General features: G+C 40.6%; 3 protein-coding genes across 11 annotated transcripts in view; all 3 read left to right on the top strand.

The window, feature by feature from the left end:
* The window catches only part of DDX59 (DEAD-box helicase 59), a 30,637-nt gene extending 14,327 nt beyond the window's left edge, over window positions 1-16,310 (top strand). For 3 of the 8 annotated variants that reach the window (XM_025368055.1, XM_025368076.1, XM_025368065.1), the window contains 4 exons: window positions 4,963-5,214; window positions 6,870-7,022; window positions 7,527-7,655; window positions 11,553-12,004. In XM_025368055.1, coding sequence (XP_025223840.1) covers window positions 4,963-5,214; window positions 6,870-7,022; window positions 7,527-7,655; window positions 11,553-11,816 — 798 coding nt within the window. In that variant the 3' untranslated portion in view covers window positions 11,817-12,004. Of the gene's footprint in view, window positions 1-4,962; window positions 5,215-6,869; window positions 7,023-7,526; window positions 7,656-11,552; window positions 12,041-15,860 lie in introns of those variants that run through there. The other 5 variants (XM_025368095.1, XM_025368045.1, XM_025368105.1 and 2 more) reach the window with 5 other exon arrangements.
* A 26,682-nt stretch (window positions 16,311-42,992) lies between these two features.
* On the top strand, window positions 42,993-107,537 carry KIF14 (kinesin family member 14). Of its 2 annotated transcripts, XM_025392609.1 has the most exons (29): window positions 42,993-44,197; window positions 46,226-46,480; window positions 47,311-47,398; window positions 52,471-52,569; window positions 54,619-54,671; window positions 55,528-55,558; window positions 55,959-56,066; window positions 57,272-57,388; window positions 58,180-58,295; window positions 59,475-59,647; window positions 61,367-61,514; window positions 62,143-62,206; window positions 63,799-63,983; window positions 68,459-68,561; window positions 69,984-70,144; window positions 72,588-72,735; window positions 73,504-73,656; window positions 76,323-76,449; window positions 81,537-81,630; window positions 82,433-82,562; window positions 86,957-87,057; window positions 89,835-89,929; window positions 93,776-94,000; window positions 94,192-94,379; window positions 99,639-99,797; window positions 101,064-101,186; window positions 105,068-105,142; window positions 106,194-106,332; window positions 107,018-107,537. In XM_025392609.1, exons 1-29 carry the CDS (start codon window positions 43,086-43,088, stop codon window positions 107,395-107,397), a joined length of 4,950 nt encoding a protein of 1,649 aa, XP_025248394.1. In that variant the 5' UTR covers window positions 42,993-43,085; the 3' UTR covers window positions 107,398-107,537. The 2 variants fall into 2 exon arrangements, with proteins under 2 accessions (XP_025248394.1, XP_025248395.1); XM_025392610.1 differs by lacking the exon at window positions 47,311-47,398 and having other exon boundaries at window positions 107,018-107,433.
* Window positions 96,937-97,660, top strand: LOC112629128 (60S ribosomal protein L10-like). The gene has a single exon (XM_025392618.1). It carries the CDS (start codon window positions 97,127-97,129, stop codon window positions 97,616-97,618), a length of 492 nt encoding a protein of 163 aa, XP_025248403.1. The 5' UTR covers window positions 96,937-97,126; the 3' UTR covers window positions 97,619-97,660.
* Window positions 107,538-144,179: the final 36,642 nt, after the last annotated feature.

Consider the following 144,179-nt stretch of genomic DNA (forward strand, 5'->3'; position numbering starts at 1 on the left):
TTGAACCCGGGAGGCAGAGGTTGAGGTGAGCCGAGATTGCGCCATTGCACTCCAGCCTGGGCAACAAGAGTGAAACTCCATATCAAAAAAAAAAAAAAAGGGTTGTATATGATATGCTAATTGTTCAGGAGAAATAAGGTCAGAAGGAGAAATGAGAGAGTAAATGTATCAGCACTGCAAAAAATGGCTTCTCGGAGGTAATGGGATTTGACCTGGGCTTCAAAAGATGGAAAAAGATTTAGAAAACAAGAGGATGTATCAACTGTTCCAAGTGAAGGGGCCAACATAAGCAGAGTCAGAAAGTCCAAGTGCATGTGTGCAGGGGGCAGAGAAGAGACCACCAGCTTGAAGAATTCTTCCTGAGAAATAATAAGAGGTAAAATTGGGTTGTTAGGGTGGGGCCAAATTACAGAGGGCCTGGACAGGAAGGCAGAGGAATTTGGATTTGATGTGGGAGACAGTGAGGCTTTCTAAATTATTGAGTAGTGGTTTAAGAGGTTACCCTGCTGCTTGGTACAGGAGAAATGAAAGAATCTAAGACAGAGCAGCCAGCAATCCAGACAGGGGTGAGGGGTTACAGGGTGGAGGCAGTAGGAGTCACAGGCCAAATCCGAGAGTCAGTCATGCGTCTTCTGATGCCTGAGGGTGAGAGAGGAAGAAGGCAATAGAGCTGACTCCATCAGTTATAATTGTGCCTTTTATTTTAAAAAGGACATGTGAGCAAATCTGGGTCTTGATAGTAATGTTTGAGTTTGGCTTTAGACATGGTGAATGTCCTGCAAATGATGAACTAAGGGGTAATACTCTGAAGATCTAAAATAGGCATTGGGGAGTCCCTCTGAGCCTTTTCTGGCTCAGGAGGCTGCTGATAAAATTTTAAAAAATAAAATAGGCATCAGAATCCATGAAACGCATGGTTTCTCTAAGGGAGACAAGTTAGAAATGAGCAGAAACGGGCTGGGGCTAAGGGCCTGCCTTGTGGAGTTTGAAGATGAGTCAGTAAAAAGCTGCTTGAGACGCCAGAGAGGAACTGAGAATGAATAATATCCTTGAAGAAGAGAGAACCACTGTTTCAAGAGGAGGGTGAAGATGCAAGAATAGTCAGAGGTGAAAACTCAGATAATTCCTTTGAAATGATCTGCTTTGCAACCCTCCGTGTCTTCTGTCATACCTGTCCTTTGGCCTGGAATTCTCTCCCATCCTTTCTACCTGCTCTTCCTTCTTTATCTGTTAGTAACTCTGAACTCCTTCACTCCCCCTGTCAGATTTTAGGCCTTTGTTTCTCTCTGCTCTGTTGAACTGTGCATAGATTTTTAAAATTTTTTCTTAGCACAGTGTTTGCCCAAGTTTCCTTAATTATAAGAGTCACCTGGTTTGCTCAGTGAACATCAGACAAGACCAGACCTCTCACTTGGTATTCTGATTCAGTAGGTGTGAGTCGTAGCCAGGAATGTCTAAAAACTCATTCCAGGTGATCCTTTTTTTTTTCCCCCTCAGGTGATTTTTTTTTTCCCCCCACCCAGGCTGGAGTGCAGTGGCGTGATCTCGGCTCACTGGAAGCTCCGCCTCCCGGGTTCATGCCATTCTCCTGCCTCAGCCTCCTGAGTAGCTGGGACTGCAGGCGCCCGCCACCACACCCGGCTAATTTTTTGTATTTTTAGTAGAGATAGGGTTTCACTGTGTTAGCCAGGATGGTCTCCATCTCCTGACCTCATGATGCACCCGCCTCGGCCTCCCAAAGTGCTGGGATTACAGGCTTGAGCCACCGTGCCCCACCCTTCAGGTGATTCTTATCTTCAGAGAGGTTTGGGCCACATTGACTAGTAAGTTGCCTGACATATAGGTAGGTGCTTATTTAGTGCTTAGAATTAGTGAGTGTTCATTTATTTACAAAATACATTGTTAGGGCTTTTCATGTGCTGAGACTTGCTGGTTTTGAGAATACAGTGGAAAATGAGACACATGAGCTGTCTCGTGGAGCTGTAATAAATGTACTTACACAAAGCAATATGGCAGTGGCAACCGGGGTGGGGGGGTTACCTTAGATTGGGAGTCAAGGAGAGCTCTCTGAGAAGATGACATTTATGCTAAGATCTGAATGAGAAGGAGCCAGTCATGCAGAGATCCATCTGGAGGGAAGACTTTCAGCCAGGAAGACTTTCAACAGGGGAGCAAGCGTGAGGTATTTGGGAACAGAAGGAAGGCTGGTGTGGCAGAGTCACGGGCAGTGAGGGGAGAGTGCTAGGAGATGAAGTTGGAGAAGTGGACAAAGATGAGAACTTGTAAGCCTTTTTAGTCATGGTTAGAAGTTGGATTTTATTCTAAGTGTGATGGGAAACCATTGGAGGGTTTAAGCAGAGGAGGATGAAGATCTGATTTATATTTTAGAAGAACCTGTCTGGTTCCTTGAGGAGAATTGGTTATGGGATGGGGGTGACAGGATTGCGAGCAGTCTTGCAAGTATGAGCTGGGAGAAGCGACCAGCTCTGGGGTGTGCTAGTGGGTTGACAGGATGATTAATGGAGTCAGTGTCAGGTGGTGAAGAGAAGAGATGAAATAAGAGTTTCTGATGGTTCTGTTTCCTGGGATGTGTTCTGGGATAGGAGTGGGTTTGGCAGGAAGGAAATAGAAACTTCTGTTTTGAATGTGTTGAATTTGAGGGGCCTGTTGGAACCAAGTGGAGATGTTAAGTCGGCAGATAGTTTCTACCACTTGAGTTCGGGGAAGCAGTTGTGGCCTGAGATATGATTTTGGGAGTCTTTGATGCATGCATGGTATTCAGAGCCGTGGAATTTGTTGATCTCATCTGAGGAGAGAGCACAGATGGGGAAGGAAGAAGCCTGTGACCCAGCCCATGGGGCTCCCCAGTGTATAGGGATAGAGAGAAGAGAAAAGAGGCTCAGAGTAGCTAGTGAGGGAGGAGAAAAATCAGGAGAGGAGATGCTGGGGTGCAGGGGCCCACGCCTGTAATCCCAGCACTTTGGGAGGTCAAGGCGAGAGGATTGCTTGAGACCAGTAGTTCAAGACCAGCGTGGGCAACATGGGGAAACCCAGTCTCCGCAAAAAAAAAAAAAAATACCAAAAATTAGCCAGGCATGGTGGCACATGCCTGTGGTCCCACCTGTGGTCCCAGCTACTCAGGAGGCTGAGGCAGGAGGATCGCTTGAGCCTAGGAGGCAGAAGTTGCAGTGAGCCATGATTATACCACTGCACTCCAGCCTGGCGACACAGCAAGACCCTGTCTCAAAAAAAAAAAATGCTTTTTATGGCCCACTCTGCATTTTGAATAACATCTGTTGAATAATCTGTGCACCTTAAAGACATGTTAGAAAATGGGGGTGGAGCCCGGGCAACATAGCAAAACCCCACCTCCACTAAAAACACAAAATTAGATGGATGTGGTGGCATGTGCCTGTAATCCCAGCTATTTGGAAAGCTGAGGTGGGAGGCTGGCTTGAGCCCGGGAGGTTGCACAGTAAGCCAAGATGGCACCACTGCACTCCAACCTGGGTGACAATTTTTTTTTCCACTGAATAATAGTAAAATGAATATTCAAATTTTAATATGGATGACAGCACATTAGTGGGCACTTAAAAATACAATGCCAAACTGGGTGCCCTGCTTGTGCCTATAGTCCCAGTTACTTAGGAGGCTGAAGCTGGAGGATCTCTTGAGCCCAGGAGTTTAAGGTTCCAACAAGCTGGAATCATGCTACTGCACTCCAGCCTGTGCAACAGAGCAAGACCCTGTCTCAAAACAAACACCCACAATGCCTTAATAGTTTAAAAGAATTATCCTGAATCAGGGCTCAGAAGGGGAAAAAAAAGAATTAAATACCTCATTGTTTCCAAATTATAGACAACTGGATTGTATTTGCAACTCAAGATAGCGTTAATCTTTTTTTTTTTTTTTTTTTTTTTTAATGGCAGCACTAACTTAAAAAAAATTTTTTTTTATTTGCTTGGTAATTCATGGTTGTAACAAACCAACAGTACAGAAAAATAAAAGTGAGAGCCCCTGTCTTAGTCCATTCCTGGTGCTATAACAAAATACCTTAGACTGGGTAATTTATAAACAGCAGGAACTTTATCTCGCAGTTCTTGAAGCTGGGAAGTCCAGGATCAAAGCGCTAACCTTGATTCAGTGTCTGGCGAGGGCCTGCTCTCTGCTTCAAAGATGGCACTGGCACATTCTTGCTGCATCCTCACACACAGCTCCATCCAGCCTCTTTTAGAAGGGCACTAATTTCATTCATAAGGGTGGAGCCTTCATGACTTAATCACCCCCTAAAGGCTTCCCCTCTTACTACCATTGTGGGTTAGATTTCAATATATGAATTTAGGGGGGGTCACCACGGTTCAGACCATAGCAGCCCCTAACATTAATTTTTATTTAAAATAATATTTTATTATAAGCATAATCTGTGTGCATGGTTAAAAAAACAACTTTGCAAAAAACTAAAAGTGGAATTGCCTCCCTTAAAGCCCTCCAGCCTTCTCCCTGGTGTTAGCAATTAAGTTTCTTGAGTGTATACACATATAATATTTTTGTAGCATAAATAGGTATCGTGTTACACATAATATTTTGTACTTTGCTTTTTTTTTTATCTAGCAGTCATTCATTATTTAATAAAGGGCTTGCTGATCATTTTTCTTGACAGCATAGTGTCATATGGATCTACCATAATTTAGCAAATCCCCTACTGATGAATATTTAGAATGTGTATAGCTTTTTACTACTACTAATAATGCCAATAATAACAGTCTTTGTATATCATTGTAAACATTTAGTTGCACAGTTTATAATTTTGTATAAACATTTTCCCAGTTCTCTTGACATTGTGGTATAGTTTTGTATTTAAGAATTTTTAATTTTTATGTTGTTAGTTATATCAGTCTTTTTGGGGGGTGGTTCTGGGTTTTAATGTCAAACAAGACTAACTTTAATACAATTTTATTTTAGGCTGATACCATGTTAAAGATGGGCTTTCAACAACAAGTGCTTGACATTTTGGAAAACATTCCTAATGATTATCAGACCATTTTGGTTTCAGCCACAATTCCAAGTAGCATAGAGCAACTAGCAAGCCAGCTTCTGCATAATCCTGTGAGAATTATCACTGGAGAAAAGAACCTGCCTTGTGCCAATGTACGTCAGATTATTTTGTGGGTAGAAGACCCAGCCAAAAAGAAAAAATTATTTGAAATTTTAAATGTGAGTAGTAAAGCAGTTAACCATGTTTTATGGATTGTGTTTGCATTTTTCATAGCTCTTAAGAGAATGATTTTTAGATTCAACTTTCGGGGAATTTGACAAAGGTATTTACTAATAAATTGCTTTACCTACCTTAGAATTCTGTGAGAGTCAAATAAATAGCTATTTGGGAAAACATGTTGGATAGATACAGGGTTGGGTTTTCTTTGCCTTATTATAGAAATATATTTTAATATCAAGATTATTCCCAAGGAATATGTTCTCCTTTTAAAATATTTTAGAAAGGCTGGTCGCGGTGGCTCATGCCAGTAATCCCAGCACTTTGGGAGGCCTAGGCAGGTGGATCACGAGGTCAGGAGATCGAGACCATCCTGGCTAACATGGTGAAACCCCATCTCTACTAAAAATGCAAAAAAAAATTAGCCGGGCATGGTGGCGGTTGCTTGTAGTCCCAGCTACTCGGGAGGCTGAGGCAGGAGAATGGCGTGAACCCACAAGTGGAGGTTACAGTGAGCCGAGATCACGCCACTGCACTCCAGCCTGGGGGACAGAGCAAGACTCTGTCTCAAAAAAAAAATAAAAATAAAAAATTTTAGAAGACTTACATATAAGGTAGGGGCAAGGTATTTCTTGGCTAGTCTGTCCTTGAGAATTTTTTTTAACTGTTACTAATGTAAACAGAAATTTGTTGAGTGGGCGATATGTGCAAGCATAGTTACTTATAAACAGTATTAACTTGGGCCAGGCGCGGTGGCTCACGTCTGTAATCCCAGCACTTTGGGAGGCCAAGGCGGGCAGATCACGAGGTCAGGAGATAGAGACCATCCTGGCTAACAGAGTGAAATCCCGTCTCTACTAAAAATATAAAAAGTTAGCCAGGTGTGGTGGTGGGCGCCTATAGTCCCAGCAACTCGGTAGGCTGAGGCAGGAGAATGGCGTGAACCCGGGAGGCAGAGCTTGCAGTGAGCTGAGATCACGCTACTGCACTCCAGCCTGGGTAACAGAGCGAGACTCCCTCTAAAAAAAAAAAAAAAAAAAAAAAAAGTATTAAGTTAAATATGGTTGGTATTGACTTATTAGCAGCATGTAGAACTATATTAAATTGCACTTAAAATGTTTGAATTACTCTTGCAGTATTAAGTGATGGAAAATTAAGAGGAACAATAGACTGGCTTCTGTTTGTACATATTTTAAATAAAACACTTATTTTAACAATATGCCTTTTTTTCTTTTTGTGTTTTGTTTTGTTTTTTTGAGATGGAGTCTCGCTCTGTTTTCCAGGCTGGAGTGCTATAGCATGGTCTCAGCTCACTGCAACCTCTACCTTCCAGGTTCAAGCGATTCTCCTGCCTCAGCCTCCCGAGTAGCTGGGGTTACAGGCAGCTGCCACCACGCCTAGCTGATTTTTTGTATTTTTAGTAGAGATGGAGTTTCACTATGTTGGCCAGGCTGGTCTCGAACTCCTGACCTTGTGATTTGCCCACCTCAGCCTCCCAAAGTGCTGAGATTACAGGTGTGAGCCACCACGCCCAGCCTCCTTCCTAACAATATTTATAAACCTACTGATAACTAGCTTGTGATAATCTTTCAGAAAAACTTCCCATTGTAAATTACGTTATATGGATAATTTTTGATATATGTTTTTAATTTTTCAGGATAAGAAACTCTTTAAACCTCCAGTGTTAGTATTTGTGGACTGCAAACTAGGAGCAGATCTCTTGAGTGAAGCCGTTCAGAAAATCACAGGGCTGAAAAGCATATCTATACATTCAGAGAAGTCGCAAATAGAAAGGAAAAACATATTGAAGGTTTGATACCCAACATTCTATATTCTGTTTTCTATAAATCTGTTCTGCCTCATTTTCAAGAGACACCATATTACAGCTGGTTTTTATAGCAGACCGTCTTTTAATGACTACAAGACCATCAAACAAGTGGTTACCATGAAGTTAATGTTCTCTTGCTCAGGCTTTTGATTTGGGGAGCAATAGCCTATTCTCTAGGGAATATATACTAAATAAATTACTAATTCAGAACTTACCATTTCTGAATCAGGTCAGTTTGGAGTAGAGCAGGGCAGTAATTCACTTTTGGAAAAGGTTTGCCTTAATAAATTAATAAAATAAATTCCATGGGGATTGGGGAGAATTTTAGCTGCATACATTTTTCAGGTATAGTATGACCTTTACTTATTGAAAAGATATTGTGACAAAAATATTGAAGTAAGCATTGAAAAAAGAAAAGCTATCAGAATTACACAAAACCACACAAAATAAATTCTGAATAATAAATTTTATTGCTTTTTTGGAAAGGGATTACTCGAAGGAGACTATGAAGTTGTAGTGAGCACAGGAGTCTTGGGACGAGGCCTAGACTTGATCAGTGTCAGGCTGGTTGTCAATTTTGATATGCCTTCAAGTATGGATGAGTATGTCCATCAGGTAAGGAGCTTTATATGTTACCACTATTTTGTTAATGAGTTTTATTGGGAAAGGCATTGTCAATGTGATACCAAGTTTAAAAAAGCAGTATCGGCCAGGACAGTGGCTCACACCAGTAACCCCAGTACTTTCGGAGGCCAAGGCAGGCGGATCACTTGAAATGGATGGATCACATGAAGTCAGGAATTCACAGACCAGCCTGGCCATCATGGTAAAACCCCATCTCTACTAAAAATACCAAAAAAAAATTAGCCGGGCGTGGTGGTAGGCGCCTGTAATCCCAACTACCCGGGAGGCTGAGACAGGAGAATCGCTTGAACTGGGAGGCGGAGGTTGCAGTGAGCCGAGATCACGCCACTGCACTCTAGCCTAGGTGACAGAGACTTCATTCCCCCATCCCCCCGCAAAAAAAGCAGTGTATAAAACTATATATATTTTTGCTTTAAGATTTTTTTTTTTTTTTGAGACAGAGTCTCATTCTGTTACCTAAGCTGGAGTGCAGTGGTGTGATCTCAGCTCACTACAACCTCCACCTCCCAGGTTCAAGGGATCCTTGTGCCTCAGCCTTCTGAGTAACTGGGATTACAGGTGCCCACCGCCACACCTGGCTAATCTTTTTGTATTTTTAGTAGAGACAGGGTTTCGTCATGTTAGCTAGACTGGTCTCAAACTCCTGACCTCAAATGATCCTCTCGCCTTGGTCTCCCAAAGTGCTGGAATTACAGGCATGAGCCACCATGCCTGGCCTGCTTTTAAGATATATATGTATATAAACTAATTTTTTTAAGTTAAATATGTGTAAAAACTAAATTTTGTTTTTAAAAGTACATCTAAAGTGCCTTAAAAAAAAAACAACAAAAAACTAGAAGTAAGTAACCAAAAATGTTAGTTAAAAAATTTTTAAGTAATAAATTTTTGGTTTATTTTTGTTTCTTTTTCTTATTTTCTTCAGTGAGCATATAATCAGTGATCTTTTATAAAAATAAAAAAGTTTTGTTTAAAAAGATTTTTTTAAGTTGATTTATCTGGCCAAAATAAAATTGATCCTTTAGTTTTTTAAGGAATCTTGTCTTCATCTCCTCTTCATATCCTTATTTGTTCTAGTCTTTCACTTTTGAAAGTTTTCTTTCTTTTCTTTGCTGCCAAAGGTAACAATAGCTTCTCTCTCTAGCAGAAATAGAGCCTTCTGTCAGCGCCACATAATCTCACTGACTGCTACCTGTCCTCCCTGTCGGGCTTCACCAAGTAAAGCCTGTCTGTAGTGTTCTTAACATCACCTCTGAATGCCACATTTACTAGAATCACCCACTGAAACGCTGTTAGTGCCTTCAGTGCCTTGTCACTTTTATTTTTAATTAAACTTAATGAGACAGCACTACTTCTCTGTTTATTTTAGTACCACCACGTTTACCTGCACATCAGAGAATTAAGTATTCCACAGGGGTTGATTGTTTTACTTGGCATAATGTTTTTAAGGTTCATCCACATCATAGTATGTATCGGTACTTCATTTTTTTAAATTGCAAAAAAAATATTTTATTGTGTAGATATACCACCTTTGTTTATTCATTAGTTACTAGACATTTAGGTTGTTTCTACATTTTGGCTGCTATGAATAAGGCTACTATGATCATTCATGCACCAGTTTTTGTGTGGACATGTTTTCATTTCTGTTGGGCATATGCCTACAAATAGAATTGCTGGGTCATATAGTAACTCTGTGTTTAGCATTTTGAGGAACTGCCAGACTGTTTTCTAGCATGGCTTCACCCTTTTACATTCTCACCTGCAGCTTATGAAGGTTCCAATTTCCCCACATCCTCATCAACATTTATCTTTTTTATTATAGCTATGCTACTGGGTATGAAGTTAAACCTCCTTGTATTTTGACTTGCATTTCTTTAATGACTAATGATTCATGTGCTTATTGATCATTTTTGTATCTTCTTTGGAGAAATGTCTATTCAAATTTTTTGTCCATTTTTAAATTGGGTTTTTCTTGTTGAGTTGTAAAAGTTCTTTGTATACTCTAGGAGACTTACCAAAAACATGATTTGCAAGTTTTGTTTTTTTTTTTTTAAGAGATGGGGTCTCCTGTTGCTCAGGCTGGAGTACAGTGGCGCAGTCATAGCTCACTGTAACCTTGAGTGCATGGACTCAGGTGATTCTTCCATCTCAGCCTCCTGAGTAGCTGGGACTACAAGTACATGCCACCACACCTGGCTAATTTTTCTATTTTTTGCAGAGATGGGGGTATTGCTATGTTGCCCTGGCTGGTCTTGAACCCTGACCTCAAGTGATCTTCCTGCCTCAGCCTCTCAAAATGCTGGCATTACAGGCATGAGCCACCATGCCCAGCCTGAAGCTAGTTTGTATAATCTTTTCTTTGTCTTTTTGAATTTTTTTATTTCTACTTGTTTTTCTGTGGACTTTTATAGAGAAATAGCTACTTTTTATATTTTTATTTTTATTGGAACAATTCAGTAATTTAATTAAGTCAGGTATAAGTAAAAGCTGTTACTGTAAAACATTATTTGCTTGCCTCTCTTCTCCCCTGTCTCGTTCCCTAGAGGCCTCCCCTCTTAACTTTTTTACAAGTTTCTTTTACAGTGTTAAAAATGCCCTCTGTATTAGCAGAAGCCATCTACTCATTTACATATTTCTGAATATAGACTTTAAGTTTTACATTTCACTTAAGGAGCAGAAATTGACCATGATTGTGTATTTTCCCCCTCTTTTGAAAAGTTTCTTAGTATTTTTTCACTATCTATTTGGAGACAAGTAGATTTTGTGCCTTATTGATACTCCACAAATTTGTGTCCATTTAATTCTCTCAAAATGAGAAATTACTAGCTGGGCCTGTAATCCCAGCACTTTGTGAGGCTGAGGCGGGTAGATTTTGAGGTCAGGAGTTTAAGACCAGCCTGGCCAAGATGGTGAAACCCCATCTCTACTAAAAATACAAAAAATTAACCAGGTGTGGTGGCGGGTGCCTGTAATCCCAGCTACTCGGGAGGTTGAGGCAGAGAATTGCTGGAACCCAGGAGGCGGAGGTTACAGTGAGCCGACATTGCACCATTGCACTCCAGCCTGGGCGACACAGTGAGACTCTGCCTCAAAAAAAAAAAAGAGAGAAATAACTTTATGCAAAAATTATTTAGTATAAATCTTACATTTCAAGGCCTCTTAAGTAGCCTTGGCAGTAAATAGTCCTCTTGCTCTTAATGCAGGAGCTTTCAAAATTTTTTTGACCTTAACCCACCCACAATAAGAAAAATCTTTCTGTCATTACCCCCAAACACCACCCATACAGATATAACTAAAACACAGGTTTCACAAATGATACTTACTTTTATTTTATGTGATCACTCTCATTTTCTGTTTGTTCTGTTTCATTAAAAACATGCTGGTGGCGGCCCAGTAAATTGATTTCACAGATATATTGAGATGTGTAATTCAAAAAATGCTGTCTAGATGAAGGCTAATCTTAGTAAAGCTACGTTTTTTTTTTTTTTTTTTTGAAATGGAGTCTTGTTCTGTCACCCAGGCTGGAGTGCAGTGGCACAATCTCAGCTCATTGCAAGCTCCGCCTCCTGGATTCAAGCCATTCTTTTGCCTCAGCCTCCCAAGTAGCTAGGATTTACAGGTGTGTGCCACCACGCCTGGCTAATTTTTGTGTTTTTAGTAGACATGATTTTGCCATGTTGGCCAGGCTGGTCTTAAACTCCTGACCTCAGGTGATCCACCCGCCTCGGCCTCCCAAAGTGCTGGGATTACAGGCGTGAGCCACTGCACCTGGCCAGTAATGCTACTTTAAGTAATAGTATTCATTTTCTTTCAAAAGACACTAAGATTTTACATGGACATCTTGAAAATGTTCTTTGCATTTCATTTCAGGTTGGAAGAGTAGGAAGATTAGGTCAAAATGGAACAGCAATTACTTTCATCAATAATAATTCAAAAAGACTCTTCTGGGATATCGCAAAACGAGTAAAGCCCACAGGATCCATTCTTCCCCCCCAGTTATTAAATTCCCCATACCTTCATGACCAGAAGAGGAAGGAACAACAGAAAGATAAACAGACACAGAATGATCTGGTTACAGGAGCTAATCTTATGGATATTATCAGAAAACATGATAAAAGTAATTCTCAAAAATGATTTTCTCTGCGACTTGAATAATTTTTTTTGTACATAGTCAGCAAAAATTGTTACTTTATGGTTTGCGTAAATGGAAATGTACATGAATTAAAAATATATTTAAGATTTTTTAATTTAATAAAATTTATATAAGTATATTGTATTTATTTCCCTTCTTAATTCTTATAAATTAAAAACACCAGAAAATGAATTATTAAATAAAATACAGTTTTTTCTCTTCTGAATGAAGTTTTTTTTTTTTTTAATTTTTAAAATAAATAGTCCTCAGAGCTACTGTCAGAACCAGAAACCTCCACAAAGACTCTGACTCAGATCAGTGATTGTTTTGCTTGGTACCCCCACAGTTCCACAAGCACATTGGCACTTGAATTACTATTGAATAAATGAGAATTAGGAAAAATGTAAATGATAGAAACTGGAAGAAATTTTCAGAACCACTTTTGAAAGAAATATGAAATGTCTACTTTCATTCTCAGTTGTTTTACCTTCTGCTTGGTTAATACTTTTTAAAAAATATTTAAGATGGGCTACTTATCAAAATAATGTTGTGTTATTGAATGAATGTTGCCCTGCTAATTCAATTAGTAGGTTTTTTGTTTGTTTGTTTTTGTTTTGAGATGGAGTCTCACTCTGTTGCCCAGGCTGGACTGCAGTGGTGCGATCTTGGCTCACTGCAAGTTCTGCCTCCCGGGTTCACACCATTCTCCTGCCTCAGCCTCCCAAGTAGCTGGGACTACAGGCGCCCGCCACCACGCCCGGCTAACTTTTTGTATTTTTAGTAGAGATGGGGTTTCTTCGTGTTAGCCAGGATGGTCTCGATCTCCTGACCTCGTGATCCACCCGCCTCGGCCTCCCAAAGTGCTGAGATTACAGGCGTGAGCCACCGCGCCCAGCCTCAATTAATAGTTTTAAATGAAGGAAAGATACAAGTGCATCCTTCCAGTGCTTGACTTTGATACATCTATACTTTGATTATTTAAAAACTTTTAGCATCAAATTAGTTGGGAAATTTAGATAGTATGTTACACAAATGTAGACACTTAACCAAGCCTTGTAGACTCAGCATCCTCTCCACGTGTGGGTGAGATTTTGCTAACTAAGGAGTCCCTGTATAGGTAATTTCTTAGTGTTGTCTCCACCCAAAGGAAAGAAAGACGTTCTGCAAAGAGTGTATGAACCCGCAGGATTCTGGCTCGCTCTCTGCTTCTAACAGCTGAGTGGTAAGTATGTTTGATTTCAAGGGAACAAGGATAAAGCAACTAGTAAGGTCCCAGGGTGCAGTGGCAAAAGTGCATTGGGAGGCTGAAAGAAGCTTTAGCACAATACTTATGTATACTAAATGCCTTAAAAGTGTTCATAATAATTACTAGAGAAAAGGGCAGTTTTTTCACTAGACTCTAACTTGTTTATAAATAAAAGTGGCACGGCCAGAAAAACAGCATTTACAGGATATGTAGTTTTGTGTGTGTGTGTTTTTTTTTTGAGATAGCATCTCACCCTGTCATCCCATACTGGAGTGCAGTGGCGTGATCATGGCTCACTGCAGCCTTAACCTCCCAGGCTCCAGCAATCCTCCCACCTCAGCCTCCCAAGTAGCTGGGACCACAGGCATACACCACCACACCCAACTAATTTTTTTATTTTTTGAAGAGACAAGGCCTCACTATGTTGTTCAGGCTGGTCTCAAACCCCTGGCCTCAAATGATCCTCCTGCCTCTGCCTGTCAAAGTTCTGGAAAGGAGACTATTATTTTAACAAAAATAATAATATTTGAGAGACTATAGTAATGCAAAAAAATGTATTAGCTATAATATAACCCCACTGGTTTACTTAATTTGCTGGCAGTCTGGCTTCTGTTCCCATGACTGTACGTACATGGTCTTCCAGTGGTCTCTGTGGACCTTCTTAAACCGCATGTTCTGCCAGCTCTCACTTTAAATTTTTTATTGCATTGGTCATTGTGGGCCACTCTTCCTCAAACCCTCACTTTCTTAAGGCCAGGTGATGAGATAGAGGTGGAGGAAAGAGCAGAGAGTTAAGAGCAGTTGCATATGTCAAATACCCAATAGGGCAGAAGACGGCTATCAGCGCCCTTCCCCTTACTTCCCTCTCGCCACACAATCTTCAAGCTCCTCTTACTGGTTCTTCCTGCCTCTCTGAATCTTGACTTCTGCTTCTCATTCCTTAAGAGCTTTCTTTTGGCAAGTTCTTCCTTGTCTCACATGTCTGCTCTTCTGTTGTCTGGGGTGCAGCAATGCAGTGGTTTCCTCAATTATGTATTTTACAGACCAGAACATTAAAACTTTTTTAAAAAATTGGTCCCAGTGTTGCCAGTATTTTTTTCCCAATTAAAGATGTTATTTTTAAAAAGCTACCACCTATCATTAGTTCATGAAAGAAAAAACGTGTAGTACTAAACAAGACAGAAGGACTTACTCTCTGAATAAGAGACCATTCTTTCCAAGAAAGGATACTAATGTACTATATTATAAAATTGTAAATAATAGATTTTTGTGAGGATTACCATACAGCTTAAAATTTTAACTAGCTAAGAAAACTAATCACATATACTCTCAGACATTTGTTTTACAGTAACTGTATTATATGATAAATATACTGAATTGGTTGCTTTATTGCCAGATAGAAACAAACTTTTTTTTTTTTTTTTTTTTTTTGAGATGGAGTTTTGCTCTTGTTGCCTGGGCTGGAGTGCAATGGCATGATCTTGGCTCACTGCAGCCTCTGCCTCCCAGATTCAAGTGATTCTCCTGCCTCAACCTCCCAAGTAGCTGGGATTACAGGCAGGTGCCACCACGCCCAACTAATTTTTGTATTTTTAGTAGAGACAGGGTTTCACTATGTTGGTCAGGCTGGTCTCGAACTCCTGACCTCAGGTGATCTGCCCACGTCAGCCTCCCAAAGTGCTGGGATTATAGGTGTGAGCCACCGTGCCCAGCCAACAAACATATTTTATATATCAAACACCTTAAGGAGTGGCTTTTAGATTCTGGAATATTCAGTGCCACTTTATGAGATACTTTTAATGCCATTCTGTTAGTGTTTCTAATACCAAGCACATTTTTTATTTTGTTTATTTTTATTTTATTTTTTTTAGATGGAGTCTCACTCTGCTGTCCAGGCTGGAGTGCAGCAGTTCTATCTCAGCTCACTGCAACCTCCGCCTCCCAGGTTCAAGTGATTCTCCTGCCTCAGCCTCCCAAGTAGCTGGGACAGGCACATACCACCATGCCCATGCCCAGCCGATGTTTTTTTTTTTTTTTTTTGAGACGGAGTCTCGCTCTGTTGCCAGGCTGGAGTGCAGTGGCGTGATCTCAGCTCACTGCAGCCTCCATCTCCCAGGTTCAAGCGATTCTCCTGCCTCAGCCTCCTGAGCAGCTGGGACTACAGGCACGTGCCACCACGCCTAGCTAATTTTTGTATTTTTAGTAGAGACAGGGTTTCACCATGTTGGCCAGGATGGTCTCCATCTCTTGACCTAGTGATCCATCCACCTCGACCTCCCAAAGTGCTGGGTTTACAGGCGTGAGCCACCACAGTGGTCTAATTTTTGTATTTTTAGTAGAAATGAGGTTTCACCATGTTGGCCAAGCTGGTCTTGAACTCCTGACCTCAGGTGATCTGCCCACCTTGGCCTCCCATGGTGCTGGGATTACAGGCGTGAGCCACCACACCTGGCCTAATTTTTGTATTTTTAGTAGAAACAAGGTTTCACCATGTTGGCCAGGCTGGTCTTGAACTCTGGGTCTCAGGTGATCCACCCACCTTGGCCTCCCAAAGTGCTAGGATTATAGGCGTGAGCCACCATGCCCAGCCCCAAGCACATTTTTTAAATCACGTTTTTTTTCAACAAGTCAAAGTGGGTTCTTTTTTTTTTTCTTTCTTTCTTTGTTTGGTTTCATAACATCTTTACAAAGAACATTGCCGCATATTTAAACTGTGACTCACTGATTAATTTAATAAATCTAAGCTGGATCCACGATCTGTCATATTTTCCGGTAAAACTACACTATTTTCTTCTGACAGCTGAATATTATTTGGGTTGTGCCCTTCTCTGGAATTAATATCAACACATCTCTTATTGCCTTGTTATACATTCTACTCACCACAATCAATATGAAGTTTACTCCATAAACAGAGGTATGGTACAAGAGGTACAGTGTCATCCAAGGTGACTTTCCTGGCAGCCACCAGTAAACTGACTCCGGACAGATAGGACTCTTTTGTTGTCGCCAAGGCATACTTACAATGACCTCAGAGGCTCTAGGGCCACGGTATGAAAACCAACCAATGGATAATTAAGTAAACACAGTTCTCTTGTTCTACTGTTATTGTGAGAATGTATTTTATATTTTATAATGTGTTGCGTGTGTGATGATATAGGACAGAATTACAAACAAAGCATAAGACCAGTGTTTATGTTTGTAATGTTTACAAATAGTAACTTACAAATAAATTTTAGCTTTGAAAACTTTGCACATCAACTTTACTTTCCTCATTTCATCGCAGAAAGACCACTTGGCAAAGCTGTTAGCAAATAACTGGGTTCCGTTTACAGCTCTACCATTTTTGTTTTTTTAATTAGGGCAAATTAATTACTTCTCTAATCTTTAGCTTTGCTCAACTGTAAAATGAGAAAGTTTGCTTTAAGGTTCTCTGAGGTCTTCCCCAAATCTATACTTTCTGTGCTTCATACTTTAAAATCCCTATCTCCATGTCTAGAATCTGCTTCAGAATAATACAGGGTGAGGACTGTGGATGAAACAAGATTGGTCAAGAGTTTATCATTATTAAAGTCAGATGATGGGCCATGGAAGTTCATTACTATTTGATTTACATTTGATGTATTTGAAATATTACATGATAAAAACATATATACACATAAAATCTCCAATCCCATCCTTTTGCTTGTGCCCTAGCTCCTTTCTACTGATCTATCTAGCTAGCTAGCTAGATCTTCTAGATGTATATCTTCAACTTTTCACTGAACTTTTTGGCTCAAAATCAGCATTTCCAAAGCCAAATTTATCGTCTTCCTTACGGAAAGCCTAGTTCCTCCTTTCTGCCTTCCCTATTGCCTATGGTGCTACCACGCCCCCAGTCCTGCTCATTCAAAGCCCTGCCATCATCACTGACTCATTTCTGTTCCTAATCTCCATATCTGCTTAGTCATGAAGTCCTATCTGTATTTTTTCAAAATGTCCACATTTTCATGCTGGTACTGAAGCCCAAGTCTTCATCACTTCAAAATATTAGCCCTTTCCACTCAATATTGCTCTAATCCAGAGGAGAATATTTTCCAAGTAAAATATCACTACAGTAAGTCCTCGTTTCATGTCATTGATAAGTTCTTGGAAACTGTGACTTTAAGTGAAACGACATGTAGCAAAACCAATTCTACCACAGGTTAACTGATATAAACAAAGAGTGAAGTTCCTGTGGCATATTCCTGGTCACGAAAACATCACCAAACTTCTAAATAAAGAACAAAGCACTTCTGATATTAAACATTGAAAGCTCATCCCAGCAGCCCAGGGGGCCAGGTGGGAACCCACCCTGGACAGGCCATCATCCCTTCGCAGGGAGCACTCACACACACACTCCACTCCCATGCAGGGAACATTTACCCACACTCCACTGCCATGCAGGGAAGAGCACCCACTTACACTCCACTCCCATGCAGGGAGCAGTCACACACTCACACTCACATTGGGACCATATAGACATGCCAATAACCTTACATGCAAACCTTTGGGATGTGGAGAAAATCACAGTACCCAGAGACAACCTACGCAGACATGGGGAGAATATACGAACTCTGCACAGACTGTGACCCCAGCCGGGAATCCATTTTTTTCTCATCAACATTATGACGCAGCCAGGCATGGTGGCACAAGCCTGTAATCCCAGCGCTTTGGGAGGCCAAGGTGGACAGATCACTTGAGCCCAGGAGTTTGAGACTAGCCTGGGCAACATAGTGAGACCCTCTTCCCTACAAAAAAAAAAAAAAAAAAAAAAGCTAAAATTAGCCAGCCCTAGTGGCATGTGCCTATGGTCCTAGCTACTCACCTGAGCCTGGGAGGCCAAGGTTGCAGTGAGCTGTGATCACACTGCTGCACTCCAGCCTGGGCGACAGTGAGAACCTGTTTAAAAAACAAAACATTATAATGAAATAGCATTGAGCAAAATGATGTTATTCGAGGACCTACTGTCCTTCTCTGATGTTTCCTTACTCAGAAACCTTCAACAGTTCCCGGCTGACAGCATCATCAAACCTGAGTTCTTCCGGCTGGTGTTCAAATCCTTCCTTCTTCTCAGTGCATTTGACAACTCTTCCCACTGCTCCCCAGGTGGCAGCATGTGCCATGGCTTTCTCCGCCCAACACCATCATTGAAGGATTATACAGTTCACTAGAACTTCCATGAACACATTCACAGTACAGATAATTAACTACTGGCGATCAGGGACTGATATGTCCCCGACAAGTTCTCAAACATCCAACATATCTAAAGCAAAGCAAAGAGTCCGCTAAGAGAAGGGTGATTTTAACTAGGGAGGGAATGGTTTTAAATTTTATTTTTCTATTTTTGAATCCTGGTGATATTTGCATTGGAACAGAGGATTTTAAGGGCTGAGAGTCAGGAGATAATAGTAAAATGAACCCTGAAACCAGGGCAGCATTTTAGAACTGAAAAAGCTGCTGTGGCATATGAGTTAGGCAACCCAGTGCATTCAATTAAATGTAGTGCTTCACGGAGAGGACATTAGGGCATTTGTAAACAAGTGTCATGATTTTTGATTTTGTTTTTGTTTTTGTTTTTTTGAAATTGAGTCTCTGTCACCCAGGCTGGAGTGCAATGGCATGATCTCTGCTCACTGCAACCTCTGCCTCCCGGGTTCAAGCGATTCTCCTACCTCAGCCTACCAAGTAGCCGGAATTACAGGTGGGTGCCACCACACTCGGCTAATTTTTGTATTTTTAGTAGAGATGGGGTTTCACCATGTTGGCCAGGCTGGTCTTGAACTCCTGACCTTAAGTGATCCACCTGCCTCGGCCTCCCAAAGTGCTGGGGTTACATGCATAAGCCACCACTCCCAGCTGAAGTGTCATGATTTTTATGACATTTTACACAATTAAGCAGTTTATGACTTTCATCAATGCAAAAATGTAAATACAGAAAATTCCTAATTGAAACACCATTTTATATAAATGTGTGTGCGTGTACACACACACTCACACACAGAAATTATCTTTGGAAGGACAGTAAGGCAAATGTGATAGCCTATGGAGAGGAGAGCGCTGGGAGATGTTCACTAAATGTCCTTTTAAAATAATGAGCATAATGAGCAGATTTCATATTCATTTATTTATGAATAAATAAATATTCAATTTCTTTTAAATTCTTTTGGATTTGAGGGTGAAGGAAAAGTGTGGAAGTTTGTGTGTGTGTTTTTGTGCAAGTAGTTATACTTTAATTTTATTCTATGGAGAAAGATAGCAGTGTGTTAAGAAATTAGTTTGTAGCCTGAGCAACATAGCGAGACCCTGTCTTTACAAAAATTTTAAAAATCAGCTGGGTGTGGTAGACTGCACCTATAGTCCTAGCTACTCAGGAGATTGAGGTTGGGAGGATCGCTTGAGCCCAGGAGGTCAAGGCTGCAGTGAGCTGTGTTTGAGCCATTGCACTCCAGCCTGGGTGATAGAGCAGGACCCTATCACAAAAAAAGAAAAGAAAGAGAGAAAAAGGTGGCGGGAGAGAGAGAGAGAGAGAGAAGAAAGAAAAAGAAAGAAAGAAAGAGAAAGAGAGAGAGAGAGAGAGAAAGAAAGAAAGACAGAAAGAAAGAAAGAAAGAAAAAGAGAGAGAGAGAGAAAGAAAGAAAAGAAAGAAAGAAAGAAAGAAAGAAAGAAAGGAAGAAAGAAAGAAAGAAAGAAAGGGAAAGAAAGAAAGAGAAGGAAGAGAGAGGAATTAGTTTGTATACTTGAACTCTTATTAATAGATATTAAATAGTACATGTAAAATTATAAATCATTCAAACCTCTAGAAAATTAAAATAATTGGCTGGGCATGGTGGCTCACGCCTGTAATCCCAGCACTTTGGGAGGCCAGGGCAGGTGGATAACCTGATGTCAGGAGTTTGAGACCAGCCTGGCCAACATGGTGAAACCCTGTCTCTACTAAAAATACAAAAATCAGCAGGGTGTGGTGGTGCCTGCCTGTAATCCCAGATACTCGGGAGGCTGAGGCAGGAGAATTGCTTGAACTCGGAAGGCAGAGGTTGCAGTGAGCTGAGATTGCACCACTACACTCCAGCCTGGGCAACCAAGCAAGACTCTGGCTCAAAAAAAGAAAAAAGAAAAGAAAAGAAAAAGAAAATTAAAATAATTTACTTTAATGCTGTTGGAGAGGTGTTGGGTCATGATGCATTTTTGACTTCTTTAAAAAATGAGAGATCATTGTAAATGATTTAAGGATTCATATGAAGGCTTAAAGAAAGACCCAGATTAAAGGTGTCCTGGATACATCAATCCAGGAACTGAGGAATCAGTAGTGGCTCCAAGGTGAAGAAGGTCTAATAGCTTAGATTTCTCCTGCCATCTTCTCCTAGCATTCAGTGTGTACTGAAGATAATAGGTTCTGATTGAGCTGTATGCTTCCTTTTAAGAAAATCTATAAAGAGGATTCTCAGGATTTCAATTTCCTGTATGTGTAATTGAAGCTTCCATAGCTTTTCTTGATTAATCTTTGAGTGTGGTTTTAATCTTGGATACATAGTACTTTCAAATAACTAATTAAGTTATTAATTTCCATTTTGTTTTGCAAAAATATTGGTTTTCCAGTTTAATTTAGTAACCAAAAGCCTAGATAGACTTTGTGAGACCAATGAACTCAATAGATTTGTTTAAAAAAAAAAAAATACAGCCAGGTCCAGTGACTCATGCCTGTAATCCTACCACTTTGGGAGGCTGAGGCAGGTGGACCACGAAGTCAGGAGTTGGAGACCAGCCTGGCCAACATGGTGAAACCCCGTCTCTACTAAAAATACAAAAATTAGCCAGGCATGGTGGCACACACCTGTAGTCCCAGCTACTCAGGAAGCTGAAGTGAAAGGATCACCTGAGCCTGGGAGGTCGAGGCTGCAGTGAACCGAGATCATGCCACTGCACTCCAACCAGGGTGACAGAGTGAGACTTGGTCTTAAATAAAATAAAATAAATAAATAAACAAGATACCTGCATCAGTTAGATATATACCTATAATAACCACTTATTCCAATACCAAAATATAGACATAATCTTACGGAAGATTTGTTTTTCCTGATATTTAAGTGCATTTATATGATTGGTCTTTCACAGGTTTAAAATCAATCATATCAGTTATATATTTAGTAGATTGCCAGAAATCCAGACCATATTATTGCTGCATAGGACTTGTGTAGATAGGCTATGATGGTAACATCTTGGGATATTCAGACCTTATGATCCTTAGTGTCCATGATTAACATATGCAAAGGTCTTTTACAGAAAGTCAAATTTCTTTATAGATCTGAAAGTTTCAGACAGCTTTTGAAAGCAGAGACCATGTCTCTGCAGCTTACTTGAGCTTTCATTCTCATCTTTTCTAAACTCGAGAAAATGCTAGTCACTGGAGGGTTCTAGTTAATTGCATTTAATTTTTTAGTCTCTACAAAAGCTAACCAGGAGAAGGTAGAAGAGGTAGGGCTAGAGTTAGAGATAAAGGTTGGACACGTGAGAGCAAGTTCACAGAACTGCTGGGCAGTATGTGAAGAGTGCCGCCTGGCACTCTTCTGCAAGAGTTGTGCAATGAGGTGTCTGCAAGTTTTGGGGTGTTTGTGAGAATGCAAAGAGGTGAACGTTGTGATAGTAGTTAACCCCTCACAGCATTTGGCGTCTTTGGCAGCAATGCCATGACTAGGAGCTAGGACAGCTAGGATTTGGTGTTTGGTTTCCTCCTGGCCTCTCTGAGCTCCTTGGTTACAGCCCTGTATCCCCTCACCATGTATATTCATGGTGCATCCTGGCCTGCTGAACGTAGCACAGAACACTGGTGAGTCCCTGTAGTTGGTGGTGAGTGTGGGTGTGCATGGGAGGGCAGACATTTGACAATAAGTAAGAAAAAAGTGATGACATTTATCATGATTTCATGAGCATCAAGACTTCATTTTTGTGCTTATTAGGTCTTTATTTCACGAAAGGAAGCAAAATCTCATAAATAAATATAAAAATTTTTATTCAGCTGAAAGATTAAGAAAGTAGCCAGTTACCATAAAGTTTTATGCTTTGTTGGAGAAACACTATTTTATTATATTATTTCATTTAAAATAAGTATGCTAAATAGTAAAATGGTAATTATGAAAATGAAACTGTGAATTTCATAAAACTGTTAATAATAGCAAATAATCATTAGTTAAGTATTTAGGGGACCAGATCCCTAAATACTTTTAACAATATGAAATGAAAATGATGGTATAATTATTTTTTAAATAATATAGTCAATGAAAGTAGAAGGTGAGTAAAGAAACAATCAAAGGTCAAAGAAGGTAAGACCATAAAGCAATGAACCAAACTAAATGAGGATGACTGATACTTTTTTTGATTATTTTTTTTTTACTAACACTAATAGTTAAGGAAAAACAAAAATATACAGTTAGATGGAGCTGCAACGGATTGACGAAGGTTGAAGTAATTGCACTCTCTTAAATAGTCTCTGGTTATTATCCACAATTTAAAGCTACTGGAGAAGCTAATGATTAAATTACTTCTAAGACAATAGACTTAGAATTCCTTTCTTACTAATTAATAGACAGTGTTTCTCTGACAAATGAAAAGGAGCTATTGTAGATCAGAAATCATTTAGTGCTTCTTTAAGGAACAAAATAATAGCTCAAACTTTTAAACTGTTTAACAAAGGTAATGAATAACACTGCTGTAACATTTCCTGGGTATCAGGCAGTGTTCTAACTCCTTTTTTTTTTTTTTTTTTTTTTTTTTTTGAGATGGAGGCTCACTCTGTCACCCAGGCTGGAGTGCAGTGGCACAATCTCCATTCACTGCAACCTCCGCCTCCCAAATTCAGGCGATTCTCCTGCCTCAGCCTCCCAAGTAGCTGGGACTACAGGTGCACGCCACCATACACGGCTATCTTTTGTATTTTTACATAAGATAAAAGGCCTCAGCCTTCCAAAGTGCTGGGATTACAGGTGTGAGGCACTGTGCCTGGCCTGTTCTAACTACTTTTGATGAGTAATTTGTTTAATTCTGACAAAAGCTCTATGAAGTAGATACCATTTTAAATCATCATTTTACAGATTTCAGAGGGGTTACCTAAGGTGCCCAAGGTAAGTGGCAGAGCCAGGATTCAGATCTAGGCAGTCTGGCCTTTGCACCTGTGTATAGAACCACTTTCCTGTGCTGAGTTTTGGTAGAGATAGGACAACATATACGTTCCTTCCTCTGTATTTTGGGTATTCCCATTTCTTCTCAAAGCAGGCACTGTATCCTCTGTCCAAAAACAGAACGTCTGGGGCCAGAGAGACCACCTGGCCACTTTTCCCTAGAGAGGGAAAGTATGAATGTGCATGACCGACTGGCAGCCCACAGACCCATTGGCGGGCTAGGACCAGAGCCCAAGGAAAGCGAAATTCTGTAATACTTGGCAATATGTGGAAAGCATCCTTAAAACTGAATTCAATTTTTTTTTTTTAAGACTGAGTTTTCGCTCTTATTGCCCAGGCTGGAATGCAGTGGCATGATCTTGGCTCACTGCAACTTCTGCCTCCCAGGTTCAAGTGATGCTCCTGCCTCAGCCTCCCGAGTAGCTGGGATTACAGGCACATGCCGCACCACAACACCTGGCTGATTTTTTTTGTTTTTAGTAGAGATGGAGTTTTGCCATGTTGGCCAGTCTGGTCTCGAACTCCTCACCTCAAGTGATCCACCCGTCTAGGCCTCCTAAAGCCCTGGGATTACAGGCATGAGCCACCGTGCCCAGCCAAAAATTGAATTCTAGATTGATTGATTTTTTTTCCCCTAAAATATTAGGAAGAGAATAGTTATGGACGCTTGATCTAGGTTTTCTCATTCTCTTTGTTGATATATAATTCAGAAATGTATAAATATTAAACTCTCAGTTGTGACAAATTAGATTACTATTCAACAAATAGCCATTTCCTTTTTCCTACACCTTCTTGCTCCACTGACTTTGGGCTTGGCCAATGGAATGAAAGCAAATGTGTTAAGAGCAGAGGTTCTAAATGATCTTGCTCCATGTAGCCACTGCCCCTTCAACCTGATCCCAGAAAGAAGGACTCATGAAGTCGACCTGAATCTCACCAGCAGCCTGAAATAGAGCCACCCCAGCCAACTCGCAGACCTGTGACCAAGGAAGTGAATGTTACCAGAAGCCATTGAAATTTTGGAGGTGTTTGTTATGCAGCATTATTGTAGCAGAAACCTGACTACCATGGAAATCTTTATAGTGGTAGAAAAAGGAAGTCACGTTTACTAACAACTTACATATGCCAACTGGTTTATATTCATTAACCCATATAATCCTTACAACAACCCCATGTGGTAGGAACTATTACTATCCCATTTTACGGATGAGAAGACTGAGGCACAGAAGGGTTAAGTAACTTCCCCAAGATTGCATTCCGGGTATAGTAAAACATGGATTTAAATTCAAGTCTATATAAATATAAAACGTGTGCCTTTTTCCCCACTACTACCTCACATAAGTTTGCATGATTCTTTATTTTATTATATATATATATTTTCTGAGACAGAGTTTCACTCTGTTGCCCAGGCTGGAGTGCAGTAGTGTGATCATGGCTCACTGCAGCCTCGACCTCCCAGGCTCAAGCAATCCTTCCACCTCAGCCACCTGAGTAGCTTGAACTACAGGTGCATAGTACCACACCTGGCTAAATTTTTAATTTTTTTTTTTTTTTTTTTTTCCGTAAAAACAGGGTCTGACTATGTTGCCTAGGCTGGTCTCAAATGCCTTGCCTCAAGCAATTCTCTCCTCTTAGCTTTAGTGCTGGGATTACAGGCGTGACCCACCGTGCCTGGCCCTACATGATTCTTTGAATCCCAGGTATAAAACAAGAATGTTTAAAATAAAAATTATGGCTGGGCACAGTGGCTCATGCCTGTAATCCCAGCACTTTGGGAGGCTGAAGCGGGCAGATCACGAGGTCAGGAGTTCGTGACCAGCCTGGCCAACACGGTGAAACCCCGTCTCGACTGAAAATTCAAAAATTAGCCGAGTGTGGTGGTGCACGCCTGTAATCGCAGCTACTTAGTCATGAGGCTGAAGCAGGAGAATCACTTGAACCCGGGAGGCAGAGGTTGCAGTGAGCCGAGATTGCACCACTGCACTCCAGCCTGGTGATAGAGCGAGACTCCATCTCAAAATAAATAAATAAATATAAAATAAAATAAAAATTATTTAAAATAATACACGAATCAGTATTCTTATTCCAACAATAATAAAATATTTTAAAAGGAAAATAACACCAAAGAGAAGATGAAGCATTCGATTTTACATGTTCAATGTTAAACATTATAAGAATAGAGACTGGCGGCAATTGCAACAAGCTATTAGAATTCAGACACCAGTAGCTATATCTGAGGAGTTAAAATGTTTCTTCGTGGGCATTATTAAAAACCAAATAAACCTGGGAGGGCTGTTTTCAAGTTTCTAGGAACAAGAAACAAAGGGTTTATTCTATTCTGTAATTCTTATGACAAACTATACCTACTTGTCTGGAGAGTTATTCATGCTTTTGTTTGTCCAGATCGGCCTTGGGTCAGAACCCGCTCAGCAAGTGACCCAGATGCTGTGGTAGACAAAGTCTGTGACATATGGTTTCTGCCCTCAAAAGACTTAAAGTCTCACTGGGAAGCCCCGAAGTGGGTTGAAGCATATTGGGTTGCTCTTCAACCTGCTCCCGTTTATTTTTGGTGGAGGGTGATAGTGGAAGGCAAAATGCCCAAGCTACGGGAGATGCTGACCACAAGGGGCCCTTTCTTCAGTTTTCCCTCAGCTGCCACCACAGCACTTTTTCCACTCTTTTCAGAGGCAGTGAGGGAACAGGTCTGTCTGCATTCCTTGCTGTCCAGTCCCATGGGGAGGGTGAAAGAAAGAGAAAGATGGGGGCAGCAGGGACCCTGGCTTCCCAAGGACTGTGATCATTTCTCCTCAGAGCTCTTCACACCTTGGCAGTGGATGGAGAGCCAAAGCAACCTTGGCACCCTCCCCTTCTTGTTCTGTGCCCATCTCCCTTCATGCAGTGCCATCCTCTCCTCCCCCTGGAGGCTGGCGCTCTCCTGCTGTGGCCTGACTGCCTAAACCCAAGCCCCTCCTCCAGGTCTGCTTTCCTCATCAGCACCAGTGCCCTCCGATTCCTCATGATTAAAGTTTGCTCTCACTCCCATCAGAATGTCTCTGATTAGTTCATTCATACTGTAACTTCGGCAAAATGTCTTCCTTTTTTTTTTTTTCCTGTTTTTGTTTTTTTCTTGAAGGAACAATGAAATGTCCTATTAGATAAATCATAAATGGTGGGATTTCAGGAACCAAGAAATATGAAATGATAATAGCTAAATGTATAATGCTATGTGTCAGGCAAATGTACTATCTCATCGAATCCTCATAACAACCCAGTGAGATAGGCGCTATTATTATGTCAGTTTTACAGATGAGGAAACTGAGGCACAGAGAAGTTAGTTAAGTTGCCCAATGCCAGGCAGCTAATAAGCGGTGGAGCTGGAATTCAAGCCCAGGCAATGTGCCCTGGAGCCTCACCCTTAACATCTACGTGAAAGAGGCGAGAGATATTTCTGGTGTGTTTTCATGGCAGCCCACAGACCATATCTCTTGGGTGACATTATTGCCATCCAAAGCCCGACCAAAGTCTTGAGATCAAACCTTAAGTGACGAACATCGCCTAATGCTGTCTACTTGAGGAGAATGAGTACAGACAATGATGAAAGCCAAGGAACCCTGGTTCTGGTTCTAGAATGTACCTGACATTATTTTGTTCAACCCCATCAGTTCCCACATGACGAAATAGAATCAAAGAAGTTTAACTGATTTGACTGGGCCTCCTGACGCTTGTTCTGTGACCTGAAAGTGCCAGCCAGTCACCTTCCTCTTCCCCACCTCCACTGTAAAATCAGTTTGCCAAATTATATTGATCCTCAACCTCAAAATGTCTGTCACAGCAATGGCCTTGTTTCTGCCCCTGATGCCAGTCAGGTTGCTCATTACTTCACACTTGTCCCAGTACCTTCTCTGACCTCCCTGCCTGCGTCTCTTTCCCCATCCCTCTCTTTCTCATAACCATGCACAACTGTCTAGTCATCTTCCTCAAAGCCTAGCTTTTACCTTGAATGCAAACCTAGGGTACAAAGGCCTGGATTCAAATCCCAATTTACCATTCTGTCACTGAACAGATGCAGCCATTGAGGTTAAACACAAAAACAGGTGAGGTGAGACCACAGAGGTTTAAAAGCTCAGCTCGCGTCACTGAACGGGACAGAGGCATCAACATACAGCATTGGGCCAAACTAGCAACCTGGATAAGTCAAAATTAGTACTGAGAGACTTGTGAGTTATGAAACCCAGCAGTCTTATCTTTGTTCTGAGCACAGTCGGTGGTGGGGAGAAAGAGGGCCACATGGAGAGGGTGGGCGGGATGGTGGGGAGAAAGGGAATCCCCACATCCGCTGCCTACTGCACTTCTCAATGAAAACTTCTCCCCTCCCTAGAAATAGAAGCAGAAATGAAACTTTAGCCAGAGCCAAGAGTTATAGCAGGGCAGGAAGACCAGAATTAGGAGAAAACTCTATCTATGAATATGAAAAACAGCCTGCCCTCTTTACAACTCCAAGGCATTGAGTAGAGACAGCAAGGGAGCTTAGCTCAGAGGAGCCAGGACCAGGCAGCCTGCATTCAGGTGCACACCTACCACCCCAGAAAAGCAAGACCTCTGTCCTCAATGTGCCATTCTAATTACTCCACGCTACGTACCTTTAAAACAAAGGGAGAATGGAGTTTACTGTGTCCTGAATTAGGAAGCTAAGTTTACAGATGAATCTGTGATGAAGAAGTATCAGTTGCTACATTCTAGGAATGGACCAGATTACTAAAGATTTAAAGAGTTTAGGGAAATGGGCAGAAAGGAGGCTAATGAAATTCAGTCCCACAAAGCTGGAAGGTCATGCATCAAAGAAGCATCCATGATACATTTAAATGGAGCCCTAATAGGTAGAATTGCAGAAAATAATGAGGAAAGAGCCCTAGGGCTAGATAATAATATCATCAAAGGTCTAGTTGCAAATAGGGGATTTCCTTGTAGAGCAAAGCAATAGTTCCTCTCTGTAAAAGGTTTCTCACATCTCATTTAGAATCCTGGGTGCAATCCTGGGCTTGCAGCTACCCAGAAACTGAGAATTGTTAAAAAGGGAACAAAAGAGAAAAAAGGAAACGTTGGTCTGGGACTCAGGAACATGCTATAATGTTTTTTAAAGGCATTTTTTTAACCTCTTCTCGAGCTGAGTACAAAAAAATATCATTCCTTAAACTGTGGTTCAGGGGTCACGAGTATCAAATAGGGGTCCCCATAATTATTTTATTTATCTATCTATCTATTTATTAATTTATTTACAGACGGGATCATGCTCTGTTGCCCAGGCTAGAGTGCAGTGGTGTGATCATATCTCACTGCAGCCTCCACCTCCTGGCCTCAAGCGATCCTTCTGCCTCAGCCTCCCAAAGTCTTGGGGATTGCAGGCTTGAGCTACTGTGCCCAGTCCACACAATTCTTTTTATGCATTTGTCCTCACCCTTTTGCTGACTTGGCACTTTTCACTGGCATATATTTTTGAGATAAGACTTCTAAATTACAGGGAGAGAGTGGGGGTTTTAAGTTGAGAGAAAGGAAATGGAATAATTTTGAAGTTAGCATTAATTTCAGCACAGTCAGGTACATAAAAAATCAGGTTATTGTAGAACCATCAGTTCAGGGTAAGCTCCAACTTCAGGAAATCCAAAAAGCTTTAAACCACAGCCCTTTGCCAGCAGAGATCAACAGAAGACCTGATAGATGAACAGAAAGGCCATGAAGTTTGTGGCCAGAGAGACATCAGGAGATGTGGGAATTCCAGCCGTTTTCATCCAGTTAGAATGCAGTTCTCTTATGATATTTAATACATTTTGAATCCACATCCTAAGACCCTGCTATCTCTTTCCTGTATGCAATGAGAGAAAGGGGGAGAGAGAGAGACCCCTTAGACCTGTGCCATCCAATATTGTGGCTATCAGGTACTTAAAATGTGGCTGGTCTTGTAAATGCTGTTAAGTGTAAAAATTTAACTGAATGCCTGAAACACTGTAAAATATCTGATTTTTTTTTTTTTTTTTTTCCGACACAGAGTCTTGCTCTGTTGCCCAGGCTGGAGTGCAGTGGTGCTATCTCGGCCCACTGCAACCTCTACCTCCTGGGTTCAAGCAATTCTCCTGCCTCAGCCTCCTGAGTAGCTGGGATTACAGATGCCCGGCTAGTTTTTGTATTTTTAGCAGAGATGGGGTTTCACCATGTTGACCAGGCTGGTCTCGAACTTGTGACCTCGTGATCCTCCCTCCTTGGCCTCCCAAAGTGCTAGGATTACTAGGGCATGAGCCACTGTGCCTGGCCATGAACATTTTTTTATGTTGATTATGTATTGAAATGATAATATTTCTGATGTATTGGGTTAAATAAAATATATTATTAAAAGCAGCCAGATACAGTGTCACACTCCGGTAACCTCAGCACTTTAGGAGGCCAAGTTAGGAGGACTGCTGAAGCCCAGGAGTTCGAGACTAGCCTGGGCAACACAGGGAGACCCACATCTCTACAAAAAAATAAATTAATTGATTAATTAAATAAAATAAATTGTCCCTTCTCTTTTTACTTTTCTTAAAGTGGATACTAGAGGGTTTAAAATTCACATATAGCTCACACTATCTTGCACAGTCCTGCTTTAGACTTTCAAACAGTGGAATAAATTCCAGGACAGCAGTTTGCATTGCCCTTGTTAAATTTCTGGGATAAGGGAGAAAACTGATAAAACGAGAGTTTGTTTTCATTTTCTTAGGAATATAATCTCAAATGGCCCAGGCCCAATTGCTGTCAGTTAGAGTGGATGTTTGGGTTTAAGGAATGCTTGTAGTACAGAAACTTATTAATAATATTTAAAGAACTACAGCTGGGAGAAATACAGGACACAGTGAATGGGCTCATTCTTTAGCATAATTTCATGTGAATTAAATGAAACCCATAAAGTCCACATAAACCTACACCATGGCTTGCGAAAACACTGTTTATCACAGAAGACAGAAAAATGCCATCATTTATTCATCTTTGTATCCTAGAGGAAACTGAGAAAATGTTAGTCCAAATAGAACACTCAACTCTCTGTTGTACCCCAGACTGTTGTATCTGGAAAAAAAAAAAAAGGCAGAACTCTTTCTGATGGTAGATTTTTTTTTTCCCCTGAGTGAATCAGAGAACAGCCTGTGGTCTAAACCAAAAAAAAAAAAAAAAAAAGAGCCTTATGTAAACGGGTAACGACATGTGGATGGGTGTGGAATTATTCATGAAGCTACAAGACTGAAGAAAAACTCCCCTCTCTCCCCTCTAGAAAGACTGAGATGATGTATAATTCTTGCATTCCAGGTGGCTTCTTACTTGACAGTTGCCCTTTTATATCCACGAACATGAGAAGCAATTACTTGACACAATCTTTTTTATGCTGTTTTTAAAATTAGGACATTGATTTATGTGAATACACAAACTAAAAACTGATTATAAAAACAACTAAACGTCTCATTCTAGGCAATTCTAGGCAGCCTAGACACTGCTAGTATTGACATGTACCACTGAAAAGAAATGAGAGTATGAACTATTTTGGGGTTATTATAGACAGCTGAGTGATTTGTACGTACTCAACACTCTTATTGAGATCGTCTAATACCTCTTTGTAAATTTGTTGAAAGGTAAGTGACTTGAAGCTTTTCATTCTCCACTTTAGGAAAACACCTACAATTCTACTTGGAAGAATCAGCTACATTTTCAACAGGATGTCAGAATGACCTTGGGCTATGTTGGCAAAGCACAATGGGAAGAAGACAACTGACTGAAGGTCAAACTAGGCCTTAAAAAAATTGCTCTTCCTAAGTGAAACTTTATGTAAGACCCAAGCTTCCTTTATGTAAAAATAGGATACCCACTAGGCTTTGGGGCTGACATTGGTTGTTAAATCTTGCTAATCTTCCCTGGAATGAAACCAGCGGGACTCAAAGAGAAAAAGAGTCTATAATATTTTCTAATCCCTGAGTTCTTTTCTTTATATATTAAAAAGGATTACTAGGCTAGGTGTGGTGGCTCATGCCTATAATCCCAGCACTTTGGGAGGCCAAGGGGGCGGATCACCTGAATTCGAGACCAGCCTAACCAACATGGAGAAACCCTGTCTCTACTAAAAATACAAAATTAGCCGGGTGTGGTGGTGCATGCCTGTAATCCCAGCTACTCAGGAGGCTGAGGCAGGAGAATTGCTTGAACCCAGGAGGCGGAGGTGGCGGTGAGCCAAGATCGGATCGCGCTATTGCACTCCAGCCTGGGCAACAAAAGTGAAACTCTGTCTCAAAAATATTATAATAATAATAATAATAAAAGGGATTACTAGCATAATTGTTCTTTTAAAATCACTGGCAGTATTGCTGAATGTATTTAGATAGTTTCACCAAGTGACAACAACTGAATTCATAGATTCATCAACCAGACCTGATACAAAAAAAGTGTAAGCATTTTATAGCGGATACTTGCAAGACTCTTCGTCTAACATGTATTAGAAATTAGAAGGAGGCCAGGCACAGGGGCCCGGTAATCCCAAAGCTTTGGGAAGCCAAGGCAGGTGGATCGCTTGAGCCCAGGAGTTAGAGACCAGCCTGGACAACATGGTGAAATCCCGTCACCACACACAAAAAAGCAAAAATTAACTGGGCGTGGTGGCATGCATCTGTAGTCCCAGCTACTCAGGAGGTTGAGGTAGGGGGATCACCTGAGCCTAGGGAAGTCGAGGCTGCTCTGAGCCATGGTCATGACACTGCCCTCTAGCCTAGAAAACAGAGTGAGACCCTGTCTCAAAAAAAAAAAAAAAAGAAAGAAAGAAAGAAGAAGAAAATTAGAAGGGAAAATAAAATGTGACAGATTTTAAAATACCTTTAGGTTCACGCAGTTTGTTTAACTCTTGTCCTTATTATAAAGCCATAGACATTTGAGATCCAGAAAGAATCTTTGTAAAAACAATTGTACAGGGTAGTGGTTCAGAGCACAGGCAATGGTGCTCAATTTCCTAAGTTCTGAACCTAACTCTGTGACCCGATAGTTGTATAATGTCAGGCAAGCTATTTAACTCCTTGGAAACCCACTTTCCCTCATGTGAAAACAGCAATAATCATAATACCTACCTTATAAGGTTATGGAGTTAAATTAGGTTATTTCTCTTGCACAAAGAAATGACTCAATCCTTGCTGGTTATAATGATTTAATCCAGTACTTTCGTTTCACAAGCGAGGGATCTGCAGTAAGGAGACTTATCTCTGGTCTCACCATTAGGTTGAGACAGATCCTCAGCTAGAATCCAAAGTGCTCTTATCACTTTTCCATAGCTTTTGCTTTGTCCTTTGCATTTTAAAATTATTAATTTCCTATTGCACCTTTTCGTTATAGACCCCAAGTGCAACTAGATACAAACACCAGGAAAATACATACCACATTTTAATAATTTAAAAATTGTGAAATTGGCTAAATTGTAATAGATTTCATCTTAAGAGAGCATTAATTAGCATGAGTTAATCATTTTTCTTTAAATCTTACATAATCTAGAAAGCTTCAAATGTGCCAGCTTTACTGCGACTCTTTCCACGTTTTCTTTCTGTTTGTCTCCCTCTGGTGGGTTAAAAAATACTTGCTTTTTATTAGGTTGGTGCAAAAGTAAATGCGGGTTTTGCCACTAATGGCAAAAATGCCCTTGATAGTTGCCCTTTTATATCCACAAACATGAGAAGCAATTACTTGACATAATCCTTTTTATGCTGTTTTTTAAATTAGATGATTGATATATGTGAATACACAAACTAAAAACGATTAGAAAAACAACTACATTTTTGTGGATATAACTAATGTATATGGATATAGAATGGCAAAAATGCCATTAATGGCAAAACCAGCAATTACTTTTGCACAAACCTAGTATTTTCAGAAGTACCGTATGGGTTATTTGGGATAGGTTTTACTCTTTAAGAGTTCATCTGTTGTCTCCTGGTTCACGATGCAGAAGCTCTAGAAGACTGCCTTGCTTAATGGGAATCTTTGCAGAAGCTCCAATTCAGGCAGGGTAGAAACAGACCCAGGACACCTGTTCCCTAAACCCACATGAGCACCAGGAAGCACATGTGAAGGTGCATATGGTATATTCAGAGAACTACAGTTGCTTGAAGTGACTGAGAAGAAAGTACAAGAAATTAGGGGGTAAAGGCTGAGAGGCAGGAGACCAAACAGAAAGGGAAGCAGGGGCCAGGTCATGGGGCCTTTCAAGTTATGTTTGAATTTTATTTTGTAGACAGGTAATGAAGGTTGCATTAGTTAGAATTAGGCTGCAAAAAGAGAAAACTCAATTAAGTGGTTTTTTAAAACAGCAGATGTTGGCCAGATGCAGTGGATCACACCTGTAATCCCAACACTTTGGGAGGCCAAGGCGGGCAGATCACTTGAGGCCAGGAGTTTGAGACCAGCCTAGCCATCATGGTGAAACTCTACTAAAAATACGAAATTAGCCAGGCGTGGTGATGCGTGTCTGTAATCCCAGCTACTTGGGAGGCCGAGGCACGAGAACTGCGTGAACCCGGGTGGCGGAGGCTGCAGTGAGTTGAGATCGTGCCACTGCACTCCAGCCTGGGTAACAGAGCGAGACCCTGTCTCAAAATAAGTAAAATAAATAAATAAAAAACAAGTGTTTATTTTTGTCTTATGAAAAGAAGTCAGGAAGTAGTAAGTCCAGGGTTTTAAAGCAAGCTCCCTGTCATCAAGGATCCCGGCTCTTTCCAATTCCTCCCTTCCGAGGGTGTGGCCTTTATCATCATATATATTTATCTAGTTGGACATTTACACTGGCAAGTGAAATTCATTTTTTTCCCAGAAAATAAACTAACCCATTTCTATCCCCAAACCAGTTCTGCCCCTTTGTTTTCTGGCTCCTCATTGTACTAGAAGAAAGAACAATGATATGAGAGTGAGAGGAAGTTGTGGGGAACTGGAGCTTAGGAGAGTATCTTGGAAAACAATAGAGGAGAGTTTTAAATGATGTAGAGAAGTAACATGAAGTCTGAAGCTTAGTTTTCATTAGAGCTAGCAGTGAGGTTACTGGTGACCTTGGAGAGGGTGTGTCTGCACTTTTTTGTAGAGCAGAACCCTGTTTCATGTTGAAGCTCACTGACTAGAATCACACCTTTCTTGCCTCTCACTATAATGATAATGATGGAATCGAATCGTTGGGGAAGAAGTTAGCTGCCAGTGAACTGAGGAATGAAGGGAAGGAAAAAAAAGTGGCTAGAGAAAGTAAGAGTCAGCCTTCAAGAAACCCTAATGAAGAGGCAGTGGCCTGTCCTCATTCCTAACGTGCTCTTGACCCAATGTTCCTTGGGGTTAGCATCCAATATAAAAGAGCTGTGCACACCTCAGTTGTGTTCATGGAAAAAGTCGCAAACTCTCTTACTGATTTGTACCTTGTTTTTTTTTTTGTTTGTTTGTTTTTTTGTTTGTTTTTTTGAGACAGAGTATCCGTCTGTCACCCAGGCTGGAGTGGTATAATCTCGACTCACTGCAACTTTTGCCTCCTGGAATCAAGCGATTCTCCTGCCTCAGCCTCCCGCGTAGCTGGGATTACAGACAGGTGCCAAATATAATTTTTATATTTTTAGTGTAGACGGGGTTTTGCCATGTTGCCCAGGCTGGTCTTCAACTCTTGACCTCAAGTGATCCACCCGCCTTGGCCTCCCAAAGTGCTGGGATTACAGGCACGAGCCACTACACCCACCTATACCTTCTGCTTCAGCTGCGTTCCCGTGGTTACAGGGGTCGGGCTTATTTGGGGCGCTGGTGGCCTCTACTTTCCCCTTGGTTTAATGACAGTTTTAACTGCTCAGCACTTTCCTTAGAACACAGTCTACTGTGTTTTTCCTTCTGGCTGCTACCACGTCCAACTTCCCAGGCTAACAGCTCTGACCAAGCTTCTCTTGCGTGAATCCAAAGGGCATCACATCCCTTCTTGACCTGGTGTACTCTCTCTAAGGGGAACCTGAACATGAAGCAAGATAGATATGGCAGGAGCTGGGGAGCAGGAAGGGGGTGTCTTTTCTTATTTTTTTCAGATAACAGAGATGCTGAAAATGGAGGGAAAGTAGGGGATATTTGATGTAGGGAAGTCCCTGGAAGATAGGGGAGATGAATCCAGGACACAGGTGTAGAACTGGCCCTACTAAAAAAGGGCTTAAGTGAAGGTAAGTTTGAAGCAAAGGTGAATAAGATAGGAAACTAAGAAAAAAATATATTTTCAGTAGAGTTATCTTAGGTGACTGAAGATTCAATTGGTTCTGATTTAATTCACACTTATGTAGTCTTTATGTTTCATACAATATACTTGGATGGAACATAAGGAGATTATCATACACGTTATCTATTTTCATATACATTATCTATTTTAATTTTCACAAATACATATAACTATATCTAGTCAAAATGTATCAACTTAGATTTACATACAGTAATATGTCACATTTTATTTGTTTTTATTTTTTGAGACAAAGTCTTACTCTGTCACCCAGGCTGGAGTGTAGCAGTGCAACAAGGCTCACCGCAGCCTCAACCTCCCTGGTTCAAGTGATCCTTCCACTTCAGCATCCCAATTAGCTTGGACTATAGGCGTGCACCACCATGCCCAGCTAATTTTTTGATTTTTGGTAGAGACAGGGTCTCCCTATGTTACCCAGGATGGTCTTGAACTCCTGGGCTCAATCCATCCTTCTGCCCTGGCCTCCCAAAGTACTGATATTACAGGCATGAACCACCATGGCTAGCCCCATATGTCACATTTTAAAAGGTGTTTCACATATATTATGAAAATTTATTTTTCTAACAATCACTGCTGTATAGCTGGCATGCTAGCCACTGACTCAGAGGAACTAAGCCTTGAAATGAACTAAGGAACTAAGGAGCTAAGCCTTGAACTAAACCTTGAAATGAATTGAGAAGCCTTGAAATGAATTGAGAAGCGTCAGGTTGCCTGCCCTAGGAACCTCTTGCTGGCCAGATCTTCATTTTCTAGGTTCCTTTTTCTTGTCTTCCTTCAAAGAGCATATAAGATCTGAATTTCTAAAAAAATTTAAATTGGAGCAAAATAGAGATAAGGACTGCTCTCTCTTAGAGACGGTGTTTCATTGTTCTCTCCCGGTTTTTTGTTGTTGTTGTTGTTGTTGTTGTTGTTGTTGAGACGGAGTTTCGCTCTTTTTGCCCAGGCTGGAGCGCAATGGCGCGATCTCGGCTCACCACAACCTCCGCCTCCCGGGTTCAAGCGAATCTCCTGCCTCAGCCTTCCGAGTAGCTGGGATTACAGGCATGCGCCACTATGCCAGGCTAATTTTGTATTTTTAGTAGAGATGGGGTTTCTCCATGTTGGTCAGGCTGGTCTTGAACTCCCGACCTCAGGTGATCCACCTGCCTTGACCTCCCAAAATGCTGGGATTACAGGCATGAGCCACTGTGCCCGGCCTCTCTCCTGGTTTTTAATAGAGTACAGGGAGACCATTAAAAAAGGACTCACTATTTCATCTTGTTGGTTATTTCTAGGGATTAAATCATAATCCTCATCCTTCATAAAATAAAATATGTCATTATCATTATAACAGGGAGCCCATAAAATGCACAATCCCAGTTCCTCAGCACCAGCTTGAACAGGGCTTTTCAGTGCCTTGGAGAGTTACATTAGGATACAAAATTTAGTAGCTAACATTTGTTGAGCATTAATCCTGTGCTGGGTTCCCTGCTAAGCACTTTGCATACATTATCTAATTTAATCCTCATTTCGAGTCTTCAGGGTAGGTAGTATTATCTTCTGCAGTTTCCAGATGAGAGATTTGAGTCACCCAGAGGTTAAGTGACTTTCTCTGCTAGTCAGCTGCCAAAAGGATTTGTAGAGAGAAGCGCCATCTCTGTGTAATAAATAACAGATCAAAATCCCTCTTGTGTAAACTGGAGGTGGTTCACAGATGACCCTTGATTCTATGGAGTATTAATCCTGTGGTTAGAATTAAATTGGGAGCATCTAAGAGAAAAAGAATAAGAAGAGGGAAGTGGCCGGGTACGGTGTCTCACACCTATAATCCCGGTACTTTGGGAGGCCAAGGCGGGCAGATCACCTTAGGTTAGGAGTTCCAGACCAGCCTGGCCAATATGGCGAAACACTGTCTCTACAACCAGGCATGGTGGCAGGTGCCTGTAATTCCAGCTACATGGGATGCCGAGGCAGAAGAATCACTTGAACCAGGAGGCAGAGGTTGCAATGAGCCAAGATCGCACCACTGCACTTCAGCCTGGGTGACACAGTAAGACTCCGTCTCAAAAAAAAAAAAAAGAAGAGGGAAGTGTGGTTAGTGTTAGATGATGGTCCTAGGAAGGCTCCATGCCAGGCACTGGAAGGCAAGGGTGAGACAGACAAGGTCCTGCTTCATCCTGGGTTCACAGTCTGGTGGGGCAGATTATGATTTAGTCTATAGGCCAGGCATTGTCTGGTCCTATTTATATTTAATTCATAATTCTAATTGTAATGGACACTTCATAGTTGTAACAATTTATTAGGTTTTCCTCATTTTTATTCATTTAAACCCTTCTTTCATGGTTGTGTAGTTCAATTTTTTTTTTTGCCAGTTTGGAGCCAATATAGATAGACAATATTCCTACATACTTTTTGGTTTCTACTAAAATATTTTCTTTTTCTTTTTTTTTTGAGACAGAGTCTCGTTCTGTCGCCCAGGCTGGAGTGCAGTGGCGCAATCTCAGCTCACTGCAAGCTCTGCCTCCTGGGTTCATGCCATTCTCCTACCTCAGCCTCCCGAGTAGCTGGGACTACAGGCGCCTGCCACCACACCCGGCTGATTTTTGTATTTTTAGTAGAGACGTGGTTTCACTGTGTTAGCCAGGATGGGTCTCAATCTCCTGACCTTGTGATCCGCCCACCTTGGCCTCCCAAAGTTCTGAGATTACAGTCGTGAGCCACCACGCCTGGCCTAAAAAATTTTCTTAGAATACGTTTCTGTAGTACATTTACTAGGTCAAAGGGTATGAATATCTTTATGATTCTCCCAATATATTAACACATTGCTTCCTAAAAGGGGTTGTTATTTACTCAGCGAATATTTATCGAGCATCTACTATATATCAGGACTTATACTAAGCACTAGGGATACATTACAAACAGACATGGTCCCTGTCCTCAAAGAAGCATACCAATTTATGTCACTAGAAATGTATACTTTAGACTGGGTACGGTGGCTCACGCCTGTAATCTCAGGTCTTTGGAAGGCTGAAGCGGGTGGATCCTTTGAGCCCAGGAGTTCTAGACCAGCCTGAGCAACATGGCAAAAACCCTTTCTCTACAAAAAATAAAAAAAAAAATTAGCCGGGGTGGCGCGTGCCTGTAATCCCAGCTACTTGGTAGGCTGAGGCTGAGGCTGAGGCGGGAAGATCACTTGAGGCCAGGCTGTTGAGGCTGCAGTGGCCTGAGATCACGACACTGCACTCCAGCCTAAGTGACAGAGTGAGATTCTGTTTTTTTTTTTTTAAAAAAAAAAGAGAGAAAAGAAAAGAAATGTATACTTTTAAATTTTGGTGCAAATCATCAGCACCAAAATTATAACTTTTAAAAGCTTGTAGCTAATTCTTTTTTAAAGTTACACTTAATGGTCAGGTGTTTGCATTTTATTTTTATATAAATTATTTTTGTATGTATGTGAATTCTTTTTTCTTTCTTTCTTTTTTTTTTTTTTTTTTTTTGAGACAGTCTTGCTGTGTTGCCCAGGCTGGAGTGCAATGGTGTGATCTCGGCTTACTGCAACCTCTGCCTCTGGGGTTCAAGCGATTCTCTTGCCTCAGTCTCCCAAGTAGCTTGAATTACAGGCAGGTGCCACCACACCTAGCTAATTTTTGTATTTTTAGTGAAGATGGGTTTTCGCCATGTTGGCCAGGCTGGTCTTGAACTCCTGACCTCAGGTGATCCACCCGCTTCAGCATCCCAAAGTGCTGAGATTACAAGTGTGAGCCACCCCACCCGGCCGTTAATTCTTTTTTGTGTGAAATACCTTTGCCCATTTTCATAGTCCATTTTTAAAAATTCTGTTTATGAGCCTAGTTTCCTTTTAAAATTGAAAAAGGTCTTTTTATCTTCTGTCATGTTTAATATATATTTCCAGTTACCTTACATTTTAATTATTTTGAATTATACATATGTTTAAATTTTTATGTATTTGAGTTTGTCTTTGACGTATCTTGCTTTGTTTCTAAATTGAACGATCATTTTCCCATACATGGGATACTTTTTTTTTTTTTTTTGAGACGGAGTTTCGCTCTTGTCCCCCAGGTTGGAATGCAATGGTGCGATCTTGGCTCACTGCAACCTCCACCACCCCCGCCTCCCACCACCCCCCCCCCCCGGGTTCATGCAATTCTCGTGCCGCAGCCTTCCAAGTAACTGGGATTACAGGTGCCCGCCACTTCCTGGCTAATTTTTGTATTTTTAGGAGACACGGGATTTCACCATGTTGGCCAGGCTGGTTTTAAACTCCTGACTGCAAGTGATCTGGCCACCTTGGCCTCCCAAAGTGCTAAGATTACAGGCGTGAGCCACCGCACCTGGCCCTGATAAATATTGTATTCTATTTTCTGATAGTTTCCTTATACCTTAATTTTCATTGGATTTTAGAATGATTTTTAGAGTAAGTTTTAGAATGACTACTTTATCATCTGCTTGGTTTGTCTATATAATTGGAGCTACTTATGGTCTCTATCTCAGTGAATACTTCTCCAATATCTCTGTACTTTTTGCCTGTTTGAAAAACATTGTTGCTTTACGATATCTATTTATCTAGTCTTTCTCATTTATCTGGTTATTTTTCAGAATGCATTTGTAATTTTTTTTCAGATTTCAAAATCTTACGGGGGCCTGGGCGGCGCAGTGGGTCACCCTGGCAGATTACAAGGTCAGGAATTTGAGACCAGCCTGGCCAATATGGTGAAACCCCATCTCTACTAAAAATACAAAAATTAGCCGGGTGTGGTGGCACGTGCCTGTAATCCCAGCTACTTGGGAGGCTGAGGCAAGCAAAAGTTCAATTGCTTGAACCCGGGAGGCGGAGGTTGCAGGGGCCACTGCACTCCAGCCTGGGCAACACAGCGAGACTCCGTCTCAAAAAAAACAAAAACAAAAACGGGAACTTTTACTGAAACGGAGTTATACTGTATGGCGGCAAGAACCTTCGAGTTCTAGTTATGCCACTGCTAATTGTCTGATCTTTCACAAGTTTAACTCTAAACCTCAGTTCCTCGTCTGTAAACTAGGGATAACAATATTTATCTCACAAGATTTTCAGGACTGATTGTTTAAAAATTCATATAAGACATTTAGCATATTTCCTACTTGAACGCCTGGCGTAGGAAACACTGGAAAATTTAATTATTATGATTAACATGGGGCAAATATCCATTTACAGTGTGAAGACTTCGATATAATGGCTTCTTTTAGATTAAAGATCGACAAGAGTGTCACTGTCGTGCTTTTCGTTTAACACCCACTTCAACGAGGTGCCCGCTGCGCCCGCGACCGCCGCCCCTTCCACCGGTCGGATTTAAAGGGGACCAAGCTCCACGCTTTAGCAGAACCCGAGGAGCGGCGGGAGCGTCGCCTGGGAGATGAGGGTAGGGCGAGTCTAGCATTCAGGGACGGCTACTGGAGCCCAACCACCGGCACTTCCGGGGGGCGGGAGGAAACGAAGGCACGGCACCCGACGCAACGCCCAGCAGCCAATCAGAAGGCGGGGCGCCCATTCAAATTGCGGCCTTCTGGGGAGCCGGCGCTGGAGGTGGTGAGTGGCGTGGGGACTGTCTTGAGGGGGGTCCCCAAGGTGTCGGACTCTGCGGAGGGGTGAAGTTTCGGCACTGGGGAGGGCGTGCGGACGCTTTCCGTGCAGGCGACCGCTGCGCTGCGTGCGGGTGGTCTTAGCTCCGTTCCCCCATTCAATTCCTCACAATTCCAGGTTGGCGGCAAAGGGGTCCCCGAACGAAGGGCGCAGGAGAGCGCCCTTCTCTCTGTCTTCGTCTTCGCCCTTCTCTTCGTCTCTGCTGGGACCGAGAAGGCGGACTTCATGGCCGCTGGGCCCGCGGGCTTCTCCCCGAGTCGGTTGGTATTAAGAGGTAATTCTTAGTCATAGCCCCTAGTAATGACTAGCAGAGAAAGAACAGAATCACCGGATGTTTTGGTTTGGATTCCTTGTAATCCTTCCAGTGCTCTTTAAAATCTGATGGCGAAACTCCTCAAACAGAAACCGTATTGATTTGTTCAAATCGCAAATGGTTTTTAGTTGCAAGAGAATTTACAGAATCTTTTATTTTTGCCCTTAAATTCATTTCATAACAGGAGAATTTTGTATTTGAGTTGAAACGTTGATAGGAGATGCTTATAACCTGACGAATTTTTTTTGGTAACGACTGTTATTTATGTAAACATTTAAAAGCCTCATTTAAAAATTATCTTCCATTAATTTGTTCCTCGATAGCAATAATCTTTGCAATAGTTTGAACCAGTGTCATTTTACAGGTTAGAACCCGGCATGCAAATTTAAAGTCTTGTTTACATCCTTGTAAGGAGTTGGATACTAAATTGACTAAAAGCCAGGTCTCTTAGCTGTCACTGCTGTTCCCTTTCTTTAAAACGTTAATACCTGATAGATATTGTTGCTGTATATTTACATACACCTCTGTATAATTTGTCTTACTGCTAAAGGGCGGGTTGTCTGTTTATCTAATCTTGCATGGTTTTTCTCAACACAATTAATTTACAGTTCTTATTGTACTTACTGCCTGTGGTACTTGGGAATAATCTGCCTCCTGACACCAATCAATTTAATCTTCTCTGTAGGCATTCCTGTATTCAACATACATGGGCTGGGTGCGGTGGCACACACCTGTAATCCCAGCACTTTGGGAGGCCGAGGTGGGTGGATCACAAGGTCAAGAAATCGAGACCATCCTGGCCAACAAAAATTAGCTGGGCGTGGTGGTGGGCGCCTGTATAGTCCCAGCTTCTTGGGAGGCTGAGGCAGGAGAATTGCTTGAATACGGGAGGTGGAGGTTGCAGCAAGGCAAGGTCCCACCACTGCACTCCAGCCTGGCGACAGAGCAAGACTCCGTCCAAAAATATATATATATTTTTTTATACAAATAAAATAAACCTTCTTATGGAACATTGGTGGAAAAAAAAATACTTTGTAGCAGGTATTTATAAAAATACTTTGCTCTACACTCTGATTTAGGTGCTAGGGTCCTTTAGTCCTTCCCACTCCCCAAGCTGGCAGTACTTGAAAATCTATGTTGACATGCACTTTTTACATCTCCTAAGTCACTTGACACATTTGGCCTGATATTTGGCTTATCAGTATATTTATTCTAGACTAAAGAAATGGGAATTGTATTCTTGTCTTTGAAGTCTACACAATCTATCAGAGGGCCTGGCACTAGTGGAAAGTTAGTCAATATTTGTTGAATAATGATGGTAAGTTCTCTGAGAGACTTGCCTGAAGTTGCTTGGAAGCAGTATCTGAGCTGCAGATTGTGATCTATTGTAATATATGCCTCTGGGAATTTACTTACACAATGGGATGTTCTCTATATATTTTTGAAGCTTGTTTGTAGTCTATGTAATCTAAATCTTTTTTTTTTCTTTCAGTTTAGCAGATATTTTCAGAAACGGATACATAAGGAATGGCTGGAAATCAAATGAATGTCCAAAGAAGAGCTTAGGGTCTTATTCTTTTTTAAAATAACTGTCATTATTCTTTTTTAAAATAACTGCCAAAATGTCATTACAGAGTACTCATAATAGAAATAACCGCGGCAATATTCTTGATATTCCTTCTTCCCAAAATAGTTCATCACTGAATGCCCTCACCCACAGTAGCCGACTTAAGCTGCATTTGAAGTCAGATATGTCAGAATGTGAAAATTATGATCCATTATTGAGATCTGCAGGTAAAGTCAGAGACATAAATAGCACTTACGTTATTTCTGCCAGTGAAAAAACAGCAGACATGCCCCTTACCCCTAATCCTATAGGTAAATTGACACTTCAGAGAAGAACTACAAGGAACAAAGAATCATCTTTGCTTGGTAGGGATTTGGAAGACACAACTGAAAAAACAGCAGAAACACATCTTACATTACAACGTCGTGCTAAAACAGATTCTGAAGAAAAGTGGAAAACAGCTGAAACAGATTCTGTCAAAATGACACTGAATGTGGGAGGTGAAACAGAAAATAATGGTGTTTCTAAGGAAAGTAGAACAAATGTAAAGATTGTAAATAATGCTAAAAACTCTTTTGTTGCCTCTTGTGTACCTTTAGATAAAGATCCACAAGTCATTGAAATGATGGCTGATAAGAAATACAAAGAAATATTTTCTACCCCCAGTAGAGCAAATGAAAATATTGCACTTAAGTACTCAAGTAATAGAGCACCCATTGCTTCCCTGAGTCAGACTGAAGTTGTTAGATCAGGACACTTGACAACAAAACCTACTCAGAGCAAGTTGGATATCAAAGTGTCGGGAACAGGAAACTTGCATCATAGAACTATTGGGAAGGAAATTGCAAAAACTTCAAATAAATTTGGGAGCTTAGAAAAAAGAACACCTACAAAATGTACAACAGAACACAAATTGACACCGAAGTGTGGTCTGCCTCAGCTTAAGAGCCCAGCTCCATCAATACTGAAGAATAGAATGTCTAACCTTCAAGTTAAACAAAGACCAAAAAGTTCCTTTCTTGCGAATCAACAGGAAAGGTCAGCAGAAAATACAATCCTTCCTGAAGAAGAAACTGTAGTTCAGAACACCTCTGCAGGAAAAGACCCCTTAAAAGTAGAGAATAGTCAAGTGACAGTGGCAGTACGCGTAAGGCCTTTCACTAAGAGGTATGTGACGCCTTTTAAAATCTAAAGCCAAGCAGTTACATGTAACGTACCTTTAATTCCTCTCTGCCTTTGGAAGGTCTGTATTCATGCATCTTCAAACTTGAAACTTGTTGGCAATATTTTTATATAGAGAGAACTTTTAGGTCTAGTTGTAGTGTGTTGATAATTTTTGATGACTGACTATAAAATTAAAAAATTGAATCACCATATTTTGTATGTTGAAGTTTCTCTAGATATATTGTTTTTAAAAAGTCTGAATAAGCCACTTAGGTCTCTAACGAAATCTGCTTTCAGATCTGCAATATATGCTGGAATGTTATACCTATCCCTTAAAAAGAGCCATAACAGGCCAGGTGTGGTGGGTCACACCTGTAATCCCAGTGCTTTGGGAGGCCGAGGCAGACAGATCACTTGAGGCCAGGGGTTTGAGACCAGCCTGGCCAATATGGTGATACCCTGTCTCTACTAAAAATAGAAAAATTAGCCAGGTGTGGTGGTGCACACCTGTAATCCCAGCTACTCGGGAGGCTGAGGCAGGAGAATCACTTGAACCTGGGAGGCAGAGGCTGCACTGAGCTGAGATCAGGCCACTGCACTCCAGCCTGGGTGACAGAACGAGACTCTGTCTGTCTCAAAAAAACAAAAAAAAACCAAAAAGAAAACCATAACAAACTACTGGTTCCCTAAAGAGGTCCTTTCAAAACCCTTTCCAGAGTAGTGATTACCATCATCATCGTCTCCGATTACTATATAGTAGTTATAAATGCAGTGATGCATTAGATTTGATTTTGATGGCAAAAAATCTCTCTCTAAAAGTGGTTGTGGGTGGGAAAGACACAGATTAAAGATAAGGTTGGAAAAGATGGACATGAGAAAATGTGAATGTGACAAAATATAATTGTTTTAAAATATTTTGATGTAGTTGTTTAAAATATTTTAAGGGACAGTGAAAAACTTCACAGGATTAATAGTGTTTAACTTGAAGCTGTGTATCTAAGCAAGTTAGAAGAGGATATGGTGACCACTGCATTGGGGCAGGAACCTCCAGTTTGAACCTAAGGGGTCAAGTAGTTAAAGGCAAGTTATACAGTACTGTAGAAACTTTTTTGTGCAAATGGGTTAGTATTAAGAGGGAGAACTGAGGGTGAGTTGGTTTGAGAGAATTGGAATGCCTAACAGAGCCTCAAGAACCATGATAGGAAGAGAAACAATAGAAAGAGCTGGTAGGGACAAAACGCAAGATGGATGACTATACTGAACTTATTAAGGAACCAAATGCCTGATTCCAAACTCATCAGACAAGACTTGAAAGCAGGGCCAGGGTAGAGTACTTGTCAAATTGATGAGACAGGGGTTTTTTCCAGAATAAATTCTGATTTAAAGCAGTCACAGAGTCAGGCGTGGAGGGGGGAGGGAGTGGATATCTGGAGCCAGACAAGGAGTGATGATGTTTTTCTGTAGATCTAAAGTAAGTGAAAGATTTCCACCTAAGTCTCAAAGGGAAAAAGGGTATACATGAAGATTCATGATTTTAAGGGAGAGAATCTAGAGGAAGGAGGAGAGATCTTTAGTAGCCAAGAGAGACTTATGATTCAAACTTACAGTCAACTGAGTTTGTTAAAATTATATTTGTATTTTATGCCAGCTTTATTTAGATTGGTACCCCCCAACTTTGTATAATAAAGATGTTTCTAGATTTGAACGAAGAGTATAGGTAGATTATAGTAGGTGGGATGGGGAAAGGTGTAGTTCAAGAGAAAAAAAAAAAGAGGAAAAAAATCTTGTAAAAGTAGGATAGGTTTTCTGGAGAAATCTGGAATTTTCCCTTTGGGGGCACTGAAGCCACAGGAAATATATTTTGGAAACCCACTAAAATTGTTTGCTCATCTGCATTTTCCACATAAAACTAAAGGATTATCTTGCCTTGGAAGATTGTTTAAATAGTTTTGAGGTATTTATTATGTTCTGTGAGAATAATACCCATGACAATTTTAGTTACTTGATTTTTTTCTTTGTGCTTCTTTCAAGAGAGAAGATTGAAAAAGCATCCCAGGTGGTCTTCATGAGTGGGAAAGAAATAACTGTGGAACATCCTGACATGAAACAAGTTTATAGTTTTATTTATGATGTTTCATTCTGGTCTTTTGATGAATGTCATCCTCACTATGCTAGCCAGACAACTGTCTATGAGAAGCTAGCAGCACCACTCCTAGAAAGAGCCTTTGAAGGCTTCAATACCTGTCTTTTTGCTTATGGTCAGACTGGCTCTGGAAAATCATATACGTAAGTTGTATTGGAATGCAATTATCCAAGTGTTTAAATATACTTTTGTGAGAAGTGGCATGGGGGTGATAGAAAGAATATAGTTTTGAAACCACACAGATCTTGGCCCAAATCTCATCCATTTTATATACTAGTTCTGCAAACTTGGGCAATTTACTTAGCCTCTGGGCTTCAGTTTACACATTTACCTTGATACAGTTCATCTTGTAATTATCACTGGCCCCATTTTACTATACTTTATATATTTTATGTAAACTGAGGCCCAGAGAGGTTATCTTATAAGTATTTTGGCGAGAATTAAAAGTAAGACGTCTAAGCTAGATGTGGTGGCACACACCTGTAGTCTCAGCTACTTGGGAAGCTGAGGTAGGAGGATTGCTTAAGCTCAGGAGTTCGAGTCCAGCCTGGGCAACTTAGTCGCCATCTCTTAAAAAGAAAGGAGTAGGGGGACATCTGATAAATGGTAGCTATGATAATGATACCTGTCCTAGAAGGAAATACTCAGCATTTCAACAGTAGCTAACATTTGAGTTCTTACTATATTCCAGGCGCTGTGCTAAAGACTTTGCTTATATTCTCTCACAGCAATTCTCTGAATTAGACAGTTTTATTATTCCCATTTTACTGTAGAGGAAATTTAAGTTTAGTGAGGTTAAGTATCTTGGAGTCACGATTTGGACTCAGGCAGATTTGACTCCAGAGTCCACATTCTTAATTATGAGATTCCATGAACTTGCTTCCTACTCCCTTCCCTGCCTATTTCCCCAAAAAGAATAAAAAAAAAAAATGAATTAGTTTTATTTCCTCCTTATTCATAATATATTTTTCAGGATGATGGGATTTAGTGAAGAACCAGGAATAATTCCAAGATTTTGTGAAGATCTTTTTTCTCAAGTAGCCAGAAAACAAACCCAAGAGGTATGTTCTTATAGTACCTGCAAGCTTCTTATCAGAGTAGAAAATAGTCAAATTAAGTTGAAATCAGTCATGGCCACTAAGGAAATACTTAATGCAAGATCAGTTCTAATTTATAGATCACTATTCTTTGGAACAGTGGTATGGAGAGGGAGGGTGGAAATTCTAAATTCAGAATCAATTTCACCTGGTGGGCAGTGATAGCGAAGTTGTCTCTTCTGTCTTCTCTCGTTTTTGCTTTACTTTTGTGTATACGTAGAGGCTCACAAATGTGGTAGCTATGTGCTATTATACATGTCTTTGTAGTCAGATAGGTGCACAGACTTAACTAAGGACAGCAGGCATAAACTTTTGGACAATGTGAATCAGAAAGAGTAGTGAAATTGGGATTTGAACCCAGAGTTGACTTCAAAAGCCACACTTTTTCCACTGTATTATATCTGAATAGGTTGTACTGGCTTCCTATTTCACTTATTCATTTATACATTCAGCTAGCTTTTACCGAGCATTCTGCTGTTGCTAGGCAGCTTGTTAGATCAATTTTTTTTTTTTCCTCAAATTTACTTGGTCATAAGAATTACTGGGGATTCTTGGCAGGGACATATATGTGCATGTGTATGTGTGTATGTGCACACTTGCTAAAAATCTCTTCTGGGCGTTCTGAGTCAGCTGGTCTGGTGTAGAGTTTTGGATTTTACAATTTTCATGCTTTTCCTCCAGTATTTTTTATGATAAGGGAAATTGGGAAAATTGTGCTCGATTAGGGGTCTGGAGTTAAAAGACCCAGTTCCTGTATTCAAAGGAGTGTAGTGGGAGAAATAAGTCAGTTAACAGCCAAGTACAATCAATTAAATGCTAAGCAAACTAAAGTAGATGCTCTAATAGAACATGTAAGTGAAAACATACAAGGTTGGAGGGAGACATTCTCTTAGAAGAAGGAGCAGCTGAGCCTTTTTTTGAAGGCTACATAGCATTATTAGCTTGGTGAAGAAGGGGAGAAGGACATTCCAGGAAGAGGGAGCAGCATGTACCATGCATGTACTATGCTTTGCTTTCAAAGCAAAAAAGTAGGGAGACTTTGGGAATCTATAAATTGTTTACTTTGCTTTGAGCATGGAATTTGAGGGTGGAGAGTGAAAAGAGAAGAAACTAGAGGGTGGGTGTGGTGGCTCACTCCTATAATCCCAGTACTTTGGGAGGCCGAAGCGGGCAGATCACCTGAGGTCAGGAGTTCGAGACCAGTCTGGCCAACATGGTGAAATCTGTCTCTACTAAAAATACAAAAATTAGCCAGGTGTGGTGGCACATGCCTGTAATCCCAGCTACTTGGGAGGCTGAGGCAGGAGAATTGCTTGAACCCGGGAGATGGAGGTTGTAGTGAGCCGAGATTGCGCCACTGCACTTCAGCCTGGGCTACAGAGCATGACTCCGTCTCAAAAAAAAAGAATAAACTAGCCAGGCAAGCAGAACTTGACTCATGAAGGACTATCTTAGTAAGTATAACTGGTAAGACTTGCTGATTATTGGAAATGGAGGATGAGGGAGAGAGAATTCAATGTTGGACAACCAGATTAGATATCGATGTCATTTTTTGAGATCACAAGAGGAAAAGTAGATTTCAGTAATGATGAGTCTGTCTGCTCTGTAGATATACTGCCTGTCCTCTGTCTTCTTCTACCCTCAACCTCTCATTCCCAGTAATTAAATTGAAAATAAGAGGAATATGGGGATCAATAGAAACCTGGTGGTCTTGAGACTATGAGAGGAAATATGATTCAAGTCCAAGTTTAGTGGGCATAAGGGAGTGAGAAAGCTGTGGGCCTGTAGGGTAGAGTCCTCTATTGGCTGTTCACATTTTAGAAGGATAGTAATTTGAAGGTAAAGCCAGGGAGAGAGAGATAAGTGAAGCTGAAGCAAAGTTGAGGCAAAGGTCTTTGGAATTATTTCAAAGGATGGGAGGCTCAGATTTTTGCATCAAATGACTATGTCATTGGATGGCATAGTGTAATGAATGCTTAAGAGCATGGTCAGCCAGGCATGGTGGCTCACGCCTGTAATCCCAGCGCTTTGGGGGGCCGAGGCAGGCGGATCACTTGAGGTCGGGAGTTTGAGACCAGCCTGGCCAACATGGTGAAACCCTGTCTCTACTAAAAATACAAAAATTAGCTGGGTGTGGTGGCGGTCGCCTGTAATCTTAGCTATTCGGGAGGCTGAGGCAGGAGAATCGCTTGAACCCTGGAGGCAGAGATTGCAGTGAGCTGAGATCATGCCACTGTACTCCAGCCTGGGTGACAGAGCGAGATTCTGTCTCAAAAAAAAAAAAAAAAAAAAAGAGCTTGGACTTTGGAGATACATTATTTGAATTTGAATCTAAGCTTTATCACTGCAGTGGAAATGTGATCTTGAACAATTTACTTAATGTCTCTGTGTTTCAGAACAGAAAATAGAGATGATATTGACAATATCATTCTCATAGATTTGTTGTGAGGATTAAATGAGTTGATCTATACAAAAGGGTTTGAAGAGTGCCTGGTACATAGTGAACCCCACTAAATGTGGTTATGTCAGGATGGTAGAAGATAATAGTATGTGGATGGGGGTAAGAGAAGGTGGTGTACAAGCACGATGCCAGGAGCATCAAAGGAGAAGAAAAAAGTGGGTCCTCTCCAATGTGGCCCCAACTACCTTTTCTAATTCGTTCCCTACACCACATTTTCATTTCTAAGTCTTCCTGGAGCTTCTGTAACATAAAATACTACTTTACATAATAAAAGCATTATTACATATTTATTGAATTCTGACAGCCCCCATCCCTGTTCATAGCATTTGGCAATTACCTTATAATTACTTGGTGTTCCCATATACCTGGTCTCTGTCTGGAAGTGTTTTGTTTCTCTCTCATGACACCAACTATATTCTATCATTTATTACTCATGTACTATATTGCATATCCAATAAGATTCTGAGTTCTTTCAGGATAAAAACTATGTCCAGTTCATCTCATATTTTCCCACAGCTCCTAGAAGAATGCTTTGTACCTCATAGGGCATAATAAATATTTTGTGAATTGAACTTAAATCTCTTTGACACTCCCTTGAAGCTTCCAATTCTGTTAGATGCCTGCTGACTCACTTCTGGGTCAGTGGATGAAATTTACTCTCTGATAAGGAAACCATGCCCTGTCAGAAGAACTGTTTGGAAGCAAAGTTTTCCCTTTTTGGCCTCTACACTGTATCTTTCTGAGTCAAAAGGAGGAGAAGCTCAGCCCACTTAGTCTAATAATTGCTTTCTGCCCCAATCAGGAAGAATTCATTTAAGGTTCCATCTTACCAGATAAAATGTCAACCTACAGGGTGTCTTTCCTATTTTGAGCACATGTGGTGCACAGATGCTGCTGTCCTTACCCAAGAATGCCCTACCCCTCTTTCTGGTTTAGTCTACTCTGTCTCTCATGCCTCACCTTCTATTTCCTCCTTCCCTGTTCTCTCTATCCATCTAAATTTTCCCTTTTCTGATTAGTCATTTTATTTATAGTCATCTCATTTTGTTGCTTAATTAATTTTCTATTGCTATGTTTTGTGTGTTGGAAGGTATGTTATATGTCTCTGAGATCTTAGCCTCATGGGCAAGAACCTTGTCTTACACTTCTTTATGTCTTTCTGACAATAACCTAAAGCCATACACACAGTAGGTAGGTACTTAAGAAATGCTTATTGGATTTAATTGAACCTTATGTAGAAGTTAAGAAGAAATGCAAGGACTTTTGTTGTTGTTCATATTAAAATTTTTTTTATTGAGATAAAATTCATATAACATCAAATTAACCACTTCAAAGTATACAATTCAGTGGTATTCACTACATTTATAATGTTGTACAACTATTACCTCTAGTCCTAAAAAATTTTCATTGCCCTCAAAGGGGACCCTCTACCCATTAAGCAGTCACAATCCATTCCCCCTTCTCCCCAATCCCTGGCAACTACTAATTTGCTTTTGTTCTATGAATTTACCTGTTCTGTGGAAATTTCATATAAATGGCATCATGCAGTATGTGATATTTTGTGTTTGGCTTCTTTCACTTAGCATAATGTATTGAGGTTCATCTGCATTGTAGCATATACAGTACTTCATTCCTTTTAATGACTGAATAATATTTCATTGTATGGATATGCCAGTTTTGTTTATCTGTTTGTCAGTTAATGGACATTTAGGTTGTTTATACCTTTTGGCTATTGTGAATAGTCCTGCTGTGAACACTGGTGCATGTTTTTGTTTGAATACCTGTTCTCAATTGTTTTGGAATGTATAGGAGTGGAATTTCCAAATTTCTATGGTGATTCTTTCTTTTTTTTTTTTTTGAGATGGAGTCTCGCTCTGTCGCTTAGGCTGGAGTGCAGTGGCACGATCTCAGCTCACTGTAACCTCCACCTCTCGGGTTCAAGCGATTCTCCTGCCTCAGTCTCCCAAGTAGCTGGAATTACAGGCACCGGCACCACGCCCGGCTAATTTTTGTATTTTTAGTAGAGACAGGGTTTCACCATGTTGGCCAGGCGGGTCTCGAACTCCTGACCTCAAATGATCCTCCCACCTCAGCCTCCCAAAGTGCTGGGATTACAGGTGTGAGCCACTGTGCCCGGCCTGGTAATTCTGTTTTTAACCTTTCAAGGAACTGTCAGCTATTTTCCAAGTGGCTGTACCATTTTACATCCACTAGCAATGGAGGAGGGTTTCAGTTTCTCCACATCTTCACCCACACTTGTTGGTTTCCACTTCTTCTTCTTCGTATTATTGCCATCCTAGTGGGTGTGAAGTGGTTTTTCACTGTGATTTTGATTTGCATTTCCCTACTGAGAAATGATGTTGATCATCTTTTCATGTGCTTGTTTGCCATTTGTACATTCTTCTTCGGAGAAATGTCTATTCAAGTCCTTTGTGTATTTTAAAATTGGGCTGTTACGTTGTTGAGTTGTAAGATATTTTTATATATTTATATATTTTGGATGCTAGATCCTAATCACAGATATTATTTGCAAAACATTAAAATAAATTATATGCTGTGTTTCTATTTCTACTAGGTCAGCTATCACATTGAAATGAGCTTCTTTGAAGTATATAATGAAAAAATTCATGATCTTCTGGTTTGTAAAGATGAAAATGGGCAGAGAAAGCAACCAGTAAGATTAAAACAATTTATTATTTGTTTTGAATTTCTGTTCTTATAAATGCATCTAATTATTTGCATTCTCTGGATGATATAGCTTAAAGTTTTACTAGAAATATATGACAGCAAATGTTTGGATCTATAGTCCAATTAGATTATTTAGAAAATAAGTGGAACATTGGCTGGGCGCAGTGGCTCACTCCTGTAATCCCAGCACTTTAGGAGGCTGAGGGGAGCGGATTGCCTGAGCTCAGGAGTTCAAGACCAGCCTGGGCAACACGGTGAAACCCTGTCTCTACTAAAATACAAAAAATTAGCCAGACATGGCGGCTTGCGCCTGTAGTCCCAGCTACTCGGGAGGCTCTGGCAAGAGAATTGCTTGAACCTAGGAGGCGGAGGTTGCAGTGAGCTAAGATCGAGCCTCTGTACTCCAGCCTGGGCGACAGAGTGAGAGTTTGTCTCCAAAAAATAAAAAATGAAAAAAAGAAAATAAGCAGAACATTATCATTAGTAGAAATTAAATTAGTTGTTAGATTTAACCTCTTTATTTTAATAAAGAATTGTGTAAAACTAAAGATAAAATAGTTGTTCCAAGATTTAGTTGGACCGTGTAAGTTGAACACCAGATCCCTAATAGTCTATAAGCCAAAACGTAGTAAAACTTTTTACAATTATATTTTATGATAGAATATGTATTTCAATGGGTTACTTTGCAAATTCATACCTTGTAGATAATCTGTGAATAGAAAGTTTCACAATTATATCATTTTTTTAAAAAACTGCTATTTGAATTTAAAATTTTTAATTTTGCAATGGACCTTGGAGCACAATAAACAAAAATCTAAATAAGTCAGCCAGGCGTGGTGGCTCACGCCTGTAATCCCAGCACTTTGGGAGGCTGAGGTGGGCAGATCGCAAGGTGAAGAGATCGAGACCATCCTGGCCAACATGGTGAAATCCCATCTCTACTAAAAATACAAAAATTAGCTGGGCGTGGTGGCACATGCCTATAGTCCCAGCTCCTCAGGAGGCTGAGTCAGGAGAATCACTTGACTGGGAGGCGGAGGTTTCAGTGAGCCGAGATTGCATCACTGCACTCCAGCCTGGCGGCAGAGCGAGAGTCTCTCAAGAAAAAAAAAAAGTCAGCTGCCTTCTTCACTTGCCCATGGTCGTGCCGTTTACTATTGGCAACATCAAGAAACTTAAACAAAACTTGATATTTGCTTCTATGATTTCTGTATGTTTAAAGCTTCTGCTCACAAAGTTGAAAATGTATAATGTAACAATAAAGAAAAATTTTAATGTCTGAAATTTAACAAATATGTTTTAGAGAGCATTTAAAAGTATATAAATCTTAGCTACTGCAAGATTTAAAATTCGAATGTCTTACTGAAAAACTAGGAAGATAAGCTGGGTGCGGTGCCTCACGCCTGTAATCCCAGCATTTTGGGAGGCCGAGGTGGGCGGATCACTTGAGGTCAGGAGTTCCCGACCAGCCTGGCCAACACGGTGAAACTCCTGTCTACTAAAAATACAAAAGTTAGCCGGTGTGGTGGTGCTGTCTTATAATCCCAGCTACTCAGGCAGCTGAGATAAGAGAAGCACTTGAACCCCGGAGGCAGAGGTTGCAGTGAGCCAAGATTGTGCCACTGCACTCCAGCCTGGACAACAGAGCAAGACTCCATCTCAAAAACAAACAAACAAACAAACAGGTAAGACATCTGATGCTAAAATATATTGTTCTAATTATTGTCTATTAGACAATTCTAATACCAGTTTTTAAGAATAAAAAACTAGTAAGACATTTGATGCTATAATATGTTATTGCATATTGTACTACTATAAACAGTTTTTATATTGAAGCTGTTTCCTAATGCCTCGCAGATTTGTTTTTGTGAGAGCTTTTGTGTGTGTGTGTGTGTGTGTGTGTGTGTTGTTTTTTTTTTTCCTGGATAAAGACAAATCTCTTACCTTAAACTCAAGATATAGAAAAAGCCGATCATTTAAAATTATATGAAATATTTGTCATACTCCTAATGATGCATGTATTTGCTTCTACTAGCTGAGAGTGAGGGAACATCCTGTTTATGGACCATATGTTGAAGCACTGTCAATGTAAGTGTTTGGCTCAGCAAGGGCAAAGAGTATAAAACAAATGAATAGAGTGAATGTTACTCTCCCATAATCTTTATTGTATTCTCATTGGCCTTCCTAACTTTGAAACCCTGGGTAACTATTTCGCCTTCTACCCTTGATATTGTCCAATTGAGTTTTCCCTCTCTTTCCATAGCGTGTTAGTTACTTGTTTATATACTTGCTTGTATCTTTCACACTACCTGTAAAGTGTCTGCCATGGAGTATTCATTATACTGAGTATGAAGTAAATATTTGCTTTTTCTTCCTTTTACCCCTTCCGTTCATCATTAATTAAATCTTCCCTCTCAACCTGCTTTTTATACCTATGACTCTAAGCTAAACAGGAAAGGAGGTAGTAAGAAGAGTTAAGAGTTTGACACATGCTAGGAGTCCTTTACTTTCTTTTCCAACCCTCCAAATGCTTTCTTAAAGGAAAACAAAAGTGATTAAGTATTAACTCAGCTGCATTTAATACATCTGGGATTGTATTGGGACCCATATACACCCACATATAAATATACCTATGCATATACATATGTGTTAAAGTATATCTTTTGGCATTGTGATTTAGACTTCAGTATTAAGATGCTAAGGTGCTTCATTGTGTTAAGAAGAATCATACTTTTTGTTAAAATTAAAGCATTATTTTATTTCCTGTCCTTTAAGAATGGGGAAAATAAAAGATTCTGGGAGAATCAGTAAAATAATATTCATGAATTAGTCCATTGTGACCTTCAGAGAGTAAATATGTAATTGAAATGTTATTATTGTTTTATGAGAACAAGAGTATAATCATAAGTAAAATTGATTTTGTCTTTTCACTTCTTAAAAATAGGAATGTTGTCAGTTCTTACACTGATATCCAGGTAAGATTGATTGCATTTTGTCTTCTTTTCACTAGATAGAAAGAACATAATCCTAAATATTTTCTCTTAATTGCTGTTTTACAAATAAAAAGTTAGTTTCTTTAATTTATCACAAACTGATTTTGTTTGTTAAGTTTTAATCAAAATAATTGCTCTTCTATATTAAAAATATTAACCTTCCTGTAAGCTTAGAGTTATGGAAACAGTCTTTTAAAGTTATTATGTCTTGCCTCAGATTTCTATGACAGAAAAAAAGGCAATGGGAATATAAATTATTAAAAGATATGTACTCATTTCATTTTATAAATTAATTACAAATGTGAATATGTTATCTCTTTTAATTTTTATACCAATGAATTACAGTCTGCTGATCTGATCTTCCTTCCTTTTTCCTTACAAGAGTTGGCTAGAATTGGGAAATAAACAAAGAGCTACTGCTGCTACTGGGATGAATGATAAAAGCTCCCGATCTCATTCAGTTTTCACCCTGGTGATGACCCAGACCAAGGTATTTTTTTTCCACAGGCAAAATAGTAAATACATTTAAGTAATTCATGTTTTTCTTACTGTCTTCTTTAAATCAAAAGGTAAAAGTACAGTCATATAAAAATATAAATTCAATTTGATTATAGGAAATATACCTTAGTTTCAATGACTTTTGGTCAATGACCAAATGACTTATGGCAGTATACTATTTACCAAATTTTTAAATCAATAATAGATGCTTATTATACCATTGATATGATCATATCAATATATGATAGTATGTTTTAAAATAATGTATAGTAATTATGCAGAGTATTTAGAAAAACATCAGAAAGTAAAAGATTTTTTGAAATTTAGCCCTAGGTTCCATGACTCAGATAGTCCCCTCTAAACATTTTGGTATATAATCTTTCAGTTTTTTTTTTACCATCACAGTTAAATTCACTTAAAATCACACTGTTAAAATCTGTAACAATTTTATATTAAAATTTTTATAAAATAATTTTTAATAGCTACATAATATTCCATTAATTATTACAGTTTCTCAAGTTTTTCTCTACTTTTGGACATTTATATTATTTTTAAATGTTTTGCTATTATAATGCTGGGATAAGCAACATCTTTGTGCATTAAACTTTTTCTTTATTTATTGTTATTTCTTTAATATAACTGAGTGGTTATGGATTGTAATCTCTTTAAAGTAATTTGTTTTATTTTGGCATAATCTATCCACTGCTCAATATATTCTTTTCAGTAGACCGTGTGAATATTTTTGTGTTATAAATTATCACAGATTCACAAAGGGATGATTTTAGGCCAGGTGCGGTGGCTCATGCCTGTAATTCCAGCACTTTGAGAGGCCAAGGCAGGAGGATCACTTGAGCTCAGGAGTTTGAGACCGGCCTGAGCAACATAGTGAGACCTTGTCTGTACGAAAAATAAAAAAAAGTAGCAGGTGTAGCAGCATGTGCCTCTAGTCCCAGCTACTCCGGGGCCGAAGTGGGAGAACTGCTTGAACGCAGGAGATCAAGGCTGCAGTGAACCATGATCACGCCACTGCACTCCAGCCTGGGCGACAGAGTGACTCTGTCTGAAAAAACAAGAAGGGACAATTTAAAAAATAAAAGAGTGATGTGTAATATTTTACAACTTTCCCTTTAAAAAGCGTATATTGTTTGCGAAGTCATAGAACTTAAATTATTTTAATTTAATATCATTTTGCTGTAGACAGAATTTGTGGAAGGGGAAGAACATGATCACAGAATAACAAGTCGAATTAACTTAATAGATCTGGCAGGCAGTGAGCGCTGCTCTACGGCTCACACTAGTGGAGATCGACTAAAGGTAAATGGAATGGTTTTCTCCTTTGGATGAAATTTATTCCTGAGGTCATTATTTTAAGGAGAATACAAACTGAATACACTTAACCTCCCCCCAGATACATCTTTATCTGCAGTTTATAGACTGCAATGCTGTGGCTGAAAAAGAGATATGTACTTTTTGGTTATGATTAACTTTTAAAGAAAATATGAAATAATGGCTGGGCGCGGTGGCTCACGCCTGTAATCCCAGCACTTTGGGAGGCCGAGGCGGGCGGATCACAAGGTCAGGAGCTGAGACCACGGTGAAACCCCGTCTCTACTAAAAATACAAAAAATTAGCCGGGCGCCGTGGCGGGCGCCTGTAGTCCCAGCTACTCGGGAGGCTGAGGCAGGAGAATGGCGGGAACCCGGGAGGCGGAGCTTGCAGTGAGCCGAAATCGCGCCACTGCACTCCAGCCAGGGGGACACAGTGAGACTCCGTCTCAAAAAAAAAAAATGTTTGAGTCATAAGAAAGTTGGTAGTTTATAGAAAAAAGTATTTATAGACAGGCATTCTGGCATGTGTCTGTAGTCCCAGCTACTTGAGAAGCTCAAGTGGGAGGATCGCTTGAACCTGGATGGTCGAGGCTACAGTGAGCCATGTTTGTGCCACTGCACTCCAGCCTGGGCAACAGAGTGAGACTCTGTCTCAAAAAAAAAGAAAAGAAAAAAGTGTTTACTCAGTAATTATATGAGGGGAGAAATATATTTTGTGAAATTAATTTCTTGCTAAGAAGTATTTTAAGTTAAAATTTTTTTTTTTCTTGCATGCAGGAAGGTGTGAGTATTAATAAGTCCTTGCTAACTTTGGGAAAAGTTATATCTGCACTCTCTGAACAAGCAAACCAAAAGAGAGTTTTTATTCCTTATCGTGAATCTGTTCTTACATGGCAAGTATCTTTTGATGTATAAAGAATTGTATAAAATATAGCGAATACTATGGGGAAAAGAATGATAGACTGACTTCATTAACTTTGCGATGGAGAAAGGTGGTAAGCATTATGAATTCTAGAGCCAAACTACCTGGATTTGAATCTCAGCTCAGCATCTTATAAGCTCTGTGACTTTGGGTAAATTACTTAATATTCTAGCCTGTTTCCTCATCTGTAAAATAGGAATAAAATCAGTAAGTGAAGGGTAAGTGAGGATTATTAGTTTTAGGGGTAAGTGAGGATTATTAGTTACAATTCTCAATACATAATATGTACTATATGAGTGTAAATAACTGTTCTTGTACTTAACTATTATTTGTGCCTGATGTTTGAACATATATGGTACTACCAAACATATTGGTAGTTGTATAAAGAGAAATTGAATTATTTTGTTTGCTTACTACACAGTGACTAATATATGGGTGCTCAATAAATGTTTTCATTAGTGAATGTACATTTAATTTTCAATATGTTACATTCAGATTACATCTGTATGGATTTCATATTCAGTTCTGATAGGCATTTACGATAAGGACTGCATCTTTACTTGAGGGTAATGTGTTTTTATAATTGGTTTATTATAATGTGGTTGCCACCTTGAAACCTGTGAGGGAAAATCTGATTTTTTTCATGTCTTATGGAAGTTAAAAATAGTGGTATTCATTTTGTACTGATATATGTTTTAAGTCTCATACTGTTTTTCTCTAAAATAAAGATTTTAGATCTTTAAATGATGTTCATTCATCATTTTCTACATTTATTGAGCACCTGCTTCAAAAGGTTGTGGTAGCACTGGGAATACAAAGATGACTAAGACACATAGCGCCTTCCCTATGGTAGCTCACAGTCACAAATACTTGATGATTAACCACATTTTAAAATCTCTGCACAGATTGTTGCCTCCTCAAACAATATAAAAAGTGTAAGAGAGAAAAAGTGTTTATGAGATCTAGAAATAGTTACAAATACCAGAAAAAGTTTTAAATGGTATTTGAATACAGTATAATAATACTATTTGAATACAGTATAATAATACTGTATTATATACCCTATTAGTTTGTTTTGTACTTTTTAGATAATTACTGTTATTAAGTTGTTGTAGAAGCAAAGTCTTATTATGACTTTTTTTTCTTGCAGGCTGTTGAAAGAAAGTCTGGGTGGAAATTCAAAAACTGCAATGATTGCTACGATTAGTCCTGCTGCCAGCAACATAGAAGAAACATTAAGCACACTTAGATATGCTAACCAAGCCCGTTTAATAGTCAACATTGCCAAAGTAAATGAAGATATGAATGCCAAGTTAATTAGAGGTGAATATTTTCTCGGAATTTAAAAATTATTTTGCCACAATTTAGTCTCAGGTATTATTAGTTGCATTCTTAAAATATGCAATTTATGAACATCAGAGGTATTTTTCTATAACTATTTTAATAGATTCTAGTCATCAGCCTATAGTGATGGAGGATGATAGGTAGAAGGACAGATAATAAATAAGAAGAAAGACAATTAGAAAAAGAACATAGAAAACAGAGTCTGGGTAAGGGGGAAACAGTAAGCGTTAAACAATAAATTTACACACTGAGTCATAGATGTGTGCAGCAAAAAACCAATAAAACTATTTACTGTTTTTCTTTTATGACCTCTCTTCCATTAATATTTTATATACTAGCTCTGCTCATGCTTAATTCATTGACCCAAAGACAATCTGAGCTTGAGTTTCTAGTATAGGTTGATCTTCATTTATGCTAAATACTGCTTTCTGTTTATCTCTAGGTAATCATCAATTTAGGATAGACTTTAATGCCTGCAAGAAATCTTGATTTGTACAGTTTTATCTTTGTTGATGTAGAACTATCATCTTTTCATGCCCCTTTGTCCTCTCGCCCTTTTTAGCAGAAGGTGATAGACACTTCAGATATATGAGCCAGAGAAGAATCTGTTTTCTCTATCCTGGTCCATCCTTGCCCTTTTGGATCCCTTGTGTTTCACAAGTGGGACTGTTTTCATTAAAAATTAGTATTCTGGTCGGCCGGGCGCGGTGGCTCAAGCCTGTAATCCCAGCACTTTGGGAGGCCGAGACGGGCGGATCACGAGGTCAGGAGATCGATACCATCCTGGCGAACACGGTGAAACCCCGTCTCTACTAAAAAAAATACAAAAAACTAGCCGGGCGAGGTGGCGGGCGCCTGTGGTCCCAGCTACTTGGGAGGCTGAGGCAGGAGAATGGCGTAAGCCCGGGAGGCGGAGCTTGCAGTGAGCCGAGATCGCGCCACTGCACTCCAGCCCGGGCGACAGAGCGAGACTCCGTCTCAAAAAAAAAAAAAAAAAAATTAGTATTCTGGGCCGGGCGCAGTGGCTCACACCTATAGTCCCAGCACTTTGGGAGGCCGAGGCAGGTGGACCATTTAAGGTCAGGAGTTCGAGACCATGCTGGCCAACATGGGGAAACCCTGTCTCTACTAAAAATACAAAAATTAGCCAGACACGGTGGTGGGCGCCTGTAATCCTGGCTACTCGGGAAGCTGAGGCAGGAGAATTGCTTGAGCCCGGGAGGCAGAGGTTGCAATGAGCCGAGATTGTACCACTGCACTCTAGCCTGGGCAACAGTGAGACTCTGTTTAAATAAATAAATAAATATTCTGAATTCCAGCTTGAAAAATCTTTGATTTTGGCTGTTCTGCCTAGTGAATAGCCATTCTTTTATTTCTTTACTTTTTAAATAAACTTATTTTCACTTTAACAATTCCCCTTTTGCCTCTCGAAAGTGTCCCACTTTGGTCAATACATTATACAGCTTTCCTACTTATGAACAGGGAAAGTTCATTAATATGGGAACATATTTCAGGTTAAGACTAAGTAAAGATTTATAGGTTATATAAGTAAAGTAAAGCTGATTTCTCCAATATTCTATTTTATTTAGTAATACTGTATTCAAAACTTCAAATGAAATAGAAGATTGGAGGATTATGCTTACTGTGGAAATTATGTATTAGATGTTATTATTCATGCATCTTTGTATAAATCTTCAGAATTGAAGGCAGAAATTGCAAAGCTAAAAGCTGCTCAGCGAAACAATTGGAATATTGACCCTGAACGATACAGGCTCTGTCGGCAAGAAATAACATCCTTAAGAATGAAACTGCATCAACAGGAGAGAGACATGGCAGAAATGCAAAGGTAGAATATAGTCAGTACTCTAAATGCTAAGTGTGTTGCTCTGGAATCATAGGAATTGCAGGGACCTCAAGAGGATACTGAGTCTTTTTCCCTACCTTCCTTATGAATAGAGCAGCCCACTCCCAGATTATCGTATTTTATTTTATTTTCTTTTCTTTTATTATTTTTTTTTGAGACGGAGTCTCGCGCTGTGTCACCCAGGCTGGAGTGCAGTGGCGCGATCTCGGCTCACTGCAAGCTCTGCCTCCCAGGTTCAGGCCATTCTCCTGCCTCAGCCTCCGAGTAGCTGGGACTACAGGCGCCCGCCACCACGCCCGGCTAGTTTTTTGTATTTTTAGTAGAGACGGGGTTTCACCATGTTAGCCAGGATGGTCTCGATCTCCTGACCTCGTGATCCGCCCGCCTCGGCCTCCCAAAGTGCTGGGATTACAGGCTTGAGCCACCGCNCGTGATCCGCCCGCCTCGGCCTCCCAAAGTGCTGGGATTACAGGCTTGAGCCACCGCGCCCAGCCTATCGTATTTTAAATATTACTAGGTAGTTCCTTAATTTTCACTGATTGTCTCTTGACTCTCAATCTTATATATCTGGATGTTTTTAACTCTTATTATTTTCTTTGTCTTTGGAAAGAGTGTGGAAAGAAAAGTTTGAACAAGCTGAAAAAAGAAAACTTCAAGAAACAAAAGAGTTACAGGTATTATTTCAACTTTCTAAACTGATTTGAAAATAAATATGCCAAGAAATAAATATCGCCAATATGCCAATGCATGTAAATTTAATGTTTCAAATACTTACTGTATACTGACTCTGTACAAAGCAATACCACAAGGAAAATTAATATAAAGAAATGTTAAGATCAAGACTGATTGCTTAGAGCCAGTCCATAAGCTAGTTGGAAAGTTAAAATATGAATAAACCATCTTGTTATATTTACTTTGGTTCTACAAATATATATTAAATGTCTATGCTGTGCCAGGAACAGGGGAAGCCAAGGTTATTAAATACAGTTTCATCCCTCAGAGAGCTTGTGATCCAGAGAGAGATTTACAAAACATAAATAGAAGACTGAAATGCAATGTGATTTCATTAGATTGAGCCATAAGCAATTGCCATTTTTGTAGGTAAAGAATGGTTGAACACTGGCAGTTTCATATGGTTGAATCTAATGTAATGAAAAGTATTTCAAGTGATTGGAGGAGGGGAGTGTACTATAAGAATTCAGGAGAAGGAGGGAAAATTCTGTGGTGTGGCCAATCCAACCTCATAGAAGAGGTGGCATTTGAGATGGGCTTTGAAGTTTGCGTAAGATTTTAATAGGAAGAGAAAAGGAAGAGAGCATTCTCGGAAGAGAAAATTCTGAAAGTAAAGGTAGAAAAGTTTGAGGTGTCTTTAGAAAGGGCATGTAGATCAATTTTATTGGAAGCAGTTTATATGAGATCATAAGGAGATACAAATGGAAAGATATGCTATGATTAGTTTATGTAGGACTTGATTTCCAGGCCAAGGAAATTAAGTTTTATCCTATAGGAAGTGAGAAGCTGTTGAAAGTGACCAGGGATTTACATTTTGAGAGTATCCTTTCAAGAGAATTAACTGGCATAGGATATAAGATGGATTGAAAACAGAAGCTATTGATGGTGATCAGGAGGCTGCTTCCATAGTTTTGGTGTGAGTTGACAGGGGCCTAAGGTGACGGCAATGAAGATACAACAAAAGAAACTGATCTATTCTAAAGACCGTCAGTCAGTATGAATAGATCCAATTTGGTGATGGTAGATTGATATATGAGTAGACTGAGGATGGTGAAGGACAAAGAAGGTAGGGAGATAACAAAGGAGAGATTCTAAGGAAGGAGGAGAGAGTCTAAAAAACCTTTAGGGCCAGGCACAGTGGCTCACGCCTGTAATCCCAGCACTCTGGGAGGCCGAGGCAGGTGGATCACCTGAGATCAGGAGTTCGAGACCAGCCTGGTCAACATGGCGAAACCCTATCTCTACTAAAAATATAAAAATTAGCCGGGTGTGGCAGTAGGTGCCTGTAATTCCACCTACATGGGATACTGAGGCAGGAGAATTGCTTGAACCCAGGAGCCAGAGGTTACAATGAGCCGAGATCATGCCACTGCACTCCAGCCTGGGTGACAGAGCGAGACTCCGTCTCAAACAAGTAATTTAGTGAGACTTCATATAGAATTGTTCTAATGTTTAATATAGACCATTTGTTTTAGGTGAATTTAACAATTTCATACTGTGATTAAAATTAATTTCTTTTTCTGACTTCTACCAGAAAGCAGGAATTACATTTCAAATGGACAATCATTTACCAAACCTTGTTAATCTGAATGAAGATCCACAACTATCAGAGATGCTGCTATATATGATAAAAGAAGGAACAACTACAGTTGGAAAGTATAAACCAAACTCAAGCTATGATATTCAGTTATCTGGTGTGCTGATTGCTGATGATCATTGGTATGTTAATCCTTTAAAAAAAAAGAAAAGGCACCTGTTCTATATCTTGATAACATGTGGTTTCCTTCATATGGCATATTCATTGATACTTATTGTTCAGTATAATTCTTCAAACCCGTTGTTTAGTCAGGAAAAACATACATTCTGAGTGTGTTGTAAGAATGATAGGTCAATTACTGTCAATATAAAGTACAGTGTAAAGCTCTGTTTTTGTTTTGGCATACTTGATCTGTTGATTGAAGAATTATAATGATGCACATGAAAATAAACTATCTATCTTACATAACAGAATTTTTGGCTGGATTGACCAATTTAAAAATGTTATTTTATGTGAATTTTGTTCATATGAATGGAATGATACTTGTATATATTGTTGGAATGATAGTATATGTAAACTTTTTTGACTCTACATTGTGTTTCCAAGATTTATATATATTGGTCCTGTTTTATTTTCACTGCTATGAAGCATTCCATTGTATGACTTTATCTCTTATAAAGTTTGGAAAGCGCTTTTAAATTGTATGTCTAAGAGTAGAGATACTAGGTTGTAGAATATGTGCATGTTCAACTTTAGTAGATAATTTCAAATTATTTTCCAAAATGGATTTTTACTCTCATTGGCCTTGAGAATACCTGTTACTCCACATCCTTGCCAATATTTAGTACTGTCAGACTTTAATTTATGCCAATCTGATGAACATAAAATAGTATATCATTATGGATTTATTTTACATTTCTTTGATTAATAATAAGGTTGAACATTTTTTCATGTGTTGATTGGCCATTTTTGTTTACTATTGTGACTTGCCTTTTCATATCTTTTGCCAATTTTTCAACTGATTTGTTTATTTCTTAATAATTTGTAGGAGTTGCCAATCCTTCATGAACTTTTTGGTATAAATATCTTTTTTTCTAATGTGTAACATCTTTTTACTCTCTTTGGTGCCTTTTGATTGATTGAAGTTCTTAATTTTATTGTAGTACCTGGCATCAGTCTTTTCCTTTATGGTTGTCAGTTTTTATGTCTTAAAGAAAGAATGTTCTGGCTGGGCGTGGTGGCTCATGCCTGTAATCCTAGCACAGGCATGTGAGCGGATTGTCTCAGGACTTTGAGACCAGCCTGGGCAACATGGTGAAACCCTATCTTTACTAAAAATACAAAAAGTTTTCCGGGCATGGTGGTGCCCGCCTGTAGTCCCGGCTACTTGGGAGGCTGAGGCACAAGAATCGCTTGAACCCAGGAGGTGGAAGTTGCAGTGTGCCGAGATCATGCCACTGCACTCCAGCCTAAGTGACAGAGCAAGACTCTGTCTCAAAAAAAAAACAAACAAAAAAAAAACAGAGAAAGAATGTTCTGGCCAAGTGCAGTGGCTCACGCCTATAATCCCAACACTTTGGGAGGCAAAGGCGGGTGGATCACTTGAGACCAGGAGTTCAAGATCAGCCTGGTCAACATGGTGAAACCTCGTCTCTACTGAAAATACAAAAATTAGCCTGGCATGGTGGTGGGCACCTGTCGTCTCAGCTACCTGGAAAGCTAAAGCATGAGAATCACTTGAACCTGGGAGGTGGAAGCTACAGTGAACCAAGATCACCCCGCTGTACACCAGCCTAGGTGACAGAGTGAGACTCTATCTCTATCTCAAAAAAAAAAAAAAAAAAGAAAGGGGTCTCTATGACCTCTACATTGAGAAAATTTCTCCTAAATTTTCTTCTGGATGTTTTGAAGTTTTGCTTTCACATTTAAGTTATTGAATGTCTGGAATTTTTTATTTGGTGTGAATTAGGGGTCTAAATTCATTTATTTTCCACATGAAGAGCCATTTCTCCCAGTAACATATATTAAATAGTTTATTGCTTCTTTTGGGATCTGTAGTGCTCCTACAAAAAATTCCTAAAAATATGGGAATCTATTTCTTCCTACTAATACCCTATAGTCTTAATTACTTGAGCTTTGGAATGAATATTTATTTATTTATTTTTTGATTCAGAGTTTTGCTCTTTCTCCCAGGCTGGAGTGCAGTGGCGCCATCTCAGCTCATTGCAACCTCCACTTCCTGGGGTCAAGCAATTCTCCTGCCTCCACCTCCCCAGTAGCTGGGATTGCAGGCGTCCACTATTATGCCTGGCTAAGTTTTGTATTTTCAGTAGAGATGGGGTTTCACCATGTTGGCCAGGCTGGTCTCGAACTCCCACCTCAGCTGATCTGCCTGCCTCGACCTCTCAAAGTGCTGGGATTACAGGTGTGAGCTACCACACCCAGCCTGTAATGAATCTTTATATCTTAATGATTCATGGAGCCTCACTGGTGACACAGCCTCACTGTGTCACCCAGGCTGAAGTGCAGTGGTGTGATCTTGGCTCACTGTAACCTCTGCCTCCTGGGTTCAAGTGATTCTCGTGCTTCAGCCTCCCAAGTAGCTGGGATTACAGGTGCATGCCACCATGCCCAGCTAATTTTTGTATTTTTAGTAGAGACAATTTCGTCATGTTGGCTAGCCTGCTCTTGAACTCCTGACCTCAGGTGATCTACCCGCTTTGGCCTCACAAAGTACTGGGATTACAGACGTGAGCCACTGCACCTGGCTATGAATCTTTATATTTGGTCGGGCATATCCTCTTGTTCTTTAGGTTCTTTTGCTCTTTAATTAATTAATTATTTTCTTTAACAAATAAATACAGAATTATTAACATCTGTGGCAAAGATACAGAAAATGCTCCCAAAGAGTTAAGAGTCTAGTAAGGAACTTGGAAGCCTCCTGCCTGCCTCTAACTCTCTACTTCCATTTTTAGTACCTTCCTCAGTTTATCTCATTCACTAGACCATGAACTTTATGAGAGCTGGTTTCAGGTCTGTCTTCACTGCTGACACATACCTGGCTCTTGGAGGTTTAATGAATAGAAGAACTTCATGGCTGAGGCTGGTCATGTGAAAGAGAAAAAAATAACTTCAGTATCTATTAATGCATATTAAGTGTTATGAGTGCTGTATACTTACTGCTTAAAAGTGAAGAGAAGGAAGAATTGACTTCTAACTTAAACCCTAAAGAACAGCTTCTTATAGGACTGTAAGTTGGGCCTTCAAGAATGGTTGCAAGAAGGGAGAGCATGCCCTATCTGGAAGGAATGACTCAAAGAAAGGAGGAAAGCTGACATTAAGGCAAATTCAGAGTATTCATATGGTTGATTGAGTGTGAAATGGGGTTCTTATGGGAAAATAGTGGCAGATGAGGGAGGTTGGTGGTTGAAGCCAGATTGTGGGGAGTCCAGAATGGTAGGCCATGGAATTTTGAGAGCAGAATAGATATAATTAGGAGAGGAAAGGGGTCAGAACAAGTACACATTGTGTAAACCTTCACCTGGATAAGACACTAGACTGGTGGGAGGGATGTAGTGCCTAAGGATGAGCTATTTTTTCCATATACTTTTCTCTGGATGCTTTAATTAAACTATTATTCTCTAATCATATATCTTGGAGCCTCATCAACAGCTAAAAAGATCTTTGGTTAGGACTCAGCTTTTGTTGCAGTTTTTCTTTTTCTTTCTATCTAGTTAATCCAAAGATGAATTGGACTTTGGAGTTTCTTTCCTATTATCTGAATAAAAAGTCTCAAATATGTAGCACTTATAGCTGATTTTCCACAGTATCACCTTATCATCCAGTTAATTAGATGACTTAAGAAGTACACTTTGATCTCCATGTTTTTCCTTCCTCTGTAGTACCCCAATTTTCAAGAGGGGAAAAATATTTGTTCTTTCTGTTAAAGCTCATATGTAAAACCAGAAGCTTAGAAAATTAAAAAAACACTTAAAATTGTTTTATTCATAAGAAATCATTGGCAGTATGTTAATGTTTTTTGCTAGAGTGTTTTTTTTTTTTTTTTAATTTTTTGGGGAAGGTTTTTTTTTCCAAAGAAGTTATAATAAAAATACACCCAATGAAAAATGTTCCCACCACTGGTGGATCGGATTGCTAGAGGCCAGGCTTTTTTCACCACACTTCAAAAATCTAATTGGAGGCTCGATGCAGTGGCTCATGCCTGTAATCCCACCTCTTTGGGAGGCTGAGGCAGGTGGATCACTTGAGGTCAGGAATTCAAAACCAGCCTGATGAACATGGCGAAACCCCATCTCTACTAAAATGCAAACGTTAGCTGGGCATGGTGGTGGGTGCCTGTAATCCCAGCTACTCGGGCGGCTGAGGCAGGAGAATTGCTTGAACCCAGGAGGCGGCGGAGGTTGCAGTGAGCTGAGATTGTACCACTATACTCTAGCCTGGGTGACAGAGCAAGGCGCTGTTTGGAAAAAAAAAAAAAAGCTAGTTGGAGGAAACTAAAATAATTTAAAGTTATTGTTACATGTTGGTATGAACCTTAACACCAAAGGAATAGCCCAAGCAGAATTATCCCATATTGCCTTTTTCTTACCTTTTAGTGTGTTCTGTAATTGTAACAATGTGCTTCTTTTTTTAACAGTACTATCACAAATTTAGGTGGGACAGTGAGTATTATCCCACTTGGGGAAGCAAAGACATACGTAAATGGAAAACATATTTTGGAACTCACAGTATTACATCATGTAAGTGGATGGGTGCTACAATATAAGAAACTGTTTGACTTTGGACAAGTCATTTAATTTCTTTGAGTTCTGGTTTTCTCTATAAGATAAGGTGTTGAAGCAGATTAAGTACTTTTTCATTTCAAAAATTCTTTTTCCTATTAATTGCCTTCTTGTGCAAAGACAAAAGTTATATTTATATGAATCAGTACCTGAAGAGCTGACCACTAACAGCATCATTATATGTCCTATAAAGACCTAGGCTTTAGAATTAGACAGACAGGGTTGGAATCCTGGCTTTGTCACTTGCTATGTAACCTTTGGCAATTTATTTAACTAGGTGATTAAACAATATCACCCAAGTCAGGACACTTTTGAGATCATTATTAATAATTACATCAAGAGAACAAACATCAGCAGTGTGTTGCAGGCAAACCCAGACATATTGTGACTATATATCCTGCCTTTCAGGGATAGCGAAGGATTAACTGAAATAATAATTTGTGTATATAGTTCTTAGAATAGTATCTGCAAATAGTAAGCTCTCGATGAATGTCTGTTGTTATTACAAGCTTTGTGCTCTTTAGTTTCCTCATTCCTAAAATTGGGATGATTATAGGTATCTCACTGAGTTGTTGTGAATCGTAAATGAGATAACATACAGTCTTGCACCTCATAATGATGTTTTGGGCAATGAGGGACCACATATATCACAGTGGTCCCATAAGATTATTATACTGTATTTTTACTGTATTTTTTTTCTGTTTAGATATACAAATATTTACCATTGTGTTATAGTTGCCTATGGTATTCAGTACAGTAACATGCTGTACAGGTTTGTAACCTAAGAGCAATAGGCTATGCCATATAGCCTAGGTGTGTAGTAGGCTATACTATCTAGGTTTGTGTAAGTACATTCCATGATGTTCACACAACTATGAAATCATCTAACAGTGTACTTCTCAGAACATATCGCTGTTGTTAAGAGACTTATGACTGTATATGTAATGTGCTTAATGCAGTGTTTGGTATATACAAAGTAATAAACGTTGGGAGGCTGAGGTGGGTGGATCATGAGGTCAGGAGTTCGAGACCAGCCTAACCAACATGATGAAATTCCATCTCTACTAAAAATGCAAAAATTAGCTGGGCGTGGTGGCGCACGCCTGTAATCCCAGCTACTCAGGAGGCTGAGGCAGTAGAATCGCTTGAACCCGTGAGGCTGGGGTTGCAGTGAGCTGAGATTGCACCACTGAACTCCAGCCTGGAGACATAGTGAGACTCTGTGCCAAAAGAAAAAAAAAAAAAAAAATGTTAATTGCTATGATATTTATGTTTATCATTAATACTAGACTATATTGAACTGTTGGGCATAATGAATTTTCTCATATAATTTTTTGGTTGAGACTCATCTCAAGTAGTACATTTTTTTGTGTGCTTTAGGGTGATCGAGTGATTCTTGGTGGAGATCATTATTTTAGATTTAATCATCCAGTAGAAGTCCAGAAAGGAAAAAGGCCATCTGGAAGAGATACTCCTATAAGTGAGGGTCCAAAAGACTTTGAATTTGCAAAAAATGAGTTGCTCATGGCACAGAGATCACAGTAAGTATTGCTGTTGATATGAAATAGTAAGTGTATGAGAGAGATCTACAACAGAGTTAATCATATTGTGCCAGTCTCTAGTAATTAACTCTTTGGGTGCTGGTTTCTAGTGATGTAATTTTTTCTCTTGGTACATTCATTAGTTCAGCAAATGTTTATTGACCATCTATTATGTGTCTGTCACTGTACCAAATGCTGGGGATATAAAGAACAAGGATTGAAATTTAGCTCATGTGCTGGAGGAATTCATCATCTCGAGGGGCTGACAGTTCTAACAGTGCTGTGACACAGTGCTCTGACAAGAGTCCTGAACTGTGTGGTGTGGAAGCTCACGGGGTGACACCTGGCCCTGACCAGTTATCAGTGAAGGTTTCTAGAAGATGAGAAGACGTCCCGTAGAGGAGAATCCCAATAGACGATTAGAATTTAGCCAGAGGAAGACTGGGAAAGTGTACTTTTGTTTTTCTTTTCTTCTTGTGCCCCAGTTTTAGTTCATGCAGTATTGTAGGATTTCTGGCATAAGCAGTATCCTTGTAAGCTAAATGGTAAAGTATATACAAATAAAATGCTAAGGAGTTTGGACTTTATATTAAAGGATAAGGGAAACATTAAAGAATTTTGAGCAGACGTGAGACACTCATAATCAGAATCACATTTTTAGAGAGATCACCAGCACTCAAATCTGTAGAATGTATTAGAGATAGAGCAAGCTTAAAACCTGCAAATGCAGCCAAGAGACTACCAAAGTAAGATGAATATAGTGTGGTTAGGTAGGAAGGAAACATAAAGGAGATAAGATTGACAAGGCTTGATGACTAAAGAGGATGAAAGGAGGAGGAATCAAGAACTAGTTACAGACTAGACTAACTGCTTTGTCACCTTTTAAGAAGCCTCAACCTACTTTTGCTCTTTAAAAATATTTTTTTTATTGAATACAGTATAAATAGCACAAAATTTACCGTGTAAGCCATTTTTAATTGTGTAGTCCAAAGGCGTTAAGTACCTTCACAATTGAGTCTGGCTTTATTGTCCAGCCTGGAGTACGGTTGGCATGATCTCGGTTCATTGCAACCTCCGCCTCCTGGCCTCAAGCCATCCTCCCACCTCAGCCTCCCAAGCAGCTGAGACTACAGGTGCACACTACCATGCCCGGATAATTTTTGTATTTTTTTGTAGAGATGGGGTTTCACCATGTTGCCCAGGCTGGTCTCGAACTCCTGAGCTCAAGCAATCCACCTGCCTCAGCCTCCCAAAGTGCTGGGATTACAGGCTTAGTCACTGTGCCCACCCTAGTGCCTTCACATTGTTGTGAAACCATCACCATCAGCCATCTCCAGAAATGTTTTATTATTACAAACTGAAACTCTGTATTTGTTAAACAATAGCCATTCTCCTGTCTCCCTAGCTGTGATATCCACTAGCCTTCTTTTTGATATTCTTATTCTTTTTTTTTTTTCCTGAGACGGAGTCTCGCTCTGTTGCCCAGGCTGGAGTGCAGTGGTCGGATCTCAGCTCACTGCAAGCTCTGCCTCCCGGGTTCACGCCATTCTCCTGCCTTAGCCTCCTGAGTAGCTGGGACTACAGGCGTCCGCCACCTCGCCCAGCTATTTTTTTGTATTTTTTAGTGGAGACGGGGTTTCACCATGTTAGTCAGGATGGTCTTGATCTCCTGACCTCGTGATCCACCCGTCTCGGCCTCCCAAAGTGCTGGGATTACAGGCTTGAGCCACTGCGCCTGGCCTCTTATTCTTTTTTTCAGTAAAATTGGGAATGGAAATTTCTATATAATGTAGTTACTAAAGCACTGATTTTATTGAGAAGAAAGAGTCTTTAGTTTTCTGTAATCATTGATGCTTTCTCTCCCATATATGGAGAAGTGACAAAGCTGATTTCATGTTTTGACTTATCAAAACATCAAATTATTATAAATGGTTTAAAATACATGATACAATCTCTACCTTACCAGCTCTTCTATCATGTATTTTTAGTCATTTCAATATTTTCCTAACTTATGACCTAAACATAAAAACTATTGATATATGAAATATAATTTTTGCTCTAACCAGTTTGTTTAACATAAAATAACCTTATTTTGTATTTACTATAATATTAACTATAATTTTACTGTACTGTTTATTATGACATATTTTTGCATAATTTATTTTCCTTAAGCATTAGAAAAATATATTTATTCAAATATCAGGCATCTGCAATAGTAACTAAGTTAGAAATAAGCAATTTTTCATCCTGTGTGTTTAAATTTTGAGTGTAAACAATTGTACAGCCAGTGAAAAATTTAAAAACACTGTTGATAGAATGTCAGAAATTAAGTTTTAAGATTTAAACTTTTGTTCAATGGAAAACTTTTCAGTAGGATTAAGAACTATTACGATGTATAAAGAATTCTTAACATGTATCCTGTAAACATCTTGCTACATTGTAGACTCGAAGCAGAAATAAAAGAGGCGCAGTTGAAGGCAAAGGAAGAAATGATGCAAGGAATCCAGATTGCAAAAGAAATGGCTCAGCAAGAGCTTTCTTCTCAAAAAGCTGCGTATGAAAGCAAAATAAAAGCACTGGAAGCAGAACTGGTAAAAGGCAGAATTGGTTTTATTTATTTATTTTTTTCCGACAGTGTACCCCAAGTGATGTGTTGCTTACGTCCCTTTAAGGGAACTGGGAGAGATCAGAGATTAGTGAATCAAAGCCACAGTGAGTCTTGGCCCTCTTTAATTTTACTTTAAGAAATAAGTCGGAGCTGGGCATGGTGGCTCATGCCTGTAATCCCAGTACTTTAGGAGGCCAAGGTGGGCAGATTACTTGAGCCCAGGAGTTCAAGACCAACCGGGGGCAATGTAGGGAGACCGGTCTCTCCAAAAAGTTTAAAATATTAGCTGGGCGTGGTAGCATGCGCCTGTAGTCCCAGCTACTCAGGAGGCTGAGATAGGAGGATCACCTAGCCCAGGGAAGTCAAGGCTGCAGTGAACTTTGACAGAGTAAGACCCTGTCTCAAAAAAAAAAAAAAAAAAAAAAAAAGAGACAAGTTGGTGGCAATAATAGACAATGGCTATTGGAAGAAGAAGAAAAATAAAAAACTTCTGTCCTCTAGCCGCTTGAGTCATGGCTGTCTCCATGGTTTATTGGAAATCTTGGGTTCCCAGAAGCCCATTTAGAGAATACTCTTAAAAAGTTTGACTAGTGGTATTTATTTTTAGTTAACCTGAATGAAGTGGAGAAGCTTTAATAGGGCAACTTTTCTATTAGTGAGTAATTTCTTGTACATTGGCTAAAGAAAGGGACTTTTGTACTTTTTTGCTACTTTTTTTGCCTGGGTCATTTTTTATTATCATTCTTTAAAGAGAGAAGAGTCTCAAAGGAAAAAAATGCAGGAAATAAATAACCAGAAGGCTAATCACATAATTGAGGAATTAGAAAAGGCAAAGCAGCATCTTGAACAAGAAATATATGTCAACAAAAAGCGATTAGAAATGGAGACTTTGGCTACAAAACAGGTAATTTTATTGTGTAACCAGTTTGCTCTATTCTGAGAAAAAGCTGAATTTTTTTCTTTTTCCAAATAAGTTGCTTATGGTATGTTGACAGAAGAGAGCCAAATCCAGGTTTGTAGATGTGTAGATGAGAAAAGTACTTCTTGCCTGAAAGCTTGAATCCTGGTAATGCTCACAGATCTGCTCACACATCACACAGAGATTTTGAAAGAGACAGACTTCTTATTTCCATCTAGTTCCACTCCAGTTTTCTCTTTTTATGCATCTACAACTATCTGGTCATTGGTCATGCCAAGTAATTTAAATAACTGAAATAGTACTAGGGCACATCTGAGGAAGGAAAAAAGGCACAGCTCTTATACTGGGTCACATCCTGATGTCACAATGAAACATCTGCCTGTGGAAAGAGCAGCAAGCAGCCTGTTTCCAGAACTCACAGTAGGGCATTCCTTACCTCAGTCTTACGAGCTTAGGCACCTGCCTGCTTTTATCATGTCATTGAGGATAAAGGCATCTTTCATGGGCCTCAACTATTCAGTTTCACAAGCCTAAGGGATAAAACCAGAATGTTAATACCTTTAGGCACCTTACTGTCAACATTTTGGGCCATTCTTTCTATTAGTGGTTCTTGAAGGGTGGTCCCTAGACCAGCAACATCAACATCACCTTGGGAACATGTTAGAAATGCAAATTTTTAGGCCGGGCACGGTGGCTCACGCCTGTAATTCCAGGACTTTGAGAGGCTGAGGCGGGTGGATCACGAGGTCAAGAGATCGAGACTATCTTGGCTAACATGGTGAAACCCTGTCTCTACTAAAAATACAAAAATTAGCTGGGCATGGCGGCGCATGCCTGTAATCCCAGCTACTCAGGAGGCTGAGGTAGGAGAATCTCTTGAACCGGGGAGGCGGGTTTGCAGTGAGCCAAGATCGTGGCACTGCACTCCAGCCTGGTGACAGAGCAAGAGTCTGTCTCAAAAGAAAAAAAAAAAGAAAAGAAAAAAGAAATGCAAAGTTTTAGGCTGCACTCCAGAACTACTAAAGCAGAAACTGAGAGTGGGGCACAGAACCTATTTTAAGAAGCCCTGTGGGATGTTCTGATGAACACTAAAGTTTGTAAGCTCTGTTTTGATTCCTTATATCTTAGTCTTAAGGTTTTACTCTCTCAAATGGCAATTTTATTTCTCTTTTTTCCAAGTTTGTGAGGTCGGGGAAACCAGGGTGGGAGTTGGGGTGGAAGAAAATACTCCTAGTAATTGCAAAGTATTGGTACCATAATACAGTTATTATGGATCTACTAGTCAACTTACGGACACAAAGTGACTAGTGAACTACCTCAGAGAGGTTTAGGAGAAAAACATAGAACTGTTTAAATCTTGAAAAACAATTATTATTACTGGGATTATAATGCTTACTTGTGCTAAGCTAGATTTCTTGTATCTTTTAAATTTAACTTCTTTGTTTAGTCAACAAGTGTTCTTGGATATGGCCTCTTTTTTTTTTTTTAACAGTTTGTCCTTTTTTCTTTTTTTTTCTGCCTGTTTTGAGTTTTCTTATTTTTAATTTATTTTTATTTCAGTAGCTTTAGAAGTACAAATGGCTTTGGTTTCGTGGATGAATTATACAGTGGTGAAGTCTAGGATTTAGTGCACCTGTCACCTGAGTAGCTTACATTGTATCCAATAGGTAGTTTTTCATTTCTTGTCCTCTCCCACCCTCCTTCTTTCTGAATCTTCAATGTACATTGTACCAGGAGTACACACAGTTCACAATTTAGGTTGCACGCTCCTTATGAGAATCTAATACCTGATGATCTGAGCTGGAACCATTTCATCCTGAAACCAACCCCTGCGCCCCTGTCTGTGGAAAAATTGTCTTCCATGAAAGCAGTCTGTGGTGCCAGAAAGGTTGGGGACTGCTGCATTATACCACTCTATATGCCTTTGCATGCCCATAGCTTAGCTCTCTCACTTATAAGTGAGACCATGCTGATATTTGATTTTCAATTCCTGAGTTACTTCACTTAGAATTATTGCCTCCAGTTCCATTCAAGTTGCTGCAAAAGATATTTCGTTTTTTATTGCTAGGTAGTATTCCATGGTGTGTGTGTGTGTGTGTGTGTGTGTGTGTGTGTATTTTCTCAATCCATTCATTGGTTGATGGACACTTAGGTTGATTCCATATCTTTGCAATCGTGAATTGTGCTGTGATAAGTATACACATGCAGGAGTCTTTTTGATATAATGACTTCTTTTCCTCTTTTTTTCTAGTTTTTTTAACTTCTATCAATGGGAAGAAAAAAGATTAATTTATGTCATCAAAAATTCCTAATGATACTGTTGTGGGGAAAATTATTTTATAAGGAAATTTTATAAATCATTTTTAAAAGCTTTTCATGTTTAATAAAACACATAAAACATGTTAACTATATAGGCTTAATAAAACATGTACTATAAAATGAAGTTTACTATAGTGTGTTATCATTATCAATCTATTTTTAAAATAGGTCTTATTGTGTATATTTAAGTTATACAATGTTATGGGGTATATAAATTGTAAAATGGTTACTATAGTGAAGCAAATTAGTATATCCATCATCTCAATGTGGTGTTATAATTTCTCTATTTGCATATTCTCACATGTGGGTCTGTATGAATGAATATCAATTAGGCTTTAGAAGACCATAGCATCCGCCATGCAAGAATTCTGGAAGCTTTAGAAACTGAAAAGCAAAAAATTGCTAAAGAAGTACAAATTCTACAGCAGAATCGGAGTAATAGGGATAAAACGTTTACAAGTGAGTATGTGCTGATTTTAGCAAATATTTTCTAAAATTATGCATGTTATATGTAATATAATTACTAAAATGTTACCATTAGTTGCCTTTATATATTCAAAATATTTTATTCTAGTTGACTTTTCTGGATCTAAATAAATTTGTATGAATGGTTGTTTTTGAATATTCGGTTTTTAGGATATTTATTATATCAATGCTTTAGACTGAATGTTTGTATTCCCCCAAAATTAATATATTGAATTCATAACCTCCAAGGCAATGGTGTTAGGAAGTGGGGGCCTTTGGTAGGTAAGTCAGTCATGAGGGTAGATCCCTCATAGATAGAATTAGTGCCCCTGTGAAAGAAATTGCAGAGAGTCCCCTCACCTCTTCCACCAAGTGAGGACATGGCATGAAGGTGGTAGTCTGCAACCCAGAACAGGACCCTCACCAGAACCTGACCGATGCTGGAACCCTGATCTCAGACTTCCAGCCTCCTGAACTGTGAGCAATAAATTGCTGTTGATTATAAGCCACCCAGTCTGGCAATTCGTTAGTGGTACTGCAACTGATCAAATAGTAAGCAAAATTTCAATGTGCAGCATGTTTTAAAAAAATGTATCTTATTCTAATTATTATTATTATTATTATTTTTATTATTATTTTTTTTTTGAGACGGAGTCTCACTCTGTCGCCCAGGCTGGAGTGCAGTGGCCGGATCTCCGCTCACTGCAAGCTCCGCCTCCCGGGTTCACACCATTCTCCTGCCTCAGCCTCCCGAGTAGCTGGGACTACAGGCGCCTGCCACCTCGCCCAGCTAGTTTTTTGTATTTTTTAGTAGAGACAGGGTTTCACCGTGTTAGCCAGGATGGTCTCGATCTCCTGACCTCGTGATCCGCCCGTCTCGGCCTCCCAAAGTGCTGGGATTACAGGCTTGAGCCACCGTGCCCGGCCTCTTATTCTAATTCTTAATCCTTGTTTTATATCTGTTAATAGTTGTGCTTCATCATGGATTACTTTGTTTTCTTTTTCACTTAGACACTTTTTTCTTAAGAGATACTTTTTCTCGCTTTACTGAGGTATAATTAACAAATAAAAATTATGTATATTTAAGATGTACAACATGATGTTTTTACATATATTGCAAAATGGTTACCATAATCAAGCTAGTTAACATATTTATCATCTCACCTAGTTTTTTTTTTTTTTTTTTTTTTTTTGGTCATGAGGAAACTTAGGATATACTCTCCTATTTCAAGTATACAATATCATTATTAATTCTAGGCAACTTTCTGTACATTAGACCTCCAGAGTGTATTGATCCTCTATAACTGAAACTTTGTACCCTTTGACAAACATCTTCCTATTCCCCTATCCTATATTTCCTGGTAACCATCATTCTACTCTCTGTGCCTATCAGTTCAACATTTTTAGATTCCACATATAAGTGAGATCATATAGTATTTATCTTTCTATGTCTGGCTTATTTCACTTTTGGTGGTGTTAAAGTTTTCTAATATATAAGATCATGTCATCTGTAAACAAACAATTTACTTCTTCCTTCTCAGTTTGGATATCTTTTATCTCTTTTTCTTACCCAACTGTTTTTGTTAGGACTTCCAGCACTATGTTGAATAGAAGTGGTGAGAGTAGACATCCTTGTCATGTGCCTGATCTTAAAGGAAAAACTTTCAACTATTTGCCATTGAAGATGTTAGGTGTGGGCTTGTCATATATAGCCTTTATTATGTTGAGGTACATTCTTCTATATCTAATTTGTTGACAGTATCATAAAAGGATGTTGTACTTTGTCAAATGCTTTTTTGCACCTATTGAAATGATGATACGATTTTTATCCTTATTCAGTTAATGTGGTATATCACATTTATTGATTTGTATATGTTAAACCATCCTTGCATCTCAGTGATAAACCCCACTTGATCATGGTGTATGATCCTTTTAATGTGCTGTTGAATTTGATTTGCTAGTATTTTGTTGAAGGTTTTTGGATCTATGTTCATCAGGGATATTGGCCTGTAGTTTTCTTTTCTTGTAGTGTCTTTGTCTGGCTTTAGTATCAGGGTAATGCTGGCCTTGCAAAAGGAATTGGAAATGTTCCTCTTCAGCTTTTTGGAAGAGTTTGAGAAGGATTAGCATTAATTCTTCTTTAATTGTTTGGTAGATTTCACCAGTGAAGGCATTAAGTCCTGTGAGACCTTTCTGTTTTTGAGACACAGTCTTGCTCTGTTGGCAGGCTGGAGTATGGTGGCGCGATCTTGGCTCACTGCGACGTCCACCTCCCGGGTTCAAGTGATTCTCCTGCCTCAGCCTCCGAAGTAGCTGGGAGTACAGTTTTTGTATTTTTAGTAGAGATGGGGTTTCACCATGTTGGCCAGGATGGTCTCTACCTCCTTACCTCGCGATCCGCCCACCTTAGCCTCCCAAAGTGCTGGGATTTTGCCCAGGCTGGAATGCAGTGGTGTGATCTCGGCTCACTGCACCCTCTGCCTCCCAGGCTCAAGCGGTTCTCCTGCCTCAGCTTCCGAGTAGCTGGGACTACAGGCATGCATCACCAGCTAATTTTTGTATTTTTAGTAAAGACAGGGTTTCACCATGTTGGCCAGGCTGGTCTCAAACTTCTGACCTCAAGTGATCTGCCTGCCTTGGCTTCTGAAAGTGCTGGGATTACAGGTGTCAGTCACCATGCCTAGCCAAGTCCTGGGAGACTTTTGATTGCACTTTTTTTTGGTACATTTCTGTGTAAAACACAGCATATTTTTAATATAATCTTTTTTTATTATGGAAAATTTTAAACTATAAAAGTAGAAATTGCTGTAGTAAGCCTTTACATATTTATCCAACTTCAGTGATTATCAACACATGCTTAATCTTGTTGCCACTATCCTCAAACTCAGTGCTTCCCTGGACTATTTTGAAGCAAATCCCATACATCATATCATTTAAGGTGTACACACTTCACTGTGTATCTCTAAATTAGATAAGGACTCTCTTTTTGCTCTCCCTCTCTCTCTTTCTCTGTCACTCTTTTAAGCATTGCCATCATAACTATATTAATAATAATTTCTTACATATCACACATTTACTCCATATTCATATTTCCTGGATTGTTTCATCCTTTTTTAAAAAGAAAAAAAAAAACTTGATTTGTTTGAATCAGGATACCAATATGATCTACACATTGTGTTTGGTAGATGTGCCTTTTAAGTCTCTTTTAATCTGTAAATTCACTCTTCTCTTTCATCTAATAATTTGTTGAAGAAATCAGATTATTTGTCCTGTAGAGGTTTTTTGGACTCTGGATTTTGCTGATTGTGTCTCCCTGGTATTGCTTAACAGGCTCCTCTGTTCCAGTGTTCCCTAGAAAGTGGTAGTTAGATCTATAGGCCTATCAAATTCAGGTTCAGTTTTTTAGCAAGAATACTTGGTAGGTATGTTGTGTAGTTTCTATATCTTCTTTAAAATAGCTTTTAAAATATTCACACTCTTTTTTTTTTTTTTTTCCTGAGACAGAGTCTTGCTCTGTCGCCCAGGCTGGAGTGCATTGGAGTGCAGTAGCGCAATCTCAGCTCACTGCAACCTCTGCCTCGCGGGTTCAAGCAATTCTCCTGCCTCAGCCTCCCGAGTAGCTGGGACTATAGGTATGTGCCACCACGCCTGGCTAATTTTTGTATTTTTAGTAGAAACGGTGTTTCACCATGTTGGCCAGGCTAGTTTCAAACTCCTGACCTCAGGTGATCCGCCTGCCTTTGTCTCCCAAAATGCTGGGATTATAGGCGTGAGCCACTTCACCCAGCCAATACTCTTTGTATCTATTGCCAGAAATAAATACTTTTATTCTTCTGAGGGCCTAGATAGTGCCTTACAATGATTACTTGATTTTTTAATTCTTGTGAATAATGAGTTTATCCTTCCAAAAAGCTATTTTTAGTAGACTATTGGTTATAAGTTTGCCTCAACAATATAGAAAATATTCATGGTAAAATCTTTTTTTTTTTTTGAGACAAAGTCTTGCTCTGTCACACAGGCTGGGGTGCAGGGTGCCATCATAGCTCACTGCAACCTCAAACTCCTGGGCTCAAGTGATCCTCTTGTCTCAGGCTCTCCCGTAGGTAGGACTACAGGTACATAGGACTACAGGTGCATGCTACCTTGCCTGGCTAATTTATTTTATTTTCTAGAGATAGGGTGTCACTATATTGCCCAGGCAGGCCTTGAAATTCTGGCCTTCAAGTGATCCTCCTGCCTCAGCCTCCCAAAATGTGGGGATTATAGACATGAGCTACTGTGCCCAGTCAGAATCTTAAATTCAAATTAGGAGCTGGGTGTGGGTGTAATGGTGTAACTCATGGCTGTAATCCCAGCACTTGGGAAGGCTGAGGCAGGCAGATTGCTTAAGCCCAGGAGTTCAAGACCAGCCTGAGCAACATGGCGAAACCCCATCTCTACAAAATATAAAAAAGTTAGCTGGGTGTGGTGGCATGCACTTGTAGATCCAGTTACTTGGAAGGCTGAGATGGGAGGATCACTTGAGCCTGGGGAGGTCAAGGTTGCAGTGAGCCATGATCCAGCCACTGTACTATAGCTGGGGCGACAGAGGGAGACCCTGACTCAAAAAAAAGGAAAGTGAAATTATGCACTAAATTATTTTTCTTTTTTATTTTAATGTCTTGACATACACACACATATATATATATTTTAATTTTTAGACAAAATACAAAAGGGCATGTTTCTATATAAGTAAGGCTATAGAATACCCAATATTTGAAAGAATTTAGAAATGAGGAAGAAATAAAAACGACATTAGAAAAAAATTTTTTTTTCTGGATATTAGAAAGTAAAGCATTGTCTTTGGCTTATCTTTTTTACATCAACTTCAATTTTCTTAAATCTTTCTACGGGCAAAAGACCTCATTTTACAGGAAAAATGTTTTATTTCACCAAATTACTCAAATATCATTATCCTTCTGCAATATAGAGTTAAAACCATTCATTTACAATCAGTAATTTTTTTAGGAATTGTTTTGCTTAATGATATATGTTAGTGCCCATGTATGTATTTTGAATCTTTTCTGTGTGCTTTGTATTAGTGCAGACAACTTGGAGCTCTATGAAACTCTCAATGATGATTCAGGAAGCCAATGCGATCAGCAGCAAACTGAAAACATACTATGTTTTTGGCAGGTAAGTAATTAATTATCCTGATTATAAATGTTTTAAACAAGTTGGCCTTTATATCATGTAGTTTCTCTCCCTTTTTTTTTTTTTTTCTGAGACAGAGTCTTGCTCTGTTGCCCAGGCTGGAGTGCAGTGGCGCAATCTGGGCTCACTGCAACCTCCACCTCCTGGGTTCAAGCGGTTCTCCTGCCTCAGCCTCCTGAGTAGCTGGGATTACAGGCGTGTGCCACCACATCCAGCTAATTTTTGTATTTGGTAGAGATGAGATTTCACCATGTTGGCCAGGCTGGTCTCAAACTCCTGACCTCGTGATCCACCTGCCTTGGCCTACCAAAATGCTGGAATTATAGGCGTGACCCACCGTGCCCGGCTACCATTTAGTTTCTCTAAAGTCTGTTCTACAGCTGTAGGAAAGAGCTGGTATCAGAATCCGCAGTGAGACTTTACTGTTTCAGAGGTCATTCTGGAGTAAGAGAGATTTCAACAATTAACATACTAGTGTATTTATAAATAAAATAATTTTAGTTGTTTTAGTAATTTGCTAATTTTCTTTTGAGTTGAAAATGTATCAGTATTTCATTGTTCAGAAGGAACATACCTTATTAGAAATTTTTGACTTTAAAAAATTTTTATGTTATTTTTATATGTTATATACTTATATGATTATTACTATAATAAAAATACTTAACTGTGGAAAGACTTAATCAGTGGATGGAATTTTAAGGGAAATTATCTACCCCAGAAAACTCTTAGTATAAATGGGTATGTATGTTTCATGGTAAGCTTTTTTTGTTTGTTTTTCTTTCAGACATGATGTATCAGATAAAAGTAGTTCTGACACTTCTATTCGGGTTCGTAACCTGAAACTAGGAATCTCAACATTCTGGAGTCTGGAAAAGTTTGAATCTAAACTTGCAGCAATGAAAGAACTTTATGAGGTTTGGAATATTATTAAAATCTCTATAAACTTTTTAAAATAAAAAAGTATAAAAGTTCAAGTACCTGCTTTTGGTGATATATATATATATATAAAAAAAAGTGATATATTCTCTGTATAGAAAATTTGGAAAACAAAAGGCAATCTGTCAATTACCTAAACCAACCAGTATTAACAATTATATATATTTATTTTTACATTTAAATGGAGTTTTATTGGATTGTTTTAATACAGTTATAGGTACAATAGAGAAATTTAATAGTGGAATCTATTGTCATAATTGTATATTTAAAAAATTTTACATTTAAGCTTAAGGAAAGAAGAAATTTGATAGACATAAATGATATTACATCGTTTGAAATGATCTTCCTAAGCCTAATGTACCTTTTTGCATGTTTACATTTCTCCGTTGCTGTGCTTCCAGCTGCCTGCTGCCTGTTATAGTCACAACTAAAAAATCTCTGTACATAGTAGTTTTTAATATCTTATTTTCTCATATTTTCCAAAATGAAACTAAAAATATGAACTTTTTATTACACTCTGAGGCTCACCAACAAATTGCTTGCCAGAAATATTGCCATTTACCAATGTTACCAGTTTGCATTTTACACATATATATGTGTGTGTGTATATATGTGTGTGTGTATATATTTCAAAAATATATAAATATATATTTTTATATATATATATTTTATATAAATATATATAAAAATATTTATATATATAAATATATATTTTTTGAAATAGAGTTTGCTCTTGTCACATAGGCTATAGTGCAATGGTGAGATCTCAGCTCACTACAACCTCTGCCTCCCAGGTTCAAGCGATTCTCTTGCCGCAGTCTCCTGAATAGCTGGGATTACAGGTGCCTGCCACCAGCCCCAGCTAATTTTTGTATTTTTTTAATAGAGACGGGGTTTCACCATGTTGGCCAGGCTGGTCTTGAACTCCTGACCTCAGGCGATCCACCTGCCTTGGCCTCCCAAAGTGCTGGGATTACAGGCGTGAGCCACCACACCTGGCCTTATTATTTTTTTTTAATAGAGGCAGAGTCTTGCTATGTTGCCCAGGCTGGTCTTGAACTCCTGGCCTCAAGCAATCCTTTCACCTTAGCCTCCCAATGTGTTGGGATTACAGGCGTGAGCCATTGTGCGCAACCTGTATGGTTTTTTTTTGAGACAGAATCTCACTCTGCCCCCAGACTGGAGTGCAGTGGCGCAATCTCAGCTCAATGCGAGCTCTGCCTCCTGGATTCATGCCATTCTCCTGCCTCAGCCTCCCAAGTAGCTGGGACTACAGGTGCCTGCCACCACGCCCGGCTAATTTTTTTTTTTTTTTTTTTTGTATTTTTAGTAGAGACAGGGTTTCACTGTCTTAGGATGGTCTCGATCTCCTGACCTTGTGATCTGCCTGCCTCAGCCTCCCAAAGTGCTGGGATTACAGTGGTGAGCCACCGTGTCTGGCTGCAACCTGTATTTTAATAACTAGTAAATCTAGGGACTTGGGATTTCACTGTTTTTTCTTTAGGGGTAAAGTATGTGTTCATGCTCTTTGAATTTTTTGTTAAATGAAATGTAGGAGATTAATATAGCTCTAAAAGTTATTTACATATTTTGATAAGCCTTTATATTTATCATACCCTTTTTTTCCCTAATTATATCATCTTTTTGTTGGTTTCATTTTGTTATACAGGCATTTTTAATTTGGTAAATTTGAATCCATCTATTATTCCAGAAATCTTACTTAAACATTGTACAACCCCTGCATTTTCTTTTAATTAAAAAAAAAGTTCACATCTTTGAATCACATAGAATTTATTATGGTGTTTTGTGAGAGGTATGAATTTAAAGTTTAAAGTTCATATTATCTAATTATCCATAAAATTATCCCTAAAATAGTTGCAGCATGTATTAAATTGTTGCATTGCTACTATTTGTAAAATATACTACCTTTAAATAATGTAACTCCGTATGGAACTATATACTATTTAGATCATTATAGTAATGAAGTTATCATATGGAAAAACTTAGAGGATGCTGCCAAACTGTAGCCTAACACTTCAATTGTTTAATGGAAAAATGAAAATAAAAACAAAGTAAAACAAAGGAAAGCAATGAAAAGAATCATGATGAGATAAAAGCAATAATTAATTAGAAATTAATAAATATAAGCTCTTGTTCTTTGAAAAGATAAATGTGATTTTAGAAATGAGAAGTGGCATTTAAGTAAACATAAAGAAAACATTTAAAAATTATGTTACTATAAAACTTTATGGTAATAAATTTGACAATTTCCTATAAAGAAAAGACTTTTTAGAAAAAAGATAAATTATGAAATTTAACTTCATAGGTGAATAATCATGCAATAATTTGAAACATTCGTCAACAAACTGGCCTCAAAAAAAAAAAAAAAAAAAAAGTGTAGGAAAAGAAGGTGCTAATCTCAGACACTCTTATGGGTAAGCTCTTTTAAACTGCCAAAGAACAGATAAATCTTATTCTGTTTAAACTATTCTAGAACATAGCAATAAATAGAAAGTGTCACAGTTTATCTTATGCTAGAATAAGTGATTAAAAACAACACAAACAAAAACCACAAAAACTGAAAAGATGACTCAGAAGAGAATTACCAACCAATCTTTTTTGTTTGTTTGTTTGTTTTTGAGACGGAGTCTCACTCCATCGCCAGGCTGGAGTGCAGCGGCGCGAGTTCAGCTCACTGCAACCTCTGTCTCCCAGTTCAAGCAATTCTCCTGCTTCAGCCTTCCTAGTAGCTGGGACTACAGTTGCGCGCCACCATGCCCAGCTAATTTTTAGATTTTTAGTAGAGACGAGGTTTCACCACGTTGGCCAGGATGGTCTCAATCTCTTGACCTTGTGATCCACTTGCCTCGGCCTCCCGAAGTGCTGGGATTACAGGCGTGAGCCACTGTGCCTGGCCTACGAACTAATCTTAATATGAACACAGTTATAAAAATCCTAAAAGAAATGTTAGCAGGGTCGGGCACGGTGGAGGCCGAGGCTGCAGGATCACTTGAGCCCAGGAATTCAAGAACAGCCTGGGTAACGTAGTTTTTGTTTGTTTGCTTATTTGTTTGTTTTGAGACAGAGTTTCGCTCTGTCGCCCAGGTTGTAGTGCAGTGGCACAATCTTGGTTCACTGCAACCTTCGCCTCCCAGGTTCAAGCAATTCTTGTTCCTCGGCTTCCTGAGTATCTGGCTTACGTGCCACCACACCCAGCTAATTTTTTTTTTTTTTTTTTGTATTTTTAGTAGAGTCAGGATTTTACCATGTTGGCCATGCTGATCTCAAACTCCTGACCTCAGGTGATCCGCCTGCCTCGGCCTCCCAAAATGCTGGGATTACAGAGATGAGCCACCACACCCAGCCGACCCTGTCTCTTTTACCAAAAATCTGAAAATTAGACAGATGTGGTGGTGCATGCCTGGAGTCCCAGCTGCTTGGAAGGCTGAGGTTAGAGGATTACCTGAGTCCAGAAGGTCAAGGTTGCTCTGTAATCCCAGCACTTTGGGAGGCTGAGATGAGAGGGTCACTTGAGCCCAGCCTTCTCCCTACAAAAGAAAAAAAGAGAATTCTTACACCATGAAGAAGTAGGGTTTATGTCATAAATGCGAAGTATATTCATAATAGAAAATCCAAAAAGGCTGAAAGCAATCATACCAAAGCATTGACAATGTTTATATGAAAATGATGGGTTTATGAGTGGTTTTAATTTTTTTCTTTGTGTTTATATGTATTAATAATTTCTAAATTTTCTACAATTAATATGAATTGCTTGTGTTTTTAGAACAACAAAAGTAGCATGGAGGTCATTTGATTATTCTTGCTTTGATATATACTTTAAAACCTAGTGGTTGAATTAACCTAGCTTTAACTTACCTCCTACTTTTAACCATTCATTGCAATTTTTTACTTATATTTCTGTATAATTATACTGTCTCTGAATCAAGTTCTTTGTAGCATTTTGCTAGAACTGTAATTGTTATTACTTTAAATATGTAAAATATAGACTATAATCCTGATCAAGATATTCAACCAGGAAGTGACTACATCTTAACTTCGTCAGATTATTCTTTTGTGTCTCTCCTGAGGATTTTATTGTTTATGTTTTTACTATTCTTATAAATCTCAAGTTTATTATTCCTGAATTATTTAATGATTTCTATTGTTTTTATTAAAAGTAGATGTCTTTTAATATCATCCATATCATCGTGTGATTGATAATTTGATCAGGAATGATTTTTTAGACTTATCAGATAATATATAATCTTGCTAATTTTATGGTTTAAATGTAACAAAGGTTTTAATCTTTTTTTTCTTAGTTACTAAACATTTTTTTCACCCCAAATTAACTGAAACTATATATTTTTCTTAGAGTAATGGTAGTAACAGAGATGAAGATGTCTTTTGTGATCCTGAAGATGAATGGGAACCTGACATTACAGATGCACCAGTTTCTTCACTTTCTAGAAGGAGGTAAAGACATTTTTGTTAGTGGTTTTCTTGCTCTGTGTGCACGCGCGCGTGTGTGCGTAAATTGTATATCATATATATTATTTCCTTATTTTAAAAGAACCATTGTCATGATAGATGTCTGGATAGGAAACCCAGAACTATAAGAGGAATAACATGTTATTCGTCAAATTACAGCACTTAGGGCATTAAATTGTTTATTAGTCAGAAGAGAAACCAGATTTTCAGTGTTTCATCATGTAAGTCTTAAGAGCAACTTAGAGTAGCATAAATTAAATTTTCCGTAAAAATGAACAGTATTTAATTACTTTTAAATTATCCTTTCTCTGGCCAGGTGTGGTGGCTTACACCTGTAATCCCAGCACTTTGGGAGGCCGAGGTGGGTGGATCACAAGGTCAGGAGATCTAGACTATCCTAGCTAACACTGTGAAACCCCGTCTCTACTAAAAAATACAAAAATTAGCCGGGCGTGGTGGAGGGCGCCTGTAGTCCCAGCTACTCGGGAGGCTGAAGCGGGAGAATGGCATGAACCTGGGAGGCGGAGCTTGCAGTAAGCCAAGATCCCGCCACTGCACTCCAGCCTGGGTGACAGACGGAGACTCCGTCTCTAAAAAAAAAAAAAAAAAACTTTTAGCCTCCTGTATGTTGGTAATTTACATCATATTTTCTGTTGACTTTTAAGTTAATAATTAGGGAAGCAGCAGAAATTTAAAATGTTACCAAAAATCAAAACATCTCAGCGTTTTCTAAGATTTTCAAATTGGGTGTTTTTATTTCACAGAGATATTTTTGGATACTTCTATAATTTAAAACTGTCATATTTTTTAAAAATGAATTGCTCTTAGTCTGAGACCTTGTATATGAAGTTTCAGCCTTGTAAGAATGTTTATGACAGAATTCCAAACTCTGAGAATGCCTGCAGGTAATGGAAACACTGACAGATTCTTAATTATAGAACTTCTACTGGGCAATGATATGCCACAGTCGTTCTGCAATAAAATAGACTAGTTTGGCTGCCTCTAAATTTTGATATATACTGTTGACAGTTAAAAGTAAATTTCCCTCTGATGTTAAGTAAAAACTCTTTGAAAGTAATATGACAAGCATTTTACTTGGGTTTAAACATTGTTTAACTATGATATTGTTGCAAGAATACTTGTTTTCCTAGTTTAGACTTGCTGTAATAATATACTTTTTTTCACCGCTAAGTAGAAAAACTGTAATATTTGAGAATTGATATTTCCTTTCCCTTTTATCAGTCCTATTTCTGTGTTCTTGTAGGAGTTCATAGCGAAAATTTTATATTTGAAACATTTAGGCTACTAGTGATAGAATGCTTTGGCTTAATAATCTTTTCAACAAATAGTATTTTTCTTTGAGTCGCCAACTGTAGTACAGAGTTGTGTTAGGAAAAAATACTTCAAAGGATCCACTAAATTTAGATCTAGATCACTGCTCTGTTAGTTTCATCGACATAGGAATTAGAATTTGGGTTTAAAAAATTTATAGATGAATGGCAATATGGAGGTAGGCTGCTTTCTCCAGTAGCAGAAAGGGTGGCCTCCATTTTCAAGAAGCAAACAGAAAGAAAGAAAATAACAGCTTAGGCAGCCAAGCAAACTCAAAGCAGAAATTGGGGCATTTTTATAGGCTGAGGAAAAAGAGGTCAGCAAAAAGAGCAATTAGAGATAGAAACATTTCTTCCATTTGTACCACTGCTGCACTTCACAGGTATTATGCTTTGCACACAGTGTAGCAGATACCTACTTTCATGTTTATTTACCTAAATCACTTCCCTGTTTAAAATCTTTCCTTGAAACATTGAGTACACATGGACACAAAGAAGTGAATAATAGACACTGGGGCCTATTTGAGGATGGTGGGTGGGAGGAAGGTAAGGATTGAAAAACTCTTTAATACCATCAGGTATTATGCCTGTTACCTGTGTGACAAAATTATCTGTAGACCAAACCCCCACAGCATGAAATTTATCCATGTAACAAACCTGCACGTGTACCCTTTGAACCTAAAATCAAAGTTGAAAGAAAATAAATAAATCCCAACTCGGCCACTTAAAAAAATAAGATAAAATCCTTCCCTGGATAATTTCCTCAGGATAAAATCCAAGCTTTATTGACATACAAAGACCACCTCAAGCTGGCCCCTGTGCACCTCCCAGCCTCATCCCTTGGTGCTCTCTCTCTTACATTATAGGCCACAGTCCTTCTGAACCTCGTTTGGTTCATTGCGTGTACACTACTTTCATTTATCAAGTCTTCCTGTTGCTTGTGCCTGTTTCCCAAGCCTGCACTCTGTTTGGCTAAGTTTTACTTATCCTTGAGGGTCACTGCTCCAAGGAGGCCCCCTGGCTTCTTGGGCCAGGTCAAATTTTTTTATAGAGTCTACCACAACACTCTATGCCTTCATCACATTCATTACTTTATTGTCATTATTTGCCTAATTTATCTCTTTGGTTCCGGACTTTAAGTCTAGTGAGCCTAGAAACCAGGTTTGCCACATTTTACCACAATATCCAGAGCCTGCAAATAGTAGTGCTCAATAAATATTTATTCTGTTTAATTAACTATCTGCCTAGAACAGTGCCTGTAAATAGTAAAATTCTTGCTCAGTTAACCAAATGAATTTTTCCTTGGATGAAAATTTTTAATGAAAAACACACACATGAATGTCCATTTTCTTTAGAGAACTTATAAGTATTCTTAATAATATTATTCCATGTGGTATAGAACTGCTAATCGTATGGTTTGTCTTTTTTCAGGAGCAGGAGTTTGATGAAGAACAGAAGAATTTCTGGTTGTTTACATGACATACAAGTTCACCCAATTAAGAATTTGCATTCTTCACATTCATCAGGTATTTTTTTCTTCACATTTTCTGCACGGCGAGAAAAGCATTAAGTCCTTGTTCTACCATTACATTTTTTCTTGTCCTTGTGCAAATCATTTCATTTCCTGGAAGCTTCCGATCCTCTGTAAAATTCCTTTCCACTTCAAAAATTCTGTGCTCTGTGATTTATTTCAAAACCTTTTAGTAGAATAACTAATTCAAATGTGGAAGATGTATTCGTTCCAAAATGTATGAGAATATTACTTCCTTACAAGTGAAAAAAGCAAAGTGCAGCGGATTATGTATTTTATTCTATCATTTGTGTGAGGAAGAGAAAAAAGAAGATGTGGACATAGGTGCTTGTAAATGAATAAGATCTCTCTGGAGAACTACACCAAAACCCCAAAGTGCTGGTTGTACATGGCAGCATGGGGATGGAGACAGGACAGGAAGGATGGCACCCTTTTCACTGCATACCCTTTGGTTTCTTCTGAATTTTGCATAATGATCTATGTATCATCTATCCCAAAATTATTTCAATTTTTTAAAAAAGTTAAGGAATTATTCCTGTAAATATTTTGTACCGATATTTATTATAATGTTATTTTAAAATGTAGGAGGAGAGGATACACTGTAAATTGTATATGTGTAACTACCTGTAATAATTACAATTTAAAAATTACTACCTGCTGGGCCAGGCAGCTGCATGACTGGTAATCCTAGCACTTTGGGAGGCTGAGGTGAGTGGATCACCTGAGGTTGGGAGTTCTAGACCAGCCTGACCAACATGGAGAAACCCGGTCTCTACTAAAAATACAAAATTAGCTGGGCGTGGTGGCGCACGCCTGTAATCCCAGCTACTTGAGAGGCTGAGGCAGGAGAACCGCTTGAACCCGGGAGGCAGAAGTTGCGGTGAGCCGAGATGGCGCCACTGCACTCCAGCCTGGGCAACAAGAATGAAACTCCATCAAAAAAAAAAAAAAATTACTACCTGCTAACAATAGATTACTATGCAGCAATAAAAAAGAAGGAATGACTGATTCACACAATAACCTGGATGAATTCCAGAAACATAATGTTGAGTTAAAGAAGCAGATCCAAAAGAGTATATACTACGTGATTCCTTTTATATGAAGTTTAAGGACAGGCAAACTAAACTATGGTGACAAAAGCCAGAGTAGTTTAGAACTGAATAGTGGTTACCTCTGTTGGGAGTTAGTAACCCAGAAGAGGAAACCTGTTGGGATGGGATGGTGGAAATGTTGTATACGTTGAACTAAGTGGGGTTTGCATACGTACGCATATATAAATCAGCTGTACACTTAAGATATATGCACTTTACAGTACACATATTTAGTAAACAAAAATTTTAAAATAATTATGTAACATAATACCTATTTGATAAAGGTTCTAATAGAATATGAGTAGCCATAAAAGGTATTATATCTCATCTTGACTTAAAATTTTAGAAATTAGGGTTTCTTTTAGGAAGATAATTGTGATCCTACTACTTATTTAATCTAAGGTAGATTAAAATATGCTGTGGGTTTTTTATTTACCAGCAAAATAAAAAGATATATATCTGTGGTAGCAACTTATTTATTTGGTATTATCTGAGTAAGATACTTTACAAAAATAATTTTAAGGGAAGTCAGAGATAGAAAAGGTCTTTGCTTATTTGCGGTTTTCAAAGACGGAAATGGAAACCCACATGTGAACTTAGTAGGACCCCGTCTGGGCAGCTGTGAGTGGAGGAAGGGGCACCAGGCCTGGGGATGAGGGGCTGTACCCCAGTGTCTAGCACTTTCTAGCTTTGGGAAGTTGAGCAAGTATCTTAACTTGTAAAATTCAGGGCCATATATTTTACTGTATTTTTGCAGATATTTCTAAAATGTTTTTGTTGGATTTTAGAAAGCATTAATACAATTATCTTCTTAAATAGAGAATATATAGTTAACTATTCTCGAATAGTTAATATATAGTTAACTATTCTCGAATATATAGTTAGTTATTCTCGATAATAACTATAGTCATTATCATCATAATGATATTGAGTCATCGTTACCCTGCTGTAGCTTTGGGTTTTGTAGCTTTTCTTTTTTCTCTTTACAAAACCAAACTCTTTTTTTTTTTTTATTTTTAGTAGAGACAGGGTTCACCATGTTGGCCAGGCTGGTCTTGATCTCCCAACCTCGTGATCCACCCGTCTCAGCCCCCCAAAGTGCTGGGATTACAGGCGTGAGCCACCACGCCCGGCCTTCTTTTTTTTTTTTTTTTTTTTTTTTTGAGAGGAGTGTCACACTGTTGCCTGGGCTGGTGTGCAGCAGTGCCATCTCGGCTCGCTGCAGCCTTCGCCTCTGAGGTTCCCGCAATTCTCCTGCCTCAGCCTCCCGAGTAGCTAGGATTACAGGTGCCCACCACCATACCCAGCTAGTTTTTTGTATTTTTAGTACAGACAGGGTTTTACTATGTTGGCCAGGTTGGTTTCGAACTCCTGACCTTGTGATCTGCCCGTCTTGGCCTCCCAAAGTGCTGGCGTGAGCCACCGCACTGGCCTAGAAACCAAACTTACCTTTGTTCTAGTTTTTTAATATTGCCCACCCTATGCCTTTATTCTATCTCCTTTTAGTTTGCTGCTTTTAAACACCTATGAAATGGACCAGAAAACTTAATCTTGTCTATTAAATAAGAATAATTATACTCAATATATTAGGACTCCAGGATAAAGTTATTTCCAGAGGTTCTGAATGAATCTTTCAAACTTTTCATTTATTTCTGGTTTAGACAGTGCTTTGAAGATCCATCTCTCAGAGATGTGCTATATAAACTGTAGATAATCAGTTGGTTTTAGCCTATCTTGATTGTAATATACCTCAAGGAGAAACTATTGTAAAGTAGAAGTACTGAGACATTATGTTTTTTTTGTTTTTGATTTTTGTTTTTGAGATGGAGTTTCGCTCTTTTTGCCCAAACTGGAGTGCAATGGTGCGATCTTGGCTCACTGCAACCTCTGCCTCCCGGGGTCAAGCAATTCTCCTGCCTCAGCCTCCCAAGTAGCTGGAATTACAGGCGCCCACCATCATGCCTGGCTAATTTTTTATTTTTAGTAGAGACAGGGTTTCACCGAGTTGGCCAGGCTGGTCTTTAACTCCTGGCCTCAGATGATCTGCCCACCTCGGCCTCCCAAAGTGCTGGGATTACAGGCGTGAGCCACCGTGCCTGGCCCAACCCTGTCTCTTAAAAAAAAAAAAAAAAGAAAGAAAGAAAAGAAAATTAATTCCTACCAAAAAATAAACAAAGAGATTAAACCAATGGTTACGTGGGATATTTGGATTCTCTATAGTCTCATAGTACAGTCAGGGAGCTACTAAATCTATGGATTGATTGATGCTGTTGAAAGGTTAATGGATCCATAAATGGAATTGTGTTTTCACTTTAGCATACAGAAATGAGGCTGAATTGAAATAAGTATAGCCTACTTTGAATTTATTGATCAATGATCCTATAATATGCTTGCATTAAAACATTTGTTTGAAAGTATTATGCCTGAACATTTTTGGAAGAGAAATAGTATATGAGTAACACTTGCAAGCAGCAGAGGGGTAGTTTCTGCAGAATTAACATTATGGAGCACCCTGGAAATCAACATATGCAGCATAACATGGAAGATATACTTCCAAGTACAGCATAGCATACGATGTTGTATATACTAATAGTTTTGTTTTTCTAATTCCACAACGAACACAAAAATGCTTTGTTGTTGTAATACATTTAAATAGTGCGGAAATACATAAAGTAAGGATCCCATTTTTTTAAAAAAGAAAGTATTATTCCAAAAACAAAGCTTAAAATGGCTATTTTCTGTTGATCTAGGTTTAATGGACAAATCAAGCACCATTTACTCAAATTCAGCAGAGTCATTTCTTCCTGGAATTTGCAAAGAATTGATTGGTTCTTCATTAGATTTTCTTGGACAGAGTTATGGTGAAGAAAGAACTATAGCAGACAGCCTAATGAATAGTTTTCTTAAAATTTATAATGGGCTATTTGCCATTTCCAAGGCTCATGAAGAACAAGATGAAGAAAGTCAAGATAACTGTAAGCAATCCCACTGCTTTTCTTAACTCACATAAATGATTATTTTCTGCACATTGCACTTCGTTTTGAATGATTATTTGGCACATCTGGCATGCATCTTTTAACTGTGTTAAATGTTTTAATGATGATCATATATGAGTTATTTTATTTGGATATTATTTCTTCCAGTAATTTTTCTTCTTCTTTCAAAGTGTTTTCTTCTGATCGAGCAATCCAGTCACTTACCATTCAGACTGCATGTGCTTTTGAGCAGCTAGTAGTGCTAATGAAACACTGGCTGAGTGATATACTGCCTTGTACCACCAACATAGCAAGACTTGAGGATGAATTGAGACAAGAAGTTAAAAAACTGGGAGGCTACTTACAGTTATTTTTGCAGGTAAATTGATTTGCTTATTATCATTTGAAGGATTCATTTAATAATTATTTATTGACTTTCTACTGTCTGTATCTTCCCCAATATTAGCTCTGTATGATTTTCAAAAGTACGTTCTGTTTTGAAGTCCTGAGACTGTGGATGTCTGTAATTGATTTATGGAACAAAGACTTACATGGCTCTCTATGTACGAGTAGTTCTAAGTGATTTACAAATATTAACTCATTTAATCCTTATAACAACCCCAGCAGTGGGCACTGTTATCACCGTCTTGTAGATGAGGAAATGGAGGCACAGGGAAAATAAATGTACCATCCAATGTTACCTAACTAGTAAATGACTGAGTTGGATTTGGATCCAGGCAGTCTCGGGCCCAGTTCATGCTCTACCATTATACCATGCTGGCCCTCAATAAGGGATACTGGGAAGAGAGACGGAGTCTTGCTCAGGGTATGGGATTGGGTTTCAACTCAGACTCAGTTGGCCACAATCCTGCTGACACAGAGACAAGGAAATAATTTTGTTTTCCTGCTTATCTTGTGTCAGATAAGATTAGGTTTGGCTGTAAGAAGAAGTAAGATGAAAGCTTATTGTCTCTCACATAAAATCTAGATGTAGACATAGTGGCTGTGATCCACAGAGTCCTCAGGATCCAGGCTCCTCCCAGTGGTCCCCTCTGCCATGCCCAAAGTATAGCCCCTGATTTCATGACCCACCATGGAGGAGCCCCATCTGAGCTCAGCAGAGCAGGGTAGAAGGAGTGGTGAGAAGGATAGGGCGAAGTTTGCCTTCTTTTTTTGTTTTTTTGTTTTTTTGTTTTTTTTGAGATAGAGTCTCACTCTTGTCACCCAGGTTGGAGTGCAGTGACGCGATCTCGGCTCACTGCAACCTCCGCTCCCGGGTTCAAGTGATTCTCCTGCCTCAGCCTCTCAAGTAGTTGGGATTACAAGTACCCACCACCATGCTCGGCTAATTTTTGTATTTTTAGTAGAGATGAGGTTTCACCATGTTGGCCAGACTAGTCTCGAACTCCTGACCTCAGGTAATCTGCTCACCTCAGCCTCCCAAAGTGCTGAGATTACAGGTGTGAGCCACCATGCCTGGCTGAAGTTTGCCTTCTTTTAAGGGAGGTTTCTGGAAATCACCATATGACACATCTATTTATATATCTTTGGCTAGAATTTTATCATTTGACTACATCTAGCTGCAAGTATCATGAGGAAATTTATTTTTTAAAACAATTCTGGACACCCATATTCCAAGCCAAAAATCAAGGGATCTATGGAAGAAGTGGAAAATTGATATTGGAGAATACTTAGTCATCTACCATATTAACAAATTCCTTCATAAAAATTCATTGAATGTACAAAAGGAGCAGGTAAGGAAATAATGGTCGAGTACAGTGGCTCATGCCTGTAATCCTAGGACTTTGGGAGGATCAGTTAAGCCTAGGAGTTTGAGAGGAGCCTGGGCAACGTAGCGAATAATAAGTATCCAACTTGTTAGATACTTCGTCTCTAAAAAAATTTAAAAAATCAGCCAGCTGTGGTGGCATGTATCTGTGTTCCCAGCTACTTGGGAGGCTGAAGTGGGAAGATTGCTTGAGCCCAGGAGTTTGAGGCTACAGTGAGCCATGACTGCACCACTGCACTCCAGCCTGGATGACAGAGTGAGACCATGTCTCAATAATAATAACAAAAAATAGACAATTTTAAAGAAAATACTAAGAGGGTTAGATTTCACTTTTAAAAAAGGATAATTAGACCGTGTAATAAAATGTTCTAGAACACTTGAACAAATTTTATGTTATAGTGCCCATCAAAAGACTTTCCACATTCTATTATTGCGGTAGAATTTTTGTTGTGTCAAATACTTCCTGAATGGGCCGTTTACTAGCTGGGATGTGGAAATCTTTAACTGATCTAACTAGTAAACTTGAAATCAGATGATTGTTTTTAATGTCCGTTGTTCTCCCTCAGGAGGATTTTCTAGGTCTCCCCAAGACTTGGTTAGGCACCTGTCTTATTTGCTTCTCTAGTAACCCTGAACTTCACCTGTTATGACTTTTAATATAACATACTATTTATAAACCTGTACATCTCAATGGACAGTTAGCTCTGAGAAGGTAGAGGACAGTGGGTGTCTTTTTTCACAAGGCCCCATTATGTGATAGATGTTCAGTTGGATACTTGTTATTGAATGAATTATAAATTCATATGAGATGAAGGATGACTTTGGACATAGGTAATGAGGAAATAGATGACTAAGACGAAGGGTGGGGTTGGTGGTGGACTGCAAACAGGTGTGGATGAAGTAGTAGATGAAGGATAATTTCTGACAGCCTAGAACTATGAAAATGAAAGGTAGGACTGGCCAGAGAGCAAAGCTGGAGAGCCAGAAGGGAAGGGTCTGACTTAAGTTTGAGCCTAGGAAAGGAAGCTTGTTGAAGGATGGTCAGTGCTTAGTTGGCTCTCAGATTTTAGAGGCAGTACTAGAATAGTGGGAGAACACACGAAACAAAAACTCACTACTGGCACTTGAAAAACTGATGTTTGGCTCTTTCCCTTCGGCGCACCGCTGAAGATCCTGGTGTCGCCACGGGCCGCTGCCCCGCCCGTTGTTACCGGTATTGTAAGAACAAGCCGTACCCAAAGTCCCGCTTCTGCCGAGGTGTCCCTGATGCCAAGATTGGCATCTTTGACCTGGGGCGGAAGAAGGCAAAAGTGGATGAGTTTCCGCTCTGTGGCCACATGGTGTCAGATGAATATGAGCAGCTGTCCTCTGAAGCCCTGGAGGCTGCCGGAATTTGTGCCAATAAGTACGTGGTAAAAAGTTGTGGCAAGGATGGCTTCCATATCTGGGTGCGGCTCCACCCCTTCCACGTCATCCGCATCAACAAGATGTTGTCCTGTGCTGGGGCTGACAGGCTCCAAACAGGCATGCGAGGTGCTTTTGGAAAGCCCCAGGGCACTGTGGCCAGGGTTCACATTGGCCAAGTTATCATGTCCATCCGCACCAAGCTGCAGAACAAGGAGCATGTGATGGAGGCCCTGGGCAGGGCCAAGTTCAAGTTTCCTGGCCGCCAGAAGATCCACATCTCAAAGAAGTGGGGCTTCACCAAGTTCAATGCTGATGAATTTGAAGACATGGTGGCTGAAAAGCGGCTCATCCCAGATGGCTATAGGGTCAAGTACATCCCCAATCATGGTCCTCTGGACAAATGGCGGGCCCTGCACTCATGAGGGCTTCCAATATGCTGCCCCCTTCTTAATACTCACCAATAAATCCAAAAAAAAAAAAAAAAAAAAAGAAAAACCGATGTTTGAACGTATGCTAAATTAGTTGTGCCTCCTTGGGCAAACTGCTTAAATTTTTGAGTCTCCTGTTTCTCACAGGAAAATAAAACTGGGAATGCCTACTTGGCAGGACTGCTGTGAGGATCAGATGAATTAATGTTACAAGAATGTCTCTCGGCCGGGCGCGGTGGTCAAGCCTGTAATCCCAGCACTTTGGGAGGCCGAGACGGGCGGATCACGAGGTTGGGAGATCGAGACCATCCTGGCTAACACGGTGAAACCCCGTCTCTACTAACAAATACAAAAAAAAACTAGCCGGGCGAGGTGGCAGGCGCCTGTAGTCCCAGCTACTCGGGAGGCTGAGGTGAGGCAGGAGAATGGCGTAAACCCGGGAGGCGGAGCTTGCAGTGAGCTGAGATCCGGCCACTGCACTCCAGCCTGGGAGACAGAGCGAGACTCCGTCTCCAAAAAAAAAAAAAAAAAAAAAAAAGAATGTCTCTCTTAGGGTCACTGGTGTGTAGTTTCTTTCCTTCTTTTCGTTTTCTGAGAACACCACTTTGAACTGAACTGTGGGTTTCAACTCATAGCCCTGTGGGAAATCTTACACAAGGAATCAAGGATGGAGAGACCAGGTGACTTGGAGGGGAAGTTAGATTAAGCTCAGGAGAGACTTGTGTTAAGCTAGCAAACCTGAATTTAGTGACTATTCTTTCTACTAAGTATAGTTTGAGAATCCTTTTCTTGTAGCAATACAATTAGCATATTCCACAAAGCAGGCCAAGAGAAGTATTTTGAAGAGACACTACAGGGGGCAGGTAACAGAAAGAAGAAAAGCTCAAGAGAAGCTTCCTTATTCCTTTTTTGTATGTGTTCTCTGAGTGCATGTGGGAAGTCTTCTGTTTGAAGGGGTTTGGGGTTTTTTTTCACCCCTTTTGCTTCCCCTTCCTCTCCCTCTCGATTTCTTTTCTCCTGAGAAAATCATATCTTTATTAACTGTCAGATGGTTATCAGAACAGGAAAAGTTCAGAGGCAAAAGAGCCACCCTTCTTTTTCTTTCTTTTGGCTTTTACTTATTAATTCTGCCTTATATTTAGTTAATTTTATACTTACCTTATGTCTCCTATTAGTGTGTATGGTCTTTGAGGGTGGAGACTGTCTTACTTATTTTATCACCTTTAGTAGCCACAGGGCTGCATGTTTTCTGGTTCTGAGACATTTATGAAGTGAGATCACTATATCAATAAATGCAGAATTTATTTTCTCCAGATGATTTTTCTTTTTTTTTTTTTCTTTTTTGAAAATCAGCGAGACAGAGTCTCGCTCTGTCACCCAGGCTGGAGTGCAGTGGTGCGATCTTGGCTCACTGCAATCTCCGCCTCCCAGGTTCAAGTAATTCTCCTGCCTCAGCCTCCTGAGTATCTGGGATTACAGGCACCCGCCACCACGCCCAGCTAATTTTTGTATTTTTAGTAGAGGTGGGGTTTCACCATATTGGCCAGGCTGGTCTCAAACTCCTGATCTTGTGATCTGCCTGCCTTGGCCTCCCAAAGTGCTGGGATTACAGGCGTGAGCCACCATGCCCGGCACATTTTTCTTTCCTTTTTTTTTTTTTTTTTTAAGGTGGAGTCTTACTCTATCGCCCTGGCTGGAGTGCAGTGACACAATCTCAGCTTACTGCAACCTCTGCCTCCGGGTTCAAGCAATTCTCATGTCTCAGCCTACTGAGTAGCTAGGATTACAGGCGTGTGCCACTATGCTTGGCTAATTTTTGTATTTTTAGTAGAGAAAGGGTTTTACCATGTTGGCCAGGCTGATCTTGAACTCCTGACCTCAGGTGATCCACCCGCCTCAGCCTCCCAAAGTGCTGGAATTACAGGCTTGAGCCACTGTGCCCGGCCCTTATCTTTTCTTTACCACCTGTTATAATCTCATGTATCTGATACACTTGTCCATTTCTATCTTACAGGGATGCTGTTCGGATATTTCATCAATGATAAAAGAGGCTCAAAAGAATGCAATCCAAATTGTACAACAAGCTGTAAAGTATGTGGGGCAGTTAGCAGTTCTGAAAGGGAGCAAGCTACATTTTCTAGAAAATGGTAACAATAAAGCTGCCAGCATCCAGGTAATTTAACAATGTTAGTTTAGACAGACTTCATCAGAGGGAACATTAGACTTTTGATAATAGTATAGTACTAAACATGGCAAGTTCTTTTTAAGTTTTCAGAATAGCTTGCACTTTTAGTAGTTTTGCAATAAGATTTAAAACTGTTTGGGCCGGGCATGGTGGCTCATGCCTGTAATCCCAGCACTTTGGGAGGCCGAGGCAGATGGATCATTTGAGGTCAGGAGTTCGAGATCAGCTTGGCCAATAGGCGAAACCCCCATCTCTACTAAAAATACAAAAATTAGGCAGTCATGGTGGCCCATGCCTGTAATCCCAGCTACTCAGGAGGCTGAGGCAGGAGAATCACTTGAACCCAGGAGGCAGAGGTTGCAGTGAGCTGAGATTGCGCCAGTGCACTCCAGCCTGGGTGACAGAGTAAGACTCCATCTAAAAAAAAAAACCAACCAAACCAAACAAACAAAAAAAAACCTTTTAAATATATTGGATTATTTTGCAAACCTTATTTTACCTTTCGGATCCTTAATTTGATGCTAGCCATCTACTGTGGAGTGTTTTCTCAGCCAATCAACACATGAAAAACCCTGTAATACCAGAAAATTTGTATCTGCTTACTTTCACTATTTATGCTATTGAAAATATTGTATTATATTAGAATGTTGCTGTGCTCTGGCCAGGTGCGTCGGCTCACACCTGTACTCCCAACACTTTGGGAGGCCAAGGCTGGTGGATCACCTGAGGTCAGCAGTTCAAGACCAGCTTGGCCAACATGGCGAAATCCCGTCTCTACTAAAAATACAAAAATTAGCTGGGTGTGGTGGCAGGTGCCTGTAATCCCAGCTACTCAGGAGGCTGAGATAGGAGAATAGCTTGAACCAGGGAGTTGGAGGTTGCAGTGAGCTGAGATCATGCCGTTTCACTCCAGCTTGGGTGACGAGTGAAACTCCGTTTCAGAAAAAAAAAAAAAGAATATTCCTGTGTTCTAGCAATATAGAGCCCTGCTTAAAGATGATGAACTTTCTTTATAATATGTTATATATGGGATACTAAATTACAGATTTGCTAATTTTATTTCTTTGTAGACTACAGACTGTTAGTTCTTATTCTAGCTTTAGTTGAACTTAATAAACTTGGGCTGTATTATAGTCCTAAAGTAAGCAGAAAATATAACTTAATTACTTGATAGTTTAAAATATATAAAACCTAAATTTAAATAAAATATATAAAACCTAAATTTTCTAGTTAATGCTTAAATACTTTTTCTAGGAGGAATTCATGGATGCTATTTGTGATGGTGTAGGCTTAGGAATGAAGATTTTATTAGATTCTGGACTTGAAAAAGCAAAAGAACTTCAGCATGAACTCTTAAGGCAATGTACAAAAAATGAGGTAAGATGAATAAAAGAATATTCCGTATAGTACTAAATAATATGTAAAGTTGATTTTTTTCAATCAACAAATTCGATTTCTGTAAATTCATGTTTTAATTTGTTTTATTTTTCACTGAAGAGGCTGACATCATGATCTTATGGTGATATTTTCCCAAGTTATTCTTAATTCACTGCAGCCTCTATTGTTAATACTTTCCTTGATCCTATTGCAGCTATTTTCAAGAATTCAGTCTGTAAACTCCTAAGCAGAGAGTGGAGTGTGGTAGTGACACCTAGTGTTCGCTTTCTGGTTGTCATTTTCTTCCTTAGCTTTGTTTAGGCTTCGCCTCTTCTAAGAATGGAAACTATTAGTAACATTTATTGATTCACTATATTTAACTAAATATTTTTCTGGGGCATTCACATAAGATATTTCATATCAAGATACAGAACCAATAAGCATTTCAGTGATTTCCTAAAATATGTGTCCTCCCATCCTCCAGCTAACTAACATTACTTAGTACCTTAGGAAAGATCTGGGTTTTAATATTAGAAGACACGTATTTGAAACCTGGTTCTATCACTTTCCACTTATCATTTAGCAAGTCACTTAATGCTCTGACCCTATTTCTTTACCTGTCACATGTAATCATACCTACTTCACAGGCTGTAAACTATTTATTGATTAATTTCCTCTGACAGTTACTGGACTAGGTGCTTTACATGTAACAGTGGTAAATCTTAGCCATTTCTTTAATGGATTTGTACTTTGTCAGTAAGAAAAAGCCCTATGAATATCATATTTCATATTCATGTCACTTTTCAAGGTGGGAATTTATATTCTTCATTTCATTGAATTGGAGTACTTTGCCTAATTACACAACTATTAAGCCCTGAGCCAGGATTTTATATTCTGCCTGACTCCAAAACTTAACATGTTACGTAAATAAGTTTTTAAAACTATTGTTCATGGATTAATTTTCTTTATTGACAATTATTGTTAGTGAAGTGGGGATTAGGAAGATAAAAATTCAGATTCTTATGAGACTGAATTTCAGAGACTTGTCTGTTTTAGAGTCTTGTCACAACATATTAAAAGCATCCCTGGCCAGGCATGGTGGCTCATGCCTGTAATCCCAGCACTTTGGAAGGCCAAGGCAGGAAGATAGCTTGAGCCCAGAGTGTGAAACCAGCCTGGGAATCAGCGAGACGTCGTCTCTACAAAAAATACAGAAATTAGCTGGGCATGGTGGCATGTACCTGTAGTACGAGCTACTCCAGAGGCTGAGGCAGGAGTAGTATTACTTGAGCCCAGGAGTTTGAGGCTGCAGTGAGCTGTGATTGCACCACTGCATACCAGCCTGTGCGACAGAGCAAGAGCTTGTCTCAAACAAACAAACAAACAAACAAACAAAAACCATCCCTGTCCATTCCATTGCTCTTGCTGGAGTCAAGTGGCTGGGGCAGTGCTACCTGGGGACATTGAGGTTCCTGAGATCTTAGCTACTAGGATGTCTCCTCATTTATATACATATTGTTTGATCTAGAAAAGTAGATCATGTGGAGGACTATTGCCTTCTGTCCCTCTGGGTGGTTGTTTCTGGGAAGGCATGGAGTAAGTTAGTTTTTTGTTGTTGTTGTGTAGAAAAACCTTGGTATTAATGTACTTCTAGCTCATCTTAGAATCTGAGGTGAAACTCTGTGTAAGCCACAGAGATTCTCCATCCCTTTGCTCATACTGCAGGGTTATACAGATTTCTCTCTGCCCAGAAAAACTCCATCTCAGAATAGGGGAAAGACATGGAACATTAAGCTGCTCTCCTATTTCCTATGTAGCCTTGAACAACTTACCTGAGCCTCAGTCATTCCATTTTTAAATGAGGATGATTATGCTTACTTCATAAAATTGTTTGAGGATCATATGAGATGAAGAAACAACATATATGAAAATACTCAAAATGTAGTGCCTGGTAAATCTTAAGTCATTCATCTTACTTGCACGCGTTCTCTTTTTCTCAATATATGTCTGTCTCCCTCACTTTGTGTTTTTTTGTTTTAAAAAATAAAAAGACGGGTGGGTGCAGTGGCTCACACCTGTAATCTCAGCATTTTGGGAGGCCGAGGTGGGTGGATCAAGAGATTGAGACTATCCTGGCCAAGTTGGTGAAACCCCATCTCTACTAAAAATACAAAAATTAGCTGGGCATGGTGGCGCATGCCTGTAGTGCCAGCTACTCAGGAGGCTGAGGCAGGAGAATCGCTTGAACCTGGGAGGCGGAGATTGCAGTGAGCCGAGGTTGTGCCACTGCACTCCAACCTGGCAACAGAGCAAGACTCAGTCTCAAAAAAAAAATTAATTAATTAATTAATTAATAAAAATAACACATTGTTACTAAATTTAGGAGTTCATATTGTCACTAAATCAAGCTTGCGCTCCAGTAGGCATGAGGCTGATTTCAGTTCCATAGTGCAACTTTGAAGAAAGGGACATACTGGGCTGTCAAAGGCTCATTCAGACCACCACTGACACCTCAAATTTGGTTTTGCTCGGCAGCAGCACCATTTATCACTAAAACACTTCACCATATTTGCAAAGTGATACCACTTTTGCAGTCTATCACTATTGCAAAGAATTTCTGCTGGCAATAAGTGCAGAAGGGTATAGAATAAATTAAAAGTATAGATGAAATAATATATGGGAATGTGCTTAGTAAGCTGTTGAAGTAGGTGCAGGTGTTAGCCTTGGTATTGTTTTGAGGAAATAAGCAGCAAAAGGGCCAGGCCCATCCTGTATACAATTGACGCTATCTACATACCCTCCTTTCTCTCATTTTCTTTCTATAGTATGACAAACCTGTACTTTGTTATTCATGGTAGGGTTTTAGTTTATCTATTCTTGTAAGTTAAAACTCCTCTAAGAACCTATAGAAGAAGGATAAAATATCCAAAGAAATAGAAAATAAGCTGAAACATAAAAGGCATTGGAGCTACAATTTTAAAGCTGGAGTCAGGAAGGAAAAATAATTTGGATATTCTTTTGGATATTCTTTTTTTTTTTTTTCAAGCATGTAACACAAATCTGAATTAAAGCTAGGGAAGAGCTCTGTGAGCAAAACCAATTAAATACTGAAAAAGAATTCCCCGGCAGAAATTGAGCAGGAAAGCACCTTAGGGGGCAGCATTGGATAGAATAAAAGCAAAGGCTTAGAATTTAGATGTGGGCTCCCACCCTAGTTCTCCGTCTTAGGAGTTAGGAACCAAGGTCTGTTTCCTTACCTGTAAAATGAGGTACACCATGGGCAGCATAGGACTATAATGGAGAATCAAATAATAAAACATTTATAAAGTTCTTATAGTATTTGCTTGATATGTTACCCCTTTCCAAGGGAAATTTTAGAAATTTCATATCTATAAATACTTAAGTATAACAAATTCTGTTATAACAAATATTAGAGGGTGTCCATATTTAATATAGAAATCAATGTGCAATTTATTTTGAAAGAAATTATTAGTGAATACAGGTGAATTAGACTGATTATTTTCCCATGTCACAGGTAAATAGAAAATACAGACTAAGTATATGATCAATGTGTTTAAAAGAAGAGTAATTGCTATGGCTTGAAATATTTTATGTAAATAAAATAAATGAGAGAGATTACAAAGTTGAGCTCTTGAAAGTAAAATAAACTTATTTGGAAAGAAGTCAATGTGCAATTTATTTTGAAAGAAATTTCACATAAATGATTTAAGTACTCTCAAGCTATTTAATTGCAATCCCAGAAATAGAACTCCAATCTTTGGTTCTAGACTAGAACTTTGTAAGTGTGGTCCTATGCAATTCTATGATTTTTATACTTCTGAATAATAAAGTATAATAAAATTTTTTAACATTCTCTATAGGTTACCAAAGAAATGAAAACTAATGCCATGGGATTGATTAGATCTCTTGAAAACATCTTTGCCGAATCGAAAATTGTAAGAGAAGCTTTAAATTGATTTTAATTTTGCTTATTTTTTATCATTTCGCTTGGTTCAAATTTAGATATTTTTATTTCTGTTTTTATCCTTAGCCAGAGACAACTCTTGTATATGTTTAATTGTAGCATGTAAGATAGCTCTTTATGTTTTTCATGTGTGTCATAACTTACTAGTTCTAGTAATGGATAAAGGATTGTATAGAAATTTTTAAATGTGTCTGTTTCTTATTGCTACTGGTTTAATACCTCAGCTTTTGCTTGGATGGTCATTATAGGCTAAAAAATTGTGTTTAATAATCATTGTGGGCCGGGCGCGGTGGCTCAAGCCTGTAATCCCAGCACTTTGGGAGGCCAAGATGGGCAGATCACGAGGTCAGGAGATCGAGACCGTCCTGGCTAACACGGTGAAACCCCGTCTCTACTGAAAAATACAAAAAACTAGCTGCCTGTAGTCCCAGCTACTCGGGAGGCTGAGGCAGGAGAATGGCATGAACCCGGGAGGCAGAGCTTGCAGTGAGCTGAGATCCAGCCACTGCACTCTAGCCTGGGTGACAGAGCGAGACTCCGTCTCAAAAAAAAAAAAAAAAATTGTGCTCAAAGATTTTAAAATACAGGTGAATTAGATAGATTATTCCCATGTCACAGGTAAAGAGAAAAATTAAGTATATGATCAATGTGTTAAAAAGGAGAGTAATCGCTATGGCTTGAAAATTTTTATTTAAATGAGAACTATTATAAAGTTGAGCTCTTAAAAATGAAATAAATGTATCTTTTCAGGTACTGGATAATAAATGGCACTGTTACTTTATTCCTTTCTCATGTAATAGGATGACAGACTTTGAAAATTAATTGAAAAGTCTGATTTCTTTTGAAAACAGTAATTAATATTGTATTTTGGTCTTGCTTATAGAAATAGAGTTAACACTGGTGAGGAAATTAAACTCTCTTTCTTAAAGAGAAGATTCTGGCAAATGAAATCATATTGACTGAGCCTTACTGCCATCGAACCTGTTAATGTATTATTTTAAATATTAACTTTATTTATACAGAAAAGTTTCCGAAGACAAGTACAAGAAGAAAACTTTGAATACCAAGATTTCAAGAAGATGGCTAATCATGCTCCAGAATTCTTAAAGTTAAAACATTGCTTAGAGAAAACTATTGAAATTATTATTTCTGCACTGAAAGGTATATTCTCAAATGGAGTTTATAATCAGAATTTATATTTTAAGGAACCTTAGACATCTTTCCTTTTTTTTGAGATGGAGTCTTGCTCTGTCACTCAGGCTGAAGTGCAGTGGCTCGATCTCAGCTCACTGCAACCTCCACCTCCTGGATTCAAGTAATTCTCCTGCCTCAGCTTCCAAGTAGCTGGGATTACAGGCATGTGCCACCATGCCCGGATAATTTTTGTAGAGATGGGGTTTTACCATGTTGGCCAGGCTGGTCTCAAACTCCTGACCTCAAACAATTCACCCACCTCAGCCTCCCAAAGTGCTAGGATTACAGGCATGAGCCACAGTGTCCGGCTGATATCTTTCCTTTTTATTTCTAACCTTTTCATTATTTTAGTCATTAACTGAAGCCTGCCCAATGCTACTTCACTGATATTAGTTACCCATATAGGAACTTGTATTTATAATTAAATTCCCACGTAATATGTCTATCAGTACTTCTGCCTAAATAATTAGATCCTAAAAAACCAGGTGCTTATCTAGCAAATAAACACTTTATGTGACTAATCTTCAGTAGTTTGGAATTGTTTTGATAGGGTCACTCTGACTTGAAAGATATCTAGAGTCTATAAAAGTCATAAATGCCTGATGAAAACTGAAAAGACTAATTAACCTTTCCCTCTCTCTCTTGCATATAGGATGCAGTAGTGATGTAAATCTTCTCCAGAATTGTGTTGAAAGTATTCGCAACTTGGCCAGTGATTTTTACAGTGACTTTGGTGTGCCTTCTACTTCTGTTGACAGCTATGAGAGTAGAGTAACTAATGTTGTCCACAAGGAACTAGAATCTCTAGCTAAGTCTCTCCTCTTTTGTTTTGAATCTGAAGAAAGCCCTGATTTGTTGAAACCTTGGGAAACTTATAATCAAAATACCAAAGAAGAACACCAACAATCTAAATCAAGCGGGATTGATGGCAGCAAGAATAAAGGTGTACCAAAGCGTGTCTATGAGCTCCATGGCTCATCCCCAGCAGTGAGCCCAGAGGAATGCACACCCAGTAGGATTCAGTGGGTGTGAATACTGATGTGTAGGCACTTTTATGACCACCCATGAAAGAAAAAGAACACTGGCGAGGCAATTTTCTCTATGCAGGAAATTATATGCAAAATTCTCTATGCAGGAGAGTATAAAGAGAAATCAGTACAGATATTTCAAAAAATTCCGTATCTTTTCATCTTTAAAGTATCTTTTTATTGCCGAGGCGCGGTGGCTCACACCTGCAATCCCAGCACTTTGGGAGGTTGAGGTGGGCGGATCATCAGGTCAGGAGTTCAAGACCAGCCTGACCAACATGGTGAAACCCTGTCTCTACTAAAAATACAAAAAAATTAGCCAGACATGGTGACGCACGCCTGTAATCCCAGCTACTCAGGAGGCTGAGACAGGAAAATCACTTGAACCTGGGAGGCAGAGGTTGCAGTGAGCCAAGATTGTGCCACTGTATTCCAGCCTGGGCAACAGAGTGAAACTCCGTCTCAAAAAAAAAAAAAAAAAAATCTTTTTATCACAGGGCTGGGTGCAGTGGCTCACACCTATAATCCCAGCACTTTGGGAGACCGAGGCAGGTGGATCACCTGAGGTCAGGAGTTTGAGACCAGCCTGGCCAACATGGTGAAACCCTGTCTCTACTAAAAATACAAAAATTAGCTGGGCATGTTGGCACATGCCTGTAATCCCAGCTACTAGGGGGGCTAAGGCAGGAGGATCACTTGAACCTGAGAGGCAGAGGCTGCAGTGAGCTGAGATAATACCACTTCACTTCAGCCTGGGCGATAGAGCGAGACTCCATCTAAATAAATAAATAAATAAATAAAATACCTTTTTATCTTTAAAGTGTTTAACATTGGTATACTATCCGTAGTTGGTTCATTAGTCTGTTTATAAAGGGTTATTTTCTCATGAGTGGAAACCTGAACAATCAGTTACCTTTGTGCCTACGCCTTCTCTCTCCTCAAACAGCTGGGATGATGTTTGTGGTGAAATGGCCTATACAGGTTTAACTAAGACAACTTAATTTGCATCGTTAATCAAAAACTCTTTTCTCAAAGGGTTAACTGGTTGCCATTTTGAATAGTATGTTCAAGGGTGTAGCCTCCTATTTCCTTCCAAATTATAAGTAGCTACCTAAATATAGTGTAATTATATATTAATAATATGGCTTTCTGGCATAATAGTTTACTGTGTTTATCTGTGTTCCACAATGGGTTTATGAATATAATTTAAAATAATTAAATGTTGCCAGAATAATACTCAACTGTTGGATGAGGTTAGGAGATCAGAGACTGGACCTTCTCTTGATAATGCTTGTTTTGTTAAAGGTATAATGAAATAATTTGTATATGGTTTGATGAAGATTAAAAATCCTTATATTCCACAGCTTTAAAAAAAAAAAAACTTTATTTATGATCAAGTAATAAAGATAACATTCTACTTGTGGGATCTTACATTAAGGAAATAGTTTGACATTTTTGCCTCAAGCGTATGTATAATTTGAAGAGATACTTATTAACTCTGCTTGAGTGATACTGAGCAGTTCCTAGAGAATAAGTCATTTAAATAACCTGATCCTTTCATTTGCCCTTTTCAAATTTACAGATACTACTTGTACATTTGGCATAACTAGTTGAAATTGGCCATTAGTACCATGTATAAATCTGATAGTTTCCTTGTTAGGAAGAGGTTGTAAGTAAATATGGTCACTGCAGTCAGAACAGTATTAGTGAACCTGTGTGGTGGTTTCAAGCTCTTTAAAATGGTACAATGTAGCACATTTGCTTTCATTTCTTTTTTATTTTTGGCATTTGACCTTGTATTCTTTCTGAAGCTCTATGTGTATTTGTATTTAGTCAATACTCTGGCAAGTAGCACTTTGCCTGTCCAGTTTGCTGGAGTGTAGATGTACATATGAGGATTTCCCTGGAGGTGCACTTCTTTGAAGAACTTCCTAAAGTATCTGTATAGTAGTTTTCATCTTAATATTCAGTATTTAATCTTCAGTTTGTGCTTTGTAAACTTATGACTTAATTGGTCAGAAACTTTTTAGTGTCTTTATAAAATTTTGTATATATATTTATACTAAATACATTGTGATACTGTATTTGAATGAATGATGAAATAATATTTGCTATTGGAATCATGTGCACTGACAAATGTTATAAAGAGAATGCCTTTAATAAATCTTTTCAGCATTAGAATTGCCTCTGGGTCTATGCTTTTTTATTTTACTGATTTTCTTTGTTTACTCTTCATTCAAAATAGCTCTGCCTTGATAATAGCTAGGCTAGTGTTGAAAATCAAATTAATAATTAAGAAACACTAAACAAATATTAATATTGTCATAACAACTACTTTTCTTTTTTTAACATTGTTCTGCCTCTCTTTAGTTGATTATGCCAGGAATAGATTTATCACCATGTGGTATGTGGAAAGAGCATGAGCTTTGGAGTTTGACATGGTTTTCACACGTTTGGAGTGTGAATCCCAGCTAGGCTGCTTAGTAACTACATGACCTTAGACATGTTACTTACTGTCTTCACTCCCTTTCCTTCATCTGCAGAAAGAAAAGCAATACCCACCTCATGGATATCTATGAGCATTTAGTGAGAAAAATGTGGGAATAACTCCTGGCAAGTAGTAGACTGTTAGTAAGTTTATTTTCTGTCCTTTTCATTACCAGCTACAAAACCCTTGCTATGTATATAAGATTACTCTTGGTGCAGGCATATGCCATTTATAACATTCTGCCAATGTACCAAATTATATTGCAGTCCTTTAAATATGGCATATTTGAAAATATATCTGCTGTCATTTTGTCCCATAATAATAAATGGACAATAAAGATAACTAAACATTATCTTACTGCTCTTAAAGAAGGTATAATGTGCTATGTGTCCTCCATGGAGTCCATCTGAAAGTTTTAGCAAAAGGTTGTGTTGTCTAGTTAGCTAACTAGCATACTTCACTTTACAGAGCCTAACTGGGTGCCAGTAAGCATTTCAAGGTTTTCCCTAAATATGGAAAGTAAGAATTAATCACAGGTGAGGGGAAAAGGTGTCAGTAGTTTGGTTCAGTTTAAAAACAGTTCTATGCCCAGCTTCCTGTGCATGATTCATTAGGTAACTTTGTGCTCCGGATTTTGCAAGTTACAGTCATTGCATGATATAATCAAGACTGAGCTTTTCCATCTTTCTTCCTTTAGCCAATATTAGTTTATGGGATTTTTAGATGTGGAGCATAGCCATTAAGTTTGTTTTAATATCTGATAGCTAGGTTCATTCGTTCATTCCAATAATTATTTACTTAATGCTAGGTATGCTTTTGGTGTTAAGCCATAACAACCTGAAAAAGATTAGATTGCCTCATGGACTTTTGAAAGGCCCAACTTATTGGATCTCAGTTGTTCATAACATTGTATTTTCTCAATGTCAAAGACCTCTAAACACGCTAAACTCAGCCGGGTGCAATGGCTTATGCCTGTAATCCCAACACTTTGGGAGGCTGAGGTGGGTGGATCACTTGAGGCCAGGAATTTGAGACCAGCCCAGCCAACATGGTGAAACCCCATCTCTATTAAAAATACAAAAATTAGCTGGGCATGGTGGCGCATGGCAGACCTGTAATCCTAGCTACACAGGAGGCTGAGGCAGGAGAATGGCTTGAACCCGGGAGGTAGAGGTTGCAGTAAGCCTAGATCGCGCCACTGTACTCCAGCCTGGGTGACAGAGCGAGACTCTGTCTAAAAAATAATAATAAAATAACAAGGCATGGCAGTTCATGCCTATAATCCCAGCTATTCGGGAGGCTGAGGCAGGAGAATCGCTTGAACCTGGGAGGCGGAGGTTGCAGTGAGCCAACATTGCGCTACTGCACTCCAGCCTGGGAGACCGAGGGAGACTGTCAAACAAAAAACCAACCAAACAAAAAACCCACACTACACTCGAACATACAGGAGAACCACCAGAGAATCTCTGACTTATTCAAGACAGAATTCAGGGGTAAACTTTTGATTAAGCAGATGGCAACTGGAAATTGCGTATTTCCTGTTGCAGAATGGTCCTAAACTCAGAATCATAGATTTTTAAAGAATTTAGCCAACCACGGTGGCTCACGCCTGTAATCCCAGCACTTTGGGTGGTCGGGGCGGGTGGATCACCTGAGGTCAGGAGTTCGAGACAAGCCTGACCAACAAGGTGAAACCCCTTCTCTACTAAAAACACAAAAATTAACCGAGCGTTACGGCAGGCGCCTGTAATCCCAGCTACTCAGGAGGTGGAGGCAGGAGAATCGCTTGAACCTGAGAGGCGGAGGTTGCAGTGAGCTGAGAAGGCCACATTGCACTCCTGCCTGGGCGACAAGAGCGAAACTCCATCTCAAAAAAAAAAAAAAAGAATGTAAGAGCTATTTTGTGGTAAGTCACAGGCTTTCGTTTCTCTGCCTAATATTCAGTGAAAACCTGTGAATTTGTCTAAAGAGCGAGCATCTGCCCACTAGAGGGCCTCATTTTCACGAAGAGCAGATTGTGCTGTCCACTAAGAAGATGGAGAATCTCTGAAATTTGGAAAATGGATATCACTTTCTACAGCCCTACATCCCCCTGTTTTAAAAATATTTATGGGCCAAGCATGGTGGCTCACGCCTATAACCCCAGCACTTTGGGAGGCTGAGGCGGACGGATCATGAGGTCAGGAGATGGAGACCATCCTGGCCAACATGGTGAAACCCCGACTCTATTAAAAAATACAAAAATTAGCTTTGCCTGTAGTCCCAGCTACTCAGGAGGCTGAGGCAGGAGAATCACTTGAACCCGGTAGGCAGAGGTTGCAGTGAGCCGAGATCGCACCATGGCAGTCAAGCCTGGCGACAGAGCGAGACTGTCTCAAAAAATATATATATATGTGTGTGTGTGTGTGTGCGTGTGTGCGTGTGTGTGTGTGTGTATTTACGGGCCAAGCGTAGTGGATGACACCTATAATCCCAGCACTTTGGGAAGCCGAGGTGGGAGGATCATTTGAGCCCAGGCATTCAAGACCAGCCTGGGCAACCGAGACCTGGTCTTTATTTAAAAAACAAACAAACAAACAAAAAGGCCAGGCACGATGGCTCACGCCTGTAATCCCAGCACTTTGGGAGGCTGAGGTAGGCGGATCACCTGAGGTCAGGAGTTCAAGACCAGCCTGACCAACATGGTGAAACCTCATCTCTACTAAAAATACAAAATAAGCCGGGCATGGTGACAGGTGCCTGTAATCCCAGCTACTCGGGAGGCTGAGGCAGGAAATTGCTTGAACTTGGGAGATGGAGGTTGCAGTGAGCCGAGATATCGCCACTGCACTCCAGTCTGGGCGACAAGAGCAAAACTCCATCTCAAAAAAAAATAAAGGTTTTTTCCCCCAGTTTTATTGAGGTGTAATTAACAAATAAATTATATATATTCAAGGTGTACAATGTGATGGTTTGATATACAAACACATTGTGAAACCATTACTACATTCAAGTTAACACATTCATCACCATACATAGTTACTATTTGTGAATGTGCGTGTAGGGGGTAAGGACACTTAAAATTTATTCTCAGCAAATTTCAAGTATATTATACAGTATTATTATTATTATTATTTTTTAGACTGAGTCGCACTCTGTCACCCAGGCTGGAGTACAGTGGCAGGATATTGGCTCACTGCAACCTCCGTCCGCTTCCCGGGTTCAAGTGATTCTCCTGCCTCAGCCTCCTGAGTAGCTGAGATTACAGGTGCCCACCACCATGCCCGGATAAGTTTTGTATTTTTTTAGTACAGACAGGGTTTCACCAGGTTGATCAGACTATTCTCGAACTCTTGACCTCGTGATCCGCCTGCCTTGAGCTCCCAAAGTGCTGGGATTACAGGCACGAGCCACCGTGCCCGGCCTACTATACAGTATTGTTAACTAAAGTCACCTTGCTATACATTAGACTCCCAGAATTCATTCATCTGATAAATGAAAGTTTGTATCATTTGATCAATATCTCCCCATTTTCCTCACCCCATCCCCAACCCCTGGCAAACACCCTTCTCCTCTCTGCTTCTATGAATTTGACTTTTTTAGAATCCTCATACAAGTGAGATCATATAGTATTTGTCTTTCTGTGTCTGCTATTTCACTTAGCACAACGTCCTCAAGCTTCCTCCACGTTGTGGCAAATGGCAAAATTTCCTTTATTAAGGCAGAATATTCCTGTTTGTGTGCGTGTGTAACATTTTCTTTATCCATTCATCCATCAGTGGACACTTAGGTTGTTTCCAGATCTTAGCTATTGTGAATATTGCTGCAGTGAACATAGGAATGCAGCTATCTCTACAGGGTGCTAATTTCATTTTCTCTGGGTATATACCCAGAAGAGGGATGGCTGAGTCATATGGTAGTTCTATTTTCAGTTTCTGAGGAACCCCCATACCGTTTTCTATAATGGCTATACCAATTCACATTCCCACCAACAGCGTACAAGGGCCCCCTAATTTCTTTTCTTTTCTTTCTTTCTTTCTTTCTTTCTTTCTTTCTTTCTTTCTTTCTTTCTTTCTTTCTTTCTTTCTTTCTTTCTTTCCTTCCTTCCTTCCTTCCTTCCTTCCTTCCTTCCTTCCTTCCTTCCTTCCTTCCTTCCTTCCTTCCTTCCTTCCTTCCTTCTTTCTTTCTTTCTTTCTTTCTTTCTTTCTTTCTTTCTTTCTTTCTTTCTTTCTTTCTCTCTTTCTCTCTCTCTTTCTTTCTCTTTCTTTCTCTTTCTTTCTTTCTCTCTCTCTGTCTTTCTTTCTTTCTTTCTTTTTGAGACAATCTCGCTCTGTCACCCACAGTGGAGTACAGTGGCATGATCTCAGCTCACTGCAATCTCTGTCTCCCTGGTTCAAGCGATTCTCCTTCCTCAGCCTCCTGAGTATCTGGGATTATAGGCAAGTGCCACCACACCTGGCTAATTTTTGTATTTTTAGTAGAGACAGAGTTTCACCATGTTGGCCAGGCTGGTCTCAATCTTCTGACCTCGTGATCTGCCCGTCTCGGCCTCCCAAAGTGCTGGGATTACAGGCATGAGCCACCGTCCCTGATTGGGCCCCCTATTTTCTACATCCTTGCCAACACTTACCTCTTGTCTTTTTGATCACAGCCATCCTAACAGATGTGAGATGAAATCTCATTGTGGTTTTGGTTTGCACTTCCCTGATGATTAGTGATGATGAGCACAAATAGCCACGCCAGCTATTTGCCCATTTTCTTCTCCCTTTTTGTCTCTCCAGGATCCTGTTTCGGGTACTGTGATGCGTGATCACCATTTTCCCTTCCTTCTCTCCCCAGTCACCCCACTGTCCTCTGCCTCAACTAACCCAGCTGAAACTGTTCTCACCAAGGTCATCAGTGAACTTCTAATTACAAAAGCCAAAGGAATTTTTCAGTCTTAATCCCACTTAATTGCTCCCTTTCTTTGGAAATTCTTTCCTCTCATGTCTCCATAGTAGAATATGCCAGAGTTTTCTGATTGTTCTTTTTTCATCTCTTTCATGAGCTTCTTATTCTCCACAAGGTCTTTTAAACATTAGAATTTTGTGTGTTGGTTGAACAAAAATGTATTATACTTAAGAGATGGATACCCTAAGTTCCCTAAGTTACTTGTCACTACGCATTATATACATGTAACAAGATGTCATGTGTACTCCACAAATTTGTACAGAAAAATTCGGTGCCCAGACTGGGAGCGGTGGCTCACGCCTGTAATCCCAGCACTTTGAGAGGCTGAGGCAGGGGGATCACTTGAGGTCAAGAGATCGAGACCAGCCTGGCGAACATGGTGAAACCCTGTCTCTACTAAAAATACAAAAATTAGCTGGGCATGGTGGCGGGCACCTGTAATCCCAGCTACTTGGGAGGCTGAGGCAGGAGAATTACTCGAATCCAGGAGGCAGAGGTTGCAGTGAGCCAAGATTATGCCACTGCACTCCAGCCTGGATGACAGAGCGAGACTTCATCTCAAAAACAAAAACAAAAACAAAAACAAAAAAACTGGTGCTTAATGTGACCTTTTCCTTGCAGTCTCCTTACTTTCCCTAGAGATCAACGCATAGTGAAACTGTTGAGGGCGTGGATTCTAGAGGTTCTGCTTCTTACTCCCTACCTCTCTGCCCACCTCCTTAACTCTTAGAACTTCAGTTTTCTTATTTCTAAACTGGTGATAACAACAGTACCTACCTGAGGGTCATGGCTTTGAGGGCTAAGTGACACGACACCTCACAGACACAAGCACTTAGCACAGAAAATCCGATGCATGACAACTCAAGAAATGGTGGCCATGATGATTAATTTTATCTACTTGAGTGATGTAACCACTGTTTATAAGCTGGTACTCCCAAATGTACATTTCTTTCTTTTGAGCGCTCTTATTCAATTGTCTACTTGGCCATAATACAAGCACCTTAAATCTAACGGTATCTAAAGAATTAACTCATACCCTATATCTTTTTTTTTTTTTTTTTTTTTTTTTTTAGGCAGAGACTTGCGCTGTTGCCCAGGCTGGAGTGCAGTGGTGCTATCTCGGCTCAGTGCAACCTCTGCCTCCTGGGTTCAAGCGATTCTTCTGCCTCAGCCTCCCAACCTATACTTTTTAAACCTAATTCTTTCTGTATTCCTTATTTTTGCTGAAAATGCCACCATCCACCCGGAGGGATCCACCATCCATCCAAAGTCACCCAGACCAAAAATCTTAAGCTTATTATCTATTTGACCACACCTGATCCCCACAATAACCCCAGGAGGTGAGTGCTATTATGATCCCATTTTGCAGATGAGGAAAATGAGCCCTCTTGGCTTTGCAGTACAGAATCTCAGAACCAGAATTCCTGGGCCAAAGTCCACACTCTATACCCCTTTCTTCTAAAATAAGTTCCTGTTGGAAGCTAATTAAGAAGCACATATGCTGTTGCCTCTGTGGGGAACGCTCTTCCTCCAGGAATTCCTGTGGCTCCGTCTCACTTCCTATAAGTTTAAAGTGTCATTTCCACGAGGCCTCCCTCCCTCTCCTTCCCTTCCCTCACAACTCTCTCTGTCCTCTTTCCCTGATTTAATGTCTTCTTGGCTTTTTTTTTCACCAGTTACTATGCCATAACTTTTTCTTATTTTTCTTTTTTTTTGAGACGGAGTCTTGCTCTGTCGTCTGGGCTAGAGTGCAATGGTGCGATCTCTGCTCACCACAACCTCCGCCTCCTGGGTTCAAGTGATTATCCTGCCTCAGCCTCTGGAGTAGCTGGAATTACAGGTGCGTGCCACCACACCCGGCTAATTTTTTGTACTTTTAGTAGAGACAGGGTTTCACTATGCTGGCCAGGCTGGTCTCGAACTCCTGACCTCCTGATCTGCCTGCCTCAGCCTCCCAAAGTGCTGGGATTACCGGCATGAGACACCGTGCCCGGTCTATTTTTCTTATTTACTGTTGATCTCCTTTCACTAGAAGGTAAGCTCTGTGGGAGCAAGAATTTTTCATTTGTTGTGCACACTGTTGTATCTCTAGCACCTAACAACACCTGGCACGTAGTAGGAGCCAGTAAATACCTGTTGAATAAATAAATGAAGCAAACAAACAAAACAAATTGCAAAGAAAAGAAAAAAACCTTAGTTACAGTTTGTGTGATTAAAAAATTACCATCTAAGAGGAACTTTCTAGATCCATAGTTGTTTTTAAATTATTATTATTATTTTTGAGACAGAGTCTCACTCTGTTGTCCAGGCTGGAGTGCAATGATGCGATCTCAACTCACTGCAACCTCTGCCTCCCGGGTTCAAGCAATTCTTGTGCCTCAGCCTCCCCAGTAGCTGGGATTATAGGCATGCACCACCACACCCGGCTAATTTTTGTATTTTTAGTAGAGACAGGGTTTCACCATGTTGGCCAGGCTAGTCTTGAACTCCTGACCTCAGGTCATCCACCCACCTCAGCCTCCCAAAGTGCTGGGATTACAGGCACGAGCCACCATGCCCAGCCTAAGTTATTACTATTATTATTATTTTGAGATAGAGTCTTGCTCTGTTGCCCAGGCTGGAGTGCAATGGTGTGATCTCTGCTCACTGCAACCTCCGCCTCCCGGGTTCAAGTGATTCTCTTGCCTCAGCCTCCCGAGTAGCTGGGATTACAGGTATGCACCACCGCACCTGGCTAATTTTTGTATTTTTAGTAGAGATGGTGTTTCACCATGTTGGCCAGGCTGGTCTCAATCTCCTGATCTTGTGATCTGCCCACCTTGGCCTCCCAAAGTGCTGGGATTACAGGCATGAGCCACTGAGCCCAGCCTAAATTATTTTTTTAATTGAGGAAAAATTCACATACAAAATATGAAAATATCATCAGCCTTTAGTTCAGTGCATTTTGACAATTGTATTTGCCCACATAATCACCACTCAAAATAAGGTATAGAACTTTTCTATCATTTTAGAAAGTTATCTTATGTCTGTTTCCAGCCATTTCTCTCCTGCCAATGGCCAAACCACTTTCTGATTTCTGTCACAATAAATTAGTTTTACTTGTTCTTGGACTTCATAAAAATGGAATAATTCAGTATATATTAGCTTTTTTTTTTTTTTTTTTTTTTTGGAGACAAAGTCTAGCTCTTTCACCCAGGCTACAGTTCAGTGACATGATCTCAGCTCACTTTAGCCTCAACCTCCTGGGATCAAGCAATCCTCCCACCTCAGCCTCTCAAGTAGCTGGGACCACAGGTGTGCGCCACCATGCCTGGCTTAATTTTTGTATTTTTTGTAGAGGTGGGACTTTACCATATTGCCCAGGCTGGTCTCAAACTCCTGGGCTCAAGAGATGTGCCAGCGTCGGCTTCCCAAAGTGCTAGGATTACAGGCGCCAGCCACCATGCCTGGCCACAGTATATATTTAGGTATGTGTCTGATTTCTTTTGCTCAACAAAATGTTTTGTGATTTATCTATGTTGTTAAATGAACCTGTAGTTAGGCCCTTTTATTGCTCAGGAATATTCCATTGTATTGCTATACTGCAACGGGTTTATCCTTTCACCTGCTGAGCAAAGCCTGGGTTATTTCCATTTTTGAAAACTTGTCCAGATGGATCGCTCTTTTTGTTGTTGTTGTTGTCATTTAAGTTTGGCATTATACTTAGTGCAAGCTCAGCTCTTAGGATTTGGAAGTCGTCCTTCTTGCATTTTTTTTCTTCCAGATCATAAAGGTCATACCTGTTAATGACCTCCTTAGACCTACCAGGTCAGCAGGCTCTAAGCTTCTCAGAGCCTTGTAATGCTCTCTCCTTCCCTCACATCTCCTCTCCTCCATCTCACTCCTGGGCAGTTGGGCTCCAACAATGCCTCCCTCTCCTCCTTCCCTGGCCCACTTGCTTGCTGCCCAGAACCTGCTGCTTCTGAGAGCATCAGAATAGCATCTCCTATGTCCTCCAGGTGATCTCCCCTGCTGGAAACCCCTTAGGAATTTTTGTTTGTTTGTTTGTTTTGGAGATTGGAGTCTTGCTCTATTGCCCAGGCTGGAGTGCAGTGGTGCAATCTCGGCTCACTGAAGTCTGCCCGGTTCAAGTGATTCTCCTGCCTCAGCCTCCCGAGCAGCTGGGACTACAGGCTCGTACCACCATGCCCTGCTCAGTTTTGTATTTTTTGGTAGAGACAGCGTTTCACCTTGTTGGCCAGGCTGGTCTCAAACTCCTGACCTAAAGTGATCCATCTACCTCAGCCTCCCAAAGCGCTGGGATTACAGATGTGAGCCAACATGCCAGGCTCCCTTAGGGATTTTAGATAAAACTTCACCTATTTACTATTCAAGAACAGAAAAGTGAGAAAGACTTCTTTAAGCTTCTTGATTTGAGTTCAGTTTCTTCCCCTACTTTCCTCTCTAAAACTAAACCTCTCTCCCCACCACATAATTTAGAAGAAACAAGTTGGTTCAAGTGGACAAGGAAAGAATTTAAGAAAAAGAAAACTGCCTCAACCCCAGGCTATGATGTAACTCACAACCTCCTTCTGGGAAGGAATTAGCATTCCTGATACAATGCTTGAGGAATGTTCTACTGGAACAAAAAGAGATTCTGAACTTCTGGGAAGCCAGGGCTACTCACTCACCTGACTGACTACGCACTCTTTAACTAGCCTTTTTTTTTTTTTTTTTTTTTTTTTTTTGAGATGGAGTCTTGCTCTGTTGCCAGGCTGGAGTTCAGTGGCATAATCTTAGCTCACTGCAACCTCTGCCTCCCAGGTTCAAGCGATTCTCCTGCCTCAGCCTCCCGAGTAGCCGGGGCTACAGGCGAGTGCCCCACTAATTTTGTATTTTTAGTAGAGATGAGGTTTCACTATGTTGGCCAGGCTGGTCTTGAACTACTGACCTCAGGTGATCCACCTACCTTGGCCTCCCAAAGTGCTGGGATTACAGGTGTGAGCCACCGTGCCTGGCCAGATTTTTTTTTTTTTTTTTTAACGCAACCCAGAGGCTGAAGTGAGAGCATTGGGCCCAGGAGTTCAAGATCAGCCTAAACAACATAGTGAGAACTTGTCTCTACAAAAAATGAAACAAAACAAAACAAAACAAAAAACCCAACAATTAAAAAAACTTAGCCAGGAGTGGAAGTGTGCACCTGTGGTCCCATCTACTTGGGAGGGTAAGGTGGGAGGCTCGCTTGAACCTGGGAGGTCGAGGTTGCAATGAGCCATGATCACATCACTGCACTCTAGCCTAGGTGACAGAGCGAGACTCTGTCTCAAACACACACACACACACACACACACACACGATGATTCTCTAACCATTCTCTTCTCTTTCCAGAAAATGTCTCTACCAAAAAGGACTCGTTGAACTGACTTGCTCAAAAACCTCTTCCTGGCAGCAACTTTGAAATCAAACTTTGGCATGGGCTCACAATCGCTTGAGACATTGCATGGCCATTGTGAGGGGATTGGTGATTATTTATATAAAGTGGAGGCTAAAAATAGAACTCACTTTTTTTTTTTTTTTTTTTTTTGAGACAGTCTCGCTCTGTTGCCAGGCTGGAGTGCAGTGGCACAATCTCTGCCTCCTGGGTTCAAGGGATTCTTGTGCCTCAGCCTCCCAAGTAGCTGGGATTACAGGCACGCACCACCACACCCAGCTAATTTTTGTATTTTTAGTAGAGACAGGGTTTTGCTATGTTGGCCAGGCTGGTCTTGATCTCCTGACCTTGTAATCCGCCCACTTTGGCCTCCCAAAGAGATTACAGGCGTGAGCCACCATGCCCGGCCAGAACTCACTGTTTACGGATTTAAACTTTTAACTATCTTTTTTTTGTTTTGTTTTGTTTTGTTTTTTAGTGCTTCCTTGTTTTCACTCTTTTCACAAAGTAAAATTACGAGTTTGAGGAGAAGCTAAAAAGAATATAAGAATACTGTGTTGGAGCAGAGCACGGTGCTAGGGCCTCTACTGCCCAAAACAGCTGATGAAAGAGGCAGAGGGTAAAAACCAAACACACAGAAGCACAAAAGTGCAAGCAGAAAGGGCGGAGTTTAGGGAGGCAGCACTGAGTGGCAAGAACGTGGGATTTCGGGCCGGCCAGACGTGGGTTGGAGTTTCTGCCTGGCCTTTTACTGCATGACTCTGCATGACTCTGCAGCCTCCCTGTATCCTGCTTTTCTCATGGTCCCCAGAGATGATCATACAAGCTCATGGGGTCATTGTGAGAGAATGGAAATGTTAAGCCATGTGAATTGCTTAAGAGAGTGACTGGCATGCAGGTTTCACTACATTTAGTATTATGAGTGTATTAATATTATCTACCCAGTTTCCAGCCCCAGACCCTGCCTGGACTGTCTCCTGTCCCTGCTGGGTCTGGCTCTGGCAGCCAGGTGCCTCAGCCCCTGAGCTGTGCCAGGGAGGCCCGACTCTCCATCTTCACCTGCTTCTCAAGGCTTCATTCCCTTCACTCTCTGTGTTTTGTGCTCTTTATACCTACACCTGTGCTTCCTCTTCAGGTTTTTCTGGCAGGCTAAATCCCAGTCCCTCAGTTCTGCATCAGCCATTTTTTAAGCATTCTAACCCAGAAAAAGACTGCCAGGGCCGGGCATGGTGGCTTGTGCCTGTAATCCTAGCACTTTAGGAGGCTGAGGCAGGTGGATCACTTGAAGCCAGGAGTTTGAGACCAGCCTGGCCAACATGGTGAAACCCTGTCTCTACTAAAAATACGAAAATTAGCCGGGCGTGGTAGCACATGCTTGTAGTCCCAGCTACTCAGAAGGCTGAGGCATGAGAATTGCTTGAACGTGGGAGGTAGAGATTGCAGTAAGCCGAGATGGCACCACTGCACTCCAGCCTAGGTGACAGAGTAAGACTCGGTCTCAAAAAAAAAAAGACTTGTAGCCTCTTCACCGCTTCTCCTGGTGACTTACCAGCCCGGTCAGTGTGGAATGTCCAGTGTGCATTGTTTCCTTTTAGGAGTCACTGGACACACACCTATGTTAACGTCATTTACCTCTGGCCATCGGTCTTCCCTGACAAACACAGTCATAGCTAACACTTCCTGAGAGCTTGCACTGTGACCTAGTTGAGTACTTACAAGGACTAGTGTCTTACAAACATGATCTCATTTAATGTTCACAATAATTCAAAATAACACGCAATGTGCCGTTATTGCCACCATTTTACAGATAACAAAATTAAGGCTCAGAGATGTTAAATAACTAGGGCAAGATCACATAGCAGGAGGAGGCAGAAAGATTAAGATTTTGGTTTGTTGAATATCAAATTCTGTACTTTTTGCCACTACCTTACACTGCTACAGTTCATCATTTGTATTGTATTGTATTGTACTGTATTGCATTATACTGTATTGTATTTATTTTTGAGATGGAGCCTTGCTCTGTTACCCAGGCTGGAGTGCAGTGGCATGATCTCAGTTCACCGCAACCTCTGCCTCCCGGGTTCAAGCAATTCTCCTGTCTCAGCCTCCCAAGTAGCTGGGATTACAGGTGCCCGCCACCACGCCTAGCTAATTTTTGTATTTTTAGTAGAGATGGGGTTTCACCATGTTGGCCAGGCTGGTCCTAAACTCCTGACCTTGTGATCCACCTGCCTCAGCCTCCCAAAGTGCTGGGATTATAGGCGTGAGCCACCGTGCCCAGCCTGTGTTATATTTATGTTCAAGTCTGGCCCCTCAACTCCCATTTCAATTACTTTTAGAGGGAAGGATACAGTTTGCAGAATCCTTAGAATGATACAAAAGCCTTAATGCTGGTCTGAAATTTTTGCTTATATAGAGATCTTTCTTTCTTTTTGCATTTCTCTCAGTTTCCATATCCTCCCTAACCAATAGGTTGTCACGTTATCCTGAAGCTAACGGATTAAGAAATGTGATGTGTCCCCATTGCCAAGTAAATTCACATTGGCCCCGAATACATGACCAGAAACTTATCAAAAGCTTAAGCACTCAAGTGATATTCACACAGATTAAATTATGGAAAATCCCTTCTGAAGTAAAAGAAAATGTATTAGACACTAAGGGAAATTTCCAGAACAGCAACCCAAGTTCCCACTAACCCATGTGCAAATCAGCAAGGAGTTTCTGAGTTATTTGCAGAGCGGTACTTTCAGAAGGGTCTTCACAAGAAAAATGAAAAATCTCTGGAGCTTCTGATGCTCCTTGGTCTTTCTGCAGCATGACATGCCTTAATTATTCCCTTGTCCGCTCCAGGTCATCTCCCCTCCTCTCCATCTTATCCAGTCCTAGCCATCCCTCAAATTCTACCTCCTTTATGAAAATCTTTCAATTAAATATACATGGAATGCCTGTGGTGTGCCCTGTCTGCCACTGAGACACTGAGAATACAATGGCTGTGAGGAAAGGTAGGAGGTTCCAGTCCTCTCTCTCTCTCTCTCTCTTTTGAGATAGGGTCTCCTTTCACCTGGGCTGGAGTGCAGTGGCATGATTATGACTCACTGTGGCTTTGAACTCCTGGGCTCAAGCAATCATCTCACATCTGGGCTCAAGCAATCCTCCTACCCGAGCCTCCCGAGTAGTAGCTGGGATTACAGGTCTATGCCACCTTGTCCAGTTACTTTTCTTTTATGTAGAGATGGGATCTTATGATATTGCCCAGGCTGGTCTTGAACTGACCTCAAGCAATCCTCCCACCTCAACCTCCCAAAGCACTGGAATTACAGGCATGAGCCTCCATGCCAACAAGGCCTCTCTTTTTGTTTATAGATGGCCATCTTTTCCCTGTCTCATCACATTGTCATCCCTCTATGCATGTCTGTCTCCCAATTGTTCCTTCTACCTGCTTTTTAAAAATTTATTATTTATTTATTTATTTTAAGAAAGGGTCTTGCTCTGTCTCCCAGGCTGGGGTGCAGTGGTGTGACCATGGTTCACTGCAACCTCAACTTCCTGGGCTCAAGCAATCCTCCTGCCTCAGCCTCCTGAGTAGCTGAGATTACAGGCACATGCCACCACACCTCATTTTGTGTGTGTGTGTGTGTGTGTGTGTGTGTGTGTGTGTAGACAGGGTCTTTCTATGTTGCCCAGTTTGGTCTTGAACTTCTGGGTTCAAGTGATCCTCCCAACTCGGCCCCCAAAATGCTGGGAGTACAGGCGAGAGCCACCATGCCCAGCCAGGCCTCTCTTTTTGGCTTGCAAATGGCTGTCTTTTCCTTGTCCCTTCACATCATCATCCCTCTCTGCACGTCATCTTCCAATTTCCCTTTTTGATAAGGACACAGTCGTATTGGATTAGCATCCATCCTAATGACCTCGTTTTAACTTGGTTACCTTTGTAAAGACCCTGTCTTCAAATCAGATCACATTCTGAAGTACTGGGGATTAGGACTTTGACATATGAATTTTGAGAATAACACAATTCAGCTCATAAGAGGAGACATCACAAACTTAGTTTTAAATTTGTTGATGTGAGGGATCTTGGCACGGCCACAGTGTGATATGCAGTAGGAAGGTGAGGATATGTGTGAAGGCGGCTGCTTTATAGGTCTTTTATACTTCTGTACTCTGGCGTAGCTCTCCTTTTGTCATACAAACCTTGTCACTCCGATAAGTAGATACTTTGCCTCAGGGGAGTTTAATGAATCATCTACTTCTCTCTCACTTTTTTCTTTTCTTTCTTTCTTTTTTTTTTTTTTTTTGAGACAGAGTCTTGCTCTATTGCTCAGGTTGGAGTGCCGTGGCTCGATCTCGACTCACTGTAACCTCCACCTCCCAGGTTCAAGTAATTCTCCCTGCCTCAGCCTCCCGAGTAGCTGGGATTTACAGGAGCCTGCCACCATGCCCAGGTAATTTTTGTATTTTTTTTAGTAGAGACGGTGTTTCGCCATGTTCGCCAGACTGGTCTTGACTCCTGGCCTCAGGTGATCAGCCCGCCTTGGCCTCCCAAAGTGCTGGGATTACAGGCATGAGCCACCACACCCAACCAGTTGAATCATCTACTTCTCATAGTAGTTTCATAATGTAAAGATAAGCACTCTCTTCCATTTTACCAAAGAATAAACAAAAAATGTAGAGAATTTTAACTATTTGTTCAAGATTGCACAGGCAGAAAGAATTAGAATTAGGTCTCAAATACTGGTTTATAAACTCCAAATGCCACACTTCTGTATAAATCTTCGTGGATGAAGTGGTGATGGTAGGAAGAGAGGGTTGAATGATGAATGGAGGAATGGATGGGTGGACAAGTGGGTGGATAGATGAAAAGGTGGATGGGTGGATGTATGGGTGGATGGGTGGCTGGATGGATGGATGGATGGATGGACAGGTGGATAAATGGACAGGTGGATGAGTGGATGGGTGGATGGATGGCTAGATGGGTGGATGGATGGGAGGGTGAATAGATGAATGGGTGGATGGGTGGATGGATGGATAGGTGGGTGGAGGATAGGTAGGTGGATAGATAGATAATAACAAGAGCTTGTATTTATTGAACACTTACTATTAGGCAATTACTAAGCTGAGCAGTGTATATGCAACTGCTCATATAATCACAAAACAACTCTGTGAAGGAGGTACTATTGTTACCGTTACTAGCCTAGTTAAAGAAACTGAGACTTGGAGCAGTAATTCTTCTAGGTTATAGGGTAAGAAAGTTGGTAGGGTCCAGGATTAGAACTCAGGTTTTTTGGAGAATTTTGATCCTCTCTGCTAATTAATGCAGTACTCTGAAAGTATAGATGCCACTCTCAGACTCAAATCCTCTCTGGTTTCATTTGAGTCTATATTTAGTTAGCAAGCATTTTTTATGTTTGTTTGTTTATTTGTTTTGAGACAGGGTCTCGCTCTGTTGCCCAGCTGGAGTGTAGTGACTGATCAGGGCTCACTGAAGCCTCGACCTCCCAAATTCAGGTGATCCTCCCACCTCAGGCTCCCGGGTAGCTGGGACTACAGGTGCATGCCACCACGCCCAGCTAATCTTTTGTATTTTTTGGTAGAGATGGGGTTTCTCCATGTTGGCCAAGCTGGTTTTGAATTCCCGGGCTCAAGCTATCCTCCCACCTCAGCTTCTCAAAGTGCGGGGATTACAGGTGTGAGCCACTGTGCCTGACCTGTTTGTTTTTAACTGTAGGAGGACAAGACTAAACCAACTCCCAGAGGGAAGCTCCTTCCTTTCTTTGCCCCTCTGATTATCTGTCCTGTCATTCCTGTTTTAAATGTCTTCTTATTCTTTAATCTGCCCCAGGCATGTCATGCTACTTTGCATGCTCAGTTTTCTTCAAATAAACTTTTTAATTGAAGCATAACAAATGTATAAAATGCAGAAACTATATGTGTCCCACAAGAATTTTCACTATGTGAATGCATCAATGTAGCTTCTACTTAGATAAAGAAATGGTGTATCATATCACAAACATTGGAAGCCCTTCTGATGCCTGCTCCTATTCATTGATCCCAAAGGTAACCCCCACCCTGACTTTTAACACCATCATTAGTTGTGCCTGTTTTTGAGGTTTCTATAACTAGAATCATACCTATGAACTCCTGTGTTTAACCTCTTTTGCTTAATATCATGTCTGTGAGATTTAGGTTGTTACATATAGTGGTAGTTCATTTTCATTGCTGTATAGTATTCCATTGTATGACTGTCACAATTTATTCATCTAGTAATAAATTAGACTTATTGTTGCATTAATAATAAATGGTGGCTGGGCGCGGTAGCTCACACCTGTAATCCCAGCACTTTGGGAGGCCGAGGTGGGTGGATGAGGAGGTCAGGAGATTGAGACCATCCTGGCTACCATGGTGAAACCCCGTCTCTACTAAAAATACAAAAAATAAGCCAGGCCTGGTGGCGGGCGCCTACAGTCCCAGCTACTTGGGAGTCTGAGGCAGGAGAATGGCGTGAACCCGGGAGGTGGAGCTTGCAGTGAGCCGAGATCGTGCCACTGCACTCCAGCCTGGGCGACAGAGAGGCTCCATTTCAAAAAAAAAAAAAAAAGAAAAGAAAAAAATAATAATAAAAAATGGTGATAGGTTGCATTTTCTTCTTCTTCTTTTTTTTTTTTTGAGACGGCATCTTACTCTGTCACTCAGACTGGAGTGCAGTGGCGCGATCTCGCCTCACTGCAAGCTCCGCCTCCCAAGTTCATGCCATTCTCCCGCCTCGGCCTCCCGAGTAGCTGGGACTTTTTGTATTTTTTAGTAGAGACGGGGTTTCACCGTGTTAACCAGGATGATCTCGATCTCCTGACCTCATGATCCACCCGCCTCGGCCTCCCAAAGTGCTGGGATTACAGGCGTGAGCCACTGCGCCCGGCCTTTTTTTTTTTTTTTTTGAGACGGATCTCGCTCTGTCTCCCAGGCTGGAGTGCAGTGGTGCCATCTCGGTTCTCGGCTCACTGCAACCTCCGCCTCCCAGGTTCAAGCAATTCTCCTGCTTTGGCCTCCTGAGTATGTGGGACTACAGGCACACACCACCATGCCCGGCTAATTTTTGTAATTTTAGTAGAGACGGGTTTCACAATGTTGGGCAGGCTGGTCTCAAGCTCCTGACCTCAAGTGATCCACCTGCCTTAGCCTCCCAGAGTGCTGGAATTACAGGCATGAGCCACCATGCCTGGCCGATAAACTGCATTACTGACCATCCTTCCTGTATCTATACCCTTTGTCATGTAACTTTTCAGTGCCTTCCCACTGTGGGCAGGGTGCAATTCCCTGCCATAGGTTTGACCATGTGATTTGCTTTGGTTATGAGGATATTAGCAGAAGTTATGCCATCTTGAAAAAAGTGCTCTGAAGATTCGTTTTGCTAGCTCTTGTCTCTCTGCTGTTGCCATGAGACAAATAGGTGCAAGCTGGTCCTAGGAGCAGGATGAGAGATGTGTAAAGCAGTGCTCCACCGAACCCTGCAGAGCCCAGCCTAGATGAGCCAGCCATAGAAGCATGAGCTAAAAAGTATGCTATTGCTGTATGCCGTGGGGATTAGTGTGGCCATAGTTACCTGACACTCCGTTCTACAGTTGATGGACCTTGGTGTCATTCTCCGTTTTTGGTAATTACAGTAATGTTGATATCAACATTCTGGGACATATCTTTTGGTGCACACATCCACAGTTTTCCACATTGCTCAATCATGTAAAAATTAATGATATGTCCGTATGTAATTTCCTTTATTAATTTTATTATGAAATATATATCCAAAAAGTAAAAGTAACATCTATGTGTCTCTGTTTTCATCTAAGCCTCTGGAGAGATTTATAGTAATTGCAAACAATAATTTCTATGGCAAAAGTGGTTAAGACCTCACTCTTTAACTGTATGTGCAGCTGTTTACTTTCCTGCAAATAGAAGGCCTTGGGAGGCCAGTGGGAACATGGCCTGGTGGGATCTAAGTTGTGTTTCTCTTTGCCTCTACAAGTTAAACCGAACCCACTTTGAACTTGTTCTCTCCCAGTTGGTGCCCTTGTCAGGGCCATACATCACCAGCACGCTTCCCCCAGACGACCATTTCAACTATACATCATCCAAGTGAGCTGGGGCTCTCTTAACGTATTGCTCTTATACATCAACGAAGTGAGCTTCGGCTCCAGTAATCTATTAGTGTAATACACCACCAGGGTGAGGCATATTGATAGAGCAAAGCTGGTCGATCTGTGAATTGTGGATATCTAGGAGTTCGGGTCAAGAGAGTAATGCAGATTTCAGGTTGGATTGATGTGGCTATGAATGGTATTTTATGATATAAAGTTTACCTCTGATTTAGAAAGTAATTTAATGTGGGTGACAGCTCAGGTTCGGGCTAAGAGAGGTCGACGTGGTAGATATCTGTAACTCTTGGAAGATGTATTTCAGGAATAAATTACTGTTCTTGATACTTTTATTTCATTTTGCGATATGTCATCGGGGGCACCAGAAAATTGGCCTGGGAGGAAAGTTTTGCACATAAAGCAAAACGGGCTCATTCTGCTGCCTGCCAGGTAAATAAATGTGAGGGGAGTGTGGCCTTTGGAAGGCTCAGTTACCATCTGTTTCAGCTGGTCAGAACTGCATTCTCAGGGTCTTGCTCTTGACCTAATGTTTATGTAACAAAGCAGCGCAGCAGTTACAATGCATAAATTGTTATCAGTTTCTGCAAGACCTTAGAGATCAGAAGAATTGTAGCGTTTAGGCAGAGGAACAAGGGAATACAGAAAGTACAATGACCAGACCCCAACGTTGGTTCAGATAAATTAGGCCCACATCAGGGGCACATAGCTACATTTGTTGCTCAGGACAGAAGCAGCTCTGTTCTATACCATATGCATAACAACCATACGCATAACTGACAGCTTCTGATGAGACTTGGAAAGAATTTTCTGGAGACTCTCAAGGGTTACCCACAACTTCATTAGATATAAAAACAATGTTAGCAAACACTACATAATTATCCATTGATTCACTTAATTCTCACAACAGCCTTATGAGTTAGGAGCTATTAGCTCTCTCTGAAAGTTTAGAAGAGTGAAGCACAGAAAGGTTGAGGGACTTGCCCCATGTCACACAGCTGCTACAGGTAAATGATGAAGATGGGATGAAGACAGGTAATCTGGATCTAGACATTCTGCTTTTAGCCACCAAGAGCAGAGTCCCAAACCTAGCTGCACATCAGTATCACCCAGATAGCCTTTTTTTTTTTTTTTTTTTCCCTGAGACAGAGTCTTGCTTTGTCTCCCAGGTTGGAATGCAATGGTCATGATCTTGGCTCACTGCAACCTCCACTTCCCATCTCAAATGATCCTCCAGCCTTGGCCTCCCAAAGTACTAGGATTACAGGCGTGAGCCACTGCTTCCAGCACTGGGTAGCTTTTTAAAAATACAAACACCTGGCTAGGTGCAGTGGCTCATGCCTGTAATCCCAGCACTTTGGGAGGCCGAGGTGGGCAGATCACTTGAGGTCAGGAGTTCGAGACCAGCCTGGCCAACATGGTGAAACCGCATCTATACTAAAAATACAAAAAATTAGCTGGGTGTGATGGATGGTGCTTGTAACCCCAGCTACTAGGGAGGCTGAGGCATGAGAATCACTTGAACCTGGGAGATGGAGGTTGTAGTGAGCTGAGATTGCACCACTGCACTCCAGCCTGGGCGACAGAGTGAGACTCTGTCTCAAAACAAACAAACAAACAAACAAACCAAAAACAAAACCTGACTTCTAGAGATTTTGATTTATAATTGATCTGGGATAGCAATGGCCTATAAATAGGTTTTTGCAGCCTTTTTTCTATTGTGCAGGCAAAATGAGAAATAACTCGATATCTGTCAATAAATGGTACTTATTTTTATTATAATATTTTAATGCAAATACACCTGAAAAGGGCAGAAATCACTTTCCAATCAGCAAGCGAGAGGCAGTGCCACCTGGGTAGAGTCACTCATTGGCTCAATGGTGACACCCACAGGCGAAGTAAACAGCTGCAGATTACCATGCTTTGCCCAGCTAATCAGATGCCAGCAGCCTCACAGGGTCTAATATTAGTCATGGGCCCCTTTTAAAAGAAGAAAGTGGGCCGGGCGTGGTGGCTTATGCCCTGTAATTCCAGCACCTTGAGAGGCCAAGGCAGGAGGATCATTTGAAGTCAGGAGTTCGAGACCAGCCTGGTCAACATGGTAAAACCCTGTCTCTACTAAAAATACAAAAATTAGCTGGGTGTGGTGGTGGGCGCCTGTAATCCCAGCTACTTGGGAGGCTGAGGCAGGAGAATGGCTTAAAGAAAAAAAAAAACCGGGAGGCAAAGGTTGCAGTGAGCCAAGATTACGCCACTGCACTCCAGCCTGGGCAACAGAGTGAGACTCCACCTCAAAAAAAAAAAAAAAAAAAAAAAAAAAAAGAGTAGAAATACTTTAAAAGTAAAAGTACTTTTTAAACTTAACACCAATTTTTAGAAAGATTTTAGAAATTTCTCCTTATCTCAAAGGCAATGAATATTTTGTTTCAATGGAGATGCCTTTCATAGTTCATAGCAGTCATGACAAACAGAGCTTGTGTTCTGTCATTTCAAGCAGCTGAGACAGAACCACATGCCATTTGTATAGGGGCTCCCTTCCCGTGGGTGTGCCCACTTACCCCTGTGTGGGGAATCTTAATGCCCCCTTGCTCTAGTTCTTGCTGCCCGACAGCTCCAATCTACACTGCCGGCCAAATGGAAAATGGCACAAACTCAATTCATTCACACACCCATTTGGCATTTGCAACAAAAATCAGGAAACATGGTCATTCTTCCAAGGGTTTTCGATGTTATAAGGACAGAATGCAGATAAAAATTAACATCTTAATATTACTAATTCTTTGAACAATATATTAATGTTTTTATGCAATATAACCAGGTGAAATTACCTGAAACTGACCATTAAGCTTTTCAATGCTAATACAGAGTGTAAACCTTTCTGTGCAATATTTGATTTTAGCCCAAACCTTTAAACTCTATTAACATCGAAATGCTGAATGAGGCTATAAGATACACATACATAATTTTGGAAACTGAAACAGATAAGCTTTTAAAATATAATTGATGACACCTGCAATCCCAGCACTTTGGGAGGCCGAGGCGGGTGAATTACTTGAGACCAGGAGTTTGAGACCAGCCTAACATGGTGAAAACCTGTCTCTACTAAAAATACAAAAATTAGCCAGGCATGGTGGCGGGTACCTGTAATCCCAGCTACTCAGGAGGCTAAGGCAGGAGAATCCCTTGAAACTGAAAGGTGGAGGTTGCAATGAGCTAATATTGCACCACTGCATTCCAGCCTGGGCGACAGAGCAAAACTCTGTCTCAAAAAAAAAAGTGTCTTGAGTATGATAAACTCACACAGGAAGAATTGATTAACTGTTGCTGTTCTTAATTAGACAACAGCAACAACAAAGTCGAGTGGGCTTTGTGGAGTGGTCTACCTGATAGTTCCTTTGGTCAGGGACCTAATTGGCCTGATGTAAAACCATAGCGAGGAAGGGAGCGGGGGAAATGAGTGCCTCGTCTTCACTCTCCTGCCTCCCTCCAGACTCCCTCTGGGGCCAAATCCAATAAGAAGCCAGATAAGGCAAGGGAACGTCCTAGAATGGGCCATATGGATCAGCCTCCCCAGTATAGAGCCAAGTGGAAGAGGATTTAGTTTAGACCCAGAAAAGCAAACAATTTCAAGGTCCTATTGGGAGTGTGGAGGAAATGCCCTTCCCAGCCTCTTCCCCCATTGGAAGGGGAATTCAATTCAAGAATTAGGATAGAGAGGCCGGGCGCAGTGGCTCACACCTGTAATCCCAGCACTTTGGGAGGCTGAGGCGGGCAGATCACTTGAGGTCAGGAGTTTGAGACTAGCATGGCCAACATGGTGAAACCCTGTCTCTATTAAAAATATAAAAATTAGCTGGGTGTGGTGGTGGGTGCCTGTAATCCCAGCTACTTGGCAGGCTGAGGCAGGAGAATTGCTTGAACCTGGGAGGCGGGGGTTGCAGTGAGCCGAGATCCCACCACTGCACTCCAGCCTGGGCAACAAGAGTAAAAACTCTGCTAAAAAAAAAAAAAAAAAAGAATTAGGATAGAGAGATTGGGCCTAGTGCCTGCCTTCCAGTGTGAAATTAATTATATAGGACTTTGTAAGGAATGCTAGGTGGAATAGGGGACAGATGTTTCATTCACATAATAAAGTCAAAGTCATGTTAATAGAGGAGTTGATCTTGAATGAAGACTTGATGAGGGTTATTAATAGGCCTGACTTTCCCTTTTCCTAAGTGATAATCAAAGAAAAACAAATGGAGGGGAGGGAATCTACCAAACTGCAACAAGCAGAAAAGGAATCATCCCACATCATTTCTTCCCTGCCCTCTCCCCTCCCTCCTGGGACTAGAAGCTGCTCCATCTCCTCTACCCAGCAGCGAAATGAAACGGAGAGGGAGGCTGGGGCCCACCCTCCCACCAGAGGCTGAGAAAAACGCAATACCCTTGAAACGTGTTCACTTCTTGGGGAAAGAAAGTCTGCAGAGAGCAGAAGGAGACAGGTCTTCAGAAAGAGAGGGCATAAAGGGAAAAGGCCCTTTTGTCTGTTGCAGGAGGAGGCAGACCGTGTGAAAGTGACTTAGCCTGTGCCCAGGTGCAAAGTTAGTGCCAAGTAAGTGTTAACTGTGGCTTTCTTTCTTCTCTCTCCTCTCTCTCACACGCACACCCACACTCACCCACCCACCCACACACATGCAGTCACAAGCAGATTCTACTACAAATGCCTGTCTTCTGCTATAGGACCCTACTGTCACCTGACATCATACTCCGGGAAGTGACATGGGCGAGGTGTGGGAGACTTTAGTAGTGTCCTCTCTGGGATCTCCCCGGTATAGGGCATGGTAAGGCAGCATGGATGCTGATCACCAGCCATTACAAAATGCAAAATTTTGCTTCTTTGGAGGTTTTGGCTTAATGTGGGCTCAGTTCCACTTCACCTCTATGGAGTGCAGAGGATGTGGTGGTGTGGCCTAGATGCTTTGAACTAGTTTGCATACAGGAGCCCAGGGCCCCTAGGAAGGATCACAGCTGCACTGTGGGGACGTTGGGGGTGCAGCCGCTTAGCTGAGCAGAATGGGAGCGGCTGCAACAGCCTGTAAAGGTGCTTGATTTCAGGGTCTTTATCCAAATAAAATATGGCTTGCTGACAGGTTAGGGAACACACCTCACTTGACACATAAACCAGCACTGATATGTTCATTTATTTCTGTAAGGTTTGCAGTTACCTAATGGGGTCGGGTTTACAGGGTGGCCCTTTAGCCCCCGCATTTTTTTTCCCCTATCAAGTCGAGAAGCCTGAACACCAAAGGCTCTAGGAGAGGCAGAAAAATGACATAGAGCACAGAGCCAACCAATGCAATCCACGAAAATGAGAGTGTACATGCTTCACAATTCAGGAAATACGGTAAACACATTTATTGTATTTATGTATTTTTGAGATACAGTCTCAATTTGTTGCCCAGCCTGGAGTGCAGTGGCGCGATCTTGGTTCACTGCAAACTCTGCCCCCCGGGTTCAAGTGATTCTCCTGCTTCAGCCTCCTGAGTAGCTAGGATTACAGGTGTGCACCACCACGCCCCACTAATTTTTGCATTTTTAGTAGAGACGGGGTTTTAGTAGAGACGGGTTTTTTTTTTTTTTTTACCAGGCTGGTCTCGAACTCTTGACTTCAAGTGATCTGCCCGCCTCAGCCTCCCAAAATGTTGGGATTACAAGCGTGAACCACCATACTTGGTGGATAAGCTCATTTAAAGAGATACCCACACACTCACATACTGCCTGACACTGTTCATTAATCTTTACAGGAGCCCCTTAAGCTCACCATTTTATACATGGACAAGAGGTTAAAATTCACACAGCTAACAAGGGCCAGGGCTGGGATTTGAACCCAGTGCACTCTGATGAGACGTCTCACCTTCAAACATCCTACCTCGCTGCTGGAGGTGACCACTTAGCAAGATTTGCAAAAGGTACTTACAGTTTAGTAAAACACAAGGGCTTCTTGATTACTTTGCATTCTTGTTAGTCATTTCTTAGGGTCTGCCAGCTTTTATCACTGGTTAAAATGGTAACCACTTTTCATTCTAAATGAATCCTGCCCTCTAATTTGGAGCTTTAGTAACCTTGGAAGGTGATCTAATGCAGGTAAAATTTAAAAAGAAAGATTTTTCACACTTCACTTTTAAAATATGAAATCATGCAGGCAGCTTTGAACCAGTGTTACAACTCTTAGGTTTCCCCCAGCTGCATAGTACCCAGGAAATCAGGCCACCTCACCTTTCTGAGCTTTCAGAACAAACAAAAACTCCAGTAAATCTGGCTTGCTTTACGTTAGTGGCTCTAATTACAACCGAGGGGTCCTATTCCCCTCTTGCAACCTCTTTGAGACCTTATGTTAATGGGAGAGCTTCACAGAGTCACTCATGGTGTTTTCAGTTGCGCAGTTTTTTTTTTTTTTTGGAAACCTGATTTTCTGCTGACACTTACTATTTCTTAAAGTGGCTTTGCACTTCTCTTCTTTTGAATTTGAGCCATGGATGAACTAGGCAGCTAGTTGTCAGCTCTGGGCTTGGTCTTTATTCTTTGAATGATGCTCTTCAGTTCCCATGGGCAAGGACAAAGCAGGGGACTGTCCTGGGCTGGTGCAATCACCCAGAGCCATGTGATTCATGTGCTCAGTCCAAGCTGGGCATGGCCCAGTGACTGCCACTTTCATTTGAGTTGACCTGGCTTCAATAAGGATTCCTGGAGGGCAACAACCCAACTTTTGTGGAGACAATCCCAGAATAAGGTAACTGATCGCACACTAAAGTAATGATAGAGTTAACTTCCCAATTCTTTAAAGTATAAGTGCAATTGGAACAGTTACTAAACACAGTTCAATGACAGCATCATCCTAGTTCCCTTAGCAAAGACCACATGATGTCTAGGACTGATGAGTCACAGAACAGCGAAGACGGAAAGGACATGAAAATCATGTGCTATACCTCTTTGTTTATTTTATTTTATCTTTATTTATTTGTGTATTTATTTATTTATTGAGACGGAGTTTCAGCTCTGTCGCCCAGGCTGGAGTGCAATGGCGCAGTCTCGGCTCACTACAACCTCCGCCTCCTGGGTTCAAGCAATTCTCCTGCCTCAGCCTCCCGAGTAGCTGGGATTTTTGTATTTTTAGTAGAGACGGGGTTTCACCATGTTGGCCAGACTGGTCTAGAACTCCTGACCTCAGGTGATCCCCCGGCCTCGGCCTCCCAAAGTGGTAAGATTGCAGGTGTGAGCCACTGCGCCTGACCTATTTTATTTTATATTACTATTATTGTTTTTTGAGATAGGGTCTTGCTCTGCTATCCAGGATAGAGTGCAGTGGCACAATCAGGGCTCACTGAAGCTTCAACCTCCCCAGCTCAAACAATCCTCCCACCTCAACCTTCCACCCACATACCCCCACCACTGAGAAGCTGGGACTACAGGTGTGCACCACCATACCCGGCTAAATTTTTTTTGAATTTTAGTAGAGATGAGGTCTCATTATGTTGTTCAGGCTGGTCTCAAACTCCTGAGCTCAAGCGATCCTCCTGCCTCAGTCCCCAAAAGTGCTGGGATTACTGGCATGAGCCACTGCACCCGGTTACTTCTTGATTTTAAAGTACCAAAAGTCACATAGCCAGTTGGCAGTCCAGCAGGCACAGTAGCATTCTTGTGTGATTGGCTATAAATGTTGTGTCTCTAAGTAGTAGCATAAGAAACCACAAAAATGCCTTCAGGAGAGGCAGTAGAAAGGCATCGTGTAAAAGAGCTGAGCCTCAGGAGGATGGGCTGCATAAGACATGACTGACAGCCAGCCACATATCTGTGGCGTGCCTAATGAGGGTGCCCTGAGTGTCTCTGTCATCTAGAGTATGGTGGGGCACATTTTCCCTTAGAGATTTCCTTAGAGATGGCCACGGTGGCTGAGAGTAGAATCCCCAGTCTGAGAGGTTCCCGAGCGTCTTGTATTGAACAGTGATTTTTTTTTTTATTTCTGTCTAGCATCCCTCATGCATTGGGTGAACTGCTTTTTCCTTATTCTAAATCATGTGAATCTGATTCCAGTTGCAGTGTTCCATCCTGGGCCATGGTCATGTGGCCTAGGCCTGACCAAGGAGAGGGAAAAGGAAACAGAGGCCTAAGGATGTCAATTGAGTTCCTGGATCCAGCTGTGTCTGAAGAGAGGGTTTGCTCTTCTGGACTTTTGGGTTACATGAGGCAATTACGTTTCTGTGACTAACCACCAAAACAGTGCTAATGTCTGGGGGTTGGGGAAAGGTTGCTGAAGGGGCTCAACTGGTGCGTGTGGTCATCAGACCGGGCAAAGAGGCAAGCAGTTCTGTGATAGGACAGAGTCCAGACAGTCCGTTTCTGCCCACAGCCAGGCCCAGAAGCCCCCAGTGTGGGGGCCTGGCAGGCGGTGGGCCCCTCTCTGAACCCAGTCACCTACTGCCTGAAAAGCCTTTCTCATCCCAGGAAAGACAGGGCTGTGGGCTGGAGCAAGTATCTTTAGCTTTTCCAGAAAACAGCATGGTGGCCAGTATGGAGACAGAAAGCAGTACAACTCTACTGGCAGCTTGTCTAAGGAAAGATAAGGCTTCTGACCTCTAGTCCCTTGGGGGAACTCAGGAAGACATACGGGCCTTGACTTCTCACAGCTTGGCTTTCAGAGTGGAGTGGAGGTGTGGGTGTCAGAGCTGCGGGGGTGCAATGCCTCCCCAGGCTCCCGGGCTGATTCACAGGTGCTCCAGTTCTCAGCTCCCCATGGGGGACCGGCAGATGGGTAGTGAGCCAGCTGTTGGAACAAGCACAGCCCAACTTGTCAAGTTTTGGGTGGCCCTGAGGAGTGTTTCTAGTGATTGCCCTTTCTGTTGCAAAGCACACCTTCAACTGTTAGCGCCTGGCATCTGCTGCAGGTGTAAATGTGCTTCTTGGTACTTTATCATTGTCTACAGTGGGGCTGGGCATTCTGCAACCCACTGTCAAAAGGAATGCTTTTTCACTCATCCACTTTACGTCATTGTAAGGACGTTCTAATACTTACAGGATAACCCTTCCATGAAGGTCTAAAACCTGGATCAGGCCGGTGGTGGTGGCTCACACCTGTAATCCCAGCACTTTGGGAGGCCGAGGCGGGCGGATCATGAGGTCAGGAGATCGAAACCATCCTGGCTAATACAGTGAAACCCCGTCTCTACTAAAAATACAAAAAAATTAGCCGGGCGTGGTGGCGCATGCCTGTAGTCCCAGCTACTTGGGAGGCTGAGGCAGGAGAATGGTGTGAACCCAGGAGGTGGAGCTTGCAGTGAGCTGAGGTCGCGCCACTGCACTCCAGTCTGGGCGACAGAGCATGACTCCATCTCAAAAAAAAAAAAAACAAACCCTGGATCAGATGACTCTTCTAAGTGCATTGTTACTTTGGCATTGAAGGATGGTTGAAATTTCATATATTTGATACCCGTGGCCCAATACTCAGAAAACACTGTTGGGAAATACGTGCAAAATGTCAAATTTGATTAAAGGTTATATCAATATTTCCACTAGGCCAGGCGTGGTGGCTCAGAGAGGGGTTCAGAGAGGGGCCCACAGCCTGTAATCCCAGCACCTTGGGAGACTGAGGCGGGTGGATCACGAGGTCAAGAGATTGAGACAATCCTGGCCAACATGGGGAAACACTGTCTCTACTAAAACTACAAAAATTAGCTGGGCGTGGTGGCACGTGCCTGTAGTCCCAGCTCCTCGGGAGAATGAGGCAGTAGAATCGCTTGAACCTGGAGGTAGAGGTTGCAGTGAGCCGAGATTGAGCTACTGCACTCCAGCCTGGTGACAGAGACTCCATTTCAAAAAAAACAAAATTCTAGGAAACACTGTAAGTGAAGCTACCATGTTTCTGGTGAAACCTAGATCAATTTGGACCTTATTGGTCATGGGATTAGTCGACTGGGTTAGTAACAAATACACGAGTGCTTCCCAGTGGCTCCTGCCTTATTTTATCCATGCTTAGAATTTTCCAGTTTACCCTCATTGCCTCTAAAGTAGACATGCAATTATCAGAAAGTTCAGTGGTTTCTAGAACAGTAACAGTTCATGTTTCCGTAGTTCTTCTTTTTCCTTTCTTTCTTTTTTTTAAGAATTAGAATAAGCACAACAACATTAATGGAGTTGACTCAGCAGTTACAATGCTGTCTTCTCAGTGGCTGGTTTCCCTGACTTATTCTTTAGAAGAACTTGAAGTATTGGCGGTGACACGTTTTAATCTACCGGCCGCAAAATATAACCCTGGTAATCATTGCTGGAAAATGCACGCACTGTGATGTAATATATTTTTTACTCACTAGATATTTTCTAAATCCTCAGAGTAAGAATGGGTCTCCTTTAAAGTTTCTAGTGATTTACGCAAAGAGACTTGGCTCCTGGATGTCCCTTGAGCAATAATCATACAGTATTAAAAAGGCATTTCAGGAAGAAGTCTGGGGAAGTTATCTTTGCAGGGATTTTTGGCAATGTAGAGAAGCCCTTTGCTTAAAAGAGCACACGATGGGAAACAGAGAACTCCAAAGGTTTTTCTTTTCTTGTTTTTGTCTATTCGGCTAACTTCAGAATAGATTTGTGAAGAGAAAAGGCAGGGCACTAGTTAATGAGGCCTGATTTATAGGCAACCAATGCTGTTCTTGGTGAGGCCTGGAATGCTCACTTAGCCTCTTCTGCGTCAAATCCTCTTGTCTCTCCTGGAGTCACTTCACTGCTCCTGAAGGTGTTCTTCAAAAATCCTCACTTCCAGGCTCCTAAGTTCAAACATGACAGGCTCTTGGCTGACGCAGCCTTCTGCAGCTGGATGCGGGCTTACAAACAGAGACCGTTTCCCATGTGGCGTGATCGCTAGGGGATTGGAAAGAGCTCTCTCTCTGCTCCCCAGATATCTAAGTGGCCTTCTCCAGTGCTAGGATTTCCACCATTAGTCATGACTTGGTGTCAGAATTTAGGTCGCTAGTAAAGGTGGTGGTAGGTGGGTACAGAAGTGAAAAGACCTGTGCATCCAGGATGGGGTTTTATTTTACTTTTATTTTCATTTATTTTAGTTTTTGAGGATCAAATATCTTTTTTTAAACTTTTTTATTTTTATTTTTTGAGACAGAGTCTCACTCTGTTGCCCAGACTGGAGTGGGGTGGCGCAATCTTGGCTCACTGCAACCTCCACCTCCCAGGTCCAAGCAGTCCTCCAGTCTCAGTCTCCCGAGTAGCTGGGACTACAGGCATGAGCCACCATGCCCGGCTAATTTTTGTATTTTCAGTAGAGACAGGGTTTTACCATGTTGGCCAGGCTGGTCTTGAACTCCTGACCTCAAGTGATCCGCCCGCCTCAGCCTCCCAAAGTGCTGGGATTATAGGCATGAACGATCGCGCCCGGCCCAAGTATCTTTCTAAATTGTGGAAATCTGTACAAAATTAGAGGCTAAATCGGTAGATGTCAAAGTCTGGAGAAAAGTCAAAGCTGTTTTCAATTTTTTTCCTATTCTTTCCTTACCTCCTTTTCTCAAATTCTTGCTTCTTAGAGGTAACCACTTCCCAACTACCCCATGGCACCTAGTATAGGGCCTCCCTCACAGCCAGCACACTCTCAAAAGCTCCTCTGAGCTCTTCACCTGTTGTCCTTCCTCCAGCGACCTGGAGCCCACCTGCTGCTAAAGAGTAACAGGGAACAGTTAGGAGTTAGAAGAGGCTCTGGGAGGCGTTTGTGAATTAGTTGTTTACTCACTCAGCTGCAGTGCTCCAATCTGGAGAGGCAGTGACGTGGTGCTGAGTAGAAACTGCAGTTTCAGGGAAGAAAAGTCTGGCAAAACTTACTCACGTCAGGAAGGGAAGCAGTGGCTTGACCTTTCAGACCTGCCCAGCAAGGGGACCCTGGGTGCCAGGGTCACCTGGGCCTCCATCATACCCCACTCTACCCTCCATGTTATAGCCATTGGAGTGGTGGCTCATGCCTGTAATCTCAGAACTTTGGGAGATTGAGGTGGGAGGATCCTTTGATCCCAGGAATCCAAGACCAGCCTGGGCAACATAGTAAGACCTTCATCTCTACAAAAAGAAACCTCAAAAAACAAACAAAAAAACACCATCCAGGCGTGGTGGTGCATGCCTGTAGTCCCAGCTACTCAGGAGGCTGAGGTGGGAGGATGACTGGGACCCAGAAGGTTGAGGCTGCTGTGAGTGGTGATCATGCTACTGCACTCCATCCTGGGTAACAGAGTGAGATCCTGTCTCAAAAAGGGAAAAAAAAAAAAAGAAGGAAAACCAGGTTAGGACAACTTTAATCTGAAAACAGCGTAAGAAAGAGAATCAGCGACCTGAACTTAGGTTCCAGCTCGGTATCTTTTTTTTTTTTGAAACAGAATTTTGTTCTGTCACACAGGCTAGAGTGCAGTGGTGCAATCTCGACTCACTGCAACCTCTACTTCCCCGGTTCAAGCAATTCCCCTGTTCAGCCTCCTGGATAGCTGGGATTAGAGGCACATACCACCATGTCCAGTTAATTTTTTTTGTATTTTTAGTAGAGATGGGGGTTTCACCATGTTGGCCAGACTGGTCTTGAACTCCTGACCTCAGGCAATCCACCCACCTTGGCTTCCCAAAGTGCTGGGATTACAGGCGTGAGCCACCACACTCGGCCTCTTTTTTTTTTTTTTTTTGATACGGAGTGTTGTTCTGTTGCCTAGGCTGGGGTGCAGTGGCACGATCTTAGCTCACTGAAACCTCTGTCTCCCAGGTTCAAGCAATTCTCCTGCCTCAGCCTCCCAAGTAGCTGGGATTATAGGCGTCCATCACCACATCTAACTTTTTTTGTATTTTTAGTAGAGATGGGGTTTCACCATGTTGGCCAGGCTGGTCTCGAACTCCTGACCTCAAGTGATCCACCCGCCTTGGCCTCCCAAAGTGCTGGGATTACAGGTGTGAGCCACTGCTCCAGGCCCAGCTCTGTATCTTTCGGTGCCATCTTGGGCAAATAATGTTTCCTTGTGGTTCCTCGAAACTCCACATCACAGAGTTGTAAGGACCACGTGGGATGAAATTGCAAAAGTGTTTTGAGAGGCTGCTTTTGAGATCTGCAGTTTGGTGCTTTTCACTCCATAGTGTGCTCACGAATCACCTGGGGGTCTCATTAAACTCAGATCTGACTCAGTGGGTCTGGGGCAAGGCCTGAGTTCACCTTTCTAAGAAGCTCCCAGGTGACGGCAATGCTGCTGGTCTATGGATCACACCGTGAGCTGCCAGGATTATCTGAAAGGTTTATCACAGGCTAGGCATATCGTAAGTGTTCCAGAGGTGGTGGCTGTCATTAGTAGTAATATCCAGAATAGCTTTGCTCTTATTTTGATCTAGAGAATTGCTTTAGGATTTACCTCCCACCTCCACCACTAATCTGGGTGATAGAATATTTTGTAGTCCTGGCTGGGCACGGTGGCTCACGCCTATAATCCTAGCACTTTGGGAGGCCCAGGTGGGTAGATTGCTTGAGCCCAGGAGTTCAAGACCAGCCTGGGCAACATGGTGAAACTATCTCTACAAAAAACACAAAAATTAGCCAGGTGTGGTGCCATGTGCCTGTATCCCAGCGACTTGGGACGCTGAGGTGGGAGGATCACCTGAGCCCAGGGAGATTGAGGCTGCAGTGAGCTCTGATGGCACCACTGCACTCCAGCCTGCGTGACAGAGTGAGACCTTGCCTCAAAAAAAAAAAAAAAAAAAAAAAAAGAAAGAAAGAAGCTGGGCACTGTGGCTCAGGCCTGTAATCCCAGCACTTTGAGAGGCCGAGGCTGGTGGATCACGAGGTCAGGAGATCGAGACCATCCTGGCTAATATGGTGAAACCCCGTCTCTACTAAAATACAAAAAATTAACTGGGCATGGTGGCGGACGCCTGTAGTCCCAGCTAGTTGGGAAGCTGAGGCAGGAGAATGGCGTGAACCCGAGAGGTGGAGCTTGCAGTGAGCCGAGATCGCGCCACTGCACTCCAGCCTGGGCGACAGAGCGAGACTCCATCTCAAAAACAAAAAACACTTTGTTCCTTTACCGCCTCTCTCAGACACGCATTGTTCCTGTTTTATCTGATTTAATTCCTCCAGCACGATTGTAGCCTCAGTCGTATTAGTAACATCCTCATTTTACAGATGAGAAAACCAAGGCTTGTGCAATTCAGGTGATTTCCCCAGCAACAGCGAATGCCTGTCAATTGACCGGGAAGATGCATTCGTTGGTCACAGGCTCTGAAGAGATGAGAGAGCAGGCCGAGGTGGGATTCTGGTTCCTTCTGTACGAATGTGGGTTCATTCTTCCTACTCCTTACATTTGCTAAGGGCTGGGTGCCCCTACCTTTTTCCTTGATTATCCAGTGACTGGTTTGTTTTGTTTTGTTTTTTTTTAATCTGCATTCCTCTGGTAAAATTAACCTTTTTTTTTTTTTTTTTGAAACAAGGTCTCACTCTGTCACCCAGGCTGGAGTGCAGTGGTCCCATATCGGCTCACTACAACCTCTGCCTTCTGGGTTACGGCGATTCTCATGCCTCAGCCTCTTGAATAGCTGGGACTACAGGTGAGCACCACCACGCCCGGCTAATGGTAAAATTAACTTTAAAAGAAGCTCTGGAGGCCGGGCGCGGTGGCTCTTGCCTGTAATCCCAGCACTTTGGGAGGCCAGGGTGGGAGGATCATTTGAGGTCAGGAGATCGAGACCAGCCTGACCAACATTGTGAAACTGTCTCTACTAAAAATGCAAAAAATTAGTTAGGCATGGTGGTGCGTGCCTGTAATCCCAGCTACTGGAGAGGCTGAGGCAGGAGAGTCTCTTGAACCCTGGAGGTGGAGGTTGCAGTGAGCCGAGATTGTGCCACTGTACACTGTACCCTGTTTGCTCTGCAGCCTGGGCTACAGAGCACACTTCTTCTCAAAAAAATAAAAAAAAAAAAAGAAGCTCTGGGCTTCCTGTCCATCTGGACTGTGCGCCATTTAACAACTGCCACTTTTCTCCCCAGAAGAGGCTGCGTTTCAGTAGCAGAGAATGTGTCCCCAATATATAATTTATCATTCTTTTATAAAGCACTTTAAGCTCTTTGGGGATAGCGAGGGCTGTGTAAATATGTTATTTATTATTCATTAACTTTATCCTCTTAATGGTCCCCCCCAACAGGTCTGAATCAATCGAGAGGCGTCAGGTTGCAAGAAATGCCACACAACCTCCTTTGTTGATGAGAGGCTTGGCCACCGCCCACGCATGTCCATAGACTAGGTTGTCTTCAGGTGAGCAGCTGACCTGAGGTGTTTATGATCCCTGCAGCAAACTCTGTTCATCACAGAAATGTTGTTCAAAGCACAGGAACCCTCAATTCATTGGTGAGTAGGGGAGAGCAACGGTTTAGTAAGTTGAGTATTTTTGTTTCAGCGCTTCAGAGTTGCTGGATATCTTGCCCAAATTTATTGCTCCTAGCTAGTAGAGTACACTAAATACAAATACATCTTTTTTTTTTTTTCTTTTCTTTTTATATTTTTTGAGACAGGTTCTCACTCTGTCACCCAGGCTGGGGTACAGTGGCATGATCACTACTCACTGCAGCCTCAATCTCCGGGGCTCAGGTGATCCTTCCACATCAGCCACCCAAGTAGCTGGGACTATAGGTGTGTGCCACCATGCCTGGTACATTTTTGTATTTTGTTTGAGATGGGGTTTTGTCATGTTTCCCAGGCTGAAATCTTTCTAAAAATTAGACTTTGTGTCTAATTATGAAAATATTAGGTCGGGTGTGGTGCCTCATGCCTGTA

Source organism: Theropithecus gelada, chromosome 1, assembly GCF_003255815.1.
Source record: "Theropithecus gelada isolate Dixy chromosome 1, Tgel_1.0, whole genome shotgun sequence".
Lineage (NCBI taxonomy): Eukaryota > Metazoa > Chordata > Mammalia > Primates > Cercopithecidae > Theropithecus > Theropithecus gelada.

Bases quoted from the DNA above. Each gene is read 5' to 3' on its own strand.
- KIF14 (XM_025392609.1), top strand. From the start codon at position 43,086: ATGTCATTACAGAGTACTCATAATAGAAATAACCGCGGCAATATTCTT. The intron at 59,648-61,366 runs GTGAATATTTTC...ATAAATCTTCAG, and splicing joins GAATGCCAAGTTAATTAGAG to AATTGAAGGCAGAAATTGCA. The intron at 105,143-106,193 runs GTAAGAGAAGCT...TTATTTATACAG, and splicing joins TCTTTGCCGAATCGAAAATT to AAAAGTTTCCGAAGACAAGT.
- LOC112629128 (XM_025392618.1), top strand. From the start codon at position 97,127: ATGGTGTCAGATGAATATGAGCAGCTGTCCTCTGAAGCCCTGGAGGCT.